The sequence below is a fragment of the Miscanthus floridulus genome, chromosome 3 (assembly GCF_019320115.1).
Source record: "Miscanthus floridulus cultivar M001 chromosome 3, ASM1932011v1, whole genome shotgun sequence".
Lineage (NCBI taxonomy): Eukaryota > Viridiplantae > Streptophyta > Magnoliopsida > Poales > Poaceae > Miscanthus > Miscanthus floridulus.
The window spans coordinates 125,754,333-125,894,742 of record NC_089582.1 but is presented as its reverse complement, the minus strand read 5'-3'; the positions used below and the strand labels follow the sequence as shown (position 1 = coordinate 125,894,742).

The following is a 140,410-nucleotide window of genomic DNA, read 5'->3' as shown; positions in this document are numbered from 1 at the left end:
AACAAGGTCACATGACTGATCGCTGGTTAGATGGCAATACCATGGCAGAGGTGGCTCCCAACCTGTTCAGGACAGTCTCGAAACGAACAGCCAAGAGGCGAACTGTCCAAAATAGAAGATGGGTCAGAGATATAAATGGGGCTCTTACAGTACAAGTTTGGGTTGAATATCTTCAGGTTTGGGACTTGGTGGAAGGTACAGTCTTGCAACAAGATGTACCTGACCAGTTTAAGTGGAAATTGACCCCGTCAGGCTCATACAGCAGCAAATCCGCTTATTCTGCCTTCTTCGTCGGAACAATCAAGTTCAGTCTTTGGAGAAGAATTTGGAAGAGTTGGCCCCCCCTGCGTTGCAAATTCTTCATTTGGTTGGTGGTTCATAACCGGTGTTGGACGGCCGGCCGCTTAGCAAAACGGGGTCTGCCACACCCGGAGGTCTGCCCCCTTTGTGATCAGGCTGAGGAAACAATCAGTCACCTTTTGGTTGGCTGTGTGTTTGCTCGCCAAGTCTGGGTTTCGATCTTTCAGCTCTTGAGCATAGTACAATTAACATCTGATCTTTCAGTGGGTCGTTTCTCTGGATGGTGGAGAAAAGTTATCAGAGCTGTACCAAAAGAAGTGCGTAAGGGCCTGAACTCCTTAATAATCTTGGTGGCATGGGAGATCTGGAAACACCAAAATGATTGCGTGTTTGAGAATTCGAGACCGAGTCTTCAGGTGGTGCTGAGGGCTGTGAGCATGGAGGGTGGTCTCCGGTGTTCAGCAGGGCTTCAAAGCTCCAAGAGCTCATGCCCAGGTTGCTGGCCATTGGTGCTTAGGCCCTTTGGTCAATGGTCGTTTTTTTCTTGTTCTTTGTGGCGAGTTTCTAGATTAGTTCGTGAGGTGTGATGTGTGTGTTGGTTCTTTGTACTCGGGTTTGGGTCCTACTGGACTCGTGTACTGTTTTTTCTACCTTAACGAAATGACGCGCAGCTCTTCTGCGTAGTTCGAGAAAAAAAAACAAGGTCACATGAGCACAAGTTTCATCAAATTCATGATCACTCTCTCTAAAAACCCCATGTGCAAGCCTTGTAACACCCAACAGTGTCATAAAATCATATCGACCTACTTACACGTGATGGGAGAAACACATGCAAGGTTCCTTAGCAGCAGCAACATTAGAAGCAGCAAGCTTTGAAACAGAGGCTCCTTGAGATGTGGTCTAAGAAATTATAAGGAAGGAAAGAGTAACCATGAGTCCTAAGTCCTAACTGACCAGCATAAGCATAATGGTGCAGTTTTGAGACAGAAGCGCCTTGAGAGTTAGGAGTAGTAGGCTAGTAGGAGTAGGAACATGACATCACATCACAAAAGGTAAAAAGCATAAGTGAAGAAACAGACGATAAAGGACTACAGGAAAGAGAAGATGAAGAATGGCTCATGACAAGGAGACGTACAAGTCAGAGTAAAAAATTGTGGGAATCATGATCCACAATGGTGCAAATAGAATGGATGAGCTGCATAGCAAGTACAGGCACAAGAAAAAGAGAGGCCAAAAACATACTACATTGAGCATCTACCAAGGACAGACAATTTTTCACAAACTCAGTGAAATGAGGAAGTCGTAGAGGTGAGAGCATCTCTAGCATCACAACTTTAAAGGCAAAACACACAAGTGCGCACCATGACCAATAAAGACAAAGCTATGGCACATGACGGACAGTTACCCAGATAACTCCTGAAGAAAGGCACTATTTAAGAAGGGGTGCGCCACTCACTTCATGGAATCTGGAGCTTGTAGTGGAACGGGTAATCTATATCTATGTCTATATCTACATCCACATATCTAATAAAAACAAATCTCACTAGCTTTCTATCTCACCACACAAGCTATTCACCTCATCCCCCACTAAATGCCATATCATTTTCCCACTAGCTTTCAATCTCAACATACAAGCTATCCACGTCATCCCCACTAAGAGCAACTCCAGCAGGAGTCCGCAAATCAGGGCCCCAACTTTTGATTTGAGGACTCCCCAAATCAAGGCCCCTACTTTTGATTTGAGGGCTCCCCCTACTATTGAGGGTTTTTTTTGCATCTACTCTAGCAGCCCTCAATCCATTCCAGTAGACACTGGCATATGGAAACCACTCGTCCTTCGGCCATATCCACCATGGGTACGAGAGAGGAGGGAGGGAGGGAGGAGCACCGGAGATGGCATGCTGAGGGCAAGGAGCATCGAAGACTGCACGGGGAGGGGAGCCACGGCGGGGTCAACTGCCTCCGGCGATGGGACAAGCAACGGGAGGCGAGCCGCGCTAGGCCGGGCTTCACCGGGGGAGTCGCCCAGGGGGAGGGGAATAGGGCGGCAGAGCGAGAGTCAGGACAAAAAGAGACACCGGAAAAAAAATCCTAAGTAGGGAGCTCCTATGCACCCTGGGAGATGAGGCTGAGAGAAGAGATTTGGAGGCCTCCATAAAGTAGGGACTTGAGTTGGGAGTTAGGGCCCTGTTGCTCTGGCACCAAAATAGAAGCCCTGTTTAGGGTCCCTGTTGGAGATGCTATAAACACCACATCTCCCATTACCTTTCAATCTCTTCATGCAAGCTATCCATGTCATCCTCCATATGTGTTACTATTTTCAATCTATCAAAAAATATAAGGCACACAAATAATGCTATTTGTTTTGTTGTTCCATCAATTTATAGTTTGATCTAATATTTTATTATTTTTTGTTGGATTCTTTCATTACCTTTCCCAATTTTGACCAGAACCGATACAATAACATGGGTCCAACTCATACATGCAATAGCTTTAGTTCTAAGGAAGTCTCGTAAACAAGCGAGGTATCCTTCTAGTTTTCCAAATTGTCGCCTCATGCAATACCACATATGATTTGTTATGATGTGGAGAGAGGGATGTGAGATAAACATAAACATGTCGTTCCACGAAGCAACAACTTGATAAGTTAAATTTTATGACTATGGGATTACTCCAGCATCATTGTACCAATTGTCATTAAAATGCCACACACAACATTTCTTTTTCTCTGCACAAATTAAGGGATCGCACAGTACTCCCTCCGTCCAGGAAAGTGCAATTCTAGCATAGTACCGAGTCAAATAATTTTGAGTTTGACCAAGTTTATACAAAAGTATCAATATTTTATTTTATGATACCCAATACGTGTCATTAGATTTATCATTAACTATATTTTCATAGTATACATATTTGTGTTGTCAATGTTGATATTTTTTTCTATAATCTCGGTCAAATTTTAGAAAGTTTGACCAAGGATAGAGCTAGAATTGCATCCTTTTCTGGATAGAGGTAGTACAATATTACATGCCAATATGGCATGGTTGCCCTGAAGATGGCACAATTCATGAAGAAGTGGTAAAATGGCAGTGCACTAGCTAACCAGAACATGATAGGCAAGACTGGATGAAGGTTGGTCATCCATTGCGATACTCCAATTGGGGTGACAATCACTGTTGTGTGCTTTCATCACGAAGTTCAACATTACAAGGTACCTACATTTGTTCGCTTAGTTGGTGATAACCACCAAACAAGTTGACAGGTCTATCCATTCTGACAAAGGCATATGAAGAATTGAATGATTCTAAAAGTTCATAGACACAATCAGTGCCTATGAACACAATCATATGTACTGCCTATGAACACAATCATATGTACTCTAGCAATACATGTAGGATCACCCATTCAACCCCTCTTGCAGCTTGCTTTATTCTCATCAAGTTCTGTTCGTGTTTCTTACAGTAGATATGGAGCTACAAATCTATAATCGAGGATCTTTTCTGATCTTTGTACTCTGGTTTCAATGATCAATCTACTTACAACAACGACGACGATAATAACAACATAGTCTTTCAGTCCCAAGCAAGTTGGGGTAGGCTAGATTTAAAACCCACTAAGAGCCCCAAGTTATGGTTCAGGCACTTCAATAGCTGCTTTCCAAGTACTCTTATTCAAACATAGATCTCTAGGTATATCCCAAGCTTTCAAATATCTTTTTATTGCCTCCTCCCATGTCAATTTCGGCCTTCCTCTACCTCTCATATTATTAGCTTGGCTTAGGACTCTACAATGCACTGGTGTCTCTGGAGATCTCCTTTGGACATGGCCAAACCACAACAACCGATGTTGGACAAGCTTTTCTTCAATTGGTGCTACCTCTAGGCGATCACGTATATCATTATTCTGAACTCGATCCATTCTTGTGTGACTGCAAATCCATCACAACATACGCATTTCTGCAACACTCAGTTGTTGAACATGTCGAATCTTTGTAGATCAACATTCTGCTCCATACAACATAGCCGGTCTAATCGCCGTTCTATAGAACTTGCCTTTTAACTTTTGTGGTACCCTCTTATCACAGAGAATGCCAGAAGCTTGTCGCCACTTGATCCACCCTGCTTTGATTCTATGGCTAACGTCCGCATCTGTAGCATCGATCTCAGATACCGAAAGGTATCCTTCTTAAGCACTACTTGACCTTCCAAACTCACATCTCCCTCATCCTGTACAACTCCACCAAAGTCGCATCTCATGTATTCGGTTTTAGTTCTACTCAATCTAAAACCTTTAGACTCAAGAGTCTACCGTCATAACTCTAGTTTCCTATTTACTCCCGCGTCCACTAACACTACATCATCAGCGAACAACATACACCAAGGGATATCCCCTTGTATGTTCCTGGTAACCTCATCCATTACCAAGGCAAAGAGATACGGGTTTAAGGCTGACCCTTGATGAAGTCCAATTTTAATCAAGAAATAACCTATGTTACCATCGTTTGTTCGAACACCAGTCAAAACATTGTTGTACATGTCATTGATGAGGGTCACGTACTTTGATGGGACTTTATGTTTGTCCAAAGACCACCACATAACATTTCTTGGTATCTTGTCATAAGCCTTCTCCAAGTCAATGAAAACCAAGTGGAGGTCATTCTTCTGCTCTCTAAACCGCTCCATAACCTGTCTTATTAAGAAGATTGCTTTTGTGGTTGACCTTCCGAGCATGAAACCAAATTGGTTTGTTGATATCTACGTCGTTCCTCGCAGGCGCTGCTCGATGACTCTTCCATAACTTCATAGTGTGGCTTATCAACTTAATTCCCGATAATTAGTACAACTTTAGATATCTCCCTTGTTCTTGTAGATTGGTACCAATACGCTTCTTCTCCACTCCTCAGACATTTTGTTCGATCGAAAGATATTGTTGAACATCTTGGTTAGCCATACTATAGCTATATATCCTCGAGACATCTCCACACCTTGATTGGGATACCATCAAGGCCCATCGCTTTGCCCTCTTTCATCTTTTTCAAGGCTTTTCTGACCTTCGATTCTTGAATCCTTCGCACAAAGTGCCTATTAGTGTCATCAAACGAGTCGTCCAGCTGAACGGTGGTGTTCTCGTTCTCACCATTGAACAATTTATCAAAATACTCTTACCATCTATGTCTGATCTCATCCTCCTTCACTAAGAGCTGCTCCCTCTCATCCTTTATGCACTTGACTTGGTTGAAGAATGATCAATCTACTTGAATTCTCAAAGAAAAAAAGAAGAGGTACTAGCATGAGAGCGTTCAGGCAGCTATTGGCTCACCTAGAGATAGCAATGGGCCGCGTTTCCCGATTCCTTGTGGAGGATTCCTCTATTATAGCAAGGCTAATAATACAGCCTTCAGCTCACTGTATGGATCCTTACAACCCATTTATTAGCCAACTCATATAGTAGTTGGTTTACTTATAGTCCATCCCTTCCTCTCAAAAGTTTCTTGGTTCCTGTGCTTCAGCTGGCTGCAAACCGACAGCCCACCTTTCTTCTCTCTCCTCCTTTTTCCCCTCCACCTCAGCCTTCTATTATACTTGCTCTTAGGGGATGGGGATGGTTGTAATTTCATCCCCACGGGGATATTAACAGGGAGAAAGTTTCCCTCGTCGGGTATCATGGAGACAGGGACGGTTCCCTATTCGCCGTCCCCATTCCCCACGTAGTATGTAATTTATATGAATTGGCCCAAGTAAACATCTAAAGTGTTATGTGAATTTGTCCTAAGCTAACATGGAAAGCCCACTAACTAATACTCCCTCCGTCCAAGAAAGAATTAACTTTTAGAACAGTGCTACGCTAAATTATGTCAAGTTTGACCAAATATATATAAAAAATACTAATATTTATCGCACTAAATAGGTAACATTAGATTCATGAAACATATTTTCATAATACACTTATTAGGCGTCATAAACATTAATATATTTACCTATATATTTGATCAAATTTTAGGCACAAAAACTAAGAATGCATCTAAAATTGAATTTTTTTGGGGACGGAGGTACTAGGCCCATCCAGCCACTAAGCCCTAACAAGCTAACTGCTACCCTTCGAGTAGGTACCAAAGCTCACCAATTTGACCAAAAATTCCAAAATAACACATGCCGCCGCCACCGGAATGATTGTCGCTCGCAGATAGGTGCAACTTCCTGCCAATCTGCCCCTCTCGCAATCCCACCGCTTGAATCTCATAGGTTCCTCCTAGATCCACCCCTCGCCTTGCATCTTCTCGGCGTAGAGGCACTAGAGCACGGGGGGCGCTGGGGTGGTGGCACGCGGTTGCATCCATGTCGTCATCAAGCTGAAGACCGTCCCATTCAATTGCAACAAATCCATGGAGGGTGACGATGGGCTTCCAAGCTAGCGGGTTGCTACTTGGCTGCCCACTGCGCGGCTTGGGTGCCGATGAAAGGTGAACTCCTGGCCTCCTAAGTTGATTGAGTGTTTCATAGTCACGGGGACAGGGACCCTGTCGAGCACAGAATAATCGGGCGGGAGCGAGGATAGGGAGGGAACGTCTCCTACCAGCTTTAACGGGGACAGGGACAGGGAAATTTTACCCCCGCAGGGACGAGGATGGTGACTCATTCCCCGACGGGGAATTCCTTGTTGCCATCTCTAGGTTCACCAAAGTCAACAAGCACAAGATCATCGCATATAAAAGATAGCATCTTGGCTACTCAAAACGGTAGAAATGATTGTCTGAGGTCATTAACTATCTAAGGTGCAGCAACAGCACCAATCAAGCAAGGCACTATTCCTGACGGTGAATGAGCAACAAAGAATAAAAGATCGGTGGAAGCAACTAGACCTAAGCACTGCTGATAAGGAAGGAGGGAAAGGATGTGTAACAATCTTATGGTCCCAACAGAGATAGGGATGGAGACAAATTTTGGGTTCAAGCCCAATCCAATCGCCCAGTTTATAGGAACTGAGCTTAGTTCAACTGTGCGGGTGCACACATCAACATGTAGGTCTGAGTACTCTTTACCTTGCATCTGGGTGCCATTTTCTTCTTATTTACAAAGCCACCTAGTTCCTCCAGGTTTGTCAAACTATTTTTTATACATATACCAGGGCAAGAAAAGGCATAAATACCCCCAATATAGTATACATGCATCTAACAAAATCTTAGTGAACACTACACTAAACCGACAAGATAGATACTTCAAAAAAAAAAAAAATCACAGTTTTGAAGAGGAATTCATGTCACCCATAATATATTTAGGACTCGTAACTCATTAGCATTCACAACCGAATAGCGATAGCTTCAGGAGTGAAAGGTTCTATACCTTCACAAACTGGTAAAGCCCAAACTACATTAATCACCATTAAGTAAAAGCCAAATAAAGTATTCCTAACAAATGGGCAGTGAAATTTCATTAATAAGTGTTAACCGCCAACAAAAAACTCTCCGAATTAACCATTTAAAAAAAAAAATCCCCCCATAAACTCACCTCTCTATCTATAATCACGTTCACCTTCTTAAGCATAAAGCTAAATCACTCTAACATGCCACGTGATATGGATTTGGGATAGTATGAAGAATCGGCTAGTCACCCTCCACTTAGAGTATCTGATTGCTTTTAGGGTTCTTCTTGCTTGATCTCAACTAATACAAAGCTCTCTCTTCTCTTTTATATATGACTTATATCACCCCTAAGCAAAAATCCTAAATGAATCAATCTATTTATCTCTTTACTAACAAACCAACTAACCTAATATATTCCTTGGTATTGTTTACGTGTATCGTTAGACGTCTTGCCGTGCTGGTGGGCGATGCCTAGGGCTGGTCCACTACTATAACACACGAGTAACTAATCTCAAACCAGGTCCTGTTGATAGCACTAATCGCGAAGAGATTGCTAAAATAACCTATGGTACTTCAGTTGCAAACCAGGCAATGATTAAGCTGATTGCTGCCAGTAGCTAGAGAAAGTTGGGTCAAAATAAATCTATTTATAATCTATTTTATGCTTTTTCCGAGAATGCTGCCACTCGGACCCGAACCGAGATGCATGAGCACTGCTTTCTACAAGCAGCGTGTCTACCATTTTCACCATGGCAGCTGACTCGAAATAAGAGGTAGCTTTAAAGAAGGTAAATGCTATTTTCTCAAGAAAATGGTCAAGATTGGAGATTCACTAGAATTTAGGAACATCATCGCTTAGCCTATGTATCCAATACATACATAGCTCCAGACTATTCTAGTTTTTTTTTCTTCTAAAATATAAGATGCTACAATGCCAGTTCTTTAAGTAACAAGCTCCTTTTAGCAACTCCATAAATACTAAGATTGCTTCAAAACTGGACTTAAGTATCTTAGTTTTTTTTGTGGGGTCGGGGGGGGGGGGGGGGGGGTGGGGGGGGGGGGGGGGGGGGGGGGGGGGGGAATCGGTCCTAGAATTGACAGAGTTGTTAAGAGGCCCCTCTATCAGCTCCTGTCCATGATAAATCCTGCATCATGATACTACAAATCGTACCTGCGCTTGGCACTATATTGAACACTGGGCACACATGGCACTTAGGGCCCTGGTTTAATAGGGAAGAATTTGGTCTAATCCCTCAAACTGGCATGAAAGAGTGTTTGTTTTCCTTCATAATCCAAAGGGGAAACCCATCTATCCACACAAACACGCACTGTTGGGATCATTGTTTACACAACTTTTAGAGTGTTTGGTTTGAAGAATCACTCCATCCTAGATGAGGTGGTGCATCATGGGTCCAATCCTCAAATTTGGTGGAATTCCATTCCTCAAACTAGTACTACTTATTAGCTTGTGAGGAATGAGGTGATGATGGATCAACCCATTCCATTCCACAGCCAAACAAAAAAATAAGGAATGAGTAGATGATGGGCTTACTCATTCCTCAAACCAAACACCCTATTTATGAAGCAAGAGATGTAATGCAAAGTTTGGGGCACTGAGTAGCATAGCAGGTTCATCAACAAGTAACTCTCCCATTTTTTAAAAAAGAACAGTACTAGTGAGAGCTCTTTGTCATGAAAACTAAGGCAAAGTTGAAATGGACAAACTTGGCAGAGGCAATTAAACAGACCAGCACATACAGCCTCAGAAAATTGGGGCGAGTTCCTACCTTCTTGCTGCCTCTCTTTTTCCAACTGCAACTTTGCAAGGTCTATTTCCTTAACCTAGAAAAATAAAAACAGCATTCAGTAAGAGATATAGAAGGTTGTCTTCTCAAAAGGAATAGCTTTCAGTATCCATCTCACAAGAAAAAAAAGTGTGTAACCAGAAATATTACATGATTCAGAAGTGCATTTTGTTGTGCCTTCACGATTGTTCCAGCAAAACACCTCTTGAGCATTGCTATACGGAGGGCTTTACTAGGCGACAAAGGTTCAATGTGTAAATAACTTTCCTCCCCTAGAAGTCATCAGTACATCATAAGATCCACTACATTAGCAAACTATATCTGGAAAATCGTACCTTAAATTCCTAGATGTTATAACTATAAAGTAAGAATGTATAACTTAAACATAAGCAGGCACTCAAATATATGATGATGACTACCTTGCTCAGAGGAAATAGGAGGTGAAGTAGAATTGCAAGACTGTGTGACTCGTTTCCTAAGGTCGCAAGCAAAGCTTGTTAGCTAATTGATAACATGATATGGAATCATAAAATTAGGTTGAAATCATCAACATACCATTTGATAAATTGCTGTTCTCATTGGATTGTATGATTGATATTTCATCCTCCTGAAGATAGAATCATAGAAGATATTGCATAAGAGGGAGAATGTACAATCAGCTACTGATGACACTAGCAGATCAAGATAATTACAAGTAAGAAAAAGGAATTCTAGTCCAAACCTTTGTGCAAGAGAGTGAATTATCTGAAGAGCGCTCTTGACTAGCAGCTGCACGGAAGGACAAAAAAGAAAGAAAGAGCAAACCATTAAAAATCCTCGAGTGGACAGGCCATGGTGACAATCAAATCATCCAATCAAACCTTTGAGAGGGGTATTATCAGAGCCTCGCACAAAAAATCTAATTTTTACCTGTGCAAACAGCAGATAGCTATACATTAAAACGATATTGTCATAAAAAAGAATCATAGAGCAAAAAGGCATATGATTATCCTACTTTGGAGGTCATTGCATTTATTGATGGTTCCTTTGCTAGTGAATTTGAGCATGTGACCAACCCTCTAGGGATTGCAGACTTCAGTTTATGGCAGCTTGAGCCTTTACTGCCTTCATTGGTGGTTGTTCTTGTATTGGGTTCCTGCCGCTCCATTTTTCTTACCACTGATCTCCATTCTGAGTCAAATATTCTATTCAACTGTTCAGCAACTGCATGGACATCATTTCCTGGAGGATTATACTTCATTGCATTTGAGAATGTAAGCCTCACATCTGCTGCAACTTCACTGGCTGTAACATATTGCTTGTTTGTGAGTTTCTTCTTAACAGTGCCCAAGTCCATTGTGTTGCGGATAACATCAAAGTAATCAGGAATCCCATAAAGAACAGGGTCAACTGGTTTATGAAAAAGCCAACCACCTTTGTGATCCATGAGCTTCTTCAGAATTTTCCCACACAGCCTTGTCTTGCTAACGTTCATGATTTCAGCCATGTTCTTACAGAGTGACTGGTGCCCAAATATAGAATTTGATGTCACCTCAGTTTTTTTTCGAGTGTTTACTTCTCTGGACCTCAGAATCTGTACTAAGGCAGACTGATTCACGTCTTATACAAACTGCCTTCCTCGTTTCACTCTTGTGATCTTGGCATACTTGGTAAGAATCTTTCTGGTTTTGATAGAGGACCATTAACTTCAGACTTCTCAATACCTCTCAGACAGCAACACAACGCGCCAGGGCTGGAAACACAAGATTCATATAGAAGATATATAACATGCACAAAAAGAAGGTAGGTCCAAAAAAGGAAAAACAGCAGAACCACAACAGAAATTGCTTATGCAATTCATTTTAAACAGTTGTTTCACATAACTTTTGCCAGAGTAACAGTAAAAATTGCATGGCAACAACTATACTGCCCATGCAGTGACCAGCCAAATGATACAGAACAATAGGATATAAGCGTTTTTGTCTTGTACATTTCATTGAAACAGCTTGTCAATACTGCCAATAGGATATTTAATTTAATACTTCTAAGCAATGATCATACTTCATATATGGTTTTAAAAGAGTGGAAGTCCATATGCCACCCTATTTCCTTCGTTTCCATCATGTTGCTAAGTATATATTAAATTTACTTAACAGGAGAGTGGTAGCAATCTAAAAGTGGTCCATGCACGATGTTAAACATTTTTTTCAAGAGAGAATTCCCATACCTGAACTCCAAACAAGAACTCCTTATCCCCAAAAGGGGAAACATAGTAGCATTCTTATTTTCAAAACAGGTTTTCCAGTTTGGAATAAGTTCTAACACCATGATGTCCATGAACAATGATAATGTGAACTAAGGATCAAGATAGCCAGCACAAATGGCATGCTTCAAGGGCTCATGGCTGTTTTCTCTGAAGCATGCGTCACATGCTATGCACCCTTTTTGCAGTAGCCACACAATATCAAGTAGCACTATGAAAGCACAATCTCTTTTCATTATATGGCATGCCTTCTTTCGGCGGTATGGTTTATACCATGTAAATCTAAGTTCCATATGGTAACTTTGAGATTATATTGTATGTCGCCAATACCAACAATGCATAGTGTGTTCAGATATTTTTGTTTCACATAGTAGTAGCATTTATATATTATTACAATGGTCTAATATTCCATTGGAACTACGGCACCGAGTCACCATAAGTGAAACTACCCATGCAGGAGGACCATGCAAAACAAAAGCATGTCTAATGGTCTTTTGCATTGAAGGTGACCAACGGTCAAACAACAAAATTCTGTTTTTTTTTTTTCATTTTCCACATCAATTTCTGCGATTTGTGCCAGGGACTACCCACACATCAATCATCTCAAGGAACTAAGTAGCATGGCAATTCACATGAACATAACTAAAAGGTCAATCCATCACATAATAAACCACAGGCATGGGCATGCAGTCACGTTAACCTAGCTCGATAAGCCCAATTTCCACCTGTCGCTGTGGCACATACCACCTCATACAACGACCACAAATCCTACAAGCGCCAATTAAGCCTAACTGCCTATCACCCAATTATTAAATCATCAATCGACGGAAAGCGTGCAGCAGCTCAAAGCAAAACCCATGGAAGCTTCAAAACCCTAGGGCAAGGGTCAATCGACCCAGCGACAGCGCCTACTGTCCCCTCATGAATGGTGCAAGGAGAGAAGAACCAATCTGGTTGAAAGCTCTAGTTTGGTTTTGGTTAATCGATGAAATCCTAAGTGCTAAACTAGTTTATCAAAGTGATTATGAGATAGGTAGCACTACTCCAAGTGATGAAGCAATGGCGAAGATCATGACGATGGTGATGGCATGGTGATGGTCAAATGCTTGAACTTGAAAAGAAGAAAGAGAAAAACAAATGGCTCAAGGCAAAGGTATAAATAGTAGGAGCCATTTTGTTTCGGTGATCAAGACATTTAGCGAGTGTGATCACATTTATGTTAGATAGCCGTACTATTAAGAGAGGTGAAACTTGTATTGAAATACGGTTATCAAAGTACCACTAGATGCTCTTGTTAGGATCGATGGTGTGTACCTTTCTGTGTAACCCGTAAATCGGGGTAGACCTCTCCTTTAGGGCTTCTCTACTCGCCCTGGCTCAGTAGCACCGCAGCAACGTAGGACGCCGGTACCACGGCGTTGTAGGCGTCGTGGTGGCGATGCTGTGAAGTCCAGTGGCTCTGTGGAGACCTTGCAGAGGCGACGGCGGTCATCGGTGGGCACATCCCATCGCTGGCAGCACGGTCTTTAGATCGGTTTAGGGTTAATGTAGGTGGGTGTGGCGGCTCACGGTGAACCTCGTGGGACGAGCCCCGATCCCCACATTCTCTATTTGTATGTGCTGTGCGACAGAGGCCCACCAACCAATTAGGGTTGAGCTCCCCTGACCAGGGAGCAGATACAAGGGCCCAATAGGCCGTTGGGCCTATTGGTGGAGATCAGCTAGCATTCTCCCCCTTGATCTCATTCTATCTTTCACTTTCATGTCATTTACTTTTGTTCATTCCATTACAGATTAGCTCATAGAGCATGTCTTATCGTCACGGTCCATTGCCGATAGACTTAACAGCTACAACTCACTACTCTGTTCTGAAATAGATACTTATCTTTTGGGCCTTCTTTTGTCCAGGAATTTTATAGGCTTTCCCTTAAACCCATGCTAGCTACACGTTCTCTGAACACCATATCCTCTGAACATGTTGGGTGGTAAGCCTTTTGTAAGTGGATCCGCGAGCATATTTTCTGTACTTATATGCTCAAGACTTATGACTTGATCCCGGACTTTATCTTTCACAACATAATACTCTATGTCAATGTGTTTGGCAGCACCACTTGACTTATGTTGTGAGCATCCTTTACTGCCAGATTATAATCGCAGTATAACTTTAGTGGTCTATAGATGTCGTCAACCACCTTCAAACCGGGTATGAACTTCTTTAGTCAGTTCACCTGCCCGTTGCCTCATAACATGCTACAAACTGTCATACATTGTGGACGATGTAGTGACAGTTTGCTTTGAGCTTTTCCATGAAATAGCTCTCCTTTGCGAGATGATAGAAAATCCATATCTGGATATGCATTCACTCTCGCATAATCAGAATATGAATATCCCACCATGTGGAGTGAATCAGATCTTATATATGTCATCATGAGGCCTTTCGTTCCTTGCAAATAATGCAAGATTTTCTTTACTAATTTTAGTGTTCTATTCCAGAATTGCTCTGGAATCTGCCAAGTAAAATCCGGTAACAAATGCCAAGTCAGGGCGCGTACATACTTGAGCATGTTGCAAGCTTTCGACAGCTGAAGCATATGGAACCACTTTTACTTTATCGATTGAGCTCATATTGATTCCTAGGGCATTGAAAATCCCCATATTTGTCGCCCTTGACTATAGGAGCAGGTGAGGGACTATATTTGTGCATACTGAATTTCTTTAAGATCTTTTCTATGTATGCCTTTTGTGACAGTCCTTATACCCTTTTTCTTCTATCTTGGTGAATCTTGATCCCTAGAACGAACGAGGCTTCGCTAAGATCTTTCATATCAAATTTCTTTGTCTCCAGTAGTAGACTAACATCACTACTAGCAAGTAAGATATCATCTACATGCAGGACAAGGAAGATAAAATTCCCATTCTTAAACTTTGTATAGACACAATTGTTCTCTACATTTTCTTTAAAACCCAAAATTCTTTATTGACTAATCAAACTTCAAGTATCACTGTCTTGAAGCTTGCTTTAATCCATAAATGGATTTCTTTAGGCGGCATTCCATTCGTTCTTTTTCTTCCATGACAAAACCTTTCGGTTGTGCCATGTAAACATTTTCCTCCAAGTCTCCGTTGAGAAATGCCATCTTTACATCCATCTGATGTAATTCTCAATCGTAATGTGCCACTAATACCATTATGATTCTGAAGGAAACTTTACATGAGACTGGAGAAAAAGGTCTCATTGTAATCAATTCCTTCTCTTTGCATAAAGCCTTTTACCACAAGTCACACTTTATATGTCTCTATATTTCTTTGAGAGTCATGTTTAGTCTTGTAGACCCATTTATAGCCTACTGTTTTGACTCCTTTAGGAATTATTTCTAAATCCCAAACTTTATTGACATTCATCGATTTCATTTCATCTTCCATGGCCTCAAGCCACTTTGATGAATGATCACTTCTCATGGCTTCTTCAAATGAGGTGGGATCATCCTCTATTTGAAATTTCTTAGTGTTATACACTTCATAATCAGCAGAAATAGCTGATTTTCTAACTCTTTGAGACCTTCTAGGGGCCTCCACATTTGACACAACTTTTGTTTGAGGCTGTTGTTGCTCCCCCTCATGTGTGGCAATAGGTTCTATAGGATCCTGAGGAACAGGTTCCTCATCGTTATTCATTATTGCCACAGGTGGGATAACAATAGGTGCTGACACCACAATATCTAGCACTGTCGGTGCAGCTATAGCAGGTAGTGAGAAAAATGGCTCATGATTCATTAGAGTAGACGCATACACCCACTTCACTTCAAGGACAATTTCTCGAGCTACCATGCTACCCCTCATCTTTTCATCCTCTAGGAAAACAGCGTGTCTCGTTTTCACAAACTTTGTATGTCTCTCTGGACAGTGGAAAATGAAAACCTTTTGACTTTTCTGTGTTGCCAATGAAATGGCACCTTACTGTTTTGGGATCTAACTTCCCAATATTTGGGTTAAATACTTTAGCCTCAGCAGGGCTCCCCCACACACACGCAAGTGGTTTAGTGAGGGTACACGTTCTGTCCACAACTCATACGGTGTTTTGGGCACCGATTTACTTGGTACTCTTTTGAGAATATGAATGAGGTTTTTAACGCCTCCATCCACAGGCTCAACTGTAAGGTGGAGTAACTTATTATACTACCCACCATATCCATCAGGGTACGATTGATTCTTTTAGCTACTCTATTCTGCTGAGGTTCACCCGGTATAGAATACTGGGCTACTATACCATTCTTTTAGGGTATGCCGACCGTAGTACTCCCCCATGGTCAGACCTGACTATCTTAATCTTTAATATCTTAAATTTATCCAATGCTTCTGTTCTTTCTTTGATTGGATAAATATAGCCATAATGGGAGTAATTATCTATGAATGTTATGAACGGATCATAACCATCCACACTCTTTACAGGAAAGTTGACCACAGATGTCTGTGTGAATAATCTGTAAAATTCCTGCGCTTCGTTTGCCATCTTTCTTAATCTTCTTTACATACTTTCCTTTTATGCATTCCCTGCATTGTTCTTAATCTGAGAGCTCTAATGGAGGAAGAATATCATTCTTAACTTGTCTTTCTATTCTCCTCCTTGAAATATGACCTAAACGACAGTGCCATAATTTTGACAACGCATCATGAGCTCTCTTATGCCACCATTTCTAGAGTAACATTCTGTCACCAGCTGCTTTATCAACTGGGTAGCATATGTCTTTGAAGAGCCAGTGAACTGACTCTTTATTCTATCGAGGTACTCGGTGACTATGTCACACTCTAGGATTGAGCCCACAATTACAGGTTCAATCATATTCTGTCACACTCTGGGATTGAGCCCACAATTGCAGGTTCAATCATGTTCTTTATCATAGCCAAAATATTTCTTGTTGGCAGTGACCCACTTCCTATGCACAAAAATCATAGGACTATATTTTGGGATTCAAAATCCCTCTCTTTAGTTGCCCAAGTGGCATCATTCTCTTTTGTCTCCCTCACTGGTGCCACAAACTCAGTGGAACGCGGTGAGGTGACTACCCAGTCCACCTTAGACAAGATAAAAACTAGGTCAAAACTTTTCTTATCATAAAAATAACACCATTTGCACGCCTTGATTCCAACATTGGTCAAAATCAAAATATACAATTATTCTTATACACTAATTCTACATCACCGTTGGGCAAAAATAGAATTAATGCATAAATCTTTAACTTTCACAACTGTTCTTACACACTAATTCTACATCACCATTGGGCAGAAGTAGAATTAATGCATAAATCATTAAAATTAACATCTGTTCTTATACACTAATTCTACATCACCGTTGGGCAGAAGTAGAATTAATGCATAAATCATTAACATTACGATATTGTTATTAACAACGTTGGTCAGAAAACAACAACATCATAATCATATCTAAACTCTTTTACTCCAATTAAATATCATATTGATTCAAAATAACTGGAGAATCAACATTTTCTTTAGTAGCGAAAAAATATCTTTTTCTCCAATTAAATACCACGTTGGTACAAATTAACCAGAGAATAAACAATTTCTCTAGCTATGGAAAAACTTCTCCTTTTCTTGAATTTTACCCACAGGAAAAAATTGTCTTTTCTATTTCCTTTAATCCCTTAATCAATTTCCAGGAAATAAACATTTACTGGCAAAACTTTTCTTTTCTCCAGTTAAATATCATGTCGGTTCAAAATCACTAGAGAATATACTTTTTTTAGCAGCGGAAAACGTATGCTCAATTTCTTGAATTTTACCCACAGGGAAAAATTACTTTTTCTATTTTCCTTTTGAGTCATTTATTCATTTTCTAGAAAATAAAATCTTTACTGGAAAATGAAAAAAAAACAAAACTAATTCAAATTCTCACTTTTCTTTGATCTTGGGCTCAATCTGCCTCTGTCGACCCAAAACCGGCAAAAGCTAGCTTGGCCCAGCTCACCGCGCGCGCGCAGGCCGCATCCAGGCCGCAACCTGGGCCTGGGCCGGTAAAGTGGCGCTGCCGCGCGCTCCCACCTGGGCTGTGAGTCGGCCCATGCATCTGGCGCCATTGGATCTGATCGGACGGCCGTCCGCGCGTTTCGCTCGGTATAAAAACCCGCCGACGCCGCGTTCCTCAGAAACCCTAGGTCATTCTTTCCGTCTGCTTCTCTCTCTTCTTCGCCGCTCTCTCCTCTCTCTACCTCACACAGCAGCGAGGCGAGCGCAACCGAGCAAGCAGCGAGCGAGCGGGCATCCATGGCGCCGCCGCCGGCCCCTTCGCTGGCATGCACGCTCCCCATCGGGTGAGCGCGCCGCTGTCGAGCGGCCTGGCCGTGGCCCCCTTTTGGCCTCGCTCTTCTTCTCCCACGCCGGCAAAGGGTCGGCTCGGCTCTTCTTCTCCCTCGCCGGCGAAGGGACATCCCGACGCACGGCGAGGTAGATCCATTCTTTTCCTTTTCCCCTTTCTTCTCCGATTTGGGTCTTGTTCCTCTTTTCTGAACTGGTTAGTGTTTGGATCTTCCCCTTCGGATTTAGGGTTCGGCATCCAACCTTCCCCTTTTCCCCTTCTGTGATTTGGATTGTTCTTCTTCCTTTTCTTTTCGAGTTCATCCGAATGGGAAACTAGGGTTAGGGTTAGGGTTCCGACCCTTCTTTTTCTCTTCTTCCCCAATCGGATCTAGATCTTGTTTGCTTTGCTTTGTTTGACCGATTGGGGTTAGGGTTCGTGTGCCGACCCCTTTTCTTTGTTCTTTTCTTTTCATTTGAATTTCCTTTCTTTTCTTTTCCCTTGTTTACCCAAAAAGGGGATCTAGGGTTAGGGTTTGGTTCTGACCCCTGTTCTTCTTCTTTCTTTGGTTTTTTCTTTTCTTTGATTTCTTTTCTTTTCGGATTTCATCCGAATGGCTTTACCCTTTTCCCTTTCTCCATGTGAGTTAGGGTTAGGTCTTAGGGTTCGGCCAAATCTGAACCTACTCTTCTTCTTTCCTTAGATCCAAACTGGATCCGTTCGTTTCTTTACTTTTGCCGTGCGCTGTCGAACGGTGCGGCTTCTTTCCCCCAACGCACGGTGGCGGTGATGACCGGTAGACAGTGATGTTCGACACCCTAGTCACTTTTTTCTTTGCTTTTACCCGGCTAGGGTTAGGATTACACAGAGGCAACCGGCTCTGGTACCATTGTTAGGATCGATGGTGTGTACCTTTCTGTGTAACTCGTAGATTGGGGTAGACCTCTCCTTTAGGGCTTCTCTACTCGCCCTGGCACAGTAGCACCACAGCAACGTAGGACGCCGGTATCACGGCATTGTAGGCGTCGTGGTGGCGATGCTGTGAAGTCTAGTGGCTCTGTGGAGACCTTGCAGAGGCGACGGCGGTCATCGGTGGGCACATCCCGTCGCTGGCAGCACAGTCTTTAGATCGGTTTAGGGTTACTGTAGGTGGGTGTGGCGGCTCACGGTGAACCTCGTGGGACAAGCCCCGATCCCCACCTTCTCTATTTGTATGTGCTGTGCGACAGGGGTCTACCAACCAGTTAGGGTTGGGCTCCCCTAATCAGGGAGCAGATACAAGAGCCCAATAGGTCATTGGGCCTATTGGTGGAGATCAACTAACAGCTCTAACTCATTGCATATGCATTTAGGATCTAGTAGAGTGCTAACACCCTTTAAAATGCTTATGAAAATATGCTAATACATGTGCATAAAGTGATACACTTGGTGGTTGGCATATTTGAGCAAGAGTTAGAAACTTCACCGGCGCCCTATACAGAAAAGATGGAGGTTCACAGAGTGACCGGACGCTGGTGGTGCGGTGACCGAACTCTGGGTTTAGAGTCCGGTCAGTGATAGCAGTAAGCACACGGTCTCGATCTTGTGACCGAACGCTGGCATGTAAACTGACCGAACATTCATGGTATGAGTCCGGTCAGTGCTGACGTACGCTGACGTGAGGTGCATAGAGGAAACATTGAGTGACCGGACGCCGGGTGAGTCCGGTCGAGCATGACCGGACGCGTTCGATCGTGAAATTTCGTGTTTGAAACCTTACTAGAAATGACTGGACGCTGGGGTCCTACGTCCGGTCACTTTCTAACTGACGCGTCCGGTCATCACTTGACCGTTGAGATCGGGCGATCAGCGTTTGAAGCCGGTGACACGTGGCAAGCATCGAGCAACTGGACGCTTGGGTCCTGCATCTGGTCGAACTGACTAGAGCATCCGGTCATCCCGTGTTGTGCCCAGTGAAGGGGTACAATGGCTCTATTTCGTGGGGGCTTCTATTTAAGCTCCATGGCCGGCTCAAGCTCACTCTCTTGGCCATTCTACATTGACATAGCAATCTTCTGAGCTTAGCCAAAGCCCTCCCACTCATTTCCATCATTGTTTCATCATCATTATGAGATTGGGATAGAATCCAAGTGCATTGCTTGAGTGATTGCATCTAGAGGCACTTGGTGTTCGCGTTTTGCTGCAGGATTCACTTGTTGCTCTTAGTGGTTGCCACCACCTAGATGGCTTGGTGCAGCGGAGGAGGATTGGCATGAGTCGGTGATTATCTGTGACCATCTTCGGTGATTGTGAGGGGATTTGTACCTTCCCCGATGGAGCGTCGAAAGGTAACTCTAGTGGATTGCTTGTGTCATGGAGTTACCTCACTTGTGGGTAGATTCTTGCGGTGTCCAAATTGTGTGGATGAGGTTTGTACAACACCTCTTAGCCATCGAACCATCAAGTGTTGGTCGACACAACGGGGACGTAGCGTGTTGGCAAGCACGTGAACCTCGGGAGAAAATTGGTTGTCTCTTGCCATTTGGTATTCTCCTAGTGATTGATTTAATATTCACCTTGTGATTGGTTCACTCCTCTACATGGCGGTATAATCACCATACTCACTCATTTATATTCTTGTAAACTAGTTGTGGCAAGCTCTTTAGTGTAATTAGAATTGAGAGTTTGCTTTGTTATTTTAAGTTCATCTAGTGGAGCTCTTTAGAGTAGCAAGATTGAGAGCTCTTAGTGAGTAGTAACATTGCAAGTTGTGTGCCTAGTAATCATTGCAACTAGAATTATTGGATAGGTGGCTTGCAACCCTTGTAGAGCTAGAGCAAGTTTGCATTTCACTATTTGTCATACTAATCAAATTGCTCTAGTTGATTTGTAGATTTTTAAATAGCCTATTCACCCCCTCTCTAGTCATATTAGGACCTTTCACTGGTGCCCACTCTGCCATCCAGAGAGCACGGGCTGCCGGACGAGGCTTGCCTGAATCCTCAGCCCTCATGGGGTCGGGCGCCCCCTCCCTCTTCGTGTACCCATGATCCCCATAGATCCCACACAAGCGCGGGGTAAGTCATAGATACGTGTGCGCCAACAGAGCCGTCGCCCCAGCAGCAGCAGCTCTGCCGCCGCAGGTCTGGCTTGATCTTCACCGGCGAGCGAGCAGCGACACGGAAGGAAAGGGGATATTTAACTTTTTACTATTATAATGAATATCACCTCTTCAGATAGCACTCTTAAAATTGCTCCTACATATTTACCATCGAGAGAGAGTATTTGATACATTCTTGCCATTTTCGCTGACACGGCACGTCAACTCGACCTAATAGCATAGACCGGCCACGTGAAATGATATTTTTGCCCATCATCTATTTCTTCTATCTCTATCCCTTCCTCGCTCGAGCTTCGGCCATGGCCAATGATGGGGTCCATGGCGGTGACTAACAGGACATAGGGGAAGTTGGGGGGCAAGGCAGCCGGGGCCACGGCCTGCAGGTCTACGCCCGATGCCGACGACGAACATGGCCACAGCCCGCAGGGGAAGGCTCGGTCGTAGCCCCAAGGAATGGTGACCAAGCCGGTCATTGTCGGCGACCTCATCCACCACGTCGCCTCCTCCTACCTCTCCAACCGCCTGTCCTACAACTACACCCTCCGTGACTCCGTCGACAATAACCTAGACAACGACGACGACCCCTTCGCCGATGTCGTCTCCAGCAGCAAGAAATGCCTGCAATCCCCATCCGCTACGGAGGCGAAGGAAATTGAGGAAGAGGAGTGGGAGGAAGAGGAGGAGAAGCTCATGATCTAGGAGGAGGGGGAGCAGGAGAAAGAGAGGCTGGCCGCCGCGGCCAAGGGCGCCGAGCGCGCCCATGACGCGGACGCACTGATGGCGGAGGTGTTCGACGCCGTCTTTGGGGTGCACCGCGCTGAAAGCTTTAGTTTGGTTTTGGTAAATTGATGAAACCTAAGTGTTAACCTAGTTTATCAAAGTGATTATGAGATAGGTAGCATTACTCCAAGTGGTGAAGCAAATGAAGATCATGGCTTAATGATGGTGATACCATGGTGATGATAAAGTGCTTAGACTTAGAAAAGAAGTAAAAGAAAAACAAAAAAAAAGCTCAAGACAAAGGTGAAACTTGTTGTGAGCTTTTTGTTTAGTGATCGAGACACATAGAGAGTGTGATCACATTTAGAATTGATAGTTGTACTATTAAGAGGGGTGAAACTCGTATCGAAATACGGTTATCAAAGTGCCACTAGATGCTCTAACTCATTCCATATGCATTTAGGATCTAGTGGAGTGCTAAAATCCTTGAAAATATTTGTGAAAATATGCTAACACACATGCACAAAGGTGATACATATTGTGTTTAGCACTTGGGAGCAAGGGTTCAAAACTTTACCGGCGGAGTGTCATAGAGTGCACCGGACGCTGGTCACACAGTGATCGCACTCTGACCCTGCGTCCGGTCAATAGTAGCTATAAGCGCACGGTCTTAGTCTCATGACCGGACGCTGGCGTGAAGAGTGACCGGACGCTCAGGGCCTGTGTCCAGTCAGTACTGACGTATGTTGATGTGGTAGCGTGAGGAATAGCAGTGACGTGTGGCAGTTGGAGAATGATCAGACTCAGGTGCTGCGTTCGGTCGTACAGGAGCGGACGCGTTCGGTCGCAAAATAGAGGTTTGGGGAGCTCTCTGTAAATGATTGGACTCTGGCTTGTGTGTGTCCGGTCGCTTATAATCGAACGCAACTGGTACCTTACTGGAAGTGATCGAACATTGGGGTCCTACGCCCAGTCCTACACTATAGAGCATCCGATCACAACTTAAGTGCACTGACGACCGTTGAGATCGGGCGATCAGCATTTGAAGCAGGGGCCTCGTGGCGTGCATCGCTCGACCGGACGCTAGGGTCCTGCGTCCGATCGATCTGACTAGCGCATCCGGTCGCCCTGATTTTTTAGGGTACAGAGAGCCAACGGCTCTATTCGTGGGGTTCTCTATTTGAGCCCCATTGCTGGCTCTAGCTCACTCTTTTGGCCATTTGCATTGACATATCAACTTTGTGAGCTTAGCCAAAGCCCTCCCACTCATCTCCATCATAGATTTATCATCTTTGTGAGATTAGGAGTGAATCCAAGTGCATCGCTTGAGTGTTTGCATCTAGAGGCACTTGGTGTTCATGTTTCACTGCGGGATTCTCTTGTTACTCTTGTTGGTTGCCGCCACCTAGAAGGCTTGGAGCAGTGAGGATCGTTGAGCGGAGGTTGGTGATTGTCTTCGACTCTGATCGAGGTGATTGTGAGGGGTTCTTGAACTTTCCCCGGCGAAGAGCCAAAAGATACTCTAGTAAATTGCTTGTGACTTGTGTGATCCTCATCTTGTGTTGGTTGTGTAACACGTCTAGTGTTACGAGCTTGCTTAGCACCGCGATTTACGCCTAAGAGGATTTATCGAAATGATTTTCTTAGATTTTAAAATTTAACTTATGTTTAAAAACGTTATTTTGGCGAATCATATTAAACAACAGGTTAATTAGTTCCTAGATGTTTTGTTTCTACAAGTTAGTATGATGAATGGATGAGTGTATGAAATGTGTAGTTGTTGAAAGTAAATTGGTTTGGGCATATTAAAAATTACGGCAAACGCGCTAAAAAATTGTTAGTTCTAGCTAAGTAGTATTCTCTCTAAGTCAGAAATGATAATAGCAAACAATGCCGATTCGACATTCGAATTCTAACAGGAATTATTAGGCACTAGCTTCATGTTTTGGCACTGTTGATTGCACCATGGCGAGTACTTTACAATGGTGAAATGGTCGGTTGGTTAGTGTTGATCTTAGGCGCTAATTAAAATGTCTTAGTAGTTTACAATGGCGTAGTTGGGACTCGTTCTGGCCCCGGTCAACGCACCTGGACCTGCGACATCGCGCGCGTGGGCCTGCACGGCCTGGCTACGCCGGTTGTTGGCTTGTCGAGTCACCTCCTACCGCCAGCACGTGGTTCTGCCCCTGCCCATGCCGTGCCATTTCACGTTCTATGCGTGTGCAGGCGTGTCGCTGCCGACCACATTATGCTTGGCCACTGCCTCTGCCCCACGTCGCGTTTATATTATTGGACGTACCGCATGGCTCCTCGTTTTCTCTCGTGCGCCGCTCTTCTTTGCCACCGTTCGCTCTCTTTCTCGGTTGCCAGCCACCAACGACGCTGCTCTAGGTGACCTCCCCTGCCTCCCGCCCGCCGTCGCCCAGCCACCGTGAGCGCGCGCGCTCCTCGATCGTGCTGGGCCTGCTGCTCCCAGGCCCCGTCCCTCTCATGCGTCTGCTCGGCCTCCCCTCTCTCTCTCGCTCTGCTGCTAGCACGCATCCGCCATGGTGTAGGGTCGAGATGGCGACTAGAGGGGGGTGAATAGTTGTTTCTAAAACTTAATCGTGTCGGCTAACCAAAATAAGTGTGGAATTAAAACTATCGGTCTAGCCAAAATTATACCCCTCTATCTATGTTCTCTAGCACCTTGCAAAGATCCTAATTAAGCAACAAAGGGCTAACTAGAGCTCACCTAACCAATTCTAGGAGCAAGGTCACACAAACCTATGCCACTAGTATTTCAAGCAATGAGGGAGCTCCTACACATGCTAGTAAGCAAAAGCACAAAGTCAACTAAGCTCACTAGCAATGCTCAATAACAAGGCAACCAATGCCAAATTAGAGAGCGTAAATACTTAGCTACACAAACTAAGCAAAGTGACTAACAAGGTTACACAAACCAAATTAGCCACGCAAGGGAGCTACTTCTATGCTACACAAGCAAGAAGGTAACTAGTGAGCTACACAAGCTAACTAATTACAAGAGCAACTACACAAGCACAATGTATATAAAAGTAATTACAAGCTTGTGTAATGAGGATGCAAACCAATAGGAAGAACAAGGTTGACACGGTGATTTTTCTCCCGAGGTTCATGTGTTTGCCAACACGCTAGTCCCCGTTGTGTCGACCACTCACTTGGTGGTTCGGTGGCTAATTGGCATCACCCGCCAAGCCCACATGTCGGGCACTGTAAGAACCTACCCCGAAAGTGAGGGTAGCTCAATGACTTGCTTTACTAGAATTGCTCTTTGTGGCTCCCACGGGGCAAGCACAATGCCCCTCACAAAGCTCTTCTCTGGAGCACCGCACAAGCTTCTTGCGGGCTTCGACGGAGACCACCACCAAGCCGTCTAGGAGGTGGCAACCTCCAAGAGTAACAAGCACCACCGGCTTGCAACTCGATCACCTAGTGCCACTCGATGCAACCTCATGATGTAATTGCACTAGAATCGCTCTCTCACACAATCGGATGATCACTATCAAGCATATGTGAGATGGAGGGCTCCCAGGCACTCTCAAGCATGGACACAAAGTCCTCCGAGGTGCTCAGCACCAGCCATGGTCGAGACCCCTTCTATTTATAGCCCCATAGGCTAAACTAGCTGCTACCCCTTCACTAGGTGTTTTTCGGGTTGACCGGATGCTGGACCTTAGCATCCGATCAACGGATGCTCACCACATGTCGCCTCCGTTCAACCTCAGTCACTTGATCTCACTGGTCAAGTGATGACCGAATGTAGCTGCTCAAAGTGACCTAACGCAGAACCCCAGCGTCCGGTCGTTTCTAGTAAGGTTCCAGTCGTGGCCGGACGCGTCCGGTTGGTCACGATCGGACACAGCATCAGCGTCCGGTCCTTCTCCAACTTTTCTTCGTCGTCTACATCACCGTACGTCAGCTTGACCGGGTGCACCCTGCCAGCGTTCGGTCACTTTTAGCGCCAGCGTCCGGTCGAAGACCAATGCCTGCGCGCACTCTGCTGCCACTGACCGGACGTAGGACCCCAGCGTCCGATCACTGCGTGACCAGCGTCCGGTGCACTCTGTGAGACCCTGTCTTTTCTGTATAGGGCGCTGGTGGCACCATCAGACTATCACTTGACCGTTGAGTTTTGAACCCTTCTCACCTCCGTTCCATCGCCGAGTTGATCCACATCAACTCCAACTTCATCTCCTTTATAAATGTGCCAACACCACCAAGTGTACACCACTATGTGTATGTGTGTTAGCATTTTCACAATCATTTTTCAAAGGATTAGCCACTCAACTTTCCATGCCACTCAATCCTAGCGACGATGCAAAGTTAGATCACTCGGGTGGCACTAGATGACCGATATGTAAACAAGTTTGCCCCTCTTGATAGTACGGCCATCTATCCTAAACCCAGTCACAAACTTCTCTACACATCTATGACCGGTGAAATGAAATGCCCTAGGTTATACCTTTGCCTTGCGCATTCCATTCCATCTCCTCCAATGTCAATGCAACACATGCACCAACATGATCAACAATGATACGATCCACTTCATATCATCACGTGATCATATTGGTTCATCGATCTTGACTGCACTTGCTTTTCACCGTTGCCTTCGTCCATCGGCGCCAAGTCTTGCTCGAGCTTCACCGCCACGCGGTCCATCGCTCCAAAGCCTCCGACTTGTCCTTCACGCTTGCAACCGGTCCATCAAGCCAAGTCTTGTCTTGATCTTCTTCACCTTGATCACATGACTCAATGTCATGTCTCATGTGCAATAAGCTCCTTCATCATCACATGTGTGAGCTTTGCAACATCTCCAAACCATTTTCACCTTCACGGCATATGTTGCTCACACACATGTACTTATGGACTAATCACCTATGTATCTCACATAAACATAATTAGACCATCTAGGGTTGTCACTCAATTACCAAAACCACACAAGGACCTTTCAATCTCCCCCTTTTTGGTAATTGATGACAACTCTACAAAGATATGGAAATTAAGCTCTTTTGGATTCATGTTGCTTGCCCAAGCAATTTTACCATGTGTAAATAATTTTGGACAAGTACTACAAACCCGAAATGGTAGTATTAGCTCCCCCTATATATGTGCTAGAGTGTTTATTTTGAAGCTCGCACATATATATAGATTGAAATTGTGGGAGAGTAATTACTACTAAATGATGCTAAGGTGTATAGAGTAAACCTTTGAAGCGTGGTACCAATCGGAGTTACACCTTAAGTTCATCCTTAGCACCATGGTTAGCTAGATATCACTTGGAAATAAAATCACTAGATACCTCGTGAGATCAACATTAAAACAAGGTACTAGCATTACTTGAAAAGCATACCAAGTGTCTAGCTATCATCCTATACATGCTAGTTGTTATTTCATCAATCAAATTCTACAACTAGCATACATCACACAAGCATACATATTGAATTTAAGAACTTATGCATTGCAGGCAAGCACATGAATATGCACATAACAAATGCAATCAATCAAAGTTCATGAGCTTGCTCCCCCTATTTGTATGCTTCTCTTGTCTAAGAATTTTAATCCATATCTTTTCTTCAATGTTGCTCCCTCTTTCTCCATGTCCATGTCCTACATCTACTTCTTTGAGCTTTCATATCTTATCTCTCCCCCTTGTACAATCTTAATCTCAAAGCTTTCATATCTTTGTACAATCTCTCCCCCTTTGTCATCAATTTCCATAAAAGATGTGCTTCTCATTGATGCAAAGGTATGCATTTGGGGTAGATGGTTGAGGCTTGAATCTTGCATTTTTTATGGACATCACTTGATTGTTGGAATGACACCACTTGTAGATACCACTTGTAACTTGTACTACTTGTCAATGCGGGACCCACAGGATACCCCGCAAGGGAAAGAGAAGATCTAGTCTAACTAGGATTCTTCCCATGTAATCTTAGTAGTAGTACTATTCAGTAATCCTACTAGGAACTCTCATTGTAAATCGACTAGAACTCTGGCCTCTTGACTATATAAAGGAGGGCAGGGCTCTTGGAGAATAGAACAACAATTGTACGACACTTCATAATCAATCCAACGTAGAGGCTAACGCCGGCTGGACGTAGGGCTGTTACTCGATCAACGATCGAGGGTCCGAACCAGGATAAGTCGTTTGTCTCTTGCGTTCACCATCGATATCTGCATACGCTGAAGCCTGAACATACTGCCTTGGGTACCCCCGTGGCAGGCTATCGATGGTAAAACATCGATAGCTGGCGCGCCAGGTAGGGGCTTTCGGCGAATTTGCATCCGAGAGCTCGATGGACCTCAACAACATGATCTTCTCAACGGGATCCACTTTCATCTTCTCAACCGGATTCTACTGGCCAACCGCTTTGAAAGACGTAGAAGAACTTGTCAGAAAATACAAAGGTTGCCAAATGTTTGCAAGACAAGCCCATGTGCCAGCTCACAATCTTATCTGCATCCCACCCGCTTGGCCTTTTTCCTGCTGGGGGCTAGATCAAGTAGGACCTCTGAAGAAAGCAAAAGGCAGCTTCGAGTACATCTTTATAGCAATCGACAAGTTCACCAAGTGGATTGAATACAAACCACTCGTGAAATACAGCGTAGCCAAAGCAGTTGAGTTCATCCAAGACATTACGCACTGCTTTGGCATGCCCAATCGAATCATCACAGATCTAGGCTCCCCCTTCACAGCTACAGAATTCAAAAGCTGGGCACAAGATTGTGGTTTCAGTATAGACTACGCGTCTGTTGCACATCCAGAAGCCAACGGACAAGTAGAAAGGGCTAATGGACTCATACTAGCCGGATTAAAACCAAGGTTATACGAAGAACTAGTGGACTATGGGTCCAAATGGATTAAAGAATTACCTAAAGTAGTATGGGGGCTACGAACTCAAATAAGCAGAGCAACAGGCTACTCACCCTTCTTCCTAGTTTACGGGTCAGAGGCCGTACTGCCTGCCGACTTGATCTAGACATCACCAAAGATAGAACAATACGATGAAGGAGAAGCAAAACACACAAGAAGATTAGAACTCGATAGCTCAGAAGAAGTCAGAGTAAACGCTACCCTCCAATCAGCTAGATACCTATAAGGTTTAAGACGACACTACAACAAGAGTACCCATCCTCGATCATTACAAGTCGGAGACTTAGTGCTAAGAAGGATACAAAAAACTGACGGACGACATAAGCTACTCAGTCCATGGGAAAGTCCGTTCATTGTCACAAAAGTTACCGGACTAGGCACATACAAGTTAATAACCGAAGATGGAAGAGAAGTCAACAATACATGGCACATCAGCCAGCTAAGAAGATTCTACGCGTAAAACAACTCAAGAAAAAACAGATATGCAAGCCACAAGGGACCAACGTTCACAATCGACAAAGGACAATATTCCTCGACAACATATGTATTAGTTTATATTCATGATCAATAAAGATGATATTCATCCACAGCATGTCTTGTCATGACTTTCAACGAGTTGTTTTCATGAAACAAAAAGCAAAATGGCTAAAAACATGCCTGAGCATCCCGGCCGAGAGCAAAATAGCTGAAAAGACGCTTGAGCCCGCCGATGAGGGTAGCTAAAAGCTAACACCCGAAACAAAAAGCAAAATGGCTGAAAACATGCCTGAGCATACCGGCCGAGAGCAAAATAGCTGAAAAGACGCTTGAGCCCGTCGATGAGGGTAGCTAAAAGCTAACACCCGAAACAAAAAGCAAAATGGCTAAAAACATGCCTAAGCATCCCGGCCGAGAGCAAAATAGCTGAAAAGACGCTTGAGCCCATCGATGAGGGTAGCTAAAAGCTAACACCCGAAACAAAAAGCAAAATGGCTGAAAACATGCCTGAGCATCCCGGCCAAGAGCAAAATAGCTGAAAAGACGCTTGAGCCCGCCGATGAGGGTAGTTAAAAGCTAACACCCGAAACAAAAAGCAAAATGGCTGAAAACATGCCTGAGCATCCCGGCCGAGAGCAAAATAGCTGAAAAGACGCTTGAGCCCGCCGATGAGGGTAGCTAAAAGCTAACACCCGAAACAAAAAGCAAAATGGTGGAAAACATGCCTGAGCATCCTGGCCGAGAGCAAAATAGCTGAAAAGATGCTTGAGCCCGCCGATGAGGGTAGCTAAAAGCTAACACCTAAAACTAGTCGACCGAAATTAAGCTTCAAAAGACCCTCCAGCTCTTCGTTCCGAAAAGCAAGAGGCTCGGGGGCTACATCCAGACAGGAATACTTTTTCCTCAAAAAAGCACAAGCGCCACTCATGAAAGCACTCGGATGCCGAAGTTTGTCAAGGCAACATTCTATGCCGAGTCGTTTTACATAGCGCAGACAAAAGGTTGTCAACACAAAGATCTACATCTAATAAGTCATAGCGCGGGCAAAGCACTCGACGGATCACAAAAGAGGAAGAAAAGAAAAGTACTCGACAAATCGAGGGATTTCATTAGGATAACGCACAGAGTTATTTACAGAGCAGAGACGAAAACAGGACAAAGTACTCAGCAAGTCAAGTAACTCCAACCACACCCGGGTAAAGAATACATCAACGAAAATAAAGAATCTTCATTTGAAGAGGAGTGTAATATTACAAGAGGCTGGTCAATTGGATCAGGCATTGTCATCAAGAAGGGAAATATCAATATTAAGACTGTCTACAACCCTACTGGCTAAACCTTCGACCTCAGGCTCCAACCTCTCAATGGCATCAAGGTATTCTTAGCTATCAGCTTCCTCTGCTATCTTGGACAGAGGCGCCTCTGGAGCAAGGACCCAGACCTAGGCCAGCACATTTTTGGTACATACTTAAGCGCACTTCTTCGCGAACTCTTGGAAACGAGTCAGAATCCGAGGAATGAACTGAGCCCAAGATTGCCCATCATCCACTAGAGTCCGGAGAACATCAGCTACTGAACGAAAGGATTTCCACAAAACATTCCAATTTTCAGTAGCCGTCGCTAGCTTCCCAGACAAGTCTTCAATAGTTTTTTGGGCCTGCATAAGATCTTTATCAGCTCCACGCCTGATCAACTTAGCAAGTGCAAGTTCTTCTTCAGCATGAGTAATTACCTCCTCAGCCTTGTTATGACTTGTATGAACAAGAGTCTTCATTTCATCAATGCCCTCCGAGAGCTTTTTTCCTTCAACTCGGAGAGCTGGACAAGACACCAAACAACAAGTCAGCAGAAGGGAAAGGTTTGAATACTAAAAGAAACAAAGAGAACCTGGAATACCTTTACATTCTTTCTTCATGGCTTCCAAGCTCTTCATGGCCTCCGAGTTCTTTGAAGCCTCCCGGATAGCAGCATCTTTCTGTTTCTCCAACTCCTGGGCAACAGTGTCTCTCTGTTTCTCTACCTCTACCACCCGGGCATGGAGAGCCTTTTCCTCTTTTTGATGCGACTTATGCTCAGTCTCCAACTCGGCCCGGAGGAGGTCAAGGTCAGTCTTACCTCAGAGGACAACTTCTTCTTGGTTTCAGACGAAAAGAAGAAGCCGGTATGGTCACGAGAGAAAGTCTAAACAATTAAAGATAGAGAAAAATAAGGCGTAAGGACGAAGGCAAAACAAATGGCCTAAGAAAGAATCTCAGAAAAACTTACGTGAAGCTTCTCCCCAAAAGAAGTCACAGAGGACGCCAAGCTCTCCCAGGCTGCGGTCAGCTCCAATAGCCGATGGGTGGCATTGAACTATTGCACCACGTCACCGGTAAAAGAGGGACCGCCGAAAGCGAGAGAAGGGGAAGGAGAGGCCGGCTGGGGTGAAGAAGGAACGACCAAAGCAACCTCCCGGGAAGCCGAAGCCAATCCCTCAGAAGGACCCGACGCGACGGCCACAGTCACCTCCAGGGCAGCCAAATCCACAACTTCGCCAGGTAACTCCAAAGCCCCCACAGCAACTTCACCAACAGTATGTTGCGAGTCCTGAGGCTCGGAACTCAATGGCACGGCGGAAGGCTGAGAAGAAGTTGATGAAGAAACGAGAGAAGACAAAAGACTAAAAATTGATAAAAGAAATCACCGATGAGAACCAGAAGAAGGAAGACAGAAGCAAAAGGATGAAACCAGAATCTACTCACCCAGCCACTTTCTTCTTCGTGAAGCCAAAAGAAGGCCTCGCAGGGGGGACCACGATGGCAAAAATGTCCCCGCCACCCGACAACGGGAGCGGGATAGCAGATACCGGAGCCATAGAAGAAGCCGGGGCTGGAGCCGTGGAAGAACTCTACATTGGAGGAGCGGTAGAGCTCGGTACCGAGGCTACCAAAGAACTCGACATCGGAGCTTCAGAAGAAGTCAGTGTGGGAGCCTCAGAAGAACTCGTACCCGACGTCCGGTTACTTCAAAAAGTTCAAGACTAAAAGTCAAGACAAAGAAGAGAAATTCAATGCAACAGGAATATGAAAACAACTCACCGCCGCATGATGAGGGGTACTTCATCATCCTCCTCTCCCTCAGCCAAGGAAACCAGAGCACCTGCTGAAAAAAGAATAAAAAGTACTCAGTTCAAGAGAGAAACAGGAAAACAAAGGAACAAAGAGTATTAAATATGCTCACCTAAGAGCATGCTAGCAACAACTGGAGTACCTGAGGGACTACTTGGTTTGCGAGACTTCTTGGAGACAGGCAGGCCAGATGAAGACCCATCCGTTCACCCCCTCTTCGGGACACTACAAGGACCGCGAGGGACTAGACGAGGAACATATTCTTCATATACATCAACAAATCCAGAAGAAACTCTAGGAAGCGCTATGGAGGTTGGGAACTTACTAGTTACGGAAGTTCCAACAAGTTTATCCCTAGTCTCTGCCATGGCAGGGAGAACATCAAGAGGGACCGGGTCAACAAAGTTCCGCCCAAGCTCCTACGAAAAAGGATAAAATAGCAAGACAAAGAAAAGCTAAGCAAAAATGGATGCAGCAAGAGTACATAAAGTACCCAAACAAAGAGATAAATAACTCACAGCTGAGGGCGGGTTATTGGCAGAGAGCTCAGAGACAGCAGGAGGAACAACGCTCACTCCTTTCAGCATCTTCTGGAGACGCTCGAGTACCTCCTCATCGGTCAGCTCAAGAGCTAGGACCATGCATGAAGGATCCTCAGCCCTAGAATACTCGAAGCCAATGTGCTCCCGCTCTTTTAAAGGCCGAACTCGGCGATGAAGAAAACTCGAAACAATACCGAAACTAGTTAAACCCTGCTGTTTCAGCATGCTAATCCTATCAAGGAATGGCTGGATCACTTGAATCTCAGCAGGTGACTCAAGTTTCTTGTCCCATCGGTCATTCACCACAGGACCAGATCCAGAGTGGACGACAAGGGAAGGGATCAAATTGGCAGCATAAAACCAGTCGGCACGCCAATCTTTTATAGAATTAACCAGGTCATAGTCAAAGAACTTGCTCTTAAGACCCTGGCGAAACTGAATCCCGCAACCACCAAGAACGCTGGTTTCTTCGTGGCGGGGTTGAGGCTTCAGATGAAAGAAGTAGCGAAAAAGCGATAGAGAAGGAGGGATTCCAAGGAAAGCTTCACAGAGATGAACAAAAATGGAAAGATGGAGAATGGCATTAGGGGTTAGATGGTTTAGACTAACCCCGAAATAACCAAGAAACTGGTGAAGGAAGGCAGAAGCAGGAAGACAAAGTCCGGCATGGACAAAGGAAACGAAAAGGACAATCTCACCAGGACCCGGAGCAGGAACCCGATGCTCGCTCGGAACTCTCCATTCAATGATGTCTTTGCTTTGGATCAAGCCGTCGCTGACGAGCTTGCGCAGCTGGTCTTCGCTTGTTGTTGGAGCCGGCCAAACCTTCTGAGCAGCCCTCATGGCCACGAACTCTTGGTTCTCGATCAAAGAAAGGGATGACTCCTCGTCCATGAAGGTCGCCTGGGACTTGCTCGTGGTTTTCTTCTTACCCATGAACTAGCAGAAGCAAAATGGTACTGGGGAAGATGAAGCTAGGATGATGGTGCTCGGGTGACGGCGACAATGACGGCGATGGATTTCTGAAAGCTAGGGTTTCAAGGCAAGAGCTGGGCACCAAAGGAAAGGAAGATAAAAGGTCTTTAAATAAATTTTACAGCGTTAGAAACGGCCCACTAGGCCCGTTAAAACACCGTGTGAGAACGCAACGGTCCATTTACCAACGCAGCTAAAACGACGGAGAGCACAAATCCACACAACGGTATAATCCAATGGGCAGATTTTAGACTTATCCATCCAACACTACTGCGGAGCCATCAGATAACTGCAAGAACAACCCATCCTCAAAGAAGAAAGGGAGGGTAACTTCTGAAGGAACAAAAGAACCCGGTTCTTGATAAAAAGAACTCGGAAATTCCATAAGCAACACAGCAGGAGAAAGCATGGCAACTAAGAAGGCAAGAATCTTTTTTATTACAAATGAAATCAAGAAGTACAAGATTATACATCTTACAAGACCCGACGAACTCGGTACTACAACAAGCAAGGTAGCAAAGAGGAACCCGGACATAGCTAGGCTCTGGAACGACTACGTGTTCCAATTTGCTGCCAGGTAGAACAAACTGCCCTCGGCTACACTGTTTTCTTCAAAGGACGAACATAGTGCATCCAAGACAGAAATCAGTAGCACAGTAGGAAAGCATGGACCAAAGGAGGCTGGCAGGCATCTGTCTACCCAAGCTCGATGTGATGCAGGATCAGGTGTTGATCTGCACTGGACAGCCATAGGGCAGACAAAGAGCGCCAGCCAAGAACTGCTAGATGAAGGAACGAAGCCCACATCACAAGACTTCCTCCAACTACTGCCACCAACTTCCTGATGCAACGCCACTGCGGGATTAGTCTACCTCTGACACCTATCACAAGACTTCCTCTAGCTATGACGAGATACACAACAACTACAAGATACGCCCAGGGTCTGCTCAACTTCACAAACTACCATATCCATGACTACAAAGACTTCAGGCCATACAACAGAATGCTCAATGATTCAAAAACAAGCACCACAGGAGGGTATTTATAGATCAAAAGAGCGGTGCACATGAACCGAGAGCACCAAAAGTAAAGACCTGACAAAGGAAATAGTGAAAAGATAGAACTCAATGAAAAAAGACTCAGGCGTGAAGGAACAGTGACCAAGGACAAGCATATTCGGAAGGATATACCACCACGGTACAACCCGTCAACAAACAGCATTTACACCCAACCAACTCCATACAACCACATCCGACAACAGAAGACTAGCGGAGAGTATGCCAATGCCATGTAACCGAGTTCTTTCCGAATAAAAGAACCCGGATATAAGCTCGGGGGCTGGATGCCGTGAAACTACAAGGATGATGGTTTAATCCAAGACTAAAGGGCTGCTTCGGAAAGATGCCGCAAAACTACCCGGATGATGACATAATCCAAGTCTCGGGGACTACTTCAGAACACAAATTTTCAAGCAACACAAAGATTCAAGACCCTCCAACTTTTTGTTCCAAATAGCAAGAGGCTCGGGGGCTACACTCAGTGAGTGCACTTTTTCTTTGAAAAAGCACACGTCACCAAAAGACTTCCTCAACGTAGACCACTTCAAGACATTACAACAAAAAGAACCCGGAACGAGCCATATTCGAGTTCTTTTTGATAAAACTTCAATGAACAATCAGAGCAACTTCAAGACAAGATCCTCCAGCTCCTTGTTCCAAATAGCAAGAGGCTTAGGGGCTACAACCAGATGGATGTACTTTTTCTTCAAAAAAACACTCACCACTCGAAGATCCCAAGAAGCGCTACAAGGTTTCACTCCAGAAAGCACTCGGATGACGTTTGTTCCTACTCAACAAGACCTAAAGGAGCAGAACGAGACTTTTAGAGCTCAACTATGAAGTGCTCGGGGGCTTGTCGATAAGGGACCCACAGGATACCCCGCAAGGGAAAGAGAAGATCTAGTCTAACTAGGATTCTTCCTATGTAATTTTAGTAGTAGTATTATTCAGTAATCCTACTAGGAACTCTCATTGTAAACCGACTAGGACTCTGGCCTTTTGACTATATAAAGGAGGGCAGGGCTCCTGGAGAACAGAACAACAATTGTACGACACTTCATAATCAATCCAACGTAGAGGCTAACGTCGGCTGAACATAGGGCTGTTACTCGATCAACGATCGAGGGTCCAAACCAGGATAAGTTGTTTGTCTCTTGCGTTCACCATCGAGTTCTGCATACGCTGAAGCCCGAACATACTGCCTTGGGTACCCCCGTGGTAGGCTATCGGTGGTAAAACATTGACACTACTTGTATCTTGTGTTGGGCTTCTTTAGATACCACACATAGAATCTTTGATCTTGATATCAATTTGTGTGACACCTCCCCCTATGTGATAGCATGGGTCATCCATTTGATACACTTGAGGTCTTATAGGTGAGGGATGCATTCTTCATTTGATGATCACTTAAAGTTGAGGATCACTTGTGGAACCATCGTCTTGCATGATTGATATTATGTGTAGATGTGATATCACTTGAAAGAATCTTCTAGTATGGAACCACTTGTTGGATTTATCAATAAAAACCATTTCTTGAACCTTTGCTATCTTTACGAGTACCACTTATAGGATATCACTTGTGAGTTGATCTAGACATCACTTGTGAATTCTTGATGAAATACTTGAGTCTAGATACCATTTGAAACAAATAAACTAGATATCAATTTGCATTGTTGTCTTGTGTTTGTACTCTTATCACTATCATAAGCTTCTATAGTTGACTTGAACTAAATTGATTTGCCTAAGCTTCTAAGTCTGGTTTGAACCAATGACAAGCTTCTTCACATCTCTTACAAGGGTTATCGTGCCAATGTATATGAAATATAAATACAAGCTTATGAAAGGGGATTGCAAACCAACGGGAAGAACAAGGTTGACACGGTGATTTTTCTCCCGAGGTTCACATGCTTGCCAACACGCTAGTCCCTGTTGTGTCTACTGCTCACTTCGTGGTTTGGTGGCTAATTGGCATCACCCACCAAGCCCGTACGTCGGGCACCACAAGAACCTATCCCGAAAGTGATGGTAGCTCAATGACACACTTTACTAGAGTTGCTCTTCGTGGCTCCCGCGGGGCGAGCACAATGCCCCTCACAAAGCTCTTCTCCGGAGCACCACATAAGCTTCTTGTGGGCTTCGACGGAGACCACCACCAAGCCGTCTAGGAGGTGGCAACCTCCAAGAGTAACAAGCACCATCGTCTTATAACTCGATCACCTAGTGCCACTCGATGCAACCTCATGATGCAATCGTACTATAATCGCTCTCTCACACAATCGGATGATCACTATCAAGCATATGTGAGATAGAGGGCTCCCAAGCACTCTCAAGCATGGACACAAAGTCCCCCAAGGTGCTCAGCACCAGCCATGGTCAAGACCACCTTCTATTTATAGCCCCATGGGCTAAACTAGCCGTTACCCCTTCACTAGGTGTTTTTTGGGTTGACCGAACACGCCAGTCAACAGATGCTCACCACGTGTTGCCTCCGTTCAACATCAGTCGCTTGATCTCAATGGTCAAGTGATGACCGGACACAGCTATTCAAAGTGACCGGACGCAGAACCCCAGCGTTCGGTCGTTTCTAGTAAGGTTCCAGTCATGACCGGACGCATCCGGTCGGTCACGATCGGACGAAGCATCAGCGTCTGGTCCTTCTCCAACTTCTCTGTATCGTCTACGTCACCGTATGTTAGCCTGACCGGATGCACCCTGCCAGCGTCCAATCACTTTCAGCACCAGCGTCCGATCAAAGATCGATGCCTGTGTGCGCTCTGCTGCCACTGACCGGACGTAGGACCCTAGCATCCGATCACTGCGTGACCAGCGTCCGGTACACTCTATGACACCCTGTATTTTCTGTATAGGGCGCTGGTGGCACCGTCGAACTGTCCACAAAGTTATGAACCCTTGCCTCCGTTCCTTCACCGAGTTGATCCACATCAACTCCAACTTCATTTCCTTTATAAATGTGCCAACACCACCATGTGTATGTGTGTTAGCATTTTCACAATCATTTTTCAAAGGATTAGCCACTCAACTTGCCACGCCACTCAATCCTAGCGATGATGCAAAGTTAGATCACTTAAGTGGCACTAGATGACTGATATGCAAACAAGTTTGTCCCTCTTGATAGTACGACCATCTATCCTAAACATGGTCATAAACTTCTCTATACACCTATGACCGGTGAAATGAAATATCCTAGGTTATACCTTTGCCTTGCGTATTCCATTCCATCTCCTCCAATGTCGATGCAGCGCATGCACCAACACAATCAATAATGATATGATCCACTTCATATCATCACATGATCATATTGGTTCATCGATCTTGACTTCACTTGCTTTTCACCATTGCCTTCGTCGACCGACGCCAAGTCTTGCTTAAGCTTCACCGCCACGCAGTCCATCGCTCCAAAGCCTCCAACTTGCCCTTCACGCTTACAATCGGTCCATCAAGCCAAGTCTTATCTTTATCTTCTCCACCTTGATGACATGGCTCAATGTCATGCCTCATTTGCAATGAGCTCCTTCATCATCACATGTGTGAGCTTTGCAACATCTCTAAGCTATTTTTACCTTCATGGCATATGTTGCTCACACACATGTACCTATGGACTAATCATATGTGTATCTCATATAAACACAATTAGTCCACCTAGGTTGTCACTTAATTACCAAAACCACACAAGGACCTTTCACATGGACTAGCTCGGGGCTGAGCTCAAGCACTGCCTCCTTCCCCTTTTTCTTCTCTACTACCGAAGGGAGGCGTCCTAGCCCCTGTTGCCTTCCACTCCGTGTCCGGCACACCATCTCCCCACGCGTGGCTCCGTCTTGCCTCCCCTCCTTCATGGTAGCACCGATGCTCCCGCTGTAGCTGAGGCATCCTTGAGCGCGACCTACTTTTCCGCTACTGACCGCGCATCTTCCTATGCCGTCCGTCAGCCGCTTCAGCGCCTGCTCCTGCGCCTCACCATCATCTGCACCAACTCAGGCTGCGTGGACCCATGCCGCTCCACCTCTGTATTCTGCGCACCTCGTCCATGCTGGCGCGCCACCATGCCATGTGTCTCATCGCCAACATCCCCTCTTTTTCCTCCCCTACACTCCAGCGTGGTTGCGCCCTCACTGCCTCTGCACGCGTAGCACGCCCGAGCCCACCGTGGCTCCTCCTGTTTCCCCATGCGCCATCGTTCCATCCACTTCCTCCCCGTGTCACGCGTTGTGGGATGTCGTGCCCACCCGGGTCCCGCGCCGGAGCCACCGATGCCCCATGCCGTCCCGGAGCTAGCCGCGCGACTAAGCCCCTAGAGCGCCATCGCCTTGCCCTGCTCCTCGGCCACCGCCGCACCTATCCTCCTCCATGACCCACCCCGGTTGGATGCCGCTGGTGACGGTTTCCCTGTGGCTCCTCTCATGCCCCATGTGTCGGCACCTCTATCGCCGCCAGGTCACACCTCGTGCACGCTGCTCTTCCGCAACGGCGCTCCTCGCTGTCATCCACGCCGAGCACCTGCTGCTGATGCCGCCATGGGGCTCTACTCAACTACACCGCCCCAGCTGGGGCCATGCCTGATCCACCTGGTGTCGTAGGGCCTGCCCTCGCCAGCTGCCGTGTTGTAGCCCCTGGTATGCCGTCAGCCACCGGTCACCGCACCCGTCCCGTGCCTCCTCTGCTTTTGAGGATGAAGAGAAGGGTAAGAATCGAAGTAGACATTTTGTACCGAGTTCTTATTGCAAAATACGTGACTCTTAGGAATAGTGACTTTGTACCATGGGTTAATTTGAGAAGAGCTCGAGGGCCTCATCGCAAAAGGTACCGCCGCTGTCTGGCCCTGGTCGTGTGAGCCGCAGTCATCCGAGCGTGGGCCGGCCTGCTCGTCGCCGCGCCTGGGCCGCTCCTGTTCATGCCACGATGGGCCGCGCACACCGCGCTCTGTCCCCGCGCCAGGGCCGCTGCCTGCCTGTTGGGCTGACCTAGTGCCGCTCGCGCCTAGGCCGCGCGCTGTGCATCTTTGGGCGAGGCTGGTTCGCCGGTCGTGGGCCACGGTACTTCTTTCGTTTTTCAAGGAATTAGAGAAGAATTCATAATATAAATTCTGAGCTGATTTTGTTATTTAAATATAAAATCATTTAGGAGTCCAAAAATTATGAAACTAATTTTGTTAGGCTCCTAAAATTATGACATATCTATTAGCGTAATTGGTTTATCTAGTTTTAAAATATTTTCACGGTTGCTCTAATTATTTTAACATGTTTAATATTGTTAAAATATGAACTTGTAGGAATTTCCGTGATAAATCAGTGATAGTGTTGACTCTGTAATTTTCACAGTAAATTACTAATATTATTAGCCACTCACTGTAATTTTTGTAGCTCCAGAATAATTAGTTTGCTAGATAGATAATGATGTCCTGTTTCGAATAAAGATAGAAATGATAGAATGGGATAAATAAACAATTTAGATTTGTATAACTAAAACACTTGTTGGGAAAAGACACCTTGCTCGATGATGTGATATGGGGATTAGTATGTTAGTCGTTAGAACTAGCTCGTTAACTTGAAAGGCATAAATCATATTTTATGAGTCACGATGGCAGTCGATTAATTATTTCTTTGCATTACATCGCATTGCATATCATAATAGGGACATTGATGGATCACGGAGTCATCGGGAGTTACTGGAGAAATGGTGCTTTTGGAGATTGGGTCACCATGATGGAAAGCTAACTTCTGATTATATTTTACCCAGACAAGCCCCGGTGCATAACTCCTACTTTTCTACACTTTAAATTATATTTGTGCATTAAGTTTTCAGGAGTTAAATGAAACTCACTTGCATAAATATATCTTTATCATATGAGTCTTACTAGTATGACAGGATCACGTAGATTGCTATGCTACAGGACTTCGGTAGAAGTCGAGTGATTGCCTGTTACTCACGAGAGATAGAAAATATATTACTGTATTATTATCACTTGGAAAATATAAAAGGTGGAAAGAAAAAATGGTGATCGGGCAAGGATATGGTTTGGGTATTGGTGGGTGTAAGAGGTTGTGTCCTACAGCCATGGGGCATAGCTTGGTTACACTGCTTTCCCTGCCTGTGTCGGTTAAGGACCGGCCGTTGCATAAGTCTCGAGGCAAGTCACAAATTTATTATCCCGAGCATATACTTGTGTATGGGCGCTTGGAAGACTTGTTACTCTCTTATCATGGGTTTTGGCTCTTTTTGGACCGACTGTCATGGTGGTTTTTGGGTTAGGAGGTCCTTGCACCGCACTGAGTCCGGGACTCAAGGGCGGGGGCTTGGAGTCCCAGTTTGGATGGGACCTGGAACCCGTGATAGGAGGGTAATAGGTTAGTCCTGCTTGTGCCTAGGGTATAAGTGGGGTGTGTGTTTTAGGGGTACCCAGCTAGAGGCATTGATTCATGAATCGCCGGGCAATCCGGTACGGCTTGTTTTGTGTCTAGCACCGTAGTAAGAACCAGAAGATAAAAGATGAAAAAGGAACTCTGATTGCTTACCACCTGCTTGAAAGTAGCACATGTGCTTACATATAATGGTTGGTTAATGAACTAATGCGGCTGTTAATAAAAATTGACTATAAGGACGCACGCTTAGTATTGCTTCCTGCAGATGCAATAAATCCACAAGCCAGATAGTCTTGCATATCCTTAGAGTCTTTTCTTTCCTCCTATTGGGTAAGTCTTGCTGAGTACAATTAAGTACTCAGGGTTTTATTTCCCTTATTGCTGGTGACAGGTGGATGCTAGAGTTGACCCTTGTGTTTGGATTCCTCCTGGTGGGCTCAGAGAGGATTTTCTTTACGCTGCGATCATAGTTTTTATTTATAACTCTCACCAAATATTTTTTTATAAATGAAAGTTTTATAACATGTTGTCCTAGTTTATTTATCAATGCTTCATCATACCATGAATAAATGTTTATTTCCGCTATAATTCTAATCACATGTTTATATTCCGCTGTTAAATTAAATTATTTATAACTCTGATAACATGGTTACATTCTGCTGTATAACAATAAATATTATACTCTAATGTTGTAATAAAAGTGATATAAGAAATGGTTAAAAATGATATAAGCTTTATTCTCTCATTTGTAATTCTGATGGAAAAATATGGATTTTTGGGTTCTCCCTCGGGGTGTGCCCGATGGGACCGTGTAATTTGGTGTCCTCCCTTGAGTGCTTAGTGTCTAATGAAAGACAAGCACTCTTGGAAGGCATTTGATTAGGCGGTTCTGCCACAGGTGGTATCAGAGCATAAATGAGGAAATAAAGCTTCGAAAACCTCTTTCTAAATAAAATTTGGCAACAAATTCTTTTTAAAAAGTTAGGGCGTTCAACTATGAAGTTATATAAGTAGCCCTATTACTATGGTTAGGTATCCAGGATAGATGGCACTATGCTAACTTAGATAGGCTTAATCAATTTTTCTGCAGGTACACTGACCCCGAGCATAGTCCAATAGTATCGACTAGTTACAGGGAGAGAACGATGTGCCAAAATCTAAGAACGGTTGCCCTATATGTTGGCAACAGTGGAAGGACGTATAGGACGTGCATTCATGCATACCCTGTTTGTGCATTATAGTGTCGTACTACTTGTAGATACACCATCCATAGGTATCACACGTGTCGTATTGTGCACGACTAACTCGTTCCTGTTCTGGAGTTATTCCGGAACTGTGGCTTCATGCTTCACGTTTACCCATGGTTCATGCCTGTCGTGACCCATGTCTCCTCGTACCCTTTTTCTGCGCTCTTGTCAGACCCTTGCCCTGCAGTCGTACTAGTTAGTAATGGCATTGCATGTTGCTCGTCTCGAACACGTGAAATTTTGATTGATTCATTTGTAGTGATCCCACATGCGGGAACCTTGGTGGACCGCGCCAGGACCACTAAACACTCCACCTTATAATCAGAGCCTAACTTAGCCATTGGTACCACCACTCGGTGCACTTTAGCTAGTCTAGCTTTTCCTTTAAGCAAGCTTTTCGCTCAGCCTTTCTTGCAACCACCGCCAGAAATAGCAGGAGCCTAGGTTAGTAGTTACTACCTGAACGTTGAGGGTTTTCACATAATCCTGCATGCCACCCTACAAAAGCTCGGAGTCAAAGATCGTCCCGAGTATGAGGGCCATGAGTATCAGGAGCATGGCACCGAGCGGTGTGAGGTTACAGTCTACATTAGGAAGAGTGAAGAGTTCCCCGACCTCACCGAAGCCTGGAGTGTGACTGCAACCGGGTTTTGCTTCGTCGACACCTACCAGGTTGTGGCCCAAAAAGCCTTGCAGTACCTTTGCTAGATCTATGAGGAGCCCATTGCTCGTGCCCCCATGAGGTTCTTTCCACCTTTGGACAAGAACTGGCGGGCATGGAGGGCTCGCATGGAGGCTTTGTAAGGGTGGGATGCGTAAGAGGACAGTCCAACTATGGTGCACTTAACGATGTACCTGCTTGCTCTGGATGAGCAGTATGACCGGCAAGCCTTGGAGATGAGGAAGTGTCTTCGTTGAGCCGAGGAAGCCGAGATCTTCACCCGGATGCTCCAGGTGCAGCTCGTCAAAGCGCATGCTAGTGCGGCAGCTACTGAGAGCCGGGAGACTGTCATGTCGGAAGCTCTGAAGGAGGATGAAAATTGGCATGTTCATCAGCTGGGTGAGTCCTATCTTGTCACCAGGGCCAAGCGGAGGACGTTGGTTGCGGAACAGCAGGATCCCTTAATCGTGGAGGGAATCCCTATCCACCCGCTAGAAAGAAGGAGAACCAGTGTTGCAGTGCCGCCAGCACCTCCACCCTCGAAAGTGTCAGAAGTAGAGCCTTTGATTCCTCTCACTCAGCCATTGCCAAGAGAAGAGGCAGATCCATAGCCAGGGCGGTAGAAGAATCCATCGAGCTCAGGAATGAAGATGCGTTGTCCTAAGTAGATTAATCGCCTTGGGATGCTATACCCATAGTAGTAGTGCTTTTCGTCACTGTCCTCCCATATTGTACTCTTACCGTTGTTGTTCGTCTATAGTTGTTGGGATCATCCGTCGTAGAGAAGGTGAATGCTGTGTCGTGAATGGGAGCCTGAATGCTTGTACATTGTACCCGTATAACACCATTGAAATATGCATTTTATTTATTTCGCTGTGTTTATTGCATTCATCTACCTTAAGTTTTGTTAGGCGTGTTTAAAGTTTTCAAGGGCGATGTTAGGTGGGTTATAAGAGAAGTTGCCATTCAGATATTAGCAAATCAGCCGTGATTGGAGAACATAGGACACTGTATCGACTAATTATGGATGTCCCAGCAGAACACTTGAATCTCTTTAAATCAAATCTGCCGTTGGATTTGAATTCCTTATCCCTTATTGTGAAGGGAACCCTTGTTGTTTGAATCTTCCCTTGCAATACTCCTCTTACTCCATGATCTATGACCCCACCGCCTTTATGGCGTGCAAGTTGGTAATAGTTGCCTGGTTAAAAGATTATGGTGCCGCGACGAAACTGAGGGCTCACTGTGGAACAGCTGCCACACGGTGATGTTGCTCGACATGCGCTGGTATCGAGGTTGTTGACCAAGTACCTTTACCAAGTTACACCGCCGTACCGTTTTTGCTATAAATATTCTCCTTGGAAATATTCAGGTGTTCAAACGGGGAATCCACAATAGGTTGATGAAATAGTGTTCTCTCAAAGTGAGCAAGAGGAGGTGGTTTTGGAGGAAGAAAGTATGGCATGGTTTTAGTTTATATGAAAGACGGATGTGGACAAGGAAGGGAAAGAAAAAGAAGAGTAGTAGGAAAAAGGTTAGTCATGGATAGTCGGGAGTAATTATAAAAGCCTGAGTGGACGTCATGTCTCAAGCCTATGTTTAGTTGACCACGCTACGCATGCTAGGTCATTTCGCTGCGTGCCCTGCGAACGCCATCTATGTTGGGCCCTCTAGCTCCCCATTCTCATGTGGCCACAGCATCGTGCGACACTCGTTGTCCTTATGCACTATGCGCTTTTCCTTTTCATGGCATCCGGTCGGCTCTCTACCCCACACCTTAGCCCCTATACTGGACCCCCCCTCTTCACCCACCCTTCTTTCTCCTTTTGGGGACATGGCTGCCCGCACACCTACCTCATCGAGCAGACCCCCCTCTCCTCTCCTTTATTTCCCCCTCTATCGCTCGCGCAGGAAGTGCACCATGTCCGACCTTATCTCCACTACATGAACCGTATATGTATCCCCTCCACACTGTCTCCACTTCTAGTGTGTTACGCCCCACCTCCATTCGCCTCTATAAGATACCCTTGTTCCTTGCTCTTCTTCCTCATCCCCATCCCTTCGAATCCAATGTAGAGCTATGAAACCCAGTCGCCATTGTGGAGCTAGGTTCGTTAGTCTGAGGTGATGGTGTAATCTGAGGAGAAGAAAGGATCTGGCTCATCGAAGAAGTTTAAGTTCCCTTGGGTAGTTTGGCCTTAGGGTTCATGATGTTTGACTTCTCAGTCGACTGTTTCTAGATCTGTTGGACCTACACCATGATTTGAATAATCATCTTCCTACTGTTTCTCCATTGTCCTCGTCTATCTTGACTTCTGGATTAAGTTTTGGTTATATTAGGTTGCTCTTAACCATGTATCCCTAAGTCCCCGTGTGGTTGAGTATTCAAAGTCATGTAATCTATGATCTATGGAATGTAATCGCGTTTCCCCTCTTTTGGTTCTTGCTTCGAATCTCGGGACGAGATTCTTTTTAAGGGGGTTGGTTGTAACACCTTTGGTGTTACGAGCTTGCTTAGCACTGCGATTTAGGCCTAAGAGGATTTACCAAAATGATTTTCTTGGATTTTAAAATTTAACTTATGTTTAAAAACGTTATTTTGGCAAATCATATTGAACAATGGGTTAATTAGTTCCTAGATGTTTTGTTTCTACAAGTTAGTATGACATATGGACGAGTGTATGAAATGTGTAGTTGTTGAAAGTAAATTGGTTTGGGCATATTAAAAATTATGGCAAACACGCTAAAAATTTGGTAGTTCTAGCTAAGTAGTATTCTCTCTAAGTCAGAAATGATGATAGTAAACAATGCCGATTCAACATTCGAATTCTAACAGGAATTATTAGGCACTAGCTTCATGTTTTGGCACTGTTGATTGCACCATGGCGAGTACTTTACAATGGTGAAATGGTCGGTTGGTTAGTGTTGATCTTAGGCACTAATTAAAATGTCTTAGTAGTTAAGTTGCGTTCAGTCGAAGTTGGGACTCGTTCTAGACCCGGTCACCGCACCTGGACTCGCGACGTCACGCGCGTGGGCTTGCCCAGGCTGGCTGCGCCGGTTGTTGTCTTATCAAGTCACCTCCTGCCGCCAGCATGTGGTTCTGCCCCTGCCCGCGCCGTGCCATTTCACATTCTGTGCATGCGTAGGCGTGTCGCTGCCGGCCATGTTGTGCCTAGCCACTGCCCCTGCCCCACGCCGCGTTTATGAGATTGGACGTACCGCACGACTCCTCATTTTCTCTCACGCGCTGCTCTTCTTTGCCACTATCTGCTCTCTCTTTCTCGGCTGCCAATCACTAACACCGTTGCTCTAGGCGACCTCCCCTGCCTTTCGCCCATCGTCGGTCGGCCACCGCGAGAGCACACATGCACGCTACTCGACCGCGCTGGGCCTGCTGCTCCCAGGCGTCATCCCTCTCATGTGTCTACTCAGCCTCCCCTTTCTCTCTCTCGCTGTGCTACTAGCACGCATCCACCATGGACTAGCTCGGGGCTGAGATCAAGCGCTGCCTCCTTCCCCTTTTTCTTCTCTTTTGCCAAAGGGAGGCGTCCCAACCCCTGTTGCCCTCCACTCCATGTCTGGCACGCCATCTCTCCTGCTCCCCGCGCGCGGCTCCATCTTGCCTCCCCTCCTCCATGGTAGCACCGGTGCTCCCACTGCTGCTGAGGCGTCCTCGAGCGCGCGCTGCTTTTTCGCTGCTGACCGCGCATCTTCCCACGCCGTTCGTCGCCCGCTTCAGCGCCTGCTCCTGCGCCTCACCGTCATCCGTGCCGGCCTAGGTTGAGTGGACCTACGCGCTCCACCTCCATAGTCCACGTGCCTCGACCGTGCTGGCGCGCCGCCGCGCCGCGTGTCCCGTCGCCGACGTCCCCTCCTTTTCCTCCCCAGCACTCTAGTGCAGTCGCTCACTGTAAATTACTAATATTATTAGCCGCTCACTGTAATTTTTGTAGCTCCAGAATAATTAGTTTGCTAGATAGATAATGATGCCCTATTTCAAATAAAGATTAAATTGATAGAATGGGATAAAGAAAAAACTTGGGTTTATATAACTAAAACACTTGTTGGGAAATGACACCTTGCTCGACGATGTGATACGGGGATTAGTACGTTAGTCGTTAGAACTAGCTCGTTAACTTAAGAGACATAAATCGTATTTTACGAGTCAGGATGGCAGTCGATTAATTATGTCTTTGCATTGCATCGCATTACATATCATAATAGGGACGTTGATGGATCGCGGAGTCATCAGGAGTTGCTGGAGAAATGGTGCTTTTGGAGATCAGGTCGCCATAATGGAAAGCTAACTTCTGATTATATTTTACCCAGGCAAGCCCCGGTGCATAACCCCTACTTTTCTGGACTTTAAATTATATTTGTGCATTAAGTTTTCAGGAGTTGAATGAAATCCACTTGCATAAATATATCTTTATTCTTTGAGTCTTACTAGTATGACAGGATCGTGTAGATTGCTATGCTACAGAACTTCGGTAGAAGTCGAGTGATTGCCTATCACTCGCGAGAGATAGAAAATATATTACTGTATTATTATAACTTGGAAAATATAAATGGTGGAAAGAAAAAATAGTGATCGAACAGGGATATGGTTTGGGTATTGGTGGGTATAAGAGGTTGTGTCCTGCGGCCACGGGGCACAGCTTGGTTACACTGCTTTCTCTGCCTATGTTGGTTAAGGACTAGCCGTTGCATAAGTCTCGAGGCAAGTCATAGATTTATTATCCCGAGCACATACTTATGTATTAGCGCTTGGAGGACTTATTATTCTCTTGTCATGGGTTTCCGCTCTTTCTGGACCGACTATCATGTTGGTTTTTGGGTTAGGAGGTTCTTGCACCGCACTGAGTCCGGGACTCAGGGGCGGGGGCTTGGAGTCCTAGTTTGGACGGAGACCTGGACCCCGTGACAGAAGGGTAGTGGGTTGGTCCTGCTTATGCCTGGAGTATAAGTGGGACATGTGTTTTTAGGGTACCCAGCTGGGGGCATTGGTTCATGAATCGTTAGGCAATCCAGCATGATTTGTTTTGTGTCTAGCACCGTAGTAAGAACCGAACGATGAAAAATAGAAAAAGGAACTCTGATTGTTTACCACCTGCTTAAAAGTAGCACATGTGCTTACATAGAATGGTTGGTTAATGAACTAATACGGCTATTAATAAAAATTGACTATAAGGACGCACGCTTAGTAATGCTTCCTGCAGATGTAATAAACCCACAAGCCAGATAGCCTTGCATATCCTTAGAGTCTTTTCTTTCCTCCTGTCGGATAAGTCTTGCTGAGTATAATTGAGTATTCAGGGTTTTATTTCTCTTGTTGTAGATGACACGTGGATGCTAGAGCTGACCCTTATGTGTGGATTTCTCCTGGTGAGCTCAGAGAGGATTTTCTTTACGCTGCGATTATAGTTTTTATTTATAACTCTCACCAGATATTTTTTTATAAATGAAAGTTTTATAACCTGTTGTCCTAGTTTAATTATCAATGCTTCATTATGCCATGAATAAATGTTCATTTCTGCTGTAATTCTGATCACCTGTTTATATTCCGCTGTTAAATTAAATTATTCATAACTCTGATAACATGGTTATATTCTGCCATATAACAATAAATATTATACTCTGATGTTGTAATAAAAGTGATGTAAGAAATAGTTAAGAATGATGTAAGCTTTATTCTCTCATTTGTTATCTTGATGAAAAAATATGGATTTTTAGGTTCTCCCTCGGGGTGTGCCCAACGGGACCGTGTAATTTGGTGTCCTCCCTTGAGTGCTTAGTGTCTAATGGAAGACAAGCACTTCTGGGAGGCGTTAGATTAGGCGGTTCTGTCACAGGTTGTGTGGCACCCTTTTAAGGATTTGACGTGTGATGCCAATTAGCGCGTGAATCTCCAAGTGAGTGAATCGCAACAACGAGGACTAGCTTGCTGGCAAGCAAGTGAACCTCGGTAAAAAATCATTGTGTCATCATTTGATTCTGAGGTGATTAGTCTTCATTGGTATTCATTCTTGTGATTGATTGGTTCATTTCTCGACTTGTCGGTATAACTATCTTGCTCACTCTCTTTACATTTTCGCAAACTAGTTGTCAAGCTCTTTAATGTAGCTAGTCGTGAGAGCTTGTTAGTTTGGTTAGTGTGGCTCTTTAGTTAGCCTTTGAGAGCACACTAACTTAGTGTAGTGACATAGCCATGGTGTGGATAGAAACTCTATAAACTAGAATTGTGATAGGTGGCTTGCAATTTTAGTAGGCTAGCGTAACATTTGCTTCACCTCATAATTGTCTAACCGGTTTGTTAAGTGTTGTTGTAGAATTTTTTAATAGGCTATTCACCCCCCTCTCTAGCCATTAGGACCTTTCACGCGCCTACGCCGCGCTCTAGGGCGTGCACTGCCCCTAGGACCCCGACAAGATGAGCGCCGCGGACACGGCCGTCGTCGCCGAGCTCCACCACCTCGCGCGCCTCCACGACCGCTTTCGCCGCTCTGCCGCCGCGGGCCACATCCCACGCCTGAACCCTTCTGCGCCGCCCCTCCACGAGGGCGTGGCATCGTACGAGGCGGCGCTCGACGACCTCCATCGCCAGCTCCAATCCAAGCAGGCCGAGGTGGACGGGCTCAAGGAAAAGCTCACGGCGGCCACCAGCCGCCGTAACGGGCGCCACCACCACCACCCGCTCTTCAAGCAGAACGACCCCGACGGCACACCGACGACGGAGTTGTTCACCTCCTGTGCCGAGCAGGCCCCGGCGGCACGCCGACGGCTAGAGCTTGCTGCGGCCACTCGATCGCTCACCTAGATCCCGGTGTCATCCCCGCAGCTGGCCAAGCACGCGCTGGAGGCGCACGTCACGCGTGCCCTCCTCGGCGGCTTCGAGCACGAGTCCTTCTACCTAGACGGCTTCCTCTCGTCGCTGCTGGACCCCGCCGCGTTCCAGTGGGAGGTCGAGCGAGGAAGGGATAGAGATAGAAGAAATAGATGAGGGGCAAAAATATCATTTCTCGTGGCCGGTCTATGCTGTCAGGTCGAGTTGGCATGCCACGTCAGTGAAAATGGCAAGAATGTATCAAATGTTGTCTCTCGATAATAAATATGTAGGAACAATTTTAAGAGTACTATCTGAAGAGATGGCATTCGTTATAATGGTAAAAAGTTAAATATAGGAAAAGGGAAAGGGGAACACGGTGCTGCGGAGGCTAGGGTTTTAACTCGGGCTCGTGCGACGCGAACCCGACCGACGAGACGACACGGTGCCTCCCCCCTCCGGGTTGGACTGGACCCGGTCCTTCACTTTCACTCGCGAGCGGCTTCTCACTGAAATATGGGCCCCACCCGCAGCTAAGTTTCTGGGCCCCTGTGGCAGCCAGTGGAAGAGCTCCTCTCATCTCTCACTTAACAGCCGCCCGACTCCCATGGTTGCTTCCATCTCCAAGTCCCACCGGGGAAGTGGGATTGGAGACGACCAGCGCCACCGGAGGCGAAGGCGGAGGCGGCGAGGCGCGCGCCGCGCCCTCGGACACCTCGCCGGTGAGTGAGCAGTCTCTGCCGCCGCTTCCCCCTCGTCGTCATTGTCCTTGCCCCGTATCATTGGTGGATTCGATCTGGACCTCAAGCCCAGATCCGGGCTAACCTTTCGCTCCTCGGTTGGTGATTCTTGGTTGATGGATTGATTGGTGCACGGATTTCACTCCCCTAAGGAACCCTGGTTTTGGAGACGCTTGTATTTCGTGTGGCGATGTCTGGCCTTGGTAGGAATGTAGGGCTAGTCCCGTTTGGAAGATGCTGCGAAATGCTGTGCAAAATTAGGGTGCATGTACTGCATGAAGCACTGTGTGCGTTTACTGGGCAGTGATATCTGCCTGATTTTATGTAGCTCTTGTTGGTATGTGGTAGATTCGTAGCATTGGGTGTGTTGGAGGCTTGGAGTTGATGTGTCCGTGTGCGCTTGGACTGTTTCACTGGTGACAATCAGAAGGTGGTGTTTCTTTCAAGACGAATAGTTTTTTTTTAAAAGATGGTTAAACATGACCTGAATACAATAAGTGATTAGAGTAATAGCGTTATGTGTCCGTGTGCACTTGGACTGTTTCATTGGTGACAATCAGAAGGTGGGAGAAACCAGACATTTGAAATTGCTCACTGGGAGAAACCCGGCCCCCGCGTCGCTCCGCCTGAGCGACACGGGCGCCGCCGCCGCCTCCACCAACCCCTCCTCCCTCCCTCCCCGTGACTCCTTGCCGCCGCCGGAGCGTGCTGCTAGAGGCCTCGCAGCCGCGATGATGGTGGCGGCGGGGCCTTCCTCCATCCTCCAACCTTTCTCTCCTTCTCTCCTCCCGGTGCCCGGTGATGGTGGTGGCTGCTACGGCGGCGGTGGTGGCTGCTCCAGCGGCCGGCTCACGGATCCGCGGCCCTGGATCCGGCTGAGGGTTGATCGACTGCTGTGCGTGGAGCTGTGCGGCGGCACGGAACCGGCGCCCCACGCCATGAATCTACGGCCGGCGCCGCGGTGGCGTTGGTGCTCGCCGGCGTTGCGGGCTCCAGCACCGCGTGGAGTGGGCGGGGCGCGGTGGCGGCGCGGCAGAGACGCGATGCTGGGGCCCGCGACCAGATCTGGCGAAGGTGGGGAGCGTCGGGGCTCCCGCCCGAGCCTGGGGCGGCGGCGGCCAGCCGGGCCGGCTCGTGCACGTCTGCAGGGATCAGGCGGCGGCCGGTGTCCGGCCAGGGGCCCGTGCCCGCGCTGCTGTGCAACTGCGCGGTGCTGGCTCTCGGTGAGCTCGGCGACGGTGGTGGTAGCGATCGTGGTTCGAAGGATGGGCGGGTGATGCGACGGCGAGCTCGACGTGGCCGGATCTGGAGCTTCGGTACCTGGACCTGGCACTCTCTCGAAGGGCTGGCGAGGGCGGTGGTTGGCCAAGGCGGAGGCGGCGGCGACAGCAAAGGGTGTCGGCACTGGTGCTCTACTGCCGGTTCTGATGCCGCTGGGCAGGGGGCGGCGCCCACGGGGGTGGGGCGCGTGTCTGGTGGTGGCTGACGTCGGATCGCAGCGTTGGCAGCACGTGCCAAGAGCCGGCGACAGCGGCCGCCTGTGGCGTTGGTCGTGCGGCGGTGTTTTCGTGAGCAACGGAGTCAGGTTCGGCTCCGCGTTGCCCGGCCGGAGGGGGTGACGATCGACGCAGCTGTGCGGCTGCTGCGTGCAGCCGACGCGTCGAGGCCCCTCTGAAGGGGTTACTGTGGAGCGGCAGGACAACGGTGAAGGCAGTGACGGATGGCAAGGGGCCTTGCTTCTTGGCCCGACGTTCGTGCTTGAGGACTCCTTGGGCGAAAGCCTAGCGACGGCGACACCTGTGGGTGCCGCTTTCCCTGTTGGGGGCGTCGTGTATCCCCTCTAGCACTATCATCCAAGGGTGAAAGCCCGGTCCACTTTGGACGTGCGACGGTGGCGCCATCGGCGTCGCTACCTTCCTGAAGGCGTCGCGTTTGGATTTCGTCGTGGCCTCGATGTCTCCTCGGTGATTGTTCTTCGCTTCTTGGCGCCTCGATGACGCGTGGAGGTGGGTCTTGCTGCGAGAAGTCGAAGCTGCTGCGTCAGGGACGTGGCTTGGCAACGATGACACGCGGCGAGCACCCTCCTTCATCGTTGGTTGGGGTCTGCTAGGGGTCGACAAGCGCTGGAGGCGAGGCGGGTGGTCGTGATTGGAAGTCGGAGCTGCTCTTTGCGGGGTGCTACAGCTTGGCAACGATGACCGGTTGCGGCCGCTTGCTTCGGGCTCGTTGGTGGGTGGCTTGTGTGTGGACTGCCATGAGAAGTCGGAGCTGCTGGCGTCTTCTGCCATGCTCGGCAACGATAACCCATGGTAGTGTGCCGTGTTAGTGCTCAGCTGCGTCGTGTGGGTTGGTTAGCCTTCGGGTGCCCTTTTGACATCCCATTGGCTAGCCCTCTTGTACATAAATTCTTTCTGTCTTAATTGAGCGGCAGAGCTCCTGCCTTTGTTTAAAAAAAACAATCAGAAGGTGGAGTTTCTTTCAAGACGAATAGTTTTTTTTTTAAAAAGATGGTTAAACATGTCCTGAATAAAATAAGTGATTTAGAGTAATAGCGATTCTGTTAGAAGTTGCTACATGTATGTAACATTTTTTGTTGTTGTATAAGGGAGTTACAATGTGCAGTTCATACTAAATCATTGATCTCCTAAGGGCAAAACCGCAAAACTATCTGGTTTAGTTTTTTTAAGACCACAACTATTAGATTCTTAGATTTTGGAAAAGAGTAAAAATAAAAAGAATGAGGGGATTGAAGAAAAGAAAAAACAATGAATACTCACCATGACACCATGCATCTTTTTATCCATTATTCATTTTTCATGTGTAAACTGTTGATGCTTCCATCTTACATCTTACAGCTGCAGTCTTGTTTCTCAGGACAAAATGGACCTTGCACCTCAGGGATTGATAACACAGCAACAAAAGGCAAATGGCCGAAGGCCAGTTGGTAGCTCACAAATTTGGACAGTATGTAGCTTTTGCATTCCTTGTTCCTTTTATTACTTGGGTATCTTAAACAAAATACATACTGAGATAATGAAAATTTTGTAGCGGTATGGTGTTCTGCTTCCAAGCCAGCAGACTCGAAAGCTAAAAGAATGGGTTCTGACTGATGAGCAGCAACAGCTTGTTAATGCTAGTGGTCTTGGACATCTGGCACTTACCACCGGGTTTACCATTGATCGTTCTTTGCTTACATCATTTTGTGAAAGATGGAACAATGAAACAAATACTGCACATTTCATGGGATTTGAGATGGCACCATCACTTCGCGATGTTTCCTACATTCTCGGCATTCCAGTGACTGGTCATGTGGTGACCGCAGAGCCAATTGGTGATGAAGCTGTGAAGCGGATGTGCTTGCATTATTTAGGAGAGAGCCCTGGAAATGGAGAGCAATTGTGTGGCTTAATTAGGTTGACTTGGTTGTATAGGAATTTCCATCAACTGCCGGAAAATCCGACCATCAATGACATTGCATATAGCACCCGAGCTTACCTTCTATACCTGGTTGGTTCCACCTTGTTTCCTGACACCATGAGGGGATTTGTATCCCCAAGATATCTACCATTGTTGGGAGATTTTAGGAAGATCCGTGAGTATGCTTGGGGGGCTGCAGCCCTCGCTCATTTGTACAGGGGATTGTCTGTTGCAGTGACACCTAATGCCACAACGCAGTTTCTCGGCAGTGCAACTTTGCTCATGGTGTGCTCTTTATCTGAATAAGTTCAAGTTATTATCTATGGTATTGTCTATTGTATTATCTGCTTAATTAATCATGGCTTTCCCTTATTCCCATAAGGCCTGGATTTATGAGTACCTTCCTATTACTCAACCAAAACAGAAGAACCAGAGCACTTTGCTGCCCCGGGCTTGTCGGTGGAACTTTGGAGGAGCAACACGTGGACAGAGGAAAAAAGTCATGGAGTGGAGAAAAGTTTTTGAACAACTTCAATTTTCTGAGGCAAGTCCAAAATTACCTACTTATAAATGTGTGCCAATTTTTCAACTGTTATGTCATATATACTATCCCAATTATGTTTTCAGGTCAATTGGAACCCTTACAAGGACATAAATCCAGCAATTGGTCTGGAATATTGCATTGCAGCAGATAACATCTGCTACTCTCGGACTTGGCTAATCAGCTTTAACATAAAGGAGGTGTATGTGCCTGACAGGTTTGCTAGGCAGTTTGGAAGGGAACAAGGACGCCTCCATGGCGTGCCAATGTGGGCAAGAAGAACTTGGAGTAAGTGGAAAGACTGGAGAGCTGAGTATGCTCGTGAGATTGAGGAGTTTCATCAATTGGTTGGCTGCCGTTTCACCCCTCCTGCGGAAACCAATATCAACTCCCTTCCACTCCATGAGTCTAGTGCTGGACAGAATGATGCAGGATGCGGTCTGAATACCTCTCATAATTTTTCTACAATGGTAAGCCCTTAATAGAAAGCTAATTATCCATATTCCATACCTTTTGCCTATAGTTTGGCCCTTGGTGTGCTTATGCTTGTGACTTGTAGGTTGAAGATTTGAAAAATGATCTCCCAGTAATTGGTCGATATCTTCAGGGAAACTTGCTTCCTTCAGAGGTTTCAAGCTTCCTAGAGAGGGTGGGCACGATGATCAAGAGCTACTCCCCACCACAGAGCAGCCGAAGGAAAGATCGAGTAGCTCATGGCCACACTGGCCCAGTCAAGTCAAAGAACCCAAGGAAAAGAGGGAAACCTTCACACTTTCAAGATCCTTTTCCTCATCGGTACCCAGGCACCCCGTTACCTTATCAGGCTAGCAAGTGTGGCATGGTGTTTGGTGGCACCGTTCCTCTACTAAATGGGGGTGAGGCACTCAAGGAACAAGAGGCCATGGATCCCTGGCAGATCTCCCAGTCTCATTTGACAATGACCACATCTTCATCTCTAGACTCAAGCACACCAGAATCAATGAAGCGAAGTCGGGAAGGTGGGGATGAAATTCAAATCCCAAGGGACACTGATTGCCTCTGAAGAAGTGGAAGGCTCTGTGTGCAGCTGAAAATGTTCAAGCACAGAGATGGAGTGGGTGCTGAGGCAGCTAATCCGATTTTCCTCTGATGAAGACAAACGTCTCTTGGTCTTCATACTGTACAAAGTAGCTAAGAAACTTGGATCGTTTGCTGCACTGCTGACAGTTAGCTGGCCACCAGCACTTCACAGCGATGTTGCTGTCTGATTGCCTCTGAAGAAGTGGAAGGCTCTGTGTGCAGCTGAAAATGTTCAAAGCACAGAGATGGAATGGGTGCTGAGGCAGCTAATCCGATTTTCCTCTGATGAAGACAAACGTCTCTTGGTCTTCATACTGTACAAAGTAGCTAAGAAACTTGGATCGTTTGCTGCACTGCTGACAGTTAGCTGGCCACCAGCACTTCGCAGCGATGTTGCTGTCTGTGCAATTTGCGAGGATTGTCCTGTGTTTATGTATCTCATCCTGTATGACCAATGGCAGACGTCACAGACTTTAGCCTAATCTGCAGCCGTGCAAATTTGGTTCCTATTGATGATACTAAACTCAAACGCCCCTGTTTTTTGCAAGCATGCTTGACTGCTGAGCCTGCGTGCTTCTAGCTGAAGGGCGGGTTTGTGGTTTTTCTGTGTAAAGCAGTGTTTTTCTGCTGGTTCAGTTCAGTTTTGTGCGCTTGAGGAACATTCGTTGGTAACACGGAAACACTGCAGCGTTTCTCTTCCCTCATGATGCGTTTGGATGTAGATACATAGGTATTGGAATTGGTATTGGCTAGCACTGAATGCAACTGTTTGGATGGTATAGAATTCAGAATTGGAAATCAAGTTCAATACCAACCGGTATTCGCAGCACTCTGCTGCATCCGTCAATACGGAGCCTTACCCCTTGTATTACCGGGAATCGAGTTTCACGAGAAAATAGAACCGCTCCCTCCTTCCCCGTCTCCGATGCCAGCGAACCAAGCGGCTCCTCTGGTGGCTGCTCATCCTCCATCTCTGCCCGAGCTACCACCATGGATGCGGCTGGGCTGCTTCCTGCCATGGCCGCCGCCGAGGGGGACCAGATCCGCCCCGTCATTGCCGCGCGCCGGACTCCTCCATGACATGGGCTTCTCCGCCTGAGCTCCTCCCTGACATGGCCACTGCTGGACTCCTCCACGCCATGGCCTCCTCCGCGCGAGCTCCTCCCCGCCATGGCTGGTGCCGACCTTCACCCGAGCTCCTCCCCTTCATGGCCGGCGCCGACCTCCGCCTGAGCTCCTCCCCCGCCATGGCCTCCGTCGACCTCAGCCCAAGCTCTTCCGCCAGCGAGCAACGCCGCCCTCCCCTGCCTCATCCACCAACAAGCACCAACAAGCCGTGCCGCCCTCCCCTGCCTCCTCCATCAGCGAGCAGCGCCGCCACTCCCTGCATCCTCCACCGGCGAGCGGCACTGCCATCCCTTGCCTCCTCCGCCAGCGAGGCATGCCGGTCCTCCCTGCCCTCGGCGAGGCGCGCCGCCGCTCCCTTCTTTTTTCAATTCCATGGTTGCGTGCATCCAAACAGGAAATCAAATTGGATGCTTCAGAGGATTCCAAAAGTCAATGCAATAGCCATCCAAACAATAGAATTGAATTGTAGCCCAATGCAATGTCATAGCTGATTTGGTATTGGAACCAATTCAATAGCAAGCCCTCCAATATCGATATCCAAACACAGCCTCAGCCTTTTTTTTGGAACGACTACCACCATCTGATTCAATTTCTGTTTCGCACCGTGTGATTGGCTAGCTGGATGCACCGCCCCTAGGTCCCAAGCCCCAAGTCCCACTCCCACCCCGTGATGCAAAGAGTTAAGGAGTACATGTTTGGATTTCTAATCTTTCATTTGGCAAATGCATTGGCGCCGTCCTTATATTCAGTTCGCCCTATATTGAAATACACGCCCCTCTACCGAGAGTCTAGGGTATATAAGATTTTTTTTTGAAACCAGGGTATAAAGATTTTCATTTGCCTAGAGTCTAGTGTATAATATTTTTGTAGAATTTTTCGTGAAACAATTAATACTCGTAGCAATAGCAAACGTTCTTGTGTTCTCCACCCTCCATTCTTAATTGTTTAGTTTAACTCTTAGTCAAACTTTCTAGTTTTGACTGTTTTTTTTCAAAAAATTAAGTTCAAATAAACGTAGTATCAAAACATATTTCTTGGAGAATTTAATAAAATTAGTTTTTAGTGGATAATTTAATAAAACAAATTTGATTTTGATTTTGTAAATGTTAGAGAGTATTTCTATAAACTAGATCAAAGTTAAAAAGTTTAACTTAGAAAAAAAAACTAAAGTGTACTATAATTTGAAAACAAATAATAGCACTGTATTGAACATGAAAATTCGTTATTATTGGATTCTTTTATAATTACATGTAGGCAATAGAAGAATATAAATTTCTATGTTTAGATTGTGCGATGTTGTCATGTAACTTAAGTAAATAATTCTTACGATCACTCTCCTTTTCATTCCATGAGAACATTATCCGTAGTACCAAAATTGTTAGGAATTTAGGTATTTTCAAGTTAAATATAATCCAGAAATACCATAGCAAATTTATGGCAACATGTATGTGCACGTGTGTAAATATACTACTCGTAGATGTAACAAATATGAACACGAACATCATATTGATCATGGCGAAAAACATGATATTAAATTTATCAAATTCAAGGATAGAATTATACCCAGCGGAGGGACTCATGCTCAAGGCACCGGTGGCTCCACGCGCACTAGTCGACATAGTGCGTTGCTCGATGTCGTGAACCACAGTTCATGCAGGATGATGTTCGCAGTGCAGTCCTTCGAACGTCCACCGGGAAGTAGACGATCCGAGGAAAAAGAAGAAGAAGACGTCAGAGTCACCAGGAAGAAGCGAGCAGTCGTGGAGACGCTCCCCAAAAATCTGATCGTCCGCACACCCGAGCAGGTGTCACAGATGCTGACAGCGGTTTTCAAAGGCCTGCTCTCTCCCAACTCTCTGTACGCACAGAGGATTGAGACGGAGATACTCGGGAGCAACTCAACAGAAGAACGATGGTGCTGAATGTTGAAGGCGAGCACACCTTTTTTATAGTCGTGGAAGGTGGAAGGTGAAGTGTAGAGAGGATGAACCTGGACGTCATGAAATGCTCATGAATTACTAGTAACCTCTGCCATAAACATGAGGTTACTAGTAAACTACAACCATAACAATAGAAGTTACTAGTAAGCGTAGTCATACTATGACCGTTACAAAGTTCAACCATCAACTACATTTAATGCACCACTTTATTGCACCTAGCATCTAATATGACCTTAGAATTTATTTGATTTAATTATTAAATAAAATATGGGTCAAGCTTGCATTAAATCTAACAAAAAAAAATATCTTCCAGACCAAATTGTCCCTCCTATATCGTTTGAGCATATCTCCCACCATCACTCTCCTTTCTCGTTTTGAACCGTCGGCATAGGAGCCCTCTACCTTTTTTTTTTTTTTGACCTAGCCCAGAAATTCGTCTCCATGGGGATTCCAACATAGCTTGCTTGGGTGCTACCGAGGAGCTCCAACCACGCCGGTTGCTCTTCTCATTGTGCTTTGAAGTGTGTTGGTGGTGCGCTTGTTTTCGATGCTTGTTGCCAGCAACTCATTCGCGAGCATCAGATTTCTACAAATTCGACAAAGATAGTTTTTATTGCCCTTATCTTTGGTATTTTACGAATTGTGCTTTTATATTAATTATGTGCGGGCGTATAGATGTCTTCGGGTGTAGGGTCATTCGGCTCCCATGGTTTATCGTCTCGAGAAAAGTCTGGATCTAGAATAAAGAGTGCAGATATGTGCTCGACATCTAGTCCAACGGTGAGGAGTCCTCTTTCAGAACAAGTTTCCTGAAAAGAAGGTGATGGCCCTGTGTGGAACAACGATATCCCAATCGTGGTTCCGCGGTCGCGGTATTGGGAATCGGCGGTTGTAATTCATTTCTCCATTTTTGTTCTTATGGGCGGTCGACAAAATCACAATCACAGCATGCCATCGTGAGATAAACAGAAACAAACAGGGCCAATATTACCTATCTGATCGGTAATTCCCAAGTCGGTCAGGCGGTGTAGAATTACATCATTGAAGATCTTGTGCTAGGTAGTGACGAGACTTTACGAGGCTCTGGCAATGAAGAAGTTCCTTTGCCGAGAAGGTACAAAATCCTTTTCAGGATCGGGGTTTGCATAGCGGTGTGTTCTGTTTGTACACAATGTGCTTGTGAACGAGACGACTTCAAATTTTTTCACTAGAACGAGTGTCTTTGTGGACGGCACTTAAGATGCAGGGTACCAACAACCTAGCGTAGACCGTTTTGCAAAATTTTATGAAATGTAGTTTGCAAAAGAAGTTTATTATGAATTTATCATACGGTTCGAAGTACAATGGTTCACGTAGCTTCCTTCTACCTAAGACTAGGAGCACATCACTTGTGTTAAATGGGGAGAAATGGAGGGAATTTTGGATTTATCATAGGGCTGCACAGATTGGGAAGTTGGGGTGGCGATTGGCGAAGCAGGCAAAATGTTCTTAAAAACATTTCTTTAAAAAGGCTAAAAAACCATATTTGATCGAGCTGTGGACTACTCTCTCTATCCAAAATAAATCTACATCTCGTTTCTCGAGATTTTTTTTTTAAGTTTAACTAGAGATATAGAAAATAGTATCAACATTCGTATCGTCAAATAAGGTTATTGTGAAAATATACTCATGTCTAATCTAATGATACTTAGTATAGTACTGTACATTATAAATATAAATAACGTTTAGTCAAATTTTAAAAAAATGAATATCGTTTATTTCCGTCGCTCTTTGTCACAGCAGGTCTCAGTCACACGACATCCTGACCTCCCTAATCTACCTCCAGGCTCCAGCCCCTCCTACGCGGCCCCACCATCTCCATCTCCCGGACGAACAGACACAAACCAGGTACCAACCAACGACAAATCTCGCGACCTCTCGAAATGAGCGGAGCCGGGAGCAGTGTGTAGCGCGAGACGAGCACCGCCGCCAATCCAAACCCTAGAGGCGGGAGGAAGACGGCGAGCGAACCCAGCAACGATCTCTGACCTCCAAAATCCTAGCGCGGCGGGATCTCGGGGTGACGAAGGATGTCGGATTCAGCATCGATGGCGGCCGCCATCGAGGCGCGGTTCAGCAGCCGCGACCTCATCGGCCGCGGCTCCTTCGGCGACGTCTACAAAGGGTACGGATGGCGCCCCCACTGCCCCACACCTGTTGGGCAGTCCCCCAAATTTCCCTTACCTCTTATTGCCCTCGCGCGGATTTGAGCTCATGCAAGGCAGGCGGCGGCCACGCTTGATTGAGCCGTTAGTCTAGCTTCGAGTCGAGCGGCATTGTTTGATTTGGGCGTGGGGGCTGGAGGTGGGGCTGGGTCCAGCGGGTAATTCGGTGCGTCGAGTGTTGGTAATTAGTTGATCGAGTGGCCAGCATGGTAGCGTCTGTGATGTTATCCATCTGCTTGTTCGAGTTGTTCCGTGCCATTGGTGGTTTCATCGATCCCGGGGGGAAAATGATGCAGTTTGTTTGCTCAGCGTGGGATTTGAGGGAACAAGCAGTATAATCAGGTTGATACAGTGGCTAACCAAGATGAGTCTGCACTGCATCTATGCAATTTATTTTTGTTATTGGGTGGTACTACTATTGGATGGCTCTTTGCTCTAAAAAGTGACAAGCAGGTGGCACCATTAGGAGGTGGGCTATGTAGCAACTTTGGTGCTAGGCGGGAGCGTGGCGTCTAGCACCTAGGTGATGCCTAGGAGGCTACATGATTAACCTTTAAACATTGTTCACAAGATACCCGATTTGTATTCTATATAGTGATGGTCTGTCTCTGATCTATTGTGAAATTCTGTTCTTGTGAGGAACATGTCTGCCAACAATGCTGAAGCTCTAATTATTTTGTTCATGTAGAAGATAAACACTTTATGATGTGAGGCACTTAAGTGAGGGTAGGCTGTTACTGGATGCTTTTCCTCGAAACTTCAAGGATCATGAGCTTTTTGTGTTCTAAAAAACATATTGGTTCAGAATTTGTTTGTAATTCACAACCCAGATAACTTCCATTTGCTATTTCTCTGTAAAAGAGTCTTCCCTTTGGACTAGAAAACAATCAGTATGTGAAATGAAAAGTTCTGCTATGTACTTGTATCATTCCCCAAAATACCTGTATTGTTACTTAACATATAGCGCACTAGAAGTTGGCATGCTATTTACATGGAGGATGACATTATATTTGCCTGATTTCTTTATTTCCCTCGTCGGTAGGCATTTGCTTCACTTAAAATTTTCCCGTGAGTTGTACTTATATTATTTCTGTTGCCTCATATTTTATGCTGAATCTCAATGCTTGCTCAATATCCCGTGTTATTTTTTTTGTAGGTTTGACAAGGAATTGAATAAAGAGGTTGCTATAAAAGTCATTGATCTGGAAGAAGCGTGAGTCCCTAACATGAATTTTACCATAACTTCTTATTTTGAACATATTAGTTATTAGTTTTTTTTGTTTGTTTTACACTGTCACTAATTTTCCCTCACAAAATACTTAATTTTTAACACATTCTCGTTCTACATTCTGTTTTTTTTTCTGAATTTCTTCCGCCAAGAATTTAACCAAGTTAATTTCTTTTCAACCGATTCCATTGCAGTGAGGATGACATTGAAGACATCCAAAAGGTTGTGGTTTCACTTGTGCTCTATATTGTATGCTAGGCTGTCATAGATCAACTTACCTGGTGTCCAGTGTGTAAAAAAAAAAAACTTACCTGGTTGATATGTCAAGTTCCTAAAAGGCTTTATTTCCTGTCGCAGGAAATATCTGTTTTGTCACAATGCCGGTGCCCATATACTGATTATTACGGTTCTTATCTTCACCAGACTAAATTGTGGATAGTAATGGAATACATGGCTGGTGGTTCTGTTGCTGACCTTGTATGTTTTCTATATCCTTTGTCAGTTGATCCACATAATGTTTAATACAATGCAGATAACAGTGAAGTTAGTGCTCCATTCCATCATCATTTGTCAAGCACCATTATAAACTACTTGTTGGTAATTGATGTTGTTCCTTCATTTCCATGTGCAGCTTCAAGCTGGCCCTCCTCTGGATGAAATGTCTATTTCATGCATTCTGAGGGACTTGTTACACGCAATTGAATATCTACATTCTGAAGGAAAAATTCACCGTGATATTAAAGGTTTTACTTCTCCCCCTTTCCCTTTCTTATTCAGATGTTTCTTGTGAATGCCCGCAACTATTTGGAACAATTACTGACCCAATAGTAATCGAACTATCCAAACCTCATTAATCTTTCTTATGAGGTTGTAAATTGGAATAATTCTTCCAATAAACTTTGCTTACTTTAGGTGGTAGTGGATAAATTTTCCAGCTTGACTTGCCTTATCACGAACAGGATGTAACCCCTTGTTGCAAAATGTATTATATATGTCTTAATGGATCTTTCCAGTTGGTCTTGGTAATCCCTTGATGGTTAGCTAATTGGAGAAACTCAAGTCTTTCAATTGAATAGTAACTGCAGGAACAAGTGGTGTATTGTACCTTCAATAACAGACTCATAATTGTTAAGTGGTTTATATAAGTGTCTGCCTATGCTCTCCTGTTTGACTGTCTAATAAGAGGAATCCAAAAACTGACAGGAGGCTTCTTGATAAGGGTGGCACTCCTCTATTCTGTAAGAACCAATAGTGCAATAGCAGTTTATTTAACTATAACACACAGTCTTTCTTGTGGAACATGTTTCTATGAAAAAAGTAGCTTGTTAGTGGTTGATAGATATTACTCTTGCATTGCAAATACCATTCAGGAAACCTATCCAATTCATTTGAACTACCCTAATCAACTAGCTGCTGCCATCCCACCTTGGGATGTGTAGATCATATATGATACTTTCTATTATCAAGTTAGTTGATGATTACTTTATGATACAATACAATAAGATTTCTTGACCTTTATTAATTGTTCCCTTCGAATTCCTTGGTTGTATAAAAAGTTTGGATCTTATTTGTTATTCACTTTGTACTTGGTTGGGCTAATACTTAATATGCTGAAAGGGTGGGTGAAGAATTGTTTTTGCTGTTGGTAGTAGCATGAGCCTGGATAGATTTGAAATCTTAGAGGTGCTGGTGGACGTGAAGAGAGAGCAAAACCCTCACCAAAGCACCCTATTCACAAATCTACATGTTTGGTACTTTGGTGATGGACAGTTGGTAATGCTCTTCCACAGATACAGTTATGTGGAGGATTTCACAAATACAGATAATCCTATTGTCGTGCAAGGAATAATTATCGGGATATGTTGTCATTAGTGTCATTTTTTTCTTGTCTTGAAAGTTGTAATGCCAAGTATGATAAATATTGAAGAGAAAGCATTGTTTGATATTTTGCAGCGGCAAATATCCTCCTCACTGAAAGCGGAGATGTGAAGGTATAACTTTTATGACTGGAAGATTCTGCATTTTGGAATGCTTTCCATCGTGGTACATCTATTGTCAATTTCTAGTTCATAATATGTATGCTGTTACTATGTGTATTCCATAGGTTGCGGACTTTGGTGTTTCTGCACAGCTGACTAAAACAATGTCTAGGAGAAAGGTACAGCCTTAACCATTCTTCTGTTATGTCAGGTTGCTTAGTGTCTCTGGCTTTCTGAACATGCATTGGGAACCTATTAAGCCCTCAACTACACCTCTACTGGCAAATTCTTGGGGTAAATCAATGTTATTTATTCTAGATAAACTGCTTAGTGTTGGCCCTCGATCTCCCTGCACAGGTGAGTATCATCACCTCACCAACACCCACAGTCCCACACAGACAACACAGCACGAGCACCAGCTCTGCAACTCTGAAAGTGTGGCAACTGACTGGTTTCTTCCATTGCTTTGCTCTGAATATATACAGCACTAGTACCTACCTCTATAAGGTACACTAGAGTATGGAGGGTCTCCAACTACTTGTACTAGCTAATACATGGCTGAGATCAGCCCCAACTACTACCATGGCTGATGTATGCGTCTACTACTATTGTACAAACTAGTACTAGAGGTCATGGCCTATTGCCATACCTCAAACAGCAGAGCTGACCGTGCCAACCCTGCTGCAGCAAAAGCAAAGAGCGGGGGAGCAGCAGATTATCTCACACTTAGCTGTCGTTTTCACACAACCACAACTAAACTGTCAGTCTTGTCTCTGTTTAAAAACAAAAATTTGATGGTTGTGTTTGCCATATATGTGCTGTGCTAGTAAACATTGATATGCGATCTTTTTTCAGCTCAAATGGAGCATGTTCTTGTCAAGCATTGTTTAAAACATTATGACTTCCGTTGTAAAACTAAGAGTACCTGTGCAACTGCATGTGTAGATTTGAAAAATACATTTTATTCTGTATATAGCTCTAATATCTATGGCTGAAAAGGCATCTGTGTTTTCTACACCGCTATTATAGATTTAGTAAAAATGCTCTTAACCATGTATCCCTAAGTCCCCGTGTGGTTGAGTATTCAAAGTCATGTAATCTATGATCTATGGAATGTAATCGCGTTTCCCCTCTTTTGGTTCTTGCTTCGAATCTCGGGACGAGATTCTTTTTAAGGGGGTTGGTTGTAACACCTTTGGTGTTACGAGCTTGCTTAGCACTGCGATTTAGGCCTAAGAGGATTTACCAAAATGATTTTCTTGGATTTTAAAATTTAACTTATGTTTAAAAACGTTATTTTGGCAAATCATATTGAACAATGGGTTAATTAGTTCCTAGATGTTTTGTTTCTACAAGTTAGTATGACATATGGACGAGTGTATGAAATGTGTAGTTGTTGAAAGTAAATTGGTTTGGGCATATTAAAAATTATGGCAAACACGCTAAAAATTTGGTAGTTCTAGCTAAGTAGTATTCTCTCTAAGTCAGAAATGATGATAGTAAACAATGCCGATTCAACATTCGAATTCTAACAGGAATTATTAGGCACTAGCTTCATGTTTTGGCACTGTTGATTGCACCATGGCGAGTACTTTACAATGGTGAAATGGTCGGTTGGTTAGTGTTGATCTTAGGCACTAATTAAAATGTCTTAGTAGTTAAGTTGCGTTCAGTCGAAGTTGGGACTCGTTCTAGACCCGGTCACCGCACCTGGACTCGCGACGTCACGCGCGTGGGCTTGCCCAGGCTGGCTGCGCCGGTTGTTGTCTTATCAAGTCACCTCCTGCCGCCAGCATGTGGTTCTGCCCCTGCCCGCGCCGTGCCATTTCACATTCTGTGCATGCGTAGGCGTGTCGCTGCCGGCCATGTTGTGCCTAGCCACTGCCCCTGCCCCACGCCGCGTTTATGAGATTGGACGTACCGCACGACTCCTCATTTTCTCTCACGCGCTGCTCTTCTTTGCCACTATCTGCTCTCTCTTTCTCGGCTGCCAATCACTAACACCGTTGCTCTAGGCGACCTCCCCTGCCTTTCGCCCATCGTCGGTCGGCCACCGCGAGAGCACACATGCACGCTACTCGACCGCGCTGGGCCTGCTGCTCCCAGGCGTCATCCCTCTCATGTGTCTACTCAGCCTCCCCTTTCTCTCTCTCGCTGTGCTACTAGCACGCATCCACCATGGACTAGCTCGGGGCTGAGATCAAGCGCTGCCTCCTTCCCCTTTTTCTTCTCTTTTGCCAAAGGGAGGCGTCCCAACCCCTGTTGCCCTCCACTCCATGTCTGGCACGCCATCTCTCCTGCTCCCCGCGCGCGGCTCCATCTTGCCTCCCCTCCTCCATGGTAGCACCGGTGCTCCCACTGCTGCTGAGGCGTCCTCGAGCGCGCGCTGCTTTTTCGCTGCTGACCGCGCATCTTCCCACGCCGTTCGTCGCCCGCTTCAGCGCCTGCTCCTGCGCCTCACCGTCATCCGTGCCGGCCTAGGTTGAGTGGACCTACGCGCTCCACCTCCATAGTCCACGTGCCTCGACCGTGCTGGCGCGCCGCCGCGCCGCGTGTCCCGTCGCCGACGTCCCCTCCTTTTCCTCCCCAGCACTCTAGTGCAGTCGCTCACTGTAAATTACTAATATTATTAGCCGCTCACTGTAATTTTTGTAGCTCCAGAATAATTAGTTTGCTAGATAGATAATGATGCCCTATTTCAAATAAAGATTAAATTGATAGAATGGGATAAAGAAAAAACTTGGGTTTATATAACTAAAACACTTGTTGGGAAATGACACCTTGCTCGACGATGTGATACGGGGATTAGTACGTTAGTCGTTAGAACTAGCTCGTTAACTTAAGAGACATAAATCGTATTTTACGAGTCAGGATGGCAGTCGATTAATTATGTCTTTGCATTGCATCGCATTACATATCATAATAGGGACGTTGATGGATCGCGGAGTCATCAGGAGTTGCTGGAGAAATGGTGCTTTTGGAGATCAGGTCGCCATAATGGAAAGCTAACTTCTGATTATATTTTACCCAGGCAAGCCCCGGTGCATAACCCCTACTTTTCTGGACTTTAAATTATATTTGTGCATTAAGTTTTCAGGAGTTGAATGAAATCCACTTGCATAAATATATCTTTATTCTTTGAGTCTTACTAGTATGACAGGATCGTGTAGATTGCTATGCTACAGAACTTCGGTAGAAGTCGAGTGATTGCCTATCACTCGCGAGAGATAGAAAATATATTACTGTATTATTATAACTTGGAAAATATAAATGGTGGAAAGAAAAAATAGTGATCGAACAGGGATATGGTTTGGGTATTGGTGGGTATAAGAGGTTGTGTCCTGCGGCCACGGGGCACAGCTTGGTTACACTGCTTTCTCTGCCTATGTTGGTTAAGGACTAGCCGTTGCATAAGTCTCGAGGCAAGTCATAGATTTATTATCCCGAGCACATACTTATGTATTAGCGCTTGGAGGACTTATTATTCTCTTGTCATGGGTTTCCGCTCTTTCTGGACCGACTATCATGTTGGTTTTTGGGTTAGGAGGTTCTTGCACCGCACTGAGTCCGGGACTCAGGGGCGGGGGCTTGGAGTCCTAGTTTGGACGGAGACCTGGACCCCGTGACAGAAGGGTAGTGGGTTGGTCCTGCTTATGCCTGGAGTATAAGTGGGACATGTGTTTTTAGGGTACCCAGCTGGGGGCATTGGTTCATGAATCGTTAGGCAATCCAGCATGATTTGTTTTGTGTCTAGCACCGTAGTAAGAACCGAACGATGAAAAATAGAAAAAGGAACTCTGATTGTTTACCACCTGCTTAAAAGTAGCACATGTGCTTACATAGAATGGTTGGTTAATGAACTAATACGGCTATTAATAAAAATTGACTATAAGGACGCACGCTTAGTAATGCTTCCTGCAGATGTAATAAACCCACAAGCCAGATAGCCTTGCATATCCTTAGAGTCTTTTCTTTCCTCCTGTCGGATAAGTCTTGCTGAGTATAATTGAGTATTCAGGGTTTTATTTCTCTTGTTGTAGATGACACGTGGATGCTAGAGCTGACCCTTATGTGTGGATTTCTCCTGGTGAGCTCAGAGAGGATTTTCTTTACGCTGCGATTATAGTTTTTATTTATAACTCTCACCAGATATTTTTTTATAAATGAAAGTTTTATAACCTGTTGTCCTAGTTTAATTATCAATGCTTCATTATGCCATGAATAAATGTTCATTTCTGCTGTAATTCTGATCACCTGTTTATATTCCGCTGTTAAATTAAATTATTCATAACTCTGATAACATGGTTATATTCTGCCATATAACAATAAATATTATACTCTGATGTTGTAATAAAAGTGATGTAAGAAATAGTTAAGAATGATGTAAGCTTTATTCTCTCATTTGTTATCTTGATGAAAAAATATGGATTTTTAGGTTCTCCCTCGGGGTGTGCCCAACGGGACCGTGTAATTTGGTGTCCTCCCTTGAGTGCTTAGTGTCTAATGGAAGACAAGCACTTCTGGGAGGCGTTAGATTAGGCGGTTCTGTCACAGGTTGTGTGGCACCCTTTTAAGGATTTGACGTGTGATGCCAATTAGCGCGTGAATCTCCAAGTGAGTGAATCGCAACAACGAGGACTAGCTTGCTGGCAAGCAAGTGAACCTCGGTAAAAAATCATTGTGTCATCATTTGATTCTGAGGTGATTAGTCTTCATTGGTATTCATTCTTGTGATTGATTGGTTCATTTCTCGACTTGTCGGTATAACTATCTTGCTCACTCTCTTTACATTTTCGCAAACTAGTTGTCAAGCTCTTTAATGTAGCTAGTCGTGAGAGCTTGTTAGTTTGGTTAGTGTGGCTCTTTAGTTAGCCTTTGAGAGCACACTAACTTAGTGTAGTGACATAGCCATGGTGTGGATAGAAACTCTATAAACTAGAATTGTGATAGGTGGCTTGCAATTTTAGTAGGCTAGCGTAACATTTGCTTCACCTCATAATTGTCTAACCGGTTTGTTAAGTGTTGTTGTAGAATTTTTTAATAGGCTATTCACCCCCCTCTCTAGCCATTAGGACCTTTCACGCGCCTACGCCGCGCTCTAGGGCGTGCACTGCCCCTAGGACCCCGACAAGATGAGCGCCGCGGACACGGCCGTCGTCGCCGAGCTCCACCACCTCGCGCGCCTCCACGACCGCTTTCGCCGCTCTGCCGCCGCGGGCCACATCCCACGCCTGAACCCTTCTGCGCCGCCCCTCCACGAGGGCGTGGCATCGTACGAGGCGGCGCTCGACGACCTCCATCGCCAGCTCCAATCCAAGCAGGCCGAGGTGGACGGGCTCAAGGAAAAGCTCACGGCGGCCACCAGCCGCCGTAACGGGCGCCACCACCACCACCCGCTCTTCAAGCAGAACGACCCCGACGGCACACCGACGACGGAGTTGTTCACCTCCTGTGCCGAGCAGGCCCCGGCGGCACGCCGACGGCTAGAGCTTGCTGCGGCCACTCGATCGCTCACCTAGATCCCGGTGTCATCCCCGCAGCTGGCCAAGCACGCGCTGGAGGCGCACGTCACGCGTGCCCTCCTCGGCGGCTTCGAGCACGAGTCCTTCTACCTAGACGGCTTCCTCTCGTCGCTGCTGGACCCCGCCGCGTTCCAGTGGGAGGTCGAGCGAGGAAGGGATAGAGATAGAAGAAATAGATGAGGGGCAAAAATATCATTTCTCGTGGCCGGTCTATGCTGTCAGGTCGAGTTGGCATGCCACGTCAGTGAAAATGGCAAGAATGTATCAAATGTTGTCTCTCGATAATAAATATGTAGGAACAATTTTAAGAGTACTATCTGAAGAGATGGCATTCGTTATAATGGTAAAAAGTTAAATATAGGAAAAGGGAAAGGGGAACACGGTGCTGCGGAGGCTAGGGTTTTAACTCGGGCTCGTGCGACGCGAACCCGACCGACGAGACGACACGGTGCCTCCCCCCTCCGGGTTGGACTGGACCCGGTCCTTCACTTTCACTCGCGAGCGGCTTCTCACTGAAATATGGGCCCCACCCGCAGCTAAGTTTCTGGGCCCCTGTGGCAGCCAGTGGAAGAGCTCCTCTCATCTCTCACTTAACAGCCGCCCGACTCCCATGGTTGCTTCCATCTCCAAGTCCCACCGGGGAAGTGGGATTGGAGACGACCAGCGCCACCGGAGGCGAAGGCGGAGGCGGCGAGGCGCGCGCCGCGCCCTCGGACACCTCGCCGGTGAGTGAGCAGTCTCTGCCGCCGCTTCCCCCTCGTCGTCATTGTCCTTGCCCCGTATCATTGGTGGATTCGATCTGGACCTCAAGCCCAGATCCGGGCTAACCTTTCGCTCCTCGGTTGGTGATTCTTGGTTGATGGATTGATTGGTGCACGGATTTCACTCCCCTAAGGAACCCTGGTTTTGGAGACGCTTGTATTTCGTGTGGCGATGTCTGGCCTTGGTAGGAATGTAGGGCTAGTCCCGTTTGGAAGATGCTGCGAAATGCTGTGCAAAATTAGGGTGCATGTACTGCATGAAGCACTGTGTGCGTTTACTGGGCAGTGATATCTGCCTGATTTTATGTAGCTCTTGTTGGTATGTGGTAGATTCGTAGCATTGGGTGTGTTGGAGGCTTGGAGTTGATGTGTCCGTGTGCGCTTGGACTGTTTCACTGGTGACAATCAGAAGGTGGTGTTTCTTTCAAGACGAATAGTTTTTTTTTAAAAGATGGTTAAACATGACCTGAATACAATAAGTGATTAGAGTAATAGCGTTATGTGTCCGTGTGCACTTGGACTGTTTCATTGGTGACAATCAGAAGGTGGGAGAAACCAGACATTTGAAATTGCTCACTGGGAGAAACCCGGCCCCCGCGTCGCTCCGCCTGAGCGACACGGGCGCCGCCGCCGCCTCCACCAACCCCTCCTCCCTCCCTCCCCGTGACTCCTTGCCGCCGCCGGAGCGTGCTGCTAGAGGCCTCGCAGCCGCGATGATGGTGGCGGCGGGGCCTTCCTCCATCCTCCAACCTTTCTCTCCTTCTCTCCTCCCGGTGCCCGGTGATGGTGGTGGCTGCTACGGCGGCGGTGGTGGCTGCTCCAGCGGCCGGCTCACGGATCCGCGGCCCTGGATCCGGCTGAGGGTTGATCGACTGCTGTGCGTGGAGCTGTGCGGCGGCACGGAACCGGCGCCCCACGCCATGAATCTACGGCCGGCGCCGCGGTGGCGTTGGTGCTCGCCGGCGTTGCGGGCTCCAGCACCGCGTGGAGTGGGCGGGGCGCGGTGGCGGCGCGGCAGAGACGCGATGCTGGGGCCCGCGACCAGATCTGGCGAAGGTGGGGAGCGTCGGGGCTCCCGCCCGAGCCTGGGGCGGCGGCGGCCAGCCGGGCCGGCTCGTGCACGTCTGCAGGGATCAGGCGGCGGCCGGTGTCCGGCCAGGGGCCCGTGCCCGCGCTGCTGTGCAACTGCGCGGTGCTGGCTCTCGGTGAGCTCGGCGACGGTGGTGGTAGCGATCGTGGTTCGAAGGATGGGCGGGTGATGCGACGGCGAGCTCGACGTGGCCGGATCTGGAGCTTCGGTACCTGGACCTGGCACTCTCTCGAAGGGCTGGCGAGGGCGGTGGTTGGCCAAGGCGGAGGCGGCGGCGACAGCAAAGGGTGTCGGCACTGGTGCTCTACTGCCGGTTCTGATGCCGCTGGGCAGGGGGCGGCGCCCACGGGGGTGGGGCGCGTGTCTGGTGGTGGCTGACGTCGGATCGCAGCGTTGGCAGCACGTGCCAAGAGCCGGCGACAGCGGCCGCCTGTGGCGTTGGTCGTGCGGCGGTGTTTTCGTGAGCAACGGAGTCAGGTTCGGCTCCGCGTTGCCCGGCCGGAGGGGGTGACGATCGACGCAGCTGTGCGGCTGCTGCGTGCAGCCGACGCGTCGAGGCCCCTCTGAAGGGGTTACTGTGGAGCGGCAGGACAACGGTGAAGGCAGTGACGGATGGCAAGGGGCCTTGCTTCTTGGCCCGACGTTCGTGCTTGAGGACTCCTTGGGCGAAAGCCTAGCGACGGCGACACCTGTGGGTGCCGCTTTCCCTGTTGGGGGCGTCGTGTATCCCCTCTAGCACTATCATCCAAGGGTGAAAGCCCGGTCCACTTTGGACGTGCGACGGTGGCGCCATCGGCGTCGCTACCTTCCTGAAGGCGTCGCGTTTGGATTTCGTCGTGGCCTCGATGTCTCCTCGGTGATTGTTCTTCGCTTCTTGGCGCCTCGATGACGCGTGGAGGTGGGTCTTGCTGCGAGAAGTCGAAGCTGCTGCGTCAGGGACGTGGCTTGGCAACGATGACACGCGGCGAGCACCCTCCTTCATCGTTGGTTGGGGTCTGCTAGGGGTCGACAAGCGCTGGAGGCGAGGCGGGTGGTCGTGATTGGAAGTCGGAGCTGCTCTTTGCGGGGTGCTACAGCTTGGCAACGATGACCGGTTGCGGCCGCTTGCTTCGGGCTCGTTGGTGGGTGGCTTGTGTGTGGACTGCCATGAGAAGTCGGAGCTGCTGGCGTCTTCTGCCATGCTCGGCAACGATAACCCATGGTAGTGTGCCGTGTTAGTGCTCAGCTGCGTCGTGTGGGTTGGTTAGCCTTCGGGTGCCCTTTTGACATCCCATTGGCTAGCCCTCTTGTACATAAATTCTTTCTGTCTTAATTGAGCGGCAGAGCTCCTGCCTTTGTTTAAAAAAAACAATCAGAAGGTGGAGTTTCTTTCAAGACGAATAGTTTTTTTTTTAAAAAGATGGTTAAACATGTCCTGAATAAAATAAGTGATTTAGAGTAATAGCGATTCTGTTAGAAGTTGCTACATGTATGTAACATTTTTTGTTGTTGTATAAGGGAGTTACAATGTGCAGTTCATACTAAATCATTGATCTCCTAAGGGCAAAACCGCAAAACTATCTGGTTTAGTTTTTTTAAGACCACAACTATTAGATTCTTAGATTTTGGAAAAGAGTAAAAATAAAAAGAATGAGGGGATTGAAGAAAAGAAAAAACAATGAATACTCACCATGACACCATGCATCTTTTTATCCATTATTCATTTTTCATGTGTAAACTGTTGATGCTTCCATCTTACATCTTACAGCTGCAGTCTTGTTTCTCAGGACAAAATGGACCTTGCACCTCAGGGATTGATAACACAGCAACAAAAGGCAAATGGCCGAAGGCCAGTTGGTAGCTCACAAATTTGGACAGTATGTAGCTTTTGCATTCCTTGTTCCTTTTATTACTTGGGTATCTTAAACAAAATACATACTGAGATAATGAAAATTTTGTAGCGGTATGGTGTTCTGCTTCCAAGCCAGCAGACTCGAAAGCTAAAAGAATGGGTTCTGACTGATGAGCAGCAACAGCTTGTTAATGCTAGTGGTCTTGGACATCTGGCACTTACCACCGGGTTTACCATTGATCGTTCTTTGCTTACATCATTTTGTGAAAGATGGAACAATGAAACAAATACTGCACATTTCATGGGATTTGAGATGGCACCATCACTTCGCGATGTTTCCTACATTCTCGGCATTCCAGTGACTGGTCATGTGGTGACCGCAGAGCCAATTGGTGATGAAGCTGTGAAGCGGATGTGCTTGCATTATTTAGGAGAGAGCCCTGGAAATGGAGAGCAATTGTGTGGCTTAATTAGGTTGACTTGGTTGTATAGGAATTTCCATCAACTGCCGGAAAATCCGACCATCAATGACATTGCATATAGCACCCGAGCTTACCTTCTATACCTGGTTGGTTCCACCTTGTTTCCTGACACCATGAGGGGATTTGTATCCCCAAGATATCTACCATTGTTGGGAGATTTTAGGAAGATCCGTGAGTATGCTTGGGGGGCTGCAGCCCTCGCTCATTTGTACAGGGGATTGTCTGTTGCAGTGACACCTAATGCCACAACGCAGTTTCTCGGCAGTGCAACTTTGCTCATGGTGTGCTCTTTATCTGAATAAGTTCAAGTTATTATCTATGGTATTGTCTATTGTATTATCTGCTTAATTAATCATGGCTTTCCCTTATTCCCATAAGGCCTGGATTTATGAGTACCTTCCTATTACTCAACCAAAACAGAAGAACCAGAGCACTTTGCTGCCCCGGGCTTGTCGGTGGAACTTTGGAGGAGCAACACGTGGACAGAGGAAAAAAGTCATGGAGTGGAGAAAAGTTTTTGAACAACTTCAATTTTCTGAGGCAAGTCCAAAATTACCTACTTATAAATGTGTGCCAATTTTTCAACTGTTATGTCATATATACTATCCCAATTATGTTTTCAGGTCAATTGGAACCCTTACAAGGACATAAATCCAGCAATTGGTCTGGAATATTGCATTGCAGCAGATAACATCTGCTACTCTCGGACTTGGCTAATCAGCTTTAACATAAAGGAGGTGTATGTGCCTGACAGGTTTGCTAGGCAGTTTGGAAGGGAACAAGGACGCCTCCATGGCGTGCCAATGTGGGCAAGAAGAACTTGGAGTAAGTGGAAAGACTGGAGAGCTGAGTATGCTCGTGAGATTGAGGAGTTTCATCAATTGGTTGGCTGCCGTTTCACCCCTCCTGCGGAAACCAATATCAACTCCCTTCCACTCCATGAGTCTAGTGCTGGACAGAATGATGCAGGATGCGGTCTGAATACCTCTCATAATTTTTCTACAATGGTAAGCCCTTAATAGAAAGCTAATTATCCATATTCCATACCTTTTGCCTATAGTTTGGCCCTTGGTGTGCTTATGCTTGTGACTTGTAGGTTGAAGATTTGAAAAATGATCTCCCAGTAATTGGTCGATATCTTCAGGGAAACTTGCTTCCTTCAGAGGTTTCAAGCTTCCTAGAGAGGGTGGGCACGATGATCAAGAGCTACTCCCCACCACAGAGCAGCCGAAGGAAAGATCGAGTAGCTCATGGCCACACTGGCCCAGTCAAGTCAAAGAACCCAAGGAAAAGAGGGAAACCTTCACACTTTCAAGATCCTTTTCCTCATCGGTACCCAGGCACCCCGTTACCTTATCAGGCTAGCAAGTGTGGCATGGTGTTTGGTGGCACCGTTCCTCTACTAAATGGGGGTGAGGCACTCAAGGAACAAGAGGCCATGGATCCCTGGCAGATCTCCCAGTCTCATTTGACAATGACCACATCTTCATCTCTAGACTCAAGCACACCAGAATCAATGAAGCGAAGTCGGGAAGGTGGGGATGAAATTCAAATCCCAAGGGACACTGATTGCCTCTGAAGAAGTGGAAGGCTCTGTGTGCAGCTGAAAATGTTCAAGCACAGAGATGGAGTGGGTGCTGAGGCAGCTAATCCGATTTTCCTCTGATGAAGACAAACGTCTCTTGGTCTTCATACTGTACAAAGTAGCTAAGAAACTTGGATCGTTTGCTGCACTGCTGACAGTTAGCTGGCCACCAGCACTTCACAGCGATGTTGCTGTCTGATTGCCTCTGAAGAAGTGGAAGGCTCTGTGTGCAGCTGAAAATGTTCAAAGCACAGAGATGGAATGGGTGCTGAGGCAGCTAATCCGATTTTCCTCTGATGAAGACAAACGTCTCTTGGTCTTCATACTGTACAAAGTAGCTAAGAAACTTGGATCGTTTGCTGCACTGCTGACAGTTAGCTGGCCACCAGCACTTCGCAGCGATGTTGCTGTCTGTGCAATTTGCGAGGATTGTCCTGTGTTTATGTATCTCATCCTGTATGACCAATGGCAGACGTCACAGACTTTAGCCTAATCTGCAGCCGTGCAAATTTGGTTCCTATTGATGATACTAAACTCAAACGCCCCTGTTTTTTGCAAGCATGCTTGACTGCTGAGCCTGCGTGCTTCTAGCTGAAGGGCGGGTTTGTGGTTTTTCTGTGTAAAGCAGTGTTTTTCTGCTGGTTCAGTTCAGTTTTGTGCGCTTGAGGAACATTCGTTGGTAACACGGAAACACTGCAGCGTTTCTCTTCCCTCATGATGCGTTTGGATGTAGATACATAGGTATTGGAATTGGTATTGGCTAGCACTGAATGCAACTGTTTGGATGGTATAGAATTCAGAATTGGAAATCAAGTTCAATACCAACCGGTATTCGCAGCACTCTGCTGCATCCGTCAATACGGAGCCTTACCCCTTGTATTACCGGGAATCGAGTTTCACGAGAAAATAGAACCGCTCCCTCCTTCCCCGTCTCCGATGCCAGCGAACCAAGCGGCTCCTCTGGTGGCTGCTCATCCTCCATCTCTGCCCGAGCTACCACCATGGATGCGGCTGGGCTGCTTCCTGCCATGGCCGCCGCCGAGGGGGACCAGATCCGCCCCGTCATTGCCGCGCGCCGGACTCCTCCATGACATGGGCTTCTCCGCCTGAGCTCCTCCCTGACATGGCCACTGCTGGACTCCTCCACGCCATGGCCTCCTCCGCGCGAGCTCCTCCCCGCCATGGCTGGTGCCGACCTTCACCCGAGCTCCTCCCCTTCATGGCCGGCGCCGACCTCCGCCTGAGCTCCTCCCCGCCATGGCCTCCGTCGACCTCAGCCCAAGCTCTTCCGCCAGCGAGCAACGCCGCCCTCCCCTGCCTCATCCACCAACAAGCACCAACAAGCCGTGCCGCCCTCCCCTGCCTCCTCCATCAGCGAGCAGCGCCGCCACTCCCTGCATCCTCCACCGGCGAGCGGCACTGCCATCCCTTGCCTCCTCCGCCAGCGAGGCATGCCGGTCCTCCCTGCCCTCGGCGAGGCGCGCCGCCGCTCCCTTCTTTTTTCAATTCCATGGTTGCGTGCATCCAAACAGGAAATCAAATTGGATGCTTCAGAGGATTCCAAAAGTCAATGCAATAGCCATCCAAACAATAGAATTGAATTGTAGCCCAATGCAATGTCATAGCTGATTTGGTATTGGAACCAATTCAATAGCAAGCCCTCCAATATCGATATCCAAACACAGCCTCAGCCTTTTTTTTTGGAACGACTACCACCATCTGATTCAATTTCTGTTTCGCACCGTGTGATTGGCTAGCTGGATGCACCGCCCCTAGGTCCCAAGCCCCAAGTCCCACTCCCACCCCGTGATGCAAAGAGTTAAGGAGTACATGTTTGGATTTCTAATCTTTCATTTGGCAAATGCATTGGCGCCGTCCTTATATTCAGTTCGCCCTATATTGAAATACACGCCCCTCTACCGAGAGTCTAGGGTATATAAGATTTTTTTTTGAAACCAGGGTATAAAGATTTTCATTTGCCTAGAGTCTAGTGTATAATATTTTTGTAGAATTTTTCGTGAAACAATTAATACTCGTAGCAATAGCAAACGTTCTTGTGTTCTCCACCCTCCATTCTTAATTGTTTAGTTTAACTCTTAGTCAAACTTTCTAGTTTTGACTGTTTTTTTCAAAAAATTAAGTTCAAATAAACGTAGTATCAAAACATATTTCTTGGAGAATTTAATAAAATTAGTTTTTAGTGGATAATTTAATAAAACAAATTTGATTTTGATTTTGTAAATGTTAGAGAGTATTTCTATAAACTAGATCAAAGTTAAAAAGTTTAACTTAGAAAAAAAAACTAAAGTGTACTATAATTTGAAAACAAATAATAGCACTGTATTGAACATGAAAATTCGTTATTATTGGATTCTTTTATAATTACATGTAGGCAATAGAAGAATATAAATTTCTATGTTTAGATTGTGCGATGTTGTCATGTAACTTAAGTAAATAATTCTTACGATCACTCTCCTTTTCATTCCATGAGAACATTATCCGTAGTACCAAAATTGTTAGGAATTTAGGTATTTTCAAGTTAAATATAATCCAGAAATACCATAGCAAATTTATGGCAACATGTATGTGCACGTGTGTAAATATACTACTCGTAGATGTAACAAATATGAACACGAACATCATATTGATCATGGCGAAAAACATGATATTAAATTTATCAAATTCAAGGATAGAATTATACCCAGCGGAGGGACTCATGCTCAAGGCACCGGTGGCTCCACGCGCACTAGTCGACATAGTGCGTTGCTCGATGTCGTGAACCACAGTTCATGCAGGATGATGTTCGCAGTGCAGTCCTTCGAACGTCCACCGGGAAGTAGACGATCCGAGGAAAAAGAAGAAGAAGACGTCAGAGTCACCAGGAAGAAGCGAGCAGTCGTGGAGACGCTCCCCAAAAATCTGATCGTCCGCACACCCGAGCAGGTGTCACAGATGCTGACAGCGGTTTCAAAGGCCTGCTCTCCCAACTCTCTGTACGCACAGAGGATTGAGACGGAGATACTCGGGAGCAACTCAACAGAAGAACGATGGTGCTGAATGTTGAAGGCGAGCACACCTTTTTTATAGTCGTGGAAGGTGGAAGGTGAAGTGTAGAGAGGATGAACCTGGACGTCATGAAATGCTCATGAATTACTAGTAACCTCTGCCATAAACATGAGGTTACTAGTAACTACAACCATAACAATAGAAGTTACTAGTAAGCGTAGTCATAACTATGACCGTTACAAAGTTCAACCATCAACTACATTTAATGCACCACTTTATTGCACCTAGCATCTAATATGACCTTAGAATTTATTTGATTTAATTATTAAATAAAATATGGGTCAAGCTTGCATTAAATCTAACAAAAAAAAATATCTTCCAGACCAAATTGTCCCTCCTATATCGTTTGAGCATATCTCCCACCATCACTCTCCTTTCTCGTTTTGAACCGTCGGCATAGGAGCCCTCTACCTTTTTTTTTTTTTTGACCTAGCCCAGAAATTCGTCTCCATGGGGATTCCAACATAGCTTGCTTGGGTGCTACCGAGGAGCTCCAACCACGCCGGTTGCTCTTCTCATTGTGCTTTGAAGTGTGTTGGTGGTGCGCTTGTTTTCGATGCTTGTTGCCAGCAACTCATTCGCGAGCATCAGATTTCTACAAATTCGACAAAGATAGTTTTTATTGCCCTTATCTTTGGTATTTTACGAATTGTGCTTTTTATTAATTATGTGCGGGCGTATAGATGTCTTCGGGTGTAGGGTCATTCGGCTCCCATGGTTTATCGTCTCGAGAAAAGTCTGGATCTAGAATAAAGAGTGCAGATATGTGCTCGACATCTAGTCCAACGGTGAGGAGTCCTCTTTCAGAACAAGTTTCCTGAAAAGAAGGTGATGGCCCTGTGTGGAACAACGATATCCCAATCGTGGTTCCGCGGTCGCGGTATTGGGAATCGGCGGTGTAATTCATTTCTCCATTTTTGTTCTTATGGGCGGTCGACAAAATCACAATCACAGCATGCCATCGTGAGATAAACAGAAACAAACAGGGCCAATATTACCTATCTGATCGGTAATTCCCAAGTCGGTCAGGCGGTGTAGAATTACATCATTGAAGATCTTGTGCTAGGTAGTGACGAGACTTTACGAGGCTCTGGCAATGAAGAAGTTCCTTTGCCGAGAAGGTACCAAATCCTTTTCAGGATCGGGGTTTGCATAGCGTGTGTTCTGTTTGTACACAATGTGCTTGTGAACGAGACGACTTCAAATTTTTTCACTAGAACGAGTGTCTTTGTGGACGGCACTTAAGATGCAGGGTACCAACAACCTAGCGTAGACCGTTTTGCAAAATTTTATGAAATGTAGTTTGCAAAGAAGTTTATTATGAATTTATCATACGGTTCGAAGGTACAATGGTTCACGTAGCTTCCTTCTACCTAAGACTAGGAGCACATCACTTGTGTTAAATGGGGAGAAATGGAGGGAATTTTGGATTTATCATAGGGCTGCAACAGATTGGGAAGTTGGGGTGGCGATTGGCGAAGCAGCAAAATGTTCTTAAAAACATTTCTTTAAAAAGGCTAAAAAACCATATTTGATCGAGCTGTGGACTACTCTCTCTATCCAAAATAAATCTACATCTCGTTTCTCGAGATTTTTTTTTAAGTTTAACTAGAGATATAGAAAATAGTATCAACATTCGTATCGTCAAATAAGGTTATTGTGAAAATATACTCATGTCTAATCTAATGATACTTAGTATAGTACTGTACATTATAAATATAAATACGTTTAGTCAAATTTTAAAAAAATGAATATCGTTTATTCCGTCGCTCTTTGTCACAGCAGGTCTCAGTCACACGACATCCTGACCTCCCTAATCTACCTCCAGGCTCCAGCCCCTCCTACGCGGCCCCACCATCTCCATCTCCCGGACGAACAGACACAAACCAGGTACCAACCAACGACAAATCTCGCGACCTCTCGAAATGAGCGGAGCCGGGAGCAGTGTGTAGCGCGAGACGAGCACCGCCGCCAATCCAAACCCTAGAGGCGGGAGGAAGACGGCGAGCGAACCCAGCAACGATCTCTGACCTCCAAAATCCTAGCGCGGCGGGATCTCGGGGGTGACGAAGGATGTCGGATTCAGCATCGATGGCGGCCGCCATCGAGGCGCGGTTCAGCAGCCGCGACCTCATCGGCCGCGGCTCCTTCGGCGACGTCTACAAAGGGTACGGATGGCGCCCCCACTGCCCCACACCTGTTGGGCAGTCCCCAAATTTCCCTTACCTCTTATTGCCTCGCGCGGATTTTGAGCTCATGCAAGGCAGGCGGCGGCCACGCTTGATTGAGCCGTTAGTCTAGCTTCGAGTCGAGCGGCATTGTTGATTTGGGCGTGGGGGCTGGAGGTGGGGCTGGGTCCAGCGGGTAATTCGTGCGTCGAGTGTTGGTAATTAGTTGATCGAGTGGCCAGCATGGTAGCGTCTGTGATGTTATCCATCTGCTTGTTCGAGTTGTTCCGTGCCATTGGTGGTTTCATCGATCCGGGGGGAAAATGATGCAGTTTGTTTGCTCAGCGTGGGATTTGAGGGAACAAGCAGTATAATCAGGTTGATACAGTGGCTAACCAAGATGAGTCTGCACTGCATCTATGCAAATTTATTTTTGTTATTGGGTGGTACTACTATTGGATGGCTCTTTGCTCTAAAAAGTGACAAGCAGGTGGCACCATTAGGAGGTGGGCTATGTAGCAACTTTGGTGCTAGGCGGGAGCGTGGCGTCTAGCACCTAGGTGATGCCTAGGAGGCTACATGATTAACCTTTAAACATTGTTCACAAGATACCCGATTTGTATTCTATATAGTGATGGTCTGTCTCTGATCTATTGTGAAATTCTGTTCTTGTGAGGAACATGTCTGCCAACAATGCTGAAGCTCTAATTATTTTGTTCATGTAGAAGATAAACACTTTATGATGTGAGGCACTTAAGTGAGGGTAGGCTGTTACTGGATGCTTTTCCTCGAAACTTCAAGGATCATGAGCTTTTTGTGTTCTAAAAAACATATTGGTTCAGAATTTGTTTGTAATTCACAACCCAGATAACTTCCATTTGCTATTTCTCTGTAAAAGAGTCTTCCCTTTGGACTAGAAAACAATCAGTATGTGAAATGAAAAGTTCTGCTATGTACTTGTATCATTCCCCAAAATACCTGTATTGTTACTTAACATATAGCGCACTAGAAGTTGGCATGCTATTTACATGGAGGATGACATTATATTTGCCTGATTTCTTTATTTCCCTCGTCGGTAGGCATTTGCTTCACTTAAAATTTTCCCGTGAGTTGTACTTATATTATTTCTGTTGCCTCATATTTTATGCTGAATCTCAATGCTTGCTCAATATCCCGTGTTATTTTTTTTGTAGGTTTGACAAGGAATTGAATAAAGAGGTTGCTATAAAAGTCATTGATCTGGAAGAAGCGTGAGTCCCTAACATGAATTTTACCATAACTTCTTATTTTGAACATATTAGTTATTAGTTTTTTTGTTTTGTTTTACACTGTCACTAATTTTCCCTCACAAAATACTTAATTAATTTAACACATTCTCGTTCTACATTCTGTTTTTTTTTTCTGAATTTCTTCCGCCAAGAATTTAACCAAGTTAATTTCTTTTCAACCGATTCCATTGCAGTGAGGATGACATTGAAGACATCCAAAAGGTTGTGGTTTCACTTGTGCTCTATATTGTATGCTAGGCTGTCATAGATCAACTTACCTGGTGTCCAGTGTGTAAAAAAAAAAAACTTACCTGGTTGATATGTCAAGTTCCTAAAAGGCTTTATTTCCTGTCGCAGGAAATATCTGTTTTGTCACAATGCCGGTGCCCATATATTACTGATTATTACGGTTCTTATCTTCACCAGACTAAATTGTGGATAGTAATGGAATACATGGCTGGTGGTTCTGTTGCTGACCTTGTATGTTTTCTATATCCTTTGTCAGTTGATCCACATAATGTTTAATACAATGCAGATAACAGTGAAGTTAGTGCTCCATTCCATCATCATTTGTCAAGCACCATTATAAACTACTTGTTGGTAATTGATGTTGTTCCTTCATTTCCATGTGCAGCTTCAAGCTGGCCCTCCTCTGGATGAAATGTCTATTTCATGCATTCTGAGGGACTTGTTACACGCAATTGAATATCTACATTCTGAAGGAAAAATTCACCGTGATATTAAAGGTTTTACTTCTCCCCCTTTCCCTTTCTTATTCAGATGTTTCTTGTGAATGCCCGCAACTATTTGGAACAATTACTGACCCAATAGTAATCGAACTATCCAAACCTCATTAATCTTTCTTATGAGGTTGTAAATTGGAATAATTCTTCCAATAAACTTTGCTTACTTTAGGTGGTAGTGGATAAATTTTCCAGCTTGACTTGCCTTATCACGAACAGGATGTAACCCCTTGTTGCAAAATGTATTATATATGTCTTAATGGATCTTTCCAGTTGGTCTTGGTAATCCCTTGATGGTTAGCTAATTGGAGAAACTCAAGTCTTTCAATTGAATAGTAACTGCAGGAACAAGTGGTGTATTGTACCTTCAATAACAGACTCATAATTGTTAAGTGGTTTATATAAGTGTCTGCCTATGCTCTCCTGTTTGACTGTCTAATAAGAGGAATCCAAAAACTGACAGGAGGCTTCTTGATAAGGGTGGCACTCCTCTATTCTGTAAGAACCAATAGTGCAATAGCAGTTTATTTAACTATAACACACAGTCTTTCTTGTGGAACATGTTTCTATGAAAAAAGTAGCTTGTTAGTGGTTGATAGATATTACTCTTGCATTGCAAATACCATTCAGGAAACCTATCCAATTCATTTGAACTACCCTAATCAACTAGCTGCTGCCATCCCACCTTGGGATGTGTAGATCATATATGATACTTTCTATTATCAAGTTAGTTGATGATTACTTTATGATACAATACAATAAGATTTCTTGACCTTTATTAATTGTTCCCTTCGAATTCCTTGGTTGTATAAAAAGTTTGGATCTTATTTGTTATTCACTTTGTACTTGGTTGGGCTAATACTTAATATGCTGAAAGGGTGGGTGAAGAATTGTTTTTGCTGTTGGTAGTAGCATGAGCCTGGATAGATTTGAAATCTTAGAGGTGCTGGTGGACGTGAAGAGAGAGCAAAACCCTCACCAAAGCACCCTATTCACAAATCTACATGTTTGGTACTTTGGTGATGGACAGTTGGTAATGCTCTTCCACAGATACAGTTATGTGGAGGATTTCACAAATACAGATAATCCTATTGTCGTGCAAGGAATAATTATCGGGATATGTTGTCATTAGTGTCATTTTTTTCTTGTCTTGAAAGTTGTAATGCCAAGTATGATAAATATTGAAGAGAAAGCATTGTTTGATATTTTGCAGCGGCAAATATCCTCCTCACTGAAAGCGGAGATGTGAAGGTATAACTTTTATGACTGGAAGATTCTGCATTTTGGAATGCTTTCCATCGTGGTACATCTATTGTCAATTTCTAGTTCATAATATGTATGCTGTTACTATGTGTATTCCATAGGTTGCGGACTTTGGTGTTTCTGCACAGCTGACTAAAACAATGTCTAGGAGAAAGGTACAGCCTTAACCATTCTTCTGTTATGTCAGGTTGCTTAGTGTCTCTGGCTTTCTGAACATGCATTGGGAACCTATTAAGCCCTCAACTACACCTCTACTGGCAAATTCTTGGGGTAAATCAATGTTATTTATTCTAGATAAACTGCTTAGTGTTGGCCCTCGATCTCCCTGCACAGGTGAGTATCATCACCTCACCAACACCCACAGTCCCACACAGACACACAGCACGAGCACCAGCTCTGCAACTCTGAAAGTGTGGCAACTGAACTGGTTTCTTCCATTGCCTTTGCTCTGAATATATACAGCACTAGTACCTCTATAAGGTACACTAGAGTATGGAGGGTACTCCAACTACTTGTACTAGCTAATACATGGCTGAGATCAGCCCCAACTACTACCATGGCTGATGTATGCGTCTACTAACTATTGTACAAACTAGTACTAGAGGTCATGGCCTATTGCCATACCTCAAACAGCAGAGCTGACCGTGCCAACCCTGCTGCAGCAAAAGCAAAGAGAGGGGGAGCAGCAGATTATCTCACACTTAGCTGTCGTTTTCACACAACCACAACTAAACTGTCAGTCTTGTCTCTGTTAAAAACAAAATTTGATGGTTGTGTTTGCCATATATGTGCTGTGCTAGTAAACATTGATATGCGATCTTTTTCAGCTCAAATGGAGCATGTTCTTGTCAAGCATTGTTTAAACATTATGACTTCCGTTGTAAAACTAAGAGTAACCTGTGCAACTGCATGTGTAGATTTGAAAAATACATTTTTATTCTGTATATAGCTCTAATATCTATGGCTGAAAAGGCATCTGTGTTTTCTACACCGCTATTATAGATTTAGTAAAAATCTACACTGTTACAATTGGCCATGCAATATTAGTATTACGGTGGTCCCTTGGCCCTTGAGTCTCACCAATTGCTTTTCATATACGTAAATTAGATATACCTTCTTCATAGTCAATGGACTTCTTGTATAATTTTTTTTTTGGGGAATGTATAATTATTAGTTTATCCTTGGAAGCATGTTGGGTGGCTGTATTTTAATTGCAGATTGCATCCATTGAGAAATTTAAAATTGGTGACAATTTGGATATATTGGTGTTTGGTAATGAGTGCAGCCTTCTAAGGGTACCCAGCCAAGTAGGTCAAAGTACTGTTTTCAGGAAATTAACCAGCCATTTGCTATGAACCAACCAACTAATCAGGGGTGGAGCTATGTGTTCTTATCGTGGTCAGATGCTCCTATAACATTTAGTAAATCCTATATAAATATACTGTTTGCAAGTATGTTAGTGGAGCTGACCACAATAGCCTGGCTCTGGCAAAAGAAAAAAAAACACTCTCTTTCCTTAATGTAACCTGGTGGATTGTATATGAGTCCCTTACATATTGTTTTCCTCTTCTAAGTACTGTTGAAATGTTATGTCCATCTACAAGATAGTTGAATCATTGTTGATTTTTCTTAAAGTGCCTTATCACGGAGCAAAATGCCCAAATGTGGTTTGACCTGTTTATGATTGCTGCTTACACTGGTGTTTACAACTTCATCATGTGATGGTCGCATGTGGCTTGAGGGTGTATGTGGTTCATGGTACATAGCTCTTTGTTTTGTATCATAAATCCAAAATAATCTGATTACTGTTTCAGAGCATTAGTGTGACTTTGTGAGAATGCTGCTATGAGTCATGCTACCATCTGGTGAGCGGTAGAGTGCCACACTAGGTAATATATGCATTCATGTTTGTTCTGGGTAGTGGGGAATCGGTTTAGCAGATTTGAAGCCTTGATTATGCTTGGGCATCATGTTGAGTTGTTTTTTTTTGTTACGTAAAGAGTGCAGGGAAGGGAGGAAAGTAGTGGATTGTTCAAAGTTTTATTTGTAAGCATGCTTGTTTGTATCAGTTGATTGCTCTATATGGAAGGCCTTATCTGTTATGTTGATATTTTAGCATTTTAACACTTAGCTTCAGGAAAAGCATGCACTCATTGTTTGAATTTTATGGTGAAATATTCTCTTTGAAAATTTACATTGATTAAAGAGTGAGCCTTTGTACTGCTGGTCTGCTGCTAATGATGTCAAACTGTTCAGACATTTGTTGGAACTCCCTTTTGGATGGCACCTGAGGTTATTCAAAATTCTGAAGGGTACAATGAGAAGGTACTTGTGCATTTGCTAAACAAACTTATTAGTATTGAGCTTTTATAGACAAGACTGTGTTTCAGTGCAGGCAGATATCTGGTCTTTAGGTATCACTGCTATTGAAATGGCTAAAGGTGAACCCCCTTTGGCAGATATTCATCCCATGAGAGTTCTTTTCATGATACCTCGTGAAAATCCTCCACAGGTAATTTGATTAATTTTCAGTAACTTACCAAAAGTACCAGTATGCATTTCTATGCAAGAAGATAAATGATTTGTTTTAATATGCAGCTTGATGAGCATTTCTCGAAACCAATGAAAGAGTTTGTGTCACTATGTTTAAAGAAGAATCCAGCAGAGGTAAAAATATTATTATTTTTGGAACTCAAGGCAGGAGCACTGCCGTTTCAATTAGAAATTACTCTATTGAGGGAAACAGGAAAACTGTACATCACTCAGTTAAGTAGGGAAAACTGGCAACTCGGTAAAAACTAAAACTCACTGTGTGCAAACCTTCTAGCTAAACTAGGTCTTGGGTCACTGCCAAACGACCTAAACCACAACACCTGCCCAACTACCTAGCTTAATTAGGCATGATTATGGCCTTCGCATATATGTTCTAAAACAGAATTTTTATATGTAGGCTTGAATGACATTTAAGTTTGTTGTTTTGCCTTACTTTTGCTGAATGCTCTATTGCTCTCTTTCACTTTCTCTCAGAGGCCTAGTGCCAAGGAGCTTCTTAAGCATCGTTTCATAAAAAATGCCCGAAAGACTCCAAAGCTTTTGGAGCGAATAAGGTTTGGGTTATTCTTTCTTCTCAGTGAAAATTGAGTAAATGGATGCACTTGAATGTTTATCTCATTCACTCTGTGTGCTTTCTATTACTGTTATTGGTTAGAGAGCGGCCAAGATTTGCAGGAAAAAGCATGGATGACACACAAAATGGGCAAACACATGATGAAGAAGAGGATTTTGGTACAGGCACTATCAAGGTCAATAGGACAAAAGATACAGCTCCGTCTTTGAGGTATATTAAGTCAACATTAAGCAAACTTTGGTCTGTCTTCACATACCTGATTCTTTTTTTTCCTATTGTAGTCAAGGAACAGTTAGGAAAGCTACAGTCAGGGATTTTCCTGATAGATCAGAGGGCACAGGAACTGTCCGAGTTGTTACAAGGCTTCCTCAAATCGCCTCCACCAAGGATGGTAGATCTGATATGCCTCAAAGTCCAAAAGCACCAATACGTACAACTGATCGAGAAAATCAGTGGAAGTCATCATGGACTGGATCTGAAGATTCTCTCTCTCAGAGAGATACTCAGAGCGAACGGGGGAGAGTAGAAAGTTCTACTGATGATGTAATATTTTGGCATTTGACATGCAACTTGGTTAAATCGTGATGATTTCACTAACTATAATTCTTTGCCAGAATGATCAGTCTGTAAGTGGGTCAGGAACTGTTGTGTTACGCTCACCAAGAGCATCTCAGTTGTACTCAACAGCTAGCAACCACAGTGCCAAGGTAACTTACAAACATCATTTTTTCTATTTTTAAGATTAACAACCTTACTGTCTATGTAAGACAAGACAAGGATAGAAGTGAGCAGCAGCAGCTGACACATCTTACTTGTTAGCCTCCCAGCAGATTCTCCTCATATGAAGATATGTCTAATAGTGGGACAGTTGTTCGGACCCAAAATGAAGACCCAGAAACTCCACGATCTTCAAGGTCAAGGCTGGGGATGCAAGAAAAGGCATCAAATACTTCTCTTGAGGATAGTTCCATTAACCTTGCAGAGGTGATGCACATTAACAATTTTGTTGGCAATTTTTTGTTTGTGGTTATTAATCAATGCATAGTTATAATGCATAGTTATAATCGTTGGGGCGTAACCCTCTTAGCGACGCGCCATATCGGAACCCGGGTATGGTGTTAAATGGGCAAGGGCCGGGTCGTCACCCCCGTGACGCGCCGTGTCGTGATCTGGGCATGGTGTCAAGTAACCAAGGATCGGGTCGTCGCTTCCTTAGTGGCGCGCTACATCGGCGCCCGGGTGTAGTGAAAAATGAGCAAGGGTCTTCGCATCAGAGTCGACGGGTGCGAAGGGTAAGGAAGCTAGTCGAACCAACTAGGATCCGTTTAGGTAGTTGGAATGTAGGGTCACTTACAGGTAAGTTAAGAGAATTAGTTGATACCGCAACTAGGAGGCGTGTAAATATATTATGCGTTCAAGAGACTAAATGGAAGGGTCAGAAGGCGAAGGAGGTGGACAATACAGGTTTCAAGCTTTGGTACACAGGGACAGTCGCGAATAGAAATGGAGTAGGAGTTTTGATTGATAAGAGCCTCAAGAATGGTGTGGTGGGAGTGAGAAGGCAAGGAGATAGGATTATCTTAGTCAAGCTTGTCGTTGGTGATATGGTCTTGAACGTAATTAGTGCGTATGCCCCCCAAGTAGGCCTCGACGAGAGTGCTAAGAGACAGTTCTGGGAAGACTTAGATGGCCTGGTTAGAGCTATACCTAGTAGTGAGAAGCTTTTTATAGGAGGAGATCTTAATGGACATGTAGGTACTACAAGCGCAGGTTTCGAGGCAGTTCATGGAGGTTTTGGGTATGGTAGTAGGAATCAGGAGGGGGAGGAAGTTCTGGACTTCGCGGTAGCTTTTGACCTGATGATAGCCAACACTTTCTTTAGAAAGAGAGAATCTCATCTAGTGACCTTCAGTAGCGGACAACACTGTAGTCAGATTGACTTTGTCCTCGCAAGAAGAAAGGACAAACGAGCATGCTTGGATTGCAAGGTGATACCAGGGGAGTGTGTTGTTTCTCAACATAAGCTTTTGGTGGCAGATTTTCGTTTTCAGGTGCGTGCCCGTAGGGATAAACAAGCTAAGATTGAAAGAACAAAGTGGTGGAAACTGAAAGGGGAGACGTCAGAGGTATTTAGGGAAAGGGTTATCAAAGAGGGCTCTTGGAAGGAAGAAGACGACATAAACAATATGTGGGACAAGATGGCAACCAACATTCGGAAGGTAGCCTCAGAGGTGTGTGGAGTAACCAAAGGAAGGGGACGCGAGGCTAAAGATACTTGGTGGTGGAACGAGGAAGTCCAAATGGCTATTAAGGAGAAGAAAGAATGTTATAGACGCTTGTATCATGACAGGAGTGTGGACAACATAGAGAAATACAAGGTGGCTAAGAAGACTGCAAAGCGAGCTGTAAGTGTGGCAAAGGGTAGAGCATACGAGGATCTTTACCAACATTTGAGTACGAAGGAAGGAGAGAAGGACATTTATAGGATGGCTAGGGTTCGTGAGAGAAAGACACGGGACTTCAACCAAGTTAAGTGCATTAAGGATGAAAGGGAGCATCTCTTGGTAAAGGAGGATGAGATCCGACATCGATGGCAAGAGTATTTTGACAAATTGTTCAATGGTGAGAATATGGACACAACCTTTCAGTTGGATGACTCTTTTGATGACACCAATAGGCGCTTTGTGCGGAGAATCCAAGAATCTGAGGTCAGAGAGGCGTTGAAAAGGATGAAAGGAGGTAAGGCGATGGGACCGGATGGTATCCCAATCGAGGTGTGGAGATGCCTCGGGGACATAGCTGTAGTATGGTTGACCAAGTTGTTCAACCATATTTTTCGATCGAACAAGATGCCTGATGAGTGGAGGAGAAGTATATTGGTACCGATCTACAAGAATAAAGGAGATATTCAAAGTTGTACAAATTACCGGGGAATTAAGTTGATGAGCCATACTATGAAGCTATGGGAGAGAGTTATCGAGCATCGCTTGAGAGCAATAACGCGGGTCTCTATGAACCAATTTGGTTTCATGCCCGGAAGGTCAACCATGGAGGCAATTTTCTTAATAAGACAAGTTATGGAGCGGTATAGGGAGAAGAAGAAGGACCTACACATGGTTTTTATTGACTTGGAGAAGGCTTATGATAAAATACCAAGGAATGTTATGTGGTGGGCTTTGGACAAACATAAAGTCCCAACAAAGTACGTCGGGCTCATTAAGGACATGTACAACAATGTTGTGACTAGAGTTCGAACAAGTGATGGAGACACAGATGACTTTCCGATTAGGATAGGACTACATCAAGGGTCAGCTTTGAGCCCTTATTTGTTTGCTTTAATGATGAATGAGGTCACAAGGGACATACAAGGGGACATCCCTTGGTGTATGCTTTTCGCGGACGATGTAGTGCTAGTTGATGAAAGCCGGACAGGAGTGAATCAGAAACTGGAGTTATGGCGGGAGACTTTGGAGTCCAAAGGTTTTAGACTTAGTAGAACTAAAACTGAGTATATGAGATGTGACTTCGGCACTACTACTCGGGAGGAGGAAGATGTTAGTTTGGAAGGTCAAGTAGTGCCTAGGATGGATACCTTTCGATATTTAGGATCAATGCTACAGAGGGACGGGGATATTGATGAAGATGTTAGCCATAGAATCAAAGCAGGGTGGATGAAGTGGCGGCAAGCGTCTGGTGTCCTATGTGACAAAAGGGTACCACAGAAGCTAAAAGGCAAGTTTTATAGGACGGCGATTAGACCTGCTATGTTGTATGGTGCAGAATGTTGGCCTACGAAAAGACGACATATTCAACAGCTAAGTGTCGCGGAAATGCGTATGTTGCGTTGGATTTGCGGGCATACAAGAAGGGATCGAGTTCGGAACGATGATATACGTGAGAGATTAGGGGTAGCGCCAATTGAAGAAAAGCTTGTCCAACACCGGTTGAGATGGTTTGGACATGTGCAACGGAGACCTCCAGATGCACCGGTGCGTAGTGGAATCCTAAGTCAGGATAGTAACGTGAAGAGAGGCAGAGGAAGACCGAAGTTGACTTGGGTAGAGGCAATAAAAGGAGACTTGAAAGGATGGAATATACCCAAAGACTTAGCCTTAGATAGGAGTGCTTGGAAGACAGCTATTCACGTGCCTGAACCTTGATTGTTTCTGTTGTGTTTCAACTCTAGCCTACCCCAACTTGTTTGGGACTTAAAGGCTTTGTTGTTGTTGTTGTTGTTGTTGTTGTTGTGGTAAATGCAGGCAAAGGCTGCTTTGCAGGCTGGGTTAAGAAAGGGAAATGCTCGAGAAAGACCTATTATCAACAGGCATGAAAAGGGATCACATGAGCATAGATCTTCTGGAGTAAATAGTCAAGAGGTTCAAAGGTATTTCAAGCTTACCTTTACCTGTGTTTAATTTCATTGATAGAAACATTCTGCCCTTATTATTGAAGTTCTCTTTAACCAAAGTGTGTTCTTTATCCTAGTGAGGATGTAGACATGCAGAAAGGTCGCAAATTACGGCAATTATCTGATGGGCAGTCAGCTTCTCGTGCTTCTAGTTCTGTAGCTCCACCTGCAGTCTCATCATTGCTACTCCCTTCCCTGAAAGAGGTAAAGTAACATGGCTTTTGGATTTTTTTTTTCTGTTTTTATTAAACCATACAGAATTTTCATGTTTATTTTAATTTGACCCCTTCATATTTTCCCTCTCTAAGAAACTGTATTAATATTTTGAGATACCAATATACCATGAGAGTGCTTTAGTGTTCATTCAGTACCAGTCAATCTTTTACTTTCTTTGCATCCCTCTGGACATGTCTTCTAACTTTTGGACATTATTGCTTTCATGCTGTAGGCTACTGGTGACAAGTTTGATCGGCCTGCTGTTCATGCTTTCCTTGATTCCTTGATGGATCTAGAACACGAAATACCTGGATCATGCGAAGTACTGGTTGGCAGATTGCTACACCAGCTAGGGAGGTGCGGCCATCACTATGCTCTCACGATCTTACGATAGAGATTGACCTTTTTTTTTTTCTCGAAAACGCAGGAGAGCTGCGCTTCATTATATTAATAAGAGAGTAAAGGGCAAGAGCCCAAACAACACCACAAACACACACGCACGCACTCACACCCCACCAGTTTCCAGGATCGATAGAGATTGACCTTGTGCAGTTATCTCACCTCATAATGACTCACCATACCTTCCCTGCAGCTCAAAGGATTCCTCATTGCAAGGTCTTCAGGAGACGGCGATGTCAATTTTCACTAAGAAACCTGAACCTCCCTCTGAAAAAGCAGGCGACAAGAAACTAGCTAATATGCCACCATTGGCTGCTCCTACCGTAAGCCCGCTGGCAAGGTTCCTTCTCACAAGGTTGGTGCACAGTTACATATTTTTCAGCTTGCTTAGTAATACCCATGACAAGTAACAAGTTTCTGCCATCATTGCAGGTGGCAAAACCAAGTTTCGCAAGATCTTAACTCTGTTTGATCCCTGTGACTCAGAAAAGAGATTTCATGTTTGATTTGGCGTGTAATTAATATTTTTTAGTGTACATAACGCAATCTTTAGAACTTTATTTCAGCCAGATGGCCCCAACCACCTGTTATTTCATTTGTTCTGTTCATGGTGAATAACATATTTCCTGCCCCTTTTCCGGTGTAACTGCCACCACCATACATGTATGACATCTCATGAACATTGTAGACATATCCAAATTTACCAGTTGACAATACTTGAAGCTTGGTGAATTGTTTCGCGAGTTCAGTTATATTCTGTTTCTTTGTACTTCAAAGCTTTAAAGGACAGGCAAGAACATTCTCTCTGTGCAAAACATAATCAAGGGACATCACGGCAATTGTGCTCGCAACTCTTGGTGAATCTTGAACGATATGGAGGTCACCCTAATTTGTTGGCACTAATCATGTTGATCGCCAGCTGCTATTGGGTATACGGTCCTTCCTCGTTGATTACCGGGTACAAATCCCTTGATTGTGGCAGATTGAGCACATCCACGAACTGGCGAATCCTTCAGTTGCAACTTGGTGCTCATCGAAGTGTAATCGCCAGGTGAAAGCTTGCATCTTGCTAACGTCTATTTTGGTTCATCCATTTGTTTTTCACATTGTTGACGTAAATTTGATCTCACACTTAAAAGTACTAGCACGTTTGGGTTTGTATCACGTGAGGATAGCTCTGATTGCTAAGGATCAATTTGCAGCGAAGCAAGGGAAAACTGCCTTGGCCGGAGTCTCAAAACGGCATCGGTTTTTAGCAAATCCGTCGCGAAAACCTACTCGCACCCGTCAGCTAAGGCATTTATATTGATAATAGACGATAGAAGAATAACAGATGACGTTGAAAAAGTAAGGTCGAATAAGATAGTAAAAAGTTACATTTATATTGATAGGTATGATTGGATGCCTCAACTCGGCGTGGGGTGGACTTATCTGAAAGTGTAATCAAGCTTTAATAGTGGATTTTGATGATAATGACCACGTAATTAGATAATTGATGAGATTTATCGAGATGACAAGTAGGGAATTTATATTCAAGGATGCTACACGAAACGGAGAAGCCCCCAATTATAAATGTAGATGACTTCAAACTCAAATGAGGTTTAAATTCTTTTACATATTGAACTTGAGTATAAAAAAAAGCCGTACTATAAAGGGGGCACAACGGTTAAGCTAATATGTGCTACCAAGTCCTCAAACAACCACATACATCATCAGATTCACAGCCAAAATATTCTACACCTTACTATTACTCTTTCTGTTTTGCGTGGTGCGGCACTGCCGCACTTGAAGAGAGGCTCGTCCGACCCCTTGGTCGCGGGCTTCGTCTTGTCCGTCCCCGAGGCTGCGGGCTCCGTCTCGTCCGACCTCGAGGCCGCGGGCTTCGTCTCGCCCGACCCCTTGGGTGCGGTGTCCGTTGAGGGCTGGGGGTATATATACCTTTCTCTTTCCTCCCCAACGGCTATCTGCGATTCAAGTGATCGTTGGGGGTGGGGGATATATATACCTTCCCCTTCCTTCCCAACGGTAACTAGTTTTCTTCTTCCTCACTTTAGCACGTCCAAAACAGAGCAGGAGCTCTCTCTCTCTCACTCCATTGTTGACCTCAAGCCCTCAAGCAAATCCATTGATTTCCTCATCAATCCTTGAGGAAAAAGGGTCCCAAACTCGATCAGAAAGCGCTCTATTGATTCCCAAACTCTAAAGAGCACTTGGTTCACGTTTTGTCTGACGGTTGTGTTTTTTACTCTTGGAGCTTGGCTCCTAGCCAGCTAGAGTATCGTCCGTGAAGCTTGCCAACTTGTGTGGCAGCCCTGAGAGGTTTGTAACCATCTTTTGAAGCTAGTAAACTCACTCCTTATCTCAAGAGTTAAGTCTCTTGACTTGAGAACGAGGAAGGGCTGGAAAGCTCTAAGCCTTAGTGGTTAACCTCAACAACGTGGAGGTAGGCAAGCCTTGGTGGAGAGCCGAACCATGTGATAAATCATTGTGTCACTTATGCTTGATTTACATTACTTGCATGACATATTGTTGATTGAGGTGATTTCTAGAGTTTGAGGCTGATATACTTGTGTGTGGTGTTCCCACCACTTTTAGCTGTCGATCTGTGATCTACTACCATGCAGGAAGCTAAGAAATTTACCCAATCTAAATTTTGTTGGGTAAATTTTGAACTGTGAACTAATCTCACCTGTAGGTGCGGCAATGCCGCGCTCACAGAGCGGCAGTGCCGCAGGTGAATTTGACTTTGGTTTGAGTTGGATTTTTACAGGCCTATTCACCCCCTCTAGGCGTTCCAGAGATCCTACATTATCCATGTGAGGGGGCCACAACTCTTTCAAAATCTGTTAAAAAAACAAATTCGAACTAGTTTTAGGCTAACAAAATTGTAATGGCCAATTTTCACGGACGTAGGTCTTTCCGAGGCACAATTCTCTCATCTGAATTCTAAATTAGGACATTTGAGAATTCATTTTGTCATTAAACAATTTGGCTGATCTTGGGAAACAGGTCATCCTAGATTAACTGATATTAGATTTTTTTTTTTTGTTGCGGGTATTTTGGTTCATGGATTGGTCGAAAGTTACATGATAGTTGATCCATTGGTCGGACTTGGACTGTCTAGCGACTCGGGGGTGTTTGGATCCCAATGCAAGTTTTTCCTGTCACATCGAATGTTTGTTTATTAATTAAGAGTATTAAATATAGATTAATTATAAAACTAATTGCACAGATGGAGGCTAATTTGCGAGACGAATCTATTGAGCCTAATTAGGTCATGATTTGATAATGTGATGCTACAGTAAACATGTGCTACTGATGTATTAATTAGATTCGTCTCGTGAATTAGCATCTATATATATAATTAGTTTCATAATTAACTTATATTTAGTCCTTTTAATTAGCATCCGAGTATTCCTTGTGACAAAGACTAAACTTTAGTCACTGGATCTGGACTGCCTTTCAGAGCAAGGCTAATGCTGGCTAATATTTACTGGTGATCTCAGTTGTAGAACAAGTACTACCCTGCTCGCTTGGCTTATAAGCCGTACTTTTTCAACCAACGAACAATATTTTTCTCTCACAACAAATCAGCCAACAGTACCTTCAGCCATGGCTTATCAGCCAAGCAAACAGGGCGCCCATGCGCACTATTCTTGCTCTGCTATTCTTGCCTCACTAGGTTGGTTGCTCTGCTATTCTTGCCTCACTAGTGATTTGCGCGCGCCCATGAGCACGAGTAATGATCAAACACATTTTTTTGAAACAAACGGTGAACAATAAAACAGGCAGCACATATTGCATGGGACATGGAGGTTGTCCAGACAACATCTAAATGTTCCAGGAGGTAAAGCCACGGTGCGACGATAGGTGTCTTACATAATTATACATACAAAGTGCCAGGGCCAGGTTGGCAATGAAACATAGTCTGAGAGGCAGCCTAATACAACATGCTGGACGTGGTTAAAACCATAGCAGCGCATGCTTAGGTAGAAGACCGAAGGAAGGGGCGCCAGCTTTACGGATCTTGGCAGCTTCAGTGGAGGTGCCAGCTCCGATCTGACTCTGAGAGTTTGCATGTATAGATGTTAGTGTGAATAATCTGAGAGTTTGCATGTATAGATGTTAGTGTGTATCATGTTAGTGGAAGCGCACAGCTAGAAAAGCAGAGGTGTAGCTGCTGATGTACCTCGGGGTAGGTAGAAAGGCTCGTAAGAGGAAACGCTAGCCCTCGTTTAGTTGCCCGGAATCAGCAGTGGCAAAATCACTGTACGGCACTGTAGTGCTCTGTAGCATTTCGTTTGTATTTAATAATAATTGTCCAATCATTGACTAATTAGCCTCAAAACATTCGTCTCGTAAAGTACAATCAAACTGTGCAATTAGTTTTTGATTTCATCAACATTTAGTACTCCATGCATGTATCGCAAGTTTGATGTGACGGAGAATCTTCTTTTTACATAGTGCCAAAGTTTGGATTTTGGGGTAACTAAGGGCTTGTTTAGTTGGCGAAATTTTTGGCGAAATGGTACTGTAGTACTTTCGTTGTTATTTAACAATTAGTGTCCAATCATAGTCTAATTAGGCTTAAAAGATTCGTCTCGTGAATTTCGTCTAAACTGTGTAATTAGTTTTATTTTTTATTTATATTTAATGCTTCATGCATGCGTCCAAAGATTCGATGTGACGAAAAATCTTAAAAAAATTTACAAAATTTTAGAAACTAAACACTACCTAAACACACCCGGAGGAAGAGCTGTTGTCCGATGCATATCCGTGGTATCCTGCACGTTCAAGCCTTCTATTAGCTGCAAGTCATACAGAAGCATTATGACTAAACAGCTAAGACATCAAACGATTAATGTGTTATGAATAGTACCTCACTACCTCTATGCTGCCAAGCACAGGCTTCTTGAAGCACTTCCCTGTCGTAGCCAAATTCCTCGGCTAATTCAAATAGTGGATGAAACAGCAGTGAAGATAAGGCAATAGAAAAAGGCAGTAATGAAATATGTTGTCAGTGCAATCAAAAGTGGAATATATGATTATCACATGTGTCAAAGGATGCAACAGAACCAGCTGAGCCAAAGTTAACTGGATTGGCATGGACCTCGTTCTCTACAAACGCTGGTGCCTCAGAATAGTTGTAGGTTGCCATCGTGACAGGAAACACCACGTTGGTCACCCCGTGCGGGCCTGTGTATTGTAAACCGACCTCACCAGACTTTGGGATAGAGTCTTTGTTGAGTGCGTATGCATCGACACGGCATACGCCTCTAGACTCGTTGAAGTTATGAGCCTGGATGCCGCAGTGGCGCTCAAGCAAGGGTCCTAAGGCACTTGGATTGATTGTATGGGGCGGAAAGCCATCAATGTCTATAGCTACCTTGTATGCCAGTTGACAGTTCTGGCGCCATATCGGTTTGACCACCTGACAAGCAGCGTGTTGAAATCCTTGCCATAGAGGACTTGGGACGATGCAACAAGGTCTCTCTCATGGCTGGAGGCAAACCGAATCACAAAATCGGAGCGGAAGCGTGTTATGGCAACAGGCAAGAGGCATCGGATCCAAACTGGTTCTCGATAGCAAGCCGGACATCGCTAATGCTAGGATTTGCAGTGTTTGGGTTGACATCTAAAGCAACTACTGCGTTGACAAGCTGTGCCTCTACTGCTTCTGTCGTGGCGTTTGGCTGGATGACAGAAAGTCCAGGAAAACCACGGCCGGTCTATTTTTTCCAAACAACAGTAAAGTTCTGAGATAGGAACGTCATAGTTATGTAGCTATATATCTACTCCCTCTGTCCAAATTTAATTGCACGTTTACAGTTTAAAAAAAATCCCAAAATAAAGGGATTCGATGAGGAGCAGTGCTGGTCTCTGTACGTACAATCTGTGCTAGCGTAAATGCCACTCTGGAACCATCGATGGAGAAAATAAAAAAAAACCTTGAATGCTCAATTACGTGGAATGCTCTCCACCACTCGTTTGCTGGCTCCAGGCGGCAGCCGCACCAACTGCACTGCCAATCTTCGTATGGCAAGAAATGACAGCTACACTTTTTAGGGGCAGAAATGTAATTTCACATCTACAATATTTTTTCATTTGAATCCTAAACGTGCTTTTATTGTTGGACTGAGAGAGTACTCTCTAACTAAGAACGGAGCATTGTCAGTAGACCAAAACTAAGTAAAGTAATATACCATCTGGTGGGGTTCTTTGAGGAGATCTGTCGGAAAGAACAACAGTGTGGTTGGAGAGTATGTGCTAGGAAGACGAAGGCAGGCAAATGGAAGATTACCTCAGTGAAGCAACCACATGTTTGTGCCACTGCTGAGGCAGAAGAGAACCATCTGCAGCTCAATTCTAGGTTCATTGAAAGGCAGTTATGCCCCGTGGTGAAGCATATGCCAACCATTACGGTGTCCGCGTTGGTTGAGATCATCTTCCAACGGTACAATTACTATGTCAAGTATGGAAAAGCATGGAGGGCAAAGCAGCATGCACTGGAAATAATATTTGGAAATTGGGAAAAAACTTATGAGCGCCTCCCTGTAATGTTGAACGCAATGAGGGCTGTAAATCCTGGGATGCACTTCGAGTATTTACCTAAGAAGGGTGAAACAAGGAATGGTAGCCAGGTATTTGGAAGGGCCTTTTGGGCGTTCGGGCAGAGCATCGAAGCATTCAAGCATTGCAGGCCCGTCGTCTCAATTGACGGGACCTTTCTTACAGGGAAATTTGAAGGCACAATGCTTGTTTGTATTGGGACAGATGCAGAAGACCAGCTTGTGCCATTGGCCTTTGTGATTGTTCGGAAGGAGGACACGGATAGTTGGTGTTGGTTTCTCATGCTAGTAAGACAAGTGGTAATTGGTCTGGAACGTGATGTTTGTGTGATATCCGATAGGCATGCTGGCATTTTGAATGCCGTAGAACAAGAGATTCCTGGTTACGGCCAAATACATCACCGGTGGTGCACCAGACACCTTGCTCAGAATCTTATAAGGCGTGATCACACAAAGGACAACTTCAAATTATTTGAGAAGGTTTGCAGACAGTAAGAGGTTCAATTATTCAAAGACAAGCTAGATGCCCTGAAGTTAGCCACAAATGTTGATGGTAGGCAATTCTTGAGCGAGTTGATGGCGTCGAAGGATAAGTGGTCACTTGCATATGACACCGGAGGTTGGAGATGGGGCTTCATGACTAGTAACATGGCAGAGATGTTCAATAGCCTTCTAAGAGGTTGTCGTGGTCTGCCTGTGACTGCTATTGCCTCATTCACCTTCTACAAGTTGAATGCTTGGTTCGTTTCGAGGAAGAAGCATGCGAGGTCTCTATGGACAGCAGGCAAAGCTTGGCCACTTTTAGCATCTCAGGAACTAGCTTTCTCAAAGAAAAAGTCTAAACGACAGAAGGGTTCATATTTCGATCCGATCAACCATGGATATGAGATTCTAGAGGGTGGTGGAACTAACATTGGTGGTGAAAACCGGGGTGCTCGAAAACATAAAGTAGTGATCAATGAGAACAAGTGTACGTGTGGAAAACCGACCATATACCATAGGCCTTGCTCCCACATGATTACAGCCTGTCGCCTTAGATGTGTTGACGCTGAGGTCCCTCCCCGTATGGCCGCGGAGTTCTTTTTGAGGAACCTAATGAGCACCTGGAATCCTCAGTTCGAGCCATTTCTTGATGAGAGTCAATGGCCTACTTATGATGGCCCCAAGTATGTGGCTGATCTTGGTTTACTCTGGAAGAGTAGAGGACCTAGGCGGCGTAAGCGGTTCAGGATGGACATGGACCAAGCCACGAAAGGTAGATCAACCATGAGTAAGGTTGGGACATATTTTGTAGAGGACACCCAAAAGAGCCGTTGCTCTGGTTGCCATAAGACGGGCCACAATAAGAGAAAATGTCCTGAACTACTTAGACAACAGGTATCCACCAAGCTAGCTACTTGAATTGCTTTGTGTAATAGTGCATTGGTTTACTTTTGTTTTTTTATTGTTATGTTACTTCGTACCACATATACATGCTTTAACTTATACTAATGCTTTGGCATTCCTTATGTTGCAGAATGGATCGGTTCCCCCTTCTTGATCCAAGGTTCGATGAGCACCACCGGGCTCGGAGGATCGAGAACAGAGAGGTATATGCAATAATTCGTATGAAACAGTGCATTGTTCATCTTTTGCTCTATAGTCCATGCTCTTTATAAAGTGATATGAACTAATACTTTTTCATGCTTGTCTTTTTTTGTAGGTTTTGAATGTGCTGAGGCCAATGACACATGAGGCCTCTACGACCATGGTCTACGACAAGAGGTACACGCCCCTCCTAAAGCTAGCGAACCTTGCTACCGTTGCTCGTGTTTGTCGTCGAGGCACGCCACCTTTCAACCCAGTGACGCTGACGGCGTTGATAGATCGGTGGTGTCCGGAGACACACAGCTTTCACCTACCGTGCGGGGAGATGACGGTCACTCTCAAGGACGTTGCCATGATCCTTGGAGTCAAAATCCGAGGATTCCCAGTGACAGGAGACATGGAGTCTGAAGGATGGCAACAGCTGGTTGAGCACTTCTTGGGACATCCCCTAGCAGTAGTTGAGGCTGGCAAGAAACAACGCAGCAGTGGGGTGTCCCTGAGGTGGCTTCGTCAGCAGTTTTGGGAGTGCCCTCCCTGAGGTGGCTTCGTCAGCAGTTTTGGGAGTGCCCACCCAACGTAGACGCTTAGACCGTGACATACTACTGTTGGGCCTACATCCTGCACATGTTTGGTACGGTTCTCTTTCCTGACGGCACTGGAGACACGATGTCCTAGATGTACATCCCGTGCCTTTGGAATTGGGAGGATGCCGGCAATAGGAGTTAGGGCTCGGCTATACTTGCCTTCCTGTACCGTCAGCTTTGCGAGGCTTGCCACCGTCCTGGAGGCGTGCATGCTACAATGTCAGGGTGCATCACACTATTGCAGGTAATAAAGCAAAGTTGTACAAGTTTCCACTACAATTCAATGTTTTTTCTTAACAAAAGTGATTAACATGCAAGTTTCCACTCTTTTTTGCAGATTTGGATGTGGGAGAGGCTTTTAGTTGGGAGACCGCATCAGCTTGATCCCCCACAACCTTGGTTTCTACAAGGAGACGTAGTTGTCGCCCCTACCGTGGCACACCTCTACGAGCGAGCCCACGGAACTTACCACGTGTCATGCCACGCGTACATCAGCTTCACCAATGAGCTGGACACCCTTTTGCCACAGCATGTAAGTTTCCCACCCTTTTGGCCTAATCAAGGATATGTGCACAAATTGAGCATCGACTAGTTGATGACGACGTTGTGTACAGGTTCAATGGCGCCCATATCGGCGGAGGCAAGTCACGGATCTCAACTTGAGCTCCTTGTGCATGGCAGACGAGGACGTCTGGACGATGAGGACCCCCCTTATTTGTTTCTATGCAGCGGAGTACCATCTCCCTCACCGTGTAGCACGGCAGTTTGGTAGGCTGCAGCCTTCTCCGCCCGAGGATTTCTCCACCGGTTGGCAGCTCCACAAGTACGTAACATGCAATATTTTGTTCGTTTCACATGAATGAATCATTGAGTAGGCCTTCATATTGCCGCTATGGTGTAAAATTTACAGGTTCAACAGACAAAAAATAAGAAGATCACCAACTGGTAGCTAGAGCACTAGCGCTACATTGATGAGTGGACGTTGATGGAGCAGAACAACATGGGCATCCACGTCGTCCATCGTGACAAGGCATTCGATGATTACCTTGTTTGGCTTGGTCAACGAACAAGGCTTCAATTGAGGCCCGCTTGGACGGAGAAAGACATTGCTGACATTGCGAGCGAGGATGAGGACAACAACCCATATGACCAAGCTACCCGAGAAGGCAGGCAAGTTGAGATCGCCCCTGTGTTAGCCAGAGCTATAAGTGATACAACTATTTCCATCTCTGAGGTCTTTACTGTGATGGAGACTTAAATTCTTGTTTTTGTTGCATAGAGCACGGAGATAATGAGGACAGTGGCCGAGCAGGAAGGGCATTGATGATTCCTGTGGGCGATCCCAAATAAGCTTTTCATTACAAACCCTAAGCAAATTTGAATCCCAACAAACATAAAATTTAACTCAATGATTATAAATCAGAACATATACAACAACAACAACAACCATACATTTGGGTCATTCAATCATTTAAACCACCATACATTGCATGAATGACATGAACATGAACTAAACCTATAATGCCAAGTTCAAAAAAAAACACAAACAACCGAATCTAAATGGATGAAATGAAAGAGGGGAAAGAGAAGTACCTTGGCAAAACGTTCTACTCATAAAAAATTGAAATCTAATGACCAACAAATAACTAAAATACATACTAACCCTAATGAACAACAAATAACTAACCCTAATGATACCTACAATAAACAAAGAACCCTAATGACCAAAATAACTAGAAACCAAACTAACCTAACATGTTCAGTACATAAAATAGTTAAACAACAATGCACTCAATCAACCTAAGCCATACATTTTACAAATGCAAATACACATATACCAAAACACCATACACCCATGATTCCACATGATTAGAGACAATGCAAGCACATCTACGCGGATAGATTAGAGGAGGGGAGGGACCATTACCTCGAGGAAGCTTCGGGAGATGAGATCTGGGCACCTAGGGTCGCATTTGGGGGCTAGGGCTTCGTGGGGGCCGTGGGGGGAGAAGAAGGGAGCCTGCCGGCGCTTTCAGAATGGAGGGAGGAAGAAGAAGGGGGCCGCGGCGCGACTTCAAGAGTCCAGACCTCGGAGTTGAGTCGGGCCGCGCCGAGTCTGGTGGCTCGGCATTAAGTGACCCTGCGCCGAGCTATTGGGCCACGAAGCGTTGTTGGGCCACCTGGGCCGCGCGCCGGATGATGCCAATAGCTCGGTGTGTAGTCCCGCCGCGCCGAGGTTGGGACTGTGGCGTTGGCTGACACAACGCCGACGTGTCGGACCCCATGCGCCACCGTGGCGCCGTCGACCCGGGTCGTCCGTGACGTGGCAAGACCTTGGCGTTGTGTCAGTCGAAGCCGACCCTCATACCTTGGCGTCATGTTCTAATACGCCTAAAAATGGTCTATTTTCAGAAAACATTTTGGCATAAGTCTTTTTGTAAAAAATATTTTCAAAAGGGATCAAATTGCAAAAATTTCACATTTGCATACAACAAGCGGGGACATGTGCGGGGAGGGATGTTTCAGGAAGGGTCGATAGACGGTCATAGAAAATGGAGACTTTTCCCGGTGTGCCATTATAAAATATCATAATTCTATGTGTGCCTCTGAAAAAATTCAGCAATCTTCAGCGCCACTACTCTAACTTTTTCGTGTCCTCCATGCCACTTCCGTCAGTTTGGGCTCTAACGCCGTCAACTGCAGGTGTGAAAAGACGAAAATGTCCTTAAGTTCAAATATGTTATTAATTTTTTTTGAGCATCTTAACGACTTCAAATGAAAAAACTCAAAACTAGACAGTTGTAGATCTCGTCGAGATCTATAATTTTCATATATATTTTTTTATTTAATTCCGCAAAAAAATGATTTTTTAAGATATATTAATCATATCAAATTATATTTTTTTGCGGAATTAAATGAAAATAATTTTTATATGAAAATTATAGATCTCGACGAGATCTACAACTTTCTAGTTTTGAGTTTTTTCATTTGAAGTTGTTAAGATGCTCAAAAAAAATTAATAACATATTTGAACTTAAGGACATTTTTGTCTTTTTACACCTGCAGTTTGACAGCGTTAGAGTCCAAACTGACGGAAGTGGCATGGAGAACACGAAAAAGTTAGACTAGTGATGTTGAAGACAGCTGAATTTTTTCAGAAGAACACAAAAAATTACGATCTTTTATAATAACGTCATAAAAAGTCTCTAGAAAATGAGGAGAAAGGGACGGCTGCGAGAGCGAGTAGACCCACCCGTGGCGCTCGGGAGAACAGAAGGGAAGACGGAGAGAAGAGCCGGGCGACTTCTTTATTGACGCCGTGTCGCGGTCTGTGCAGCAGACGAAAGTGGAACGGAGTGGGCAGCCGCTCCCGAGCGCTCTAGGACGTTGATCTGAGGGCCGCTGGTATCTCTGATGGTGGGACCTCCTGGCTAGATTGGGCGTAGTTGAAGGGGGTGGTATGGACGCTGGGAGAGAAGCAATTTTGCTAGGGAGTGGACGGCCTGTCGCTGCCACTGGGCGCGGCGTCCCTGAAGCAATGGTTGCTCGACAACGGCCTGAGCCGGCCATGGCGGATGGACAAGCGCGGTTAGGCGAGGACGGTAGAGCGGCGGTGGGAGCAAAAAGAAATGGACACGCTTTCTCCGTTTTCGTGGTAGGTAACAAGAAGTGGATCCTAATACACGACAAGATGTTAACCCGCTCTTTCAAGCAGCGCAAAATCAGAGTCCAGGACGTCACAAACGACTGGATACCTCCCAAGCAAGCTGTAGGTCACAAAAGCAGGTCCCATGTGCACTAATGTTTCTACGAGAATGCTAAAAAAAGCTAATAACATAGCTAGCTAGAGTTGCTCAGCAAAATAACAGCGTAGGCCAGTGAAAGTGCTTCAGGTGCATCCTATTTGTTGGGAGAGCTCTGAGCTTGTTTGGGAAGGAGTGGCACGTCGTCGGTCGAAGCTCGAAGAAGAGAGAGGAACTCTGCACGCAGCTTCGTCAAGGAATTTGACAGGCTGAAGAGAACCGATGCCGGATCTGGCTTCCTGCTGCTAGGAATCATCTCCCTCCGTCTTCGTTTTCCTGGGGATGCCTCCTGCTTGGCAGGAAGGAGCGGAAGCATGGCTGAAGCCTCCTGACTAGGCCCTACTCCTGACACACGGACGCAAACGAGCACAAGAACTCACGAAGCTGCATATCTTTTGCACCAATTTCATTCTTTAGCTTGTTAGCTTTGTCTTCGCATGTGCTAGAGCGAAACACCTCGCGCTTTAGTTCTGAAACACGTTTGGGCCTCGATCGAATTTTATTCTATGTCTCATCAGATGTTTGACCCATGTATGGAGTATTAAATATAAACTAAAAAATAACTAATTATATAGATTGTAACTAATTTACTAGACGAATTTTTAAACCTAATTAATCCATGATTTGACAATGTGGTGTTACAGTAAATATATGCTAATGATGGGTTAATTAGGCTTAATAAATTCGTCTCATAATTAGTCTCCATCTGTGTAATTAGTTTTATAATTAACTCATGTTTAGTCCTCCTAATTAATATCCGAACGTCTGATGTGACATGCACTAAAATTTAGTCCGTGAAACCCAGCACCTCTTAGCATTATAGTCATCTATCTTGACTCGTTTTTCATTTTCAAGGTACTTTAGTACAGTGTGGTATGCGTTCTCAATTGATAGGTTCTTTGTAAGGGCAGGATTTCCAGAAAACTCTTTTGTTTCCCAATCATAAGATTCTCTCGCCAACATATTGCCAATGGCCAGCTCGGTGACGTACATGCCTTCATCAACATGCGTTGTTCTCTCTGACTGGATAGTGAGCTTGAGTTCTTTTGCAGCTAGAGCAAACATCTCTCTCCTGCTCATCCTAAGAACCTTTGGAACCTGCAAGCATAGTGTTGTAAAACGACGTCTATACGCGAACGGACGTCTACAGACGAACCGACGTTTCTTTACGAGTGATCTCATCCATTAAGCATAAGATTAGCGGATAGAATTAGACAGTTAATTTTGTTCCAAAGGGCATGTCTTTTGGGAACAGTCGTGTCCCTTCGTGACACCTCTCCACTTGTATAAATATATTTTCGAGATCAATGAAAACAACAGTTCTCCCAAATCTTGTTCATTTACATTCACGCTTTAACACGTTATCAGCACGAATGGACACGACTGTATGGCTAGCTCTCACATAGTAATATGAACAACACATGTCAATAATTTTGTCCAAATGCCAATTATGATTGGTCACAATTTTATCTCTAGGACTTTATGTCTACCTGAGAATAGAATTATGTTGTTCCCCAAATATCCTCCATATTGTGTTTTTGCGATTGCTCGCAACTTACCATAGGTATTTTGAATTAATTCCAAAAATCACTTCAGGTCTAAGTGTATGATAAACTCTTATTGAGGAATCATCATTAGCATCGTAGTGATGCTCTATCATTTGAAGTAACATTGAATTTTTAGAATCATGACAAGCTCGATGGCATGTAATAATGCCATCCAAAAAACTTTAATGGTAAGATTTAAGGCAACAAAGAAGTAGCAGCCCCGTGCATTCCTTAGGGTCAAGTCATTTCCCAAATATGACAAAATCATACTTTGTCCCAATTGTGGATGTTATAGCCACACAACTTAGAAATGTCATGCCTTGAAACATTTAATTGATCGGTATTACAAATCTATTGGACACAAATATCCGGCTCAACAATAAAGATATGAAGCAGGTTTCAATCTTCAACCTGACACCACCAGGAAGGCCAGTTGTTCACAACAAGTTTCATGAAGAAACCAAGTAGCAACCAAACACTTAATTAGTAAGTGGGTCTTACGAGCATGGAGAGCACGATCATCGAATTTACTTCGCTTGATCCATTTTGGGACCAAAATTTGTCTCTCATTTACAAACATACCTAGTATCTACGTCCCATTTTGGTGTTGTAATATAAAATGTTGTCATCAATTTTAATTAAATATCACAATAATGTGCCATCACATTTGATATTCCATTAATTAACTTGTATGTAATCTATATATCTGCAAAGAATGTCATTATATTCTTCATGCTATATATAGATTTATACGAGAGTCAATCCAAATACAAAGAGGAATTTTGCCTAGTGGATAATTGCACCACAAACTCTATATATAGGGAAGCAAAATATTCCTAAACTCTTACATAGAGACAAGGAAATATTTTGTTAATCGCTTGACGCAATGTCATGATAGTGGGCTTTGGTCGTGCTACTATCATACTCTATATTGGTACTCAAATAATAATCATGAATCCATTCTTGTATTCTGATTCCATAATGTACCCAGTTAAAATTATAGAGATATTCGTCAATGTGGTTTTCATATGAAAACTCTAAGATGACAACTAAGATGAGTATTTTCTCTTAACAACGGATATGGCAATACTTAAACAAAACATCCTCAGTTCGATTTGACTATACATACATAACCTGTATCCAATGTTGCATACAAATAATTCTCTCTCTTGATGTCAATAAGACTTGGCACATTTGCCTTGGTTATTCAACTATAGAGATAACTTGAGAATTATTGTCAATTCTATTGGTCGTAACATCAATATGAGCCACTACATTTCTTGAAGAAATTCAAGAACATACATGTGACTCTATTTATCATTTTATGGACCATAAAGATACTATGTAATGCACATTTATACATCTATAATATAGTCCCAGGTGTGTCTCTCAGTCAAGAGAACCATCATTATACCAAACTCATTGCTCGAAATCTTTAATTTAGAGCAAATTATCCTAGATGCGGGATCAAATCCATTTTATATGGAACAGTTTGGTTTTGGGGTACTATATATCAAGTACCTTATGTCCATACCAATAATGATTTTTATTGAGTCTCTTATTGAGAATCAAATTGCATGACATATTAAAATAGAATTGTAATTTACCAGAACTAAGTTATTTTCATGCGGCCTTACACACCGCATTGTTAATTCAAATTCATCAAACTGCACTTATACAACTCCCTCTGTTGCGGTATGTACGTGAAACTTTGGCCGCGGCCAAACATTTCCCATCTGCGCATCGAGTATGTTTTCACATACCCATATCACCACCCCAACATACCAATGGGATTAGGGATCCTAAGAGGTAACTCTGCAGGGGATTTATAAATTGCCTGTATGTTGATCACATTTGAGGATAATTGCAGGTATTAGGGGGAGGTTTATACCACATTAAGAATGACAGGAATCAAAAGAGCAATCCTCACATCCACGTACCAAAAATTCTAAACCTAATCGTTTAGAATATCTTATATTTGCATCATATTGTAAAAAACCTGTTAGAAACATTTACTGATAATAAGGGTGTCACAAAATTTTCTTATCCTACTTATAATGCGCCCAAAAGAATGGAGGTACCAATTAAAACCATTCAACTCCCACTTCCTAAGAAGAGGGGGAGAAGTACGGCCGCTCCTAAGGATAATGCTCCAAGTAAACGTCCGAGGATATCGAGGACAATATTCTCCAAATCAGTAAATCCAAGCCAACCTTAAGTTGGTAGACACCCAAAATGGATGAGCATCCAAAACCCGGATCAAAATCCACCCAGATCAACGGTGCACTCAAATTCTGATCCTGGGACATTGTAACACCCTGACTCCATATGGGTAATGACTCGGAGTCCAAAAAGAATAACATTTTCACATGCTATATTGATTTTAAGAATCGAATCAATCATTTAAAGACTACAAATTATCGCGACATATACTCCTCTAAGATTGCTTTTTTACCTTACTAGATCCAGACCAAAAGTCCTAGGCAGAGTGTCTTCACACTTAAATTTGGTCAAACTAAAATATGGCAATTAAGGAGATTGCTCTTGTTCAATGATGAGAAGTATTACCACGTAATATCTTTTCTAACAGAGTTTCTTTTCAGAAGCAAGGTGGTGAACAATGAGAGCTTGTAGCATATGGTTTCACGTAGAGACCCAGTATAGCATACCCCATGGTATGTGTGAAAAATGAAGTTTTTCAAATTCAATAATTGGCAGATCAAATGAATTTGATAAATTCAGATGTATAAGTCCCAATGGACTTTATATTCTGAATCCAAATATAAATCGCAACATACATTGTGTATAATTAAGCATGATTGCGTATATTGGTTATTTTGATATCATCATGATACAGAAATAATTATGCAATCATTTGAGATACAATTTTCATCATGTGGATTCAAGATGGAGGATTTGGGTAAGACCAAATATTGCCTAGGCTTACAACTTGAGCACCGTCCTTCAGAGATTTTAGTGCATCAATCAGCCTATATCCAGAAAATATTGAAGAAATTCAATATAGACAAATCATATCATAACAAAACTCTGATAGTTGTTCATTCTTTAGAAATAGAAAAGGCTCCATTTAGACCACGAGATATTGGAGAACAGATATTGGAACCAAGGTTTCATATCTTAGTGTCATTGGAGCACTTATGTATCTTACAAATTGCACCAGGCCTAATATCACATTTGCAGTGAACATACTAGTTAGATATAGTGCAAATCCAACTCACCGTCATTAAACGGGAGCGAAGCATATCCTCAGATAACTTAGTGACACAAATGATCTTGGTTTATCCTTTAAGAGAAATTATGATCCCAATATGATTGGATACACGGATGCTGGTTACTTATCTGGTCCCTATTCCAAACTGGACTTGTATTCTTACATGGAGGTACAACTATTTCATAAAGTCTTCTAAATAGACTCTGACGGTGACCTCTACTAGTCATTCTGAAATTATTGATCTATACGAGGCATCACATGAATGTGTATGACTTCGTATAATGATTAACCACATATAACAGACATGTGGTATTAGTTCGATTAAATCACCTATAATTATCTATGAAGATAATTTCACTTATGTTACATAGATGCAAACATGTTACATAAAGAGTAATGTCGCTAAGGACATTGTCCCTAAACTGTTTTATCCCCATAAGTTACAAGAAAGCGGGAAAATAAACATCTTGCAAATCACCGCATGCGATAATCTCGCTGAACTATTTACTAAGTCCTTACCAACTTCTATGTTTCAAAAATTTCTACATAAGATTGGTATGCGACGACTTTGAAATTTGCAAGAATCAGGGGGAGATATCTCCTAGATGCTGACCTGTACGAGTATCATATTATACTCTTTTCTTTCATAAGTTTTACTCATAAGGTTTATTGTCAAAGTTTTTAATGAGGTAATATTAACATAAGCATGTGTCATATTTTCTATTTTTTCCATCAGAGTTTTTATGAGAAATATCAAAAACACATATTACCCTCACAACTCATTCATGGTTTTTTTCCTGAAAAGCTTTTTCATGTGAGTTATCCAAGAGGCAATACTAATAATATGTCGTCACATTTTCTCCTAATTTTTCCACTAAGTTTTTATAGGAGTTTTAGCGACATATCACTTTATATTGCTCCTCATATTTTTCCTGAAAGTTTTTTGGGGGAGTTATCTTTATGTCGTATCTCCAATATTTTTCCCATTAGGGTTTTTAATGGGATACCAATGACATAGTGGTTTATTTAAATCACAAATAAATATGCTATTTTCTTCTTATTTTCCAATAAGATTTAAAGGAGTTTTTATGGCATATCATATATTCCTCAGATTTTTTTTCATAGGATTTTTCGAGAAATTTCAGCTTACAGCTGCATTGATGTCAAGGAAGATTCGATCAAAGGGTAGTGTTGTAAAACGACACCTATACGCGAACGGACATCTACAGACGAACATACGTCTCTTCACGAGTTATCTCATCCATCAAGCACATGATTAGTGGATACGATTAGATAATTAATTTTGTTCCAAAGGGCATGTCTTTTGAGAACAGTCGTGTCCCTTCTTGACGCCCCTCCACTTGTATAAATATATTTCCGAGATTATGAAAACAACAGTTCTCCCAAAACTTATTCATTTACATTCACGCTTTAACACATAGTAAGGGGTGGCAGTACAGTTAAACAAGAGATGAGCTGGGACAGAGCGGTCGACCAAAGGCGTGTAGGATCTGGTACCTTCGGAAGGCGATCGTCGTCCTCCATGAAGTCTAGATCCGAGATGATCTCGGCGGACTCCATGGACGAAGGACGAAAGGTAGGAAGGCAGGGGAGCAGGTAGGAAGAGGACGAGGCTTGCGTTGTTGATGGGTGGATACTGTAGGTCGGGAAGAGTCATAGGCTGCGCCGTATCTACGTTGTCGAGGAGGGATTGGTCCCCGCGGCTGAGTGGACCCGTGAATTGGGGGGTCCACCGTGTGCCTAGAAGAAAACCAGCCAAGTCTAAGCTGCATAATCTGTTTGTCCGTGAACACACCTATCAGTGCATTGATCCTCGAGGAACAAACGCTGGGCTAGGGCGATCACAGGGCCTTTTCCCGTAAACACGTTGGTGGCAACTTAGCCCTCACGGAACAGCATGTGGTTTCGCAGGTTTGTACATCGACATACGAGCAAACATGCATAAACAAAGAAGCTATAAGAGATAAGCAAATCTGCAAGAACAGAGAAGCTATAAAAGGTGTGTTCCACTACACCGAGGTTTCCGCAGAGCCAACTACTGATAGAAGGGTTTATAGGTCTCCCACGTTACATAATGCTAGGTGCAAGCCTATCTTGCAGGACCATCAGAACAGCAAGGTTCATAGTTCTCCCAGCACTAGGCGAGGTGTGCCTGCAGAGTTGCCGTCGTTGCTGGGCAACATCGATGCGCCAAGGCACACATATAACACAGACGAACTGAATCACAGGATGTTCTAAGCAAAAAAGTTCTTCGCGCCTATACGCCAACACATGGCTCGAAAATACATCATCAGGTGTTGCTTTCCGTCTTGCAGCACAGGACACCAGCAAAAGCAGGCGGAAGTCTTCTTTGGATGGCAAAGGGCAGCGACTCCATCCAGCCAAAAGATTTGTTGCCGCACGAGGTGCCTGCACAGCAGCAAGGATGAGGCAATCGTCTATCGTGCAAGTGCAGACTGTCAGAAGCGGGACAAGGTAGAACTAAAGCTGTGTTTTCATTTCTATACACAAACATGATCACTACGGACATGTCTCATACTGGAAGCAAAAGCTGCAGAACGCACCTTGTCTAGCCACTTTCCTGAGACAGAGAACAGGCTCTACGAGGACGTTTCTCTTCAGCAGCAGGAGTTCCGGCAGGCGCAATGCTGTAGTAACCGAAACAATATACTCAAACGAGCATAGAGGACAACGATAGCTCCTGTAACGGACTACATGGATCAGTGAGGCTAGGATATACCTTTTGTGTGTGGCGTCAGGAGAAGTGCCACCAAGCGATTCAGGAGCTGCACCTTCTCCCTGCGACAGGTAGAAAAGCAAGGTCAAGCGAGCTGAGATAGCTAGCGCCAGTACACACAGAGGAAGGTTTACAGCCCGCAATGTGAATCCTAACCATACCTGTTCATCATCACCAGCGTCTACGATGAGCCTCTTTTGAGCACTTGAGCGCTTGTTCTTTTCCGATCCGTCACTGCAGAGAAAGACCAACCATCCACTGTGGTGACAAAACACGGCAACAGTTTTTCAAAAGGGAAGAGAACAGGTATGTTACCATTTATATTTCTCCACTGGTGGTGTGTCCTCGCTGTGAACATTTGGAGGCGGAGTCTACAGCAGGGTAGAGATTTAGATGCATCAGTAAAATTGGACACCATCATCTATCACAGAAGCGTCGAAGCAACTTACATTTCCAGGCAGCGGGGAATGGGCACTATCAACTGTCGGAGAAGTAGGCGAAACTTGTCCTATCTCCTCATCAACGGCAACAGACAAACTATGGTCAGATGCACCACCCACTGGGCTGACCACCATCTCCATTCCCAGGAGCATCGGCAATAGCATTTTGCTGACCATAAGATGTCACCACAGAAACAACCGGATAGGTTTTCTGCTGCCTATAATAGCTCTGCTGAGTCAGAGAGACTTGAAAGGTGAACCTCAGTGAAACCAGTTTGCTGATATCTGATGGATATGTATTAGGACTCGTAGCCGTTCTGAGAACATGCTGGACTGGCTTCCCAATCATGCGACGTGCAATATCACCAAAGCATATCATCTCGGCCTCATCCGTGCCATCGAGAGCCACGAAGAAAAGCTTGTACCTTTTTAGAAGCAGGAACATAATAGTCAGTTAGTCGTGGAGAAGGAACACTAAAAACACAAGCATGAACTGGGAGGCACATGTGCACGTACTTGCTGAAACGACCTGATTTCTACGAAGGGAAATCCACAGAGTCGAAGTGTATTATGACCGTTGTAGATCATATTACCCAAATTTCAGTCGAATACCACATCCATATAACAATAATATCAGAGTACATAAAGTGCGGAATTACATAAATTATTACATCGCCGCATCGGCGGAATCAAAAGTAGCATTCATCCAGAACAGCTTGGAGATAAGATCGTCAAAACTCGAGCGTAGGAACGAACCCCTCAACCGTCAAACTCCTCAGAGCTATACTCCTCAGCAGAATCTGTGTGCCAAAGTTTATCAGTACGATTTGTACTGGCCACTCCCACCCTATGAGCCATGCTTTGTGAAAATTAGATGCAAATTGAATATAATCAAAAGGAACCTATAAGGCTGGGGTTTCCTATGTATTAGCATATCAAGTATATAATAGTATAATCAAGTTTTAATACCATTCCCACACACATTCCACCCCATTTCCGTCCAGAGCCAGGTTTCGATCCTGGGATCGATATACCACCATCTCCATATCATTGCCATACCATCGCTCAGTCGACAGGCCAACTCCCTCTCGGCACTGTCTCATGGCCCGTAGCCCCTGGCTACGACCGACACTCTCTCACGGGGGAAGAAGAGAAAGACTCATCTCGCTATCTAGTTTAAGTGAAACTCAGGAAAGGTCCATAGCCGACTAGTCGGCATATGTATCGATCGATCAACCATACACTCTGCAGAGGTTTTACATAACCACAAGATCTGCCTTCTTCGCTGACCGTCGTCAACTAGGCTGATTCCGGCCGCTTGCTAGCCTAGGATAATGTCACTTTACCATTCAGCCCTAGTACACCCCAAGACTAGTCTGGGGTGGCTGAAACTGTGAGTCATGAGCCGGGTCCACACGGTCTCCATGAAGTCTCGGAAGGATGTGGGGAAAATCCTCCACGCCCCGTACCTCCTTGCACTGTCCGCTATCAACTTAGCAGTAGTGGCAATATCCTACCAAGTAGTCCGGCCGTCCCGCACCATATAAGGCGAGTGGTACGTAAGGCTTCTCGGTGAGTCTGAGTACTAGTAAGTCCTTAGAGATGACCAAGTACTCCGGTACGTAAGGCTTCACGGTACTCTCGGTCCTCGTCCGTCTGGTTCTCCTCCGAGTCTGCAAACGATCGCATTATAGTCGCGTTAGCGACGTCTATAGAATAGCACAAAAAGCAATGAAAATTTAAAAGAGCCAAATGCACTCAAACATGGGTTCATTGCGTAGAGCTCGATTTTAGATGAATTTTGGTCCTGGTCTTGTATTTTTCTGAGTTCATATGAGTTAGTTATGAATTTCCGAAGTTTCAATCATTTCTGAAAATGGGAAAAGGCTAAATTAATATCGTGCTGACACGTGTCATGCTCCTGTTGGTCCACGTGGCTCTAGTACTGACAGGTGGGTCCAGAGCTGCTGACGTCATCGTGACGTCAGCATGACGTCACCCACTAACAAGTGGGTCCAGTGGCTCTATGTCACTGACTTGTGGGCCCGGTCAACGGTCAGCTCAGGCCGGGTCCAAACTGGGCCGGTTGGGTCTAGATACGGGCTGGGCTTTGGCTCGCCACGTGGCGCGCGCTGGTGCGGCCACGTCGTCTTACTGGGCCACTAACGGGCCATGGTCCACGGGCGCAGGTGAGGCGCGGTTCATGGTGAACCCGCCTGCGTTGGTCCATAGACCGCAGAGCCGGTCTATGAAGGACTTGGTCCACTTACTCCTTCCTAGGGTTCGGTTCACGTGCACCAAGTGCACGGACGTGTGGCCGGCGAGGGGAAAATCCCCTTCTCTTCCCTGACGGGGCTCTCGCCGGCGGTGAGGTCACCGGCGAGCCCCCGCGACAGCGCTAGCGTCCGATTAGGGTAGGCAATAGCTTCCCCATGCCATGGCGACTGCGACGGTGGGGTCAGGGCGACGGCTAGGGCTTCCTAGGGCTCTGGCCACGGTGAACGGCGGCTTGGCGTGGTGGTGCTCGTCGGCGAGGCATCTAGGGGCAATTCCAGGGGTCCTGGTGCCCCATCTTCCTTTAGACAGTTAGCGGGGAGGCATAGTGTAATGTCGACGACGACCATAAGGCACGGTGGAGTCCGCACGCGGTGGTGGTGCACGATGGAGCTCCGCCCGAGGTCCGGTGCACGTGGCCAAGGCGTTGCGGCCGGCTAACGGCTTCTTGGTCTACACGGCTATCATCTAGGTGTCACGGCGGTGCTCTACGGCCACTCCTAGTCCAGCGAGGCGGCCGGATGCGCATGCGGTGGCCGCGCCATGGCGGCGGCGTTCCGCTGTAGAGTAGCTCTGGCGTGCCCCGTGGTCAGGGTCTCTCCCATGCTCTCCTCATCACTAAATGGGTGCATCACGTGTTCGTGGGCTTGGCGAAGCTCGGAGCGAGGTCGGTGTTGGCCACGATGGCGCGTAACCGCACCGTGGTGGCCTCGCCGCGGGGTGTTGTGAGTGCGGCGAGCGCGTGCCTTGCGATGGCGTTCCCGATGGGCTTGGAGAGGTCTCAGCCAAGGTGCTCACCGCGGTGTGCTTGGCGGTGCGGAGTGGCGGTGTGGTGTTGACGGTGCGGCCGTGTAGCGGTGCGTGGTGCTGCGCCGGCTCGCGGAAGAAGACGGTGGCACCTTCCTCTACTCCGGCGGCGGCGTCCTTCTCCGCGCCTCTCCTTCTCCTCTCGTCCCTCAGCTTAGTGTGCTGGTGCGAACCGCACGGCGGCGGCGAGGTGAATGGGGGGCTAGGGCTCAGGGTCCTCCTTTTATAGGCCGAGCTCCATGCTCATCCATGGCGGATGGCAGAACGGCTAGTGATGCGTCGAGCGCATCGGACGGCTCTCGCGTGCGGGGGCGGTTGCGGGGGCGTGGCGCTAAGGTGGGGGACAGGGTCATGCGATGTGCGTGACCCTAGGCCCGCGCCTGCTCCGTGGTCGGCTCCCGGTCGCGTGGTGGAGGGAGCGTGGGGAAGACGACGACGCTGTAGCTGGGCGGCTGGCAGAGGGGGCCCGTTTGTCAGCTTGCCCTGATGCGGCGGTGTGCAGTGCGTGACGGCTGACGGGCGGGTCTGGCTCGTCAGCGGCTTGTGCGCGCGCGGACGGTAGGGTGTTGCTGGGCCGGCTTCGTGGGCCGCGTGCGCAAGTGGGAGGGCAGGCGGGCTCAGCCGGGCTGGCTCGCAAGGCCGAGCAGGCCTGGGCTGCTGCTGCTCCCTCTTCTTTCCTTTCTCTTTTTCTTATTCTTTTTCTATTTTGTTTTCCTTTCTCTTTTATTTGTTGCCAATTTGGTTAGGGTTTGATTTATTTAGTTTCATGTACAAGTGTGCACCTTGATTAAGGGTGGAGCTTAGGGCTGGTTGGTGGGGCCCACATACTTAGGTGGTACTTAGGTGATTAATTTATTGCATAATAAATTAATTATAAGTGGTCACTTTTATTTGCACAACAAAAGATCAATAAAAGACAACTCACTTGTTTAGAATTAAAATACATGCAAGAATGTATGTGTTAGGGATTTTAAACACACACATATACAACAAGTGACATGCTATGCTTGTGAGTTTGTTTAGTTGGATTACGACTAATGCAACACTTAGGGTTAGCTTCTACAAATGTCACTCATCATCACATGGGGTTTGGTTTTGAAGAAAAAATTTTGTAGTTGGGATTTTTGGTGTGTGGATTTTTAGGTTGTTACACTTGCTGGACTGGCTTCCCAATCATGCGACGTGCAATATCACCAAAGCATACCATCTCGGCCTCATCCGTGCCATCGAGAGCCACGAAGCAAAGCTTGTACCTTTTTAGAAGCAGGAACGTAATAGTCAGTTAGTCGTGGAGAAGGAACGCTAAAAACACAAGCATGAACTGGGAGGCACATGTGCACGTACTTGAACTTGAACGAAGTGGTAGAACACCCATTACACCTGTAGCCAGAACCATCGACAATGCAGGACTTGCTGCATCTGTTGCAGGATGGGAACCACCAAGACATGTTAGGAACGAACCGGCCGATAGTGACGGTGCAGCGATACCTATTGTCCTGCAATGGATGGCAGGGGGTCAAGCACGATTTGAAAGCAAAAATATTCACAGCAAACGACCATGAGTGAAGGCTCGAAGTGTTTCTCTTACAAACTCATACGGATCCATCTCATTCAGCTGTCGGAGAGTCTTCTCTTCAAGAGGTGCAGGCACTTGCACCTGGCCCTGCTGCTCCACCGGCGCAGGGACAGATCGGACCTGAATTTTCTGGTTCTGGTAACTGCAGGAAATAAAACCACATTATAATAGGTTGCCAAACCAGTTAGCCACGGTCTACAGTATTCACAAGTACCTATATGAGTGCCAGGTAGGACAAACATTTTTAGGCAGCGGTAGCAAAACGTCACAAAAGAGGACAAACAAATAGAATCGCGTGTACCTTGATAAGATTTCACCAGTCCTCCAACAAACAGCACAACAATAGGCTTATCCTCAGCACCACCGTTGACAGCATCAGTGTTGAATGCAGCAGCCCTCTGTCCCCATAGAGTAACCTTCATCTCAGAGTAGCTGCATGGACCACAAAACCAACCACAAAATTGGAAACAACCTGTCCGCACCAGTAACGGTAAAGGAAAGTAGGGAGAAGGAACAAGCATAACCTTAGGTCCCTCAGAATAACGTGTCTGGTGAGTGTAGGGGCGGGTTTGTTGGGCAGGTGAACCATGTAGGCCTCAGACTTCTCCACCAGCAGCCCAATTGTGTCTGCAGGGACAGTTTTATTAGCATGAAGCAACAAAAATAGCAGCAAAAGACACCGGACATGTGTGAAACTTACCAACGAAATTCCTGGTGTCACCAGCATGCGAGGACAGATCGCCTATTGGCGTTATCTTGTAAGCGTACTTTGGGAAATCTGGCATATCAGTTCTCGGAGCCGAAATCACTGTGTGCAGTGTGACCTCAACCATATAGCGCGAGTCAACAGGCCAATAACCTGATTTTGCATTGGAGACTCTGAACCAGCTGATGACATAGATGCTAGAGTCCTCTATGAGAGGACTCTTGGCTTCCACCTCAGGGGCTGGGATCTCACCGAACATGCTATTGCCCTGCGATAGACATTGCACCACATGTATAGGTATCTGTATGTATCTGAAACCACATGACCTGAGTGGCAATGGAACACGTACGTATGTATGCAAGCAGCAAGAAAATAGGTAGAGGAACAAACCTTCTCATCAACAAGCACAAGATCGACGTGCTAGATGGGTCCATCATCAGTTCCACCACGGTACTCCCACTTGCGGCAGACACGAACACAGATGACCGAGTGCCATGCACGCGGCCGCAGATCAGGAAGCAAGTCAAAAGCCATTGGACCACGCTGCACATAGCACGAAGGGGGGGAAAAGCCAGAAGCACATGCTATAAGGACCACGTCAGAAGAAACACGGTACACAATCAACAAGAGTACACACCATAATCAGGTCATGATCATCCCCAGAAAGCAGGGAGCTGGAACATCCAAAAGAACCAAAATTCTCTACAAAGACTAACCCAGTATAGGCAACACCATGAAGAACCAAATTACAAATCTAACCGGCGTATCATTGGCTGACCTGCATCTGACCTCGTTTGCAAACGTCCTTATTACGAACAAAGAATCAAATTACAAATCTAACTGGTATATCTAGGCGGCAAGACAAATACAAAAGCTATTGAGCCGACCATCACAAAAGCCAATCTGTACTGGATTTCAAAACGGAATTAGACAAGGGCGGCGGCCGTGGAGACCGTCGAAAAGATGTCACGATAAACAATATTTTGTGTTTCATCTGTGCAATTGTTATCTGCATCTTCTATCACCATTTTGAGACCATGCTTTGAAGTAACTCGGGAAACGGCAACATATAGCTGCCCATGGCTGAAAACAGGATATTTTAGGTAAATACCAACATGGGACAGAGTTTGTCCCTGGCTCTTATTAATGGTCATGGCATAACAAACCTTAACCGGAAACTGACGCCGCTCTAGGACAAAGGGCAGTCTTGTATTTTTGAGTGTCAGACGGATTCTAGGTAAGGATGAAAACGGTCGGAAACGGTCGAAAAACCTCTCAACCGTTTTCTACTTCTACATTTTGAATACGAAAACGAAAACGAAAGCGGTAAAGCCGGACACGAAAACGAACACGAACTTACGGAATATCAAAAATTTCGAAAACGAACTAATTAGAGCGGAATTATGTCGAACACGGTCGGCATACGAAAAATCAATACGGAATATTGACCCATAGGACCAAGTGCATAACAATTAACAAGTACATAACAATTAACAAGTACATAATAATTAACAAGTCCTACAACTTTCTTAAAAAGTATCTCCATTTGACACGACGTAAGGAAGATATGATTTTTTAAGGCAACAAGCGCTTGTACGCGATTAATATATCGCTGACTTTGTTTAATTTATTTGAACATCTTCAAGACATCAAATGAAAAAACTAAGAACTAGAAAGTTGTAGATCTCGTTATTAGCTACAATTTTCATATAAAAATCATCTTCATCCGAGATTGTATGAAAAAGATATAATTTTTCTAAGGTTGGACTTGTAGTGGGCCAAATTTGGTTTAAACCGAATTTCGAAACCGAATTTCGAATTCGGGATATTCCGAATTAAAAGTAGAAAAGTAGAAATCGGTCGAACAAAGCCTAAACCGAATTCGATCCGATTTCGAATTTGGTGTTCCGAATTTCGAATTCGAATTTAGTATTCCGTATTTTGTCCAAAAATACGAATTCGCTCAGGTCAAATGTAGAAAACGATGCGGTTCGGTTCGGGATATTTCCTTTCCGTTTTCATCCTTTTATATGCACAACATCCCCAGTATGTGTCCCGGTTATTATCTGTGCCTCTATCAGCATGTCGCCAAGATTAGTGATGATAAGCCTCGTACCATTACACAACCCACTGGCCTGGTCAAGATTTCTAAGCATCATTACTGGCAGTCCCTTCTTAAGGATGAGACGGTGGTGTGGAAAATTGTTGCCATTTAAAGAATTCAAGAACTCAATGGGATATAGCAGGTCATAAGAAGCATGGGTCCCAGGGGACTTAGCAATTCTATCAGAACTCATGTACTCTCTACTTTCACCAGGTATCAGGGACACCACATGTGAGTTAATACTGTCTGCAATTTCATTGGTTGGAGTTAGAATAGCACGATTTTGGAGACATGGTCTTTCAGAGTATCTTGTAGATAGTTCTGGGTACACAGCCGCAACTATGGAGGCAATTTTGTCTCCCTGTGGCATAAGCACAAGCTCACGCGATATCTTAACCCATGATGCATCTGTCTCGCTGTCCTTTCTAATGGCGTCTACACTGCCTTCCCCAATATCTAACACCCATCTACTAAATTCAGCAATCTCTGTTTGGGCATCTATGCTTAAATCTGGACAGCGTAGCCTCATGTTTATAGTTAGAGAAAGGACCTTAACATGTTTCCACAAAGGAGAATTAACGATCGCAGCATTGACAACCTGAGATCTACTACCGCCTTCAACAACAGGCAATATCTGCCTTAGATCACCCCCAGCACAACAACCTTACCACCAAAAACCAAACTCTCAGCACCCTCTGTCTCACGTGATAAAAGATCTCTAAAGGTTCTATCTACTGCCTCAAACGCATGGCGGTGCGTCATCAAAGCCTCATCCCAAATGACCAGCGACGTAGAATCGATCAACTCGCCAAGCATGGAACCACGCTTAATGTCACATACGGAACACTCATCTAGGTCACATGGTACCTTAAAGCGCGAATGAGCAGTACGACCACCTGGTAAGAGCAAAGCGGCCACACCAGAAGAGGCAACAGTCAGAACAATTTTCTGGTGTGCTCGTAGCCAAGCAACTATAGCCCCCCAAAAGAAAAATCTTACCGGTACCACCAAAACCAGACACAGAGAAAAAACCTGGCATGTTATTTAGAACGGTTTCTGTGATTTCTTTAAAGGCGCTAAGCTGCTCTTCGTTTAACTTGCTAACCAAATCCTTTGCCTCTCCCATTAGATGTTCTATATTATATGAAAGTTCTTCCTGTATAAGTCTATTACCAGAAGCAGGCTCTAAATTTGTGGTTCTTTCTGGTAAATTGTGGTCCCTCATTCTTGCCCCGTTCCTTGAAAAAAGACTCAAGAGGTCATCAAGCAAACAGTTTTTAAGCTCTGCATCAGAAAGCTGGTACTGAGCATTACCTATAAGATCTCTAAAGCGGTACTGTATATCGTCAGCCAAAAGCTTCCAGACCTTCTCAAAAAAAGAGTACTCATCACTGACCTCACAAAAAAGTATCATGGTAACAAACAATTTCCTAAGCTGTGAAGACGTTGCCCAGGCAGCTGCCTCATCAAAGGCATCATACCACTCTTTATCATCACCAAGCAGGCCACGGGCACTGCATGCTAACTTGAACGTAGCATAAAGGACACCATTGTACGTTCTAACGTCTTCGTAGTTCTGAGCACCTCTAACCACAAGCAAAAGCATTCTAAGGAAATATCTCTCACCAACAGACGGGTGCACATAATAAATACGGCCTATCTTACCAGCGCCTCGCCGCCTACGGTCCCAAGATCTAGAGGATGAATCCCACGTCCACTTGGAAGGGAACTCACAATAAGTAAGGTCCCTACCAGCATGACTAAGTTGGTTGGCCACGAACCATTCGGTCAGCATTGTCTTGCGAAGAAATTCTTCAGAAGCAAGGTCTGTTATATCAGTGTCTGGATCATATACTATACAGTTGTCATCTAGAAGGTGAACAGGCAACCTCTCCACAGACGGATAGTGCCTATGGATGTCAAAACCAAAAATTCGCCAGCACGCATCCTGCTCACATATGTATCTACAGTCTAAGTACTCTTTGACCTCGTCTACTGGTTTAGTCTGTCCATCATTAGTATCTAGCTCTCCGTTTCTCAATCTCTGTATAATAACCTTGCCACGATCAGCACCTTTGGTGACGTATTTGAATAGGTACTTAATAAATATTCCTTTATTGCACCACTCTACATTGATATGCGCCTGATATTTTTTGAGCAGCCCCATGTTATAGGGCACAACCCAACCGTTGTCTAGCCGTGCGTTTCCTTTTTCAATATATCTACTGTTACTGGGCCTCCTGTACACGGCGAAGCTATTGTCTTCTACACTCGTTTCATTCTGGTAAGGTTTTGGAAATTTCTTTGAACACTTACCATTCTTCATACATGGGCAGGTTTCGTGGCTTGGTCCACATGGACCATGCATCATATGTTCTGCAACTAATGCATATGCAAGGGGGTCTCTTTGCGGATCAGGAATCTCAGTACTTATGAATTGGTCAATAAATGCAGGTGTTGGATGCGAAGTGTTTCGAACGAGCCATACAATAATATGAGCATGGGGAAGGCCACACTTCTGGAACTCAACAGAATGCAGCACTAAGCAAACAAAAAAAATAAAAACATCAAACACATGCTAGCACTCCAAACACAAGCAAAACATTCAGTTATCAGAAACACATACCAGCACTCACAGGTCCAAAAGCAGCACCACTTTTTATCAGCCTGTTCGTTTGGTCATATTTGGCTTATAAGCCATGGCTTATCAGCCAACGAACAGTATTTTTCTCTCACACCAAACCAGCCAACAGTACTTTCAGCCATGGCTTATAAGCCAAACCAGCCCAAACAAACAGGGTGTATATCAGCAAGGAGCTCCTCGAGCTTCATATTATACACCCTAACCACTATATCGGCTCTATCTGTTGGTTTCTGCCCAGGTTCAGAGGACAAGGCCTCAGTAATCTCTGGCCACTTTGGATTACACGTGAACATTGTGAAAAAATCTGGTGGACCGTAGACTCTACAGATCGCGATTCCATCATGATAATTCTGGATCATATAACGCCTACCACCGGTATGCGAAGCCGGTAGGACGGTCCTTTTGCCAATCTCACCACCATCTACACAGCCACGATCAACGGCATCAACTATACCCTGTAGGCTCTCCACACGAAGTTTTTTCTGGTTCTGAATAATATACCAGAGCCTATTTTCATTGACACATGCACGCGCATCAATTTTAGCCTGAGTAGATAAGGCACCGTAGCATAGGAAAGGATTTGCCTGTTCTTTTCTATAGTGGAACGCATAGCGAAAAAAATCCTGCAGGTGACCTTGACTCGTGCATTCTTACCGCTTGCAGTGACACCGTTGTAAACCACGCCAACTTGGTATCCGCGTTCACCATAGGGAAACAAGAGAGGCTACTGCAGGGCCATAAAAGCAGGATGCAAAGAAGAAATGTGTTGTAGGTGACCAGATCTAGCCTGAACAACTATATCGCGCTGAAAAGTGTCCAAGGAAAAATCGCCAACAACAAGCATGGCTAGCTGGTCAGTAGTGGGCAGATTGTATTGCACTGGATCTCCCTCCCTTGCCCCTATGATCCTGATTATGAACTCTTTATTGCCATTTTCTGCTAACCTATCCTTCGCCAATCTAAATTGTTTAGCCAATGGGTTGTGAGTGTCTAACATGTCCAGCAATTGATCAACGACCGGCGGTTCTAGAGGATCTGAGGGACGCTCATCTGGATGTAAGGCACGTATTCTATTCCTGACCTCGTTAGTAGTATCATATATGTACAGTTGGATAAACTTCGGAAGTTCACCGTGATCTGGAAGAAGGGACCCTATACGATGGTGGATCTGGCCAGATATCTTGAACACCAGGGGACCATGGCCATCATTCATAGACCTATCTATGTTTGCACCCATCGACGTAAAAGCAAATAGACAGTTATATTGGCGTATGTTCTTTAAGAACCGTCTACATCGAGCATCACCGTCAAACCTAGCCAGAGACGCAATTGGCTCAGGGTGCTCTCTATAAGGGGGTATGACCACTTTTCCACCCTTACAGCATTCTATTGTAAACAATTTTACCACCTCTCACGTTTGATTCTGACCTGACACATTCATGCAACCATAGCATAGCATGACAATACGTACACTCATAGTCTGGTGCCCCATAAGAAGAGCGGCCAGAATACGTAGCTAGCCACCACGCGATAGTCAAAGCAGGCACATATAAAAAAAACAAGCAACCAATAAGACAGAATTAGTAGCCTGCACTATACAGTCCTGGAAATCAACAAATACGATCCTAACCCGGAACCAAACCAACCTTTCAGCGCATCAATGTAATCCTGGTTGAAGTGACCACAGCCAAGAGCAGCACTACAGGCACCCACAGGCCCTAACACAGGACACAGTTTCACGAGACCACAGGAAATGTTAACGCAGATGCTATAGCAAACAAAGAAGCTGCAAGGAACAACTAAACAGGGAGCACCTGCTCAAACCAACTTCTTCTGATCTAGGTATTTCTTCCTTTTACGACGACACTTAGCAGGCGAAGCTTTGCTCGGTACGTAACAAGCTCCCTGGGCTATAAGGAAGCAGGATTCAGCCATGGACCACCTAAAGCCGCTGACAGGCAACCACATACAAACACAGCGGACACCACATACCTGGCCTTTTACGTGGACGGGAGGTACTATTTGGCGCGCTAGAAGAAGCTATGAATGGCAAACAGAAATCAAATCATTGGATATTTTGGCCAAATAAACATGTGAGGGTCTCTGAAAAGCTACAGAGAAACCAATATAGAAGGGTCCCTACCAGCGCCACGAGCCAAAGGCACCACGTCACCTGGCATCACTGTAGCAGCTTAATAATTAAGGAGTCAGTAAAAATCCATTTATTTCCAAACCGAACAGAATACATCCTCTGGCACACAAGATTGCGTCAAACAAGAAGACTCAACAACGACACTTCCCTCATCAAGCAGTCCGACTGCATGGCCAATTCCTGCCGCTCTCTCGCTAACCTACCAACCATCCCTGCTGCTCTCGCAGCCACCGAAACAGCTGCACCGGCGACTCTCCTATACATGAGTACACCTTGAAAATTGTAATCCTCGACAACAAATCCATACACTTTCTGCAAAGAAAACTATAGCCTGTAGAGCCGCCTGCTCGTAGCCAGGCCCCGAGAACCCATCCCCGGGCGCCCAAAAGAAAAAACTACGGCATGGCGCCACATTCCCAGCGCAGAGCACGTCAACTTCAACTCCATAGACAGGCGATCCATCTCCGGCCATTTCAAACACCACGGACGCATACGGCAACCCGCAACGAGCCGCCACAGTCGGCAGGAGCGACAGATAGGACGCACGGATATCAAACATCGGGCCGCTGTGTGCACGGCACGCAACACCAATACGAAAACCCCCCAAAAAAATCCCAAAATGCAGAAACAGGGCGACATTGCCCAATTGAAACGAAACAGAGGAGAAAAAAAAAAAGGAAAACGATCAGGATGTCAGACACATCTATGAAACGGCAATCTCATCTCGAATCACGGAACTGTAAATCGCCATTGTTGAGTAAGCATACCTAGACCGTCGGCGGCAGCAGCAGGCCTCGAGCGCAAGTCCGCCGCAGAGCAGGCGGCGGTCCGGCGCCAATCGCCCGAGCTCCTCCGCAGGCGCACCGCCGCTCCCCCGCGACACGAATCCGCTGAGCCCCTGGGTCGGATCTAGCACCTACAACCCGCGCGCGGCGAGCAGGACGGAGATGAGGATCAGACACAGAGAAAAGGGAAGAGAAAGGGGCGTAGGCAGGAAGAAACCAGGGTGCTCACCTTGCGCAGCCACTCGCCCCGTTCGTTTGGGCGGGTCTGGCGTATAAACCATGGCGAGTATCGTTAACCGATTTGGTGTTTTAAGAAAAAAATATTATTTATTATCTAATAAATAATGATTTATAAGACAAATACACCAAACGAACAGAGAACGGAAGGGCAGCTGGAACGGAGGCGTGCGCGTTTTTTTCTTTATCCAGGCGGAGTGGACGGAGCGAGCGACGCATCCCCCGACGCGGATCACGGCTGCCCCCCTCCCAACGCGTCGCTGATCCCCGGGGCTCCTCCCTTCTCTCTATATGGGCCCGCACAGTCGGTCTCCAATGCCTGCACGGCGGACGAGGCCGTCTTTCCCGTGAAAAAACGACGTTCCCTTTGGCCGAACGGAGCGGCGCCGGGCCATCTATCCGCCCCGCTGCAGGTGGGCCCTCCTGCTGCCAGCCCTTTGACGTGGACGTTCTGTGCTATGCTAACGTGGAGGCTGGGCAAGGCATCACAGGACAGAGCGGCCGATGTGTTGTCAGACGCGCGGCTGGACGGTGGCACGACTTGACGTCTTTGACACAATCTTCTGCGTCCCAAATTCCAGGCGACCTTTTTTTCTGACCTCTCCATGATCTGCCAGCAAATCTATTGCCATGTTCCCTGATTGTGGTCGCTGAAAATACTGTTAACTTATTTATGGTAAGAGAAAAATAATATTTATTGAAAAAAACGGCTAAACGAACCGGACCTATGTCCCGGTAACGTTAACCCCGGGCCCACGGACAGCCTCGCCCGGGAAATAGCCGTTGCGCGCAGGGCGCGTGCGGCGTGAGCCCACGGCCCACACCGACCCACCAGGGCAACTCCTCTATGAAGCCTGGCACAGTGTTCAAACCTCCCGACCGTTGGAGACCCCCTACCCCTGTGCGGCTGTTCTCCCGATCGGCTCCACCTGATCCATCCCCCGCCGACCTTTCTTTCTTCTTCTGCTTCATTCACTCACCGCTTCAGGAGGCCGCCGCATAGTTAGAGAGAGAGAAAACCCCCAAGCGTCTGATCCCCAAGCCCTAGGCGTAGGATTCCACGTCCACCGATGGCGCTAGACACGGGGACTGTGGCGGCGGTGCCGGGGATCGACGAGGCGTACGAGTTCTCCGCGCCCAGGTTCTTCGACTTCATCACCGAGGAGACGGAGGAGGCCGTACGCGCCGCCGAGAGCTGGTTCGAGGCCGCCCGCAGCCACGCCCCCTCGCGTACGTACCCGCGCGCCGCCGAGGCCTTCCTCGTCGATCGCCCTCCCTCCCTCCCAGTTCCGCCTCCGCTTCAGCCCTGATTTCCCTCGCCGAATTTTCTCTAATTTTTTTTCCTATTCCCGATTCCAGCGTTCAACCATAGGATCAAGGAATCGAGGGCGGAGGCCAAGGTCGTGGTCCTCTGCGATTTCGCGGAAGCCGAGGATCCGGCTCCAGAGGTAAACAAACGGAAGGGGATTGCTCTAGTAGTTCCTAATTCCTAGTTCCGCCCTGATTTTGGCTGTTCCGCCCCGTTTGTCTCGTCTGACGATTTATGCATTTGTAAATTGTGCAGGAGGTGCCCGTGGAGGCGGTAGCAGGAAGCGTCACCATTCAGGGAGCAGAGGCTATTGACGGGTAAGCGTCACCCTACTGAAATTCATCTGGGTTTATCATGTTGGCAAGTTAGGCAAGTTTGTGTGCCATATGTTTTGGTCAGCGCTCCATGTCCTGAGGCGATGTCGGAATCGCCGCCAGCTGATGAAATGTCGGGGTCACCTCCAGCTCAAGAAGAGAAAGATAAATCGCCCCAATCTCTTGATTTCTTCACGGCTCCGACTCAAGAAGAGAAAGACAAATCGCCCCAATCTTTCGAGTTCTTCACGGCGACGGACCTGTCTGTAAAATGTGAGTTGCTATTTGCTAACTCTGTTTTCTTTGATAACTTCGGGTGGAAAATTGTGGTGTCTTAGTTCTGACTTCGACACTGCCATGACTTTAGCAGCAGATGGTGGTGCTGCCAGCACGCCTAAGATGCAGACGCGTCCTCCTTCCCCTCCTATCAAAGTTGCCCCTGCGATTTCGACATGTGACAGTTCTTCAGTGAATACTGGGGCGCGCACGCCGAAGACGGAGGCGAACATGCGCAGAGCAGGTCCTATAGCTGCTTCGACGGGTGCCAAGAGGAACGTGATCAAGTAAGATTCAAGCTCATCTGTGCATGTTGAAAAGTCTTGAGATTGTTTCCGTTGTCTGAGTTGTTGGCTTTTCAGGGGTGGTCGAGATTTGGGGACTGGAAAGGCAGCCAGTGCTGGCGCTGAAATTGCACAAGAGAACCAAGCCGTGAAGAGGCAGAAACTCGATGATGGAAGAGCCAGACAGGTAAGGGAATGAGAATGGAGACAAACTTGTAGATTCATGTCACTGTTGTGTTGTAATTTTTCTTTTTTGTTGCTCTTGTGCTCAGATACTCAATGTGAAGACTAAGGTGTTGCCTCATAAGGGGAGAGCTGATTTAGCTGGAGGCAATGAAGTGAGGAGGTCCCGTATGTGCTCTGTGAAGGTAAAAATTACTCTCCTGCTAAGGAAGTATTCCAGTTTAGTGGGGATTGGATGGAGATAAAATTGAAGATGAAGTGTTACTAATATGAATCCTGTGGCGTTTTTAGGAAGCAACTCCATATGTATCAGCTGCAGAATTGGTTAAGAAGTTTGAATCAGGGACCAGAAAGCTAAGCATTACTCACAGCAGATCTCGTTCTCATGTAAGTATTCATTTCCCATATGGCCATATCTGTAGTACAATAGCTTGTCATTATTACATTATTGCGCAACTCCATTTCAGCGCTCACGTGCCTATGAGGATTACCAACATGCATATATTTATTACAACTGGAATACTGAATCAGGAAAACAGTCTTAAATCTTGATAAATAATTAAGTGGCTTGACATCCAAATTGCTTATATGTTATGCAGGAGGATGCTGCATTACAGGGAAGGCCTAAGCTTATGTTGACTAGACCGAAGGAACCAGAGTTTCAGACTTCCCACAGAGTTCGAGCAGTCAAAGTGAAGAGCTCTGCACAGCTAGAGGAGGAAATGTTGGCAAAGATCCCCAAGTTCAGGGCACGGCCATTCAACAAAAAGGTAAGAATTTGCTTACATGAAAGAAGACTGTCTTACTTTAACTGCGTGCTAACTAGTTACTGCCTTTGCCTTAAGATTGCTGAGGCCCCTTCGTTCCCTCCACTCCCAAGGAAAACCCCACAGGTCCCCGAATTCAATGTGCGTATTCTATCATACTGGCAAATTCATGAATAAAAGGCTCTTTTCATTGATTAATTCATTTGTTCCTTTGCGTCAACTACAGGAGTTCCATCTTAAAACAATGAAGAGAGCAACTCAATATGCGGACACATGTTCAGAAGTTTCTTGTGCAGATACTATCCAGGTAAGTTCCCTCCTAGTTACCTAGCTGCTGCATCTTAGGATGCTAGTTATTATTAATTTTTTAGCTACAAACTTAAATGTTTCAATCTTGCAGAGTCAAAATAAGCCACTGAAATTGACACAACCAAAGGCACCACAACTTCATACAGCAATGAGAGTTCGGTCACCAAGGTTTGCTTTTGCCACACAAAATTGATGAACTGAAATCATTTTAGCAGACATCAGTCTTCTTTTTTTAATGCTAAATTCTAACATCATCTTTCAACAGTGTGAAAAGTTCTCAGGAACTTGAACTGGAGGAGCTGGAGAAGGCCCCCAGGTTCAAGGCCAGGCCACTAAACAAAAAGGTACTAACACTTGTCATAGATGAACATAAATTTGATTAGATTATGAGTTGTGGAGCTTCAGTTTTGGGCTTCATGTCATGCAGATTCTTGAGAGTAAGGGAGACATTGGTGTGCTTGCCTATCCAAAGTCTCAGGTCACAACTCCCAAGGAGTTCCATTTCTCTACCGATGTTCGCTTGGGCCCTCCATCAGTTGCTGACTTATTTGACAAGGTATTTATCAACAGCCATATGGTAGTATAACCACTATATTGTTTTTTGTGGTAGTATAACCACTATATTGTTTTTTGGTCGAGATCTTATTAAGCACTTTCCTATTTTGCAGCTCTCTCTTCACTCTGAATGTTCTTCAAACAGCAACAGGCAAGATGTGCCCAGACGCACCATACCAAACCCTTTCAATCTACAAACAGAGGCTCGTGAGATGTGATTTTTTTCAAGTCACAGCATTTCTCATCATGTTTGCGCAACAGAATAATTATGCATTCCTTATTTTGCAGGAAAGGGGTCATTTGAAAGAGAGGCAGCTAGAAGCACAGCTCTTACAAAAGAAGATGGAGGAAGAAAAGGCCAAGGTTCACAAAGCTAATCCTTACCCATACACAACAGACTACCCGATGGTATGTGAAAATTTCTCTGAACATTTTCAGCTGGCACCATTTCTTGATTCATCCTGTCTAACACAATCCTTGTTCAGATGCCGCCGAAGCCTGAACCGAAGCCCTGTACAAGACCAGAAGGCTTTCAACTAGAGAGTTTGGTGAGACATGAACTGGAGCAGCAAAGGCTGATGGAAGAAAGACAGAGAATGGAGAGGGAAGAAGCTCAGAGGAGAATCGTCAAAGCTCAACCTGTACTGAAGGAGTGAGTAACACATGCAGCATTTCCCTTAAGGATTCGTCCCTTTTTTCGCGAGCGAGATATATAAAACAGCCTTTTGTAATATTGTCACAGGGATCCTATCCCACTTCCGGAGAAAGAGCGGAAACCTCTCACTGAAGTTCAACAATTTGTGTTGCATGTTGATGAGAGGGCAGCGCAGAGATCAGAATTTGATAGCATGGTCAGTAAACTTCCCCCTGTGGTACTCGCACTCGCTAGAGCATGCTGTATGTTTGGTTGCCACCTATGGAAGATATATGAAAATATTCATTTATTTTGTGTGCGATGCAGATAAAGGAGAAAGAAAAGACTTACAAAAGGTTGAGAGAGGAGAACGAATTCGCGCAGAAGGTACAGATACTTCCCTGCTCCTTAAATGCTCCCCTCCAACTGTTGCACGCATTCTTTTTACCGGCTCCTCCTGCTGATCGACCGACGCAATCTCTGTGTCTGAAGATTGAGGAGAAGGCACTGAAGCAACTGAGGAGAACCATGGTGCCACATGCCCGGCCGCTCCCGAAGTTTGACAGACCATTCCGACCACAGAAGTGAGTACAGCAAAACTTTCTCTTCCCCAATGTCCAGCCTCTCAGATCTCATCTCACAGATTGGCGATTTCTGTCCTCACAGATCGACGAAGCAGGTGACCAGACCCAAGTCTCCGCAGCTTCAGGTGGATGAGCGAGGGGCGAGGAGGCACACTCTCATCAGATGATCGCCATCCTCCCCTCCAGATCTCTCCGCCGCTGTACTACACTGATTGATTGTGTTCCTTGTCATTTTCTTTGCTTTGGGCGGTGAAGATCATTCCCGATCGTCTAGACTCTAGAGCAGGTCAGGCCCCTAATAACAGCAATCTTTGTCAGTCCAACACAGCTGACAGCCTGACACGGTGTGTGCCTAGATAGGATCGGCGATCGCTGCTACTGTGTGTAGGTTGGTGTTATGTGTGTGTTTGTGTATTATGATTATCTCGATTATGATGACACTTGTTAATCCGCTGATTCCTTCGTATACCTTGCGTTGATTCCTTCGTATACCTTCTATGGATGGAGCCATCCAAGAGATTCTCGTTCTCCCGCTGGCATGTATTCGGGACGCACGGACTCGGAACAAATTGTCACTCTGACCTGAACAAAGCGCCGCCAATGTGGATTTGCATACGGGGGGACGCACGGCTCTGAACACGCACGCATCCAGAAAATCCCACCTAGCTTGTCCAATTGTCCGCAGGTAGCGTGCCGTGCGCACGCGTCTTTTTTTCTTTCTTTAATTCAAAGAACTTGGCCAGGTCGAGTAGGGCAGGTACAGACTCTCACGTTGTACATACAGACTCGGAATAAATAGAATGTTTCATGTCTCATCCCACTTCCAATCTTTCGAGTTCTGAGCTTCGAAACAGATCATTCTTTACGCAAGGGTTGACGCGTAGTTTAGAATTCGTATCTTCTTTACGGGCTTACGGCTCCCCCACTGATGGTCGCGAGTTAAGTCTGAACAGATCATTCTTGACCGCAAAGCCGGCTACGATCGAGTACTATTTATATATCAACAGTTCCCTTGAGATGGACCGTCCATCTTTCCTTTCCGTCACAAATTGGCTTCTTGAATGTTTCTTCCGTAACTTTGGTTGCTCGAGTTGATTAGCACCGCGTGTTGACATTTGACTTGTTATCCCAAAAGCTGTTTTTTTTTTCTCCTCAAAAAGCACTATGCTTTTTCGTGTAAAATATATATATCCCTTTTGATTGAACGATTCATCGACCTTTTCCCCACCTCCTTATAATTTAAATTTATAAGCCGGCCAATCTTCATCTCATGCCATATCGTGAGTTGGAAAGATAACCACGACAATATTAGGTTGGCAAAGCAAAATGATTTTTAACATAGGCTAATTATGATTCAACTATTTCTCAAAACACACTACAGATCCAGGCATTCACCTACTTGCACACATATTGGGATTACTCGCATATTCAGGGTCTGAACCAATAGATTTTAAGATTGAAAAAAATTACCATTGACATCGTGCTTGATGAGAATATCATCTACCAAATGTCATCACCCGTGCAAGTTAATTAAAGACTTGAATATATCGTAAGTAACATAACCCACCGAGTTATCTCAATTCAATGATTCAAGTGTTCTCTTATATCGCCGACTCCACTTAATTGTCTTTATATGTAAATTATGTGTAAACCATCGGAGCTTGAAAAATATACTAAAAAATAAATATAGTTTCCTTGAAATACAATCCTAAAATATTATACAATACTCACTTATATAAATGATGTGCCCTATCCTGAATAAATGAATGTGATCTATGAAAGTTACGTAATGTTAATATTATCACACGTACCACTATATTCATTTATTTGTCATGACTTGTGAGCGAGTACTGTCCTTTTCCTGGTGATAAGAGAAAACCCAACATGGTCCGCAACTTAGGGGGTGTTTGGTTGCTTCTAAATTTAGTCGATGTTTCATCGGATGTTTTGACATATGCACGGGGTATTAAATATAGATTAATTACGAAACTAATTACATAGCTTGCGACTAATTTGCGAGGCGAATATTTTAAGCCTAATTAGCCCATGATTTGACAATGTTTTGCTATAGTAACATACGCTAATGACGGATTAATTAGGTTTAAAAAAATCCGTCTCGTGGAATACTGACGGATTATATAATTTATTTTTTTTATTAGTATCCGAACACCCCATGCAACGTCCTTCCGACACACCTCCTAAATTTTAGTAGCTGGATTAAACACCCTCCTTATACTTGCACCTCAGCCGTCTGATCTGTGATCTGCAAAGAGCCTCGAGTCAAAAAGTTTATCCATGTCATGTCATAACTCAGCTGAATTGTCACCGTGGCTTCGGCGACAAACGTGACTCGCTTGTTGAAGTAGCTATACGAAACTCCCGATTTCAGATGCCAAATCGGGTGCTGCGTACATACATGTACTGCATGACATGATGAGTATGAGTTCCCGAATCCTGAGAGGTGCTGATCTCGCTTGTCGCAGGCGATCTCTCCTGAGGCCAGGTTTAGTGGGCCAAAATCGGTGAATTTGTTACTGTAGTACTTTCGTTTTTATTTGGTAATTAGTATTTAATTATAGATTAATTAGGTTCAAAATGTTTGTCTCGCGATTTTCAACTAAACTATATAATTAATTTTTTTTTATCTACATTTAATGCTTCATGCACACACGTATCTATTTTTTTGGAAAACTTTTGGCCTGAGTGTGAAACACGGAAAGGAAGGCTGAAAAAACACGGTGCTTTTTCTCCGTGGTGTGTGTGCCCTTTCTCTCTCCTGTCCCCACCTTGACACGTCCATGTCCCAATCTCCCCCAACCCCAGGTCAACCGACGCTATCCAAGATCCGGTCTCCGCTCACCCCTCTCCTCTCGCTCCATACACACACCAGCAGGGCCCCCGGCCCCGGCCCCGGCCCCGCCACCACCAACCCACCTCCTCCCTCAACTATAAACCTATAAAATATCATCATTGACCCGAGCTGATCCAAGAGGCGAGCAGTGATATTGATTTTTGGTGGGAGAGATCAGGAAAGGGAGACTCCCATTCATTGCTGGTTGCTTGGTTCAGGTTCTGCTACCAGGAGGTGAGGAGGGCGAGGACCGGCGGCGGGATTTCAGACGCAGGCAGAAGCTTTCAGCCAGGCGGGCTCAGGGCAATGGCTGGCAAGGAAATCCTTCACAAGGTGAAGGACAAGGTAACCGGAAATGGAAGAGGATGAAGACTGTTGCTTGTTTTGCCCTATGGTTTCCTTTTCCTTGCTACTACTAATTGATTGTCTCTCGTTTTAGCTGTATGTAGCCAGTTAGGTTTATCATCATTGTTCCATAGGTTTCTTTTGGGGTGCAGAGATTTGTGGGGCTGAGAGGACGGATTATTTGGATTGTACTGACAAATTTTGGAGCCGTGATGTTCATTTGGGGACTCACTGGATTCGGAGACATGAAAATCTTACTAACTGGCGACCCTTGATGGGACAACCTCTTCTCCAACCTCTTGGCGTGTGTTTAGGAGTTGGGGGATGTACATATATCTTACATCTGTTTCACACTCTCACTACCTGAATGGCTGGATTGATGATAAAAACATTTATTGGTAATATTTCGATATAAAAAGGAGCCTTTTTTTTTTTTGGTGGTGGTGGTGGTGTGTGTGTGTGTCTGTTTGGGGGGGGGGGGGGGGGGGGGGGGGGGGGGGGGGGTCAGCAACACCATCTAAATGAGAAATTTGCAATCTGCATGAACCTAGCTATTTTCTCTGTTAAAGAGAAGTTTATTTTAATGCATGTGATTTCAGAACTGATGCTCTGTCAAAAAGATGTTTATGGTGTTCTATCTGAAAGAAGTTTATCTGGAATAAAAAAGCAATAGAAGCGGAAGGTATAATTTTCTTGTGGTAAAGCTAGAACACCATTAACTGTCTAAATATTGGAGTTCTGGCTTATGTTTTATCATTTTGTTAGTGGGTAAGGGCAGTGGTGGATACAAAAAAATTTAGGAGCTCGAGCAATTCTCGTTACGCAAAATATTTACCTAGAAAGATTAAATGCTCTCCCTCCCAGTGACCCAACAAAATGCCCTTTGGACTTCTCTGATGAGGGTCGCCGGGCAATTGATCCACCCCTGGTTAAGAGGAATTTTCCTTGTCCTGCTTATGCAATAGAGGAAAGAAAGCATAGAAGAAACTAACTTTTTGTAGGAGACAAAGCTTTTCAATCTGTTGCCACGAGCCTGATAGGAGAGCTCAAGCTAATGAAAATTAGTCCATAACTGCTTTAGGTTTATTTTTTACTTACTGGAATAAATTAAATATATGTATCTTTACTTGCTTGTATGGATTTCTTTTTTTTTCTCGAACTAGTTTGTATGGATTTCTTTGTGTGCTGCATTTGTTTATCCACTATTTTAATTTGGAAGACATGTGTATTAGTTTTTGTAGTGGCACACCCATACTATTTAAGACATGTGCCACTACACCTGGGATTCTGGAACAGCATTTCATAAGAGGTGTGCGTTCATGTTAGGAGCTTTATAATGTGATCTATGGTTCAACTTTGAAGTTTCATGAAATGTCATGCACAGAAGGATGTGATCATCATGAAGAACTCATATTCGATAGAAGTCCAGTTTTGGTAGATTATATTGTTGAGCCCTTTGATGCACAACCAGACGCATTTTTCTTGGTTAACTGTGCTGTGTGCTTGTGTGTTTTGGACATGCTTATTTATGTGCTTTGTTGTGTTAAGACAATATGATTGATGTGGGAGTATATGTTTTCCAATAGGTGAAAGATGCGTTTAGTTCATCAGGACCAGAAACAGGGAAAGGCAAGACAAAGTTATCAGGCAAGCGTGTCAAGCATGGTTACCATCTGGTGAAGGGAAAATCTAATCATCCAATGGAGGACTATCTAGTAGCAGAGTACCGACAAGTTGGTGAACATGATTTGGGTTTGTTTGCGATATTCGATGGTCACCTGGGCCACACTGTTTCAGACTTTTTGCGCTCCCATCTTTTCAATAACATCTTGAGTGAGGTAATGTTCCACTTCAGTTACTCTTTTTTATCTTTACAGACTAATATCAGTGGCAGCTTCCTTTTGGCTTTTGCTATATACTCAAATGATGTAAGAGTGTATATGGTAGCTTCATGCTTATGACCTATGGAAAGGGAATGATTATTATGACTTGATGTACCGTAAATATTCTCTAAGCAATTTGCAAAAACTGATTTTGGCAATAAAAGGTGAAAGGAGCTTCTCATTTAGTTAAAATGTGCATATACTAGTTGTAACGGCAGATCTGCAACCTACAATTTTATGCAACAGCCACATTAAGAGCATGAAAGAGAATGACTTCACGTATAAATCTTGTCTAAGGTAGTAAATAGAATGTAGTTTAAGACAACTGTGCTGATTATTTTATTGACTCTTGCCTCCTCAGCCAGAATTCTTGAGTGATCCAGAAACTGCTATCCAAAATGCATACCAACTTACAGATCAGAAAATATTGGAAAACGCAGCAGAGTTGGGAAGAGGTGGCTCCACAGCTGTTACTGCCATCTTAATAGGCAGTGACAAGTCCGTGAAACTAGTAGTTGCAAATGTTGGGGATTCACGGGCAGTTATTAGCAAGAATGGTGTGGCGGAGCAGCTTTCAGTTGACCATGAACCAAACATGGAGCGACAAACAATTGAGCAAAAGGGTGGCTTTGTATCAAACCTACCGGGTAAATGAACATCTCTCGCCATTGTTTAGCAATGAACTGTATGTTTGGAACAACCTTTTCATCATGACTTGAGGTTCCAAATCAGATGTTTTCAGATCATCTCAAAACTTGTTCTTTCCTGCTTGTGGTTGTCACTTGTGCCAACCCGCTAATAAAAGCTTGTTTCATTTTAGTCATGTGCGTATTATCTTGATATATTGAAATTTAATCTGAAACTTATTTCACTTGCAGGTGATGTGCCACGCGTTGATGGGCAGCTGGCAGTTGCAAGGGCATTTGGAGACCGGAGCTTGAAGAAGCACCTCAGCTCTGAACCATATGTGATTGAGGAAACTATCGATGAAAATACCGATTTTTTAATTCTAGCAAGTGATGGCTTATGGAAGGTAATGCATATGAAACTCTTACAAACCATTTCTGAAGGATTTATGGTGTTACCTGATTCACAGCATGGTCTAGTCTATATCTAAGCTTAACTCTTCATTCAATGTTGTATGCATGTATGCACATGACTTTGCAAGTTTGCATACAATTTAACTGGGTCTTTTGTTATCAACACTATACTCTAGATCAGGCCATGAAGTTTGTGTTTACCGTTTTCAATGATGATTATAATGTGAGAATGGCGCATGTGCAGGTGATGTCCAACCAGGAGGCGGTCGACGAGATCAAGGATTGCAAGGACGCGCAGGCAGCTGCCAAGCACCTGACGGAGCAGGCCGTGAACCGGAAGAGCAAGGACGACATTTCAGTTATCGTCGTCAAGTTCCTGTGCTAGCACATCATCAGGTTAAATGGCCTCCCAATTGTATGCCGTGTTAAATGATCTTGTGCTTGCTGCTGTCAGACATTGTATTTAGCCTTCTTTGGTTTTGGGGACAAAACCGCACAAAGGGGGTCAAGGCTTGTAACATATTGTTGTTTGTTTAAGGCTCCAAATAAAGCATGGTACCACCATAGTAATTTCAGTTCGTGTATTTATATTCTGGTGCAGATGAGTTCATACTTTTTATAATTTTATTTATGGACTCCAGTAAAAATACTTGTTGAATGGGACTTCACAGTCTTTGATGCATATCTTTGACCACTCATTTCTTCTGAATTATATTCTTCAAGTCCTTCAAATTATATGATTTTGTAAGTATTTTTCCAATACAATTCTACACATGTAACTTACATGTTTTCAACTAAATCATTTTAGAAATATGGATGTCATAGGTTTTAAGGTTTGACTAAACCATGTTTTTAATACTCCTTTTTTGTGATTACCGTCCAGTTTCTAACATCCAAAACATATATGGCCATGTTCGCTTCTCTTATAATCCGTCTTTTTCAGCTTGTTTTTTCAGTAGGAACAGCGTTTTTCTCTCACAACAAATCAGCTGGAACAGTGTTTCGACTTATTTTTTCAGCGAAGCGAACGAAGCCTATAAATCCTAGAAGTTTATGGAGTGCGGACTCCATTAAGGGCGGCAGCACTAGCGCCTGGACGTTCGGATGAACCCCGCACGCTCGGACACCCGTGCCTGCTGCAACGTCCGCACATGCGCTTGCTGCACGCACAAGTAGGGCCCACCCGCGCCACTCCCCCACGCTTACCTGCTTCCCGCGGCCCTCCACGCCTGTTGCGCCGCTCCCCTCCATGCACGGTGCCCAGCAGCTACAGCAGACAGCTGCGGTAGGTGGCTCGAATTGCAACATGCACAACACCCCTGAAAAATACACTTGTTTGAACACATCCAAATCAAACAATTGCAACATACGTACGGAATAGCTGAAACATTCAAAACATGTCTCTGAGACATGCGAAAACACATAAAAACACTTGAAAAATAATTACAAACATCTGCAACATCCAGATAAAATATTTGTAACATATGTGTGTAACATATGCAACATATAGATAAACACACTTGCAACATACGTCTGAAAAAAGCAGATGAGACATTGGGAACTGACACTTTGCAACATACGTGTACAATCATTGTAAACATATGCATCATCTCGATCTACTTTTGCAACATCTGCATGAAACACTTGAAACATGCGCTTGCAACGTGTGGGGGGGGGGGGGCCAGGGCCGGGCAATTCCAGCCATCGGGGTTGGAGCTGGCGCTGCACGAGCACCACCACCACCACTGCTTGCAGCACCGTGCTTGCCTCGGTCGGGCGGGCGGCACGCGCGACGAGTGGGAGCAAGCGGCGCGGGATGGCGAGCGTGACGGGTGGGAGCGAGTGGCGCGGGATGGGCGCGCGGCAGCAGCGAGGCGGAGTGGGCGGGAGGCGTCCAGACGGGAAGGCCGCGGCTGGAGAAGGTCGCCGCGTTAGAGAAGGCCAGCGGCGGGTGGGCGGCGCGGTGGATCCGCCCGCGGTGGTCGCATGCGTGCGGCAGTGGGGAAAGGAAATGTCCCTTGTGTTTTTTTAGTTTTTTTAGAGAAACCGCGTCCTACTGAAGGTAGAGCGGAGAAGGCCTGTTGGACTGGATCGTTGTGCAGGCTAGGAATGAGCCGTCCAGATGAAACACGCCTGGATAGACGCCCGTGAGCATTATCGTTCTACTTTTTATACGCGAGTCCGCCGATTTCCATCCCATGGTTCATTTCACCACAACATTCTCACTCATATGAAACTTCATATAGCGCCTAGCATCCGCGCTCTCGCTAGTATGGTTCTCAGTTCTCACACTGCCGTGGTCGGCTGTGATTTTTGTTGCAGCGCCTAGACTGCAGCTACAAGGCATCAACCAGCAAGCACAATGGCGAAGAGAAAGTTCAAGCAACACAAGACTGCTGCGGCTGCAGCCGGATGTAGCTAGGCAAGTAGTCCTTCCGATCCGACCACCCGCAGGCCGCAGCTCGCGCATGGTTTGTCAGTTGTCACCGGACCCGTGAACCGTAGTCCGTAGGTACAGCTTCATATCCCCAGAGATAATAACCCTTCTCTAGTGAGATGAGCATCCTCCTCAATCCTAAACCTCAAACCCAAAGCCTAACGACAATTCAAGTAACTGCTGCCATGATAGTGTATTAGGTTTACAAGGGGAGAGGATCAGACAAGTAGCCACTGAGTAGACGGATTGACTGTAGCTCCATTCGTTAGTTATTTTTAATGGTGAAAAAAAAATGCTTACTCAAGTTCAGTACTGTATTCAAAGTGCATGCACAAACTGTATGATGCAATGTTGTGGGTGTATGTGGACCTGACCAGGCTGAAACTCTAGCGCAACCGGCTTTTTCCACGGCCCGGCCCGTCAAAATCCATGTACTGTAGTTGGCAAGGGACCACGCGCTGACGCCCCCGCCCCGCCACCGCGCCGCGCGGTATCACAGTTCGGCGGCGCCCGGGCACGGCACGTCGTAAAACCCTAGAAAAACACTTGCTCGCCCCAAAAACTTTTCCTCCTTCCCCTTTCCACCGCGCCGGCGAGCCGAAGCAACGCGGAGCTAAGGATGCCGCGGACCACCGTGGTGGAGAGCCCCGGCTGCCCGCCACTCCGC

At 45.2% G+C, this 140,410-nt stretch overlaps 10 protein-coding genes, 1 long non-coding RNA gene and 2 pseudogenes across 16 annotated transcripts in view; 8 read left to right on the top strand and 5 right to left on the bottom strand.

The window, feature by feature from the left end:
* LOC136542365 (transcription factor GTE9-like) overlaps positions 1-6,757 on the bottom strand; it is a 9,167-nt gene extending 2,410 nt beyond the window's left edge. The window contains exon 1 of the mRNA XM_066534756.1: positions 6,418-6,757. Within this exon, the coding sequence (XP_066390853.1) occupies positions 6,418-6,634 (217 nt within the window). The 5' untranslated portion in view covers positions 6,635-6,757. The remainder of the gene's footprint in view (positions 1-6,417) is intronic.
* A 1,997-nt stretch (positions 6,758-8,754) lies between these two features.
* LOC136542364 (transcription factor GTE12-like) lies at positions 8,755-11,416 on the bottom strand (annotated as a pseudogene).
* Positions 11,417-21,567: 10,151 nt separating this feature from the next.
* LOC136544368 (protein GRAVITROPIC IN THE LIGHT 1-like) lies at positions 21,568-52,019 on the top strand (annotated as a pseudogene).
* LOC136542357 (protein MAIN-LIKE 1-like) lies at positions 50,602-56,459 on the top strand. The gene is made up of 6 exons (XM_066534748.1): positions 50,602-50,724; positions 53,617-53,706; positions 53,791-54,444; positions 54,542-54,703; positions 54,787-55,170; positions 55,260-56,459. Exons 2-6 carry the CDS (start codon positions 53,623-53,625, stop codon positions 55,740-55,742), a joined length of 1,767 nt encoding a protein of 588 aa, XP_066390845.1. The 5' UTR covers positions 50,602-50,724; positions 53,617-53,622; the 3' UTR covers positions 55,743-56,459.
* Positions 56,460-60,652: 4,193 nt separating this feature from the next.
* On the top strand, positions 60,653-64,623 carry LOC136546818 (uncharacterized). Of its 2 annotated transcripts, none has more exons than XM_066538793.1 (7): positions 60,653-60,991; positions 62,188-62,244; positions 62,454-62,481; positions 62,683-62,736; positions 62,891-63,002; positions 64,213-64,250; positions 64,364-64,623. In XM_066538793.1, the coding sequence occupies exons 1-7, from the start codon at positions 60,897-60,899 to the stop codon at positions 64,427-64,429; spliced, it is 450 nt and encodes a 149-aa protein (XP_066394890.1). In that variant the 5' UTR covers positions 60,653-60,896; the 3' UTR covers positions 64,430-64,623. The 2 variants fall into 2 exon arrangements, with proteins under 2 accessions (XP_066394890.1, XP_066394889.1); XM_066538792.1 differs by having other exon boundaries at positions 62,617-62,736.
* A 5,739-nt stretch (positions 64,624-70,362) lies between these two features.
* On the top strand, positions 70,363-76,220 carry LOC136542356 (protein MAIN-LIKE 1-like). The gene is made up of 6 exons (XM_066534747.1): positions 70,363-70,485; positions 73,378-73,467; positions 73,552-74,205; positions 74,303-74,464; positions 74,548-74,931; positions 75,021-76,220. The coding sequence occupies exons 2-6, from the start codon at positions 73,384-73,386 to the stop codon at positions 75,501-75,503; spliced, it is 1,767 nt and encodes a 588-aa protein (XP_066390844.1). The 5' UTR covers positions 70,363-70,485; positions 73,378-73,383; the 3' UTR covers positions 75,504-76,220.
* Positions 76,221-80,406: 4,186 nt separating this feature from the next.
* Positions 80,407-92,915, top strand: LOC136542355 (uncharacterized). Its single transcript, XM_066534746.1, has 20 exons — positions 80,407-80,743; positions 81,937-81,993; positions 82,206-82,233; positions 82,369-82,491; positions 82,646-82,757; positions 83,968-84,005; positions 84,119-84,172; positions 86,274-86,342; positions 86,413-86,529; positions 86,616-86,684; positions 87,045-87,124; positions 87,226-87,354; positions 87,426-87,687; positions 87,759-87,851; positions 87,964-88,128; positions 91,404-91,528; positions 91,630-91,756; positions 92,001-92,125; positions 92,361-92,522; positions 92,600-92,915. The coding sequence occupies exons 1-20, from the start codon at positions 80,649-80,651 to the stop codon at positions 92,637-92,639; spliced, it is 2,070 nt and encodes a 689-aa protein (XP_066390843.1). The 5' UTR covers positions 80,407-80,648; the 3' UTR covers positions 92,640-92,915.
* Positions 92,916-96,913: 3,998 nt separating this feature from the next.
* On the bottom strand, positions 96,914-98,407 carry LOC136546817 (uncharacterized). The gene is made up of 3 exons (XR_010781433.1): positions 98,371-98,407; positions 97,047-97,114; positions 96,914-96,951 (listed from the first exon to the last, which is right to left on the bottom strand). It is a non-coding gene; the product is annotated as an uncharacterized lncRNA (long non-coding RNA).
* Positions 98,408-111,501: 13,094 nt separating this feature from the next.
* LOC136546816 (uncharacterized) lies at positions 111,502-126,212 on the bottom strand. 3 transcript variants are annotated; one of them, XM_066538788.1, is made up of 16 exons: positions 125,965-126,212; positions 125,718-125,866; positions 118,441-118,593; positions 118,045-118,318; positions 117,869-117,971; positions 117,646-117,776; positions 117,357-117,486; positions 117,113-117,264; positions 116,973-117,021; positions 113,204-114,360; positions 112,697-113,112; positions 112,563-112,618; positions 112,409-112,481; positions 112,251-112,309; positions 112,075-112,158; positions 111,502-111,919 (listed from the first exon to the last, which is right to left on the bottom strand). In XM_066538788.1, exons 4-7 carry the CDS (start codon positions 118,307-118,309, stop codon positions 117,380-117,382), a joined length of 606 nt encoding a protein of 201 aa, XP_066394885.1. In that variant the 5' UTR covers positions 118,310-118,318; positions 118,441-118,593; positions 125,718-125,866; positions 125,965-126,212; the 3' UTR covers positions 111,502-111,919; positions 112,075-112,158; positions 112,251-112,309; positions 112,409-112,481; positions 112,563-112,618; positions 112,697-113,112; positions 113,204-114,360; positions 116,973-117,021; positions 117,113-117,264; positions 117,357-117,379. The 3 variants fall into 3 exon arrangements, with proteins under 3 accessions (XP_066394885.1, XP_066394887.1, XP_066394886.1); XM_066538790.1 differs by having other exon boundaries at positions 117,113-117,256; XM_066538789.1 differs by having other exon boundaries at positions 125,718-125,859.
* On the bottom strand, positions 120,069-122,321 carry LOC136544367 (uncharacterized). The gene is made up of 3 exons (XM_066536554.1): positions 121,154-122,321; positions 121,022-121,050; positions 120,069-120,515 (listed from the first exon to the last, which is right to left on the bottom strand). Exons 1-3 carry the CDS (start codon positions 122,319-122,321, stop codon positions 120,069-120,071), a joined length of 1,644 nt encoding a protein of 547 aa, XP_066392651.1.
* Positions 126,213-126,891: 679 nt separating the features above from the next.
* LOC136546815 (protein TPX2-like) lies at positions 126,892-131,653 on the top strand. Of its 2 annotated transcripts, none has more exons than XM_066538787.1 (21): positions 126,892-127,202; positions 127,332-127,420; positions 127,537-127,598; positions 127,681-127,868; positions 127,966-128,158; positions 128,234-128,342; positions 128,428-128,523; positions 128,630-128,725; positions 128,938-129,108; positions 129,184-129,246; positions 129,332-129,412; positions 129,506-129,582; positions 129,680-129,758; positions 129,842-129,970; positions 130,083-130,172; positions 130,258-130,377; positions 130,455-130,621; positions 130,712-130,820; positions 130,931-130,990; positions 131,096-131,187; positions 131,270-131,653. In XM_066538787.1, the coding sequence occupies exons 1-21, from the start codon at positions 127,043-127,045 to the stop codon at positions 131,352-131,354; spliced, it is 2,316 nt and encodes a 771-aa protein (XP_066394884.1). In that variant the 5' UTR covers positions 126,892-127,042; the 3' UTR covers positions 131,355-131,653. The 2 variants fall into 2 exon arrangements, with proteins under 2 accessions (XP_066394884.1, XP_066394883.1); XM_066538786.1 differs by having other exon boundaries at positions 127,963-128,158.
* A 2,409-nt stretch (positions 131,654-134,062) lies between these two features.
* LOC136546814 (probable protein phosphatase 2C 62) lies at positions 134,063-137,894 on the top strand. Its single transcript, XM_066538785.1, has 5 exons — positions 134,063-134,383; positions 135,970-136,221; positions 136,628-136,913; positions 137,145-137,299; positions 137,551-137,894. The coding sequence occupies exons 1-5, from the start codon at positions 134,345-134,347 to the stop codon at positions 137,689-137,691; spliced, it is 873 nt and encodes a 290-aa protein (XP_066394882.1). The 5' UTR covers positions 134,063-134,344; the 3' UTR covers positions 137,692-137,894.
* A 2,330-nt stretch (positions 137,895-140,224) lies between these two features.
* LOC136546813 (uncharacterized) overlaps positions 140,225-140,410 on the top strand; it is a 4,227-nt gene continuing 4,041 nt past the window's right edge. For both annotated transcript variants that reach the window (XM_066538784.1, XM_066538782.1), the window contains exon 1: positions 140,225-140,410. This exon is cut by the window's right edge and continues 34 nt beyond it. In XM_066538784.1, coding sequence (XP_066394881.1) covers positions 140,363-140,410 — 48 coding nt within the window. In that variant the 5' untranslated portion in view covers positions 140,225-140,362.

Bases quoted from the DNA above. Each gene is read 5' to 3' on its own strand.
- LOC136542357 (XM_066534748.1), top strand. From the start codon at position 53,623: ATGGACCTTGCACCTCAGGGATTGATAACACAGCAACAAAAGGCAAAT. The intron at 53,707-53,790 runs GTATGTAGCTTT...AAAATTTTGTAG, and splicing joins GTAGCTCACAAATTTGGACA to CGGTATGGTGTTCTGCTTCC. The intron at 54,445-54,541 runs GTGTGCTCTTTA...TATTCCCATAAG, and splicing joins GCAGTGCAACTTTGCTCATG to GCCTGGATTTATGAGTACCT.
- LOC136546818 (XM_066538792.1), top strand. From the start codon at position 60,897: ATGTCGGATTCAGCATCGATGGCGGCCGCCATCGAGGCGCGGTTCAGC. The intron at 60,992-62,187 runs GTACGGATGGCG...TTTTTTTTGTAG, and splicing joins TTCGGCGACGTCTACAAAGG to GTTTGACAAGGAATTGAATA. The intron at 63,003-64,212 runs GTTTTACTTCTC...GATATTTTGCAG, and splicing joins AATTCACCGTGATATTAAAG to CGGCAAATATCCTCCTCACT.
- LOC136542356 (XM_066534747.1), top strand. From the start codon at position 73,384: ATGGACCTTGCACCTCAGGGATTGATAACACAGCAACAAAAGGCAAAT. The intron at 74,465-74,547 runs GCAAGTCCAAAA...TTATGTTTTCAG, and splicing joins AACAACTTCAATTTTCTGAG to GTCAATTGGAACCCTTACAA. The intron at 74,932-75,020 runs GTAAGCCCTTAA...TGTGACTTGTAG, and splicing joins CTCATAATTTTTCTACAATG to GTTGAAGATTTGAAAAATGA.
- LOC136542355 (XM_066534746.1), top strand. From the start codon at position 80,649: ATGTCGGATTCAGCATCGATGGCGGCCGCCATCGAGGCGCGGTTCAGC. The intron at 82,234-82,368 runs GTTGTGGTTTCA...TTCCTGTCGCAG, and splicing joins ACATTGAAGACATCCAAAAG to GAAATATCTGTTTTGTCACA. The intron at 91,757-92,000 runs GTAAAGTAACAT...TTCATGCTGTAG, and splicing joins TACTCCCTTCCCTGAAAGAG to GCTACTGGTGACAAGTTTGA.
- LOC136546816 (XM_066538788.1), bottom strand. From the start codon at position 118,309: ATGTTCGGTGAGATCCCAGCCCCTGAGGTGGAAGCCAAGAGTCCTCTC. The intron at 117,777-117,868 runs GTTATGCTTGTT...TGGTCCATGCAG, and splicing joins GTTATTCTGAGGGACCTAAG to CTACTCTGAGATGAAGGTTA. The intron at 117,487-117,645 runs GTACACGCGATT...TATTTCCTGCAG, and splicing joins ACTGGTGAAATCTTATCAAG to TTACCAGAACCAGAAAATTC.
- LOC136544367 (XM_066536554.1), bottom strand. From the start codon at position 122,321: ATGGGGCTGCTCAAAAAATATCAGGCGCATATCAATGTAGAGTGGTGC. The intron at 121,051-121,153 runs GTAAGATTTTTC...TGCTCTTACCAG, and splicing joins GTCTGGTTTTGGTGGTACCG to GTGGTCGTACTGCTCATTCG. The intron at 120,516-121,021 runs GTACCATGTGAC...CTTATGCCACAG, and splicing joins CTGCTCATTCGCGCTTTAAG to GGAGACAAAATTGCCTCCAT.
- LOC136546815 (XM_066538786.1), top strand. From the start codon at position 127,043: ATGGCGCTAGACACGGGGACTGTGGCGGCGGTGCCGGGGATCGACGAG. The intron at 128,524-128,629 runs GTAAAAATTACT...TGGCGTTTTTAG, and splicing joins CCCGTATGTGCTCTGTGAAG to GAAGCAACTCCATATGTATC. The intron at 130,991-131,095 runs GTACAGATACTT...CTGTGTCTGAAG, and splicing joins AGAACGAATTCGCGCAGAAG to ATTGAGGAGAAGGCACTGAA.
- LOC136546814 (XM_066538785.1), top strand. From the start codon at position 134,345: ATGGCTGGCAAGGAAATCCTTCACAAGGTGAAGGACAAG. The intron at 136,222-136,627 runs GTAATGTTCCAC...TTGCCTCCTCAG, and splicing joins TCAATAACATCTTGAGTGAG to CCAGAATTCTTGAGTGATCC. The intron at 136,914-137,144 runs GTAAATGAACAT...TTTCACTTGCAG, and splicing joins CTTTGTATCAAACCTACCGG to GTGATGTGCCACGCGTTGAT.